The sequence below is a fragment of the Vigna unguiculata genome, chromosome 9 (assembly GCF_004118075.2).
Source record: "Vigna unguiculata cultivar IT97K-499-35 chromosome 9, ASM411807v1, whole genome shotgun sequence".
NCBI lineage: Eukaryota > Viridiplantae > Streptophyta > Magnoliopsida > Fabales > Fabaceae > Vigna > Vigna unguiculata.
In genome coordinates this window covers 7183658-7305553 of record NC_040287.1, presented here as the reverse complement: position 1 = coordinate 7305553, position 121896 = coordinate 7183658, and the positions used below count along the sequence as shown (strand labels likewise).

The 121896-nt window shown below is 31.9% G+C and overlaps 9 protein-coding genes across 19 annotated transcripts in view; 1 reads left to right on the top strand and 8 right to left on the bottom strand.

Moving 5' to 3' along the window:
- Positions 1 to 1232: 1232 nt before the first annotated feature.
- LOC114162877 (alpha/beta hydrolase domain-containing protein 17B-like) lies at positions 1233 to 7337 on the bottom strand. The gene is made up of 5 exons (XM_028046865.1): positions 6880 to 7337; positions 3994 to 4030; positions 3482 to 3718; positions 3335 to 3382; positions 1233 to 2413 (listed from the first exon to the last, which is right to left on the bottom strand). The coding sequence occupies exons 1-5, from the start codon at positions 7176 to 7178 to the stop codon at positions 2132 to 2134; spliced, it is 903 nt and encodes a 300-aa protein (XP_027902666.1). The 5' UTR covers positions 7179 to 7337; the 3' UTR covers positions 1233 to 2131.
- Positions 7338 to 14475: 7138 nt separating this feature from the next.
- Positions 14476 to 22454, bottom strand: LOC114162252 (uncharacterized protein C1450.15). Of its 4 annotated transcripts, none has more exons than XM_028046082.1 (9): positions 22205 to 22454; positions 22052 to 22117; positions 21905 to 21947; positions 21461 to 21515; positions 21160 to 21208; positions 19627 to 19694; positions 19333 to 19441; positions 16517 to 16658; positions 14476 to 14926 (listed from the first exon to the last, which is right to left on the bottom strand). In XM_028046082.1, the coding sequence occupies exons 1-8, from the start codon at positions 22403 to 22405 to the stop codon at positions 16545 to 16547; spliced, it is 705 nt and encodes a 234-aa protein (XP_027901883.1). In that variant the 5' UTR covers positions 22406 to 22454; the 3' UTR covers positions 14476 to 14926; positions 16517 to 16544. The 4 variants fall into 4 exon arrangements, with proteins under 4 accessions (XP_027901883.1, XP_027901881.1, XP_027901882.1 ...); XM_028046080.1 differs by lacking the exon at positions 14476 to 14926 and adding an exon at positions 14933 to 15733; XM_028046081.1 differs by lacking the exon at positions 14476 to 14926 and adding an exon at positions 15735 to 16033.
- Positions 22455 to 29154: 6700 nt separating this feature from the next.
- LOC114164015 (DNA-directed RNA polymerase 3B, chloroplastic-like) lies at positions 29155 to 54675 on the bottom strand. Of its 2 annotated transcripts, XM_028048464.1 has the most exons (19): positions 53756 to 54673; positions 52896 to 53099; positions 52684 to 52817; positions 47816 to 47885; positions 47294 to 47352; positions 46862 to 46979; positions 46512 to 46625; positions 41785 to 41916; positions 41260 to 41676; positions 40880 to 40930; positions 38049 to 38119; positions 37668 to 37752; positions 37418 to 37570; positions 36780 to 36854; positions 36050 to 36139; positions 34346 to 34393; positions 34156 to 34270; positions 30018 to 30121; positions 29155 to 29803 (listed from the first exon to the last, which is right to left on the bottom strand). In XM_028048464.1, exons 1-19 carry the CDS (start codon positions 54521 to 54523, stop codon positions 29693 to 29695), a joined length of 2919 nt encoding a protein of 972 aa, XP_027904265.1. In that variant the 5' UTR covers positions 54524 to 54673; the 3' UTR covers positions 29155 to 29692. The 2 variants fall into 2 exon arrangements, with proteins under 2 accessions (XP_027904265.1, XP_027904266.1); XM_028048465.1 differs by lacking the exons at positions 29155 to 29803; positions 30018 to 30121; positions 34156 to 34270; ... (1 more) ...; positions 36050 to 36139; positions 36780 to 36854 and adding an exon at positions 36894 to 37050 and having other exon boundaries at positions 53756 to 54675.
- A 1161-nt stretch (positions 54676 to 55836) lies between these two features.
- Positions 55837 to 60474, bottom strand: LOC114163898 (signal recognition particle receptor subunit alpha-like). The gene is made up of 10 exons (XM_028048277.1): positions 60399 to 60474; positions 59187 to 60190; positions 57936 to 58020; positions 57720 to 57815; positions 57461 to 57613; positions 57253 to 57360; positions 57007 to 57126; positions 56652 to 56777; positions 56213 to 56296; positions 55837 to 56109 (listed from the first exon to the last, which is right to left on the bottom strand). Exons 2-10 carry the CDS (start codon positions 60167 to 60169, stop codon positions 55984 to 55986), a joined length of 1881 nt encoding a protein of 626 aa, XP_027904078.1. The 5' UTR covers positions 60170 to 60190; positions 60399 to 60474; the 3' UTR covers positions 55837 to 55983.
- Positions 60475 to 63513: 3039 nt separating this feature from the next.
- LOC114164474 (probable purine permease 5) lies at positions 63514 to 66009 on the bottom strand. 5 transcript variants are annotated; one of them, XM_028049166.1, is made up of 2 exons: positions 65992 to 66009; positions 63514 to 64798 (listed from the first exon to the last, which is right to left on the bottom strand). In XM_028049166.1, the coding sequence occupies exon 2, from the start codon at positions 64791 to 64793 to the stop codon at positions 63735 to 63737; it is 1059 nt and encodes a 352-aa protein (XP_027904967.1). In that variant the 5' UTR covers positions 64794 to 64798; positions 65992 to 66009; the 3' UTR covers positions 63514 to 63734. The 5 variants fall into 5 exon arrangements, with proteins under 5 accessions (XP_027904967.1, XP_027904966.1, XP_027904963.1 ...); XM_028049165.1 differs by lacking the exon at positions 65992 to 66009 and adding an exon at positions 65599 to 65852; XM_028049162.1 differs by lacking the exon at positions 65992 to 66009 and adding an exon at positions 65504 to 65851.
- Positions 66010 to 71555: 5546 nt separating this feature from the next.
- On the bottom strand, positions 71556 to 76620 carry LOC114164860 (AUGMIN subunit 8-like). 2 transcript variants are annotated; one of them, XM_028049631.1, is made up of 7 exons: positions 76072 to 76620; positions 74466 to 75963; positions 74253 to 74372; positions 73772 to 73891; positions 73601 to 73690; positions 73167 to 73274; positions 71556 to 71993 (listed from the first exon to the last, which is right to left on the bottom strand). In XM_028049631.1, the coding sequence occupies exons 2-7, from the start codon at positions 75792 to 75794 to the stop codon at positions 71949 to 71951; spliced, it is 1812 nt and encodes a 603-aa protein (XP_027905432.1). In that variant the 5' UTR covers positions 75795 to 75963; positions 76072 to 76620; the 3' UTR covers positions 71556 to 71948. The 2 variants fall into 2 exon arrangements, with proteins under 2 accessions (XP_027905432.1, XP_027905431.1); XM_028049630.1 differs by having other exon boundaries at positions 76064 to 76619.
- A 12640-nt stretch (positions 76621 to 89260) lies between these two features.
- Positions 89261 to 98023, bottom strand: LOC114163215 (leucine aminopeptidase 1-like). The gene is made up of 10 exons (XM_028047389.1): positions 97696 to 98023; positions 97197 to 97614; positions 96289 to 96483; positions 94806 to 95031; positions 91527 to 91653; positions 90981 to 91076; positions 90735 to 90812; positions 90282 to 90342; positions 89834 to 90021; positions 89261 to 89562 (listed from the first exon to the last, which is right to left on the bottom strand). Exons 1-10 carry the CDS (start codon positions 97912 to 97914, stop codon positions 89434 to 89436), a joined length of 1737 nt encoding a protein of 578 aa, XP_027903190.1. The 5' UTR covers positions 97915 to 98023; the 3' UTR covers positions 89261 to 89433.
- Positions 98024 to 108784: 10761 nt separating this feature from the next.
- LOC114164275 (26S proteasome non-ATPase regulatory subunit 9) lies at positions 108785 to 114064 on the top strand. Of its 2 annotated transcripts, none has more exons than XM_028048881.1 (5): positions 108785 to 109049; positions 109167 to 109227; positions 109334 to 109411; positions 110581 to 110944; positions 113881 to 114064. In XM_028048881.1, the coding sequence occupies exons 1-5, from the start codon at positions 108909 to 108911 to the stop codon at positions 113900 to 113902; spliced, it is 666 nt and encodes a 221-aa protein (XP_027904682.1). In that variant the 5' UTR covers positions 108785 to 108908; the 3' UTR covers positions 113903 to 114064. The 2 variants fall into 2 exon arrangements, with proteins under 2 accessions (XP_027904682.1, XP_027904681.1); XM_028048880.1 differs by having other exon boundaries at positions 108788 to 109049; positions 109334 to 109438.
- A 6242-nt stretch (positions 114065 to 120306) lies between these two features.
- LOC114164546 (probable WRKY transcription factor 32) overlaps positions 120307 to 121896 on the bottom strand; it is a 5651-nt gene continuing 4061 nt past the window's right edge. The window contains exon 5 of the mRNA XM_028049261.1: positions 120307 to 120773. Coding sequence (XP_027905062.1) covers positions 120425 to 120773 — 349 coding nt within the window. The 3' untranslated portion in view covers positions 120307 to 120424. The remainder of the gene's footprint in view (positions 120774 to 121896) is intronic.

Sequence of the window (121896 nt, the reverse complement as noted above, 5' to 3'; positions counted from 1 at the left end):
TTATTTATTACTACTACATTTATCACTATTATTATTTTAGTTTTATTCTTTCTGACTCTAATTTTTTTCTATAAAAAAGCTAAAAGGCAGAGTTACTAATAAGTATATATATATATATATATATATATATATATATATATATATATATATATATATATATATATATATATATATATATATATATATATATATATATATATATGTATGTATGTATGTATGTATGTATGTATGTATGTATATTATGACCATTTAAGGGTGGCAATGCGGGCCGGTCCGCCCCACATAAGGCCCGCACAACGCGGACTGGCCCGTCCCGCATACTTCTTGACTCGCAGGCCCACGGGCTGGTCCGCTTTTTCTTTTTTTTTCTTAAATTTTTTAATTCTTTTTAATTTTTTTTAATTTTTATGATAAAACTTTCAATGTTTAAAAATTGGAAAACTTTAAGAAGTTCACAAAATTAAGTAAAGACTTTGGAGAATTAGATGATAAATCGATAATTCAACATTTTCATCATATTCTATGACATACACAATGTATTCTTTAAATATTAGCACATTAAAAATTACATAATACTTGTCTTTTCCAGTTATACAAGAATTTGAAACGTTAATGCAAGATTCCATAAAAGAAGTAATTAATATACACAAGTACAAGTTTTTTTCTTTTTAATTTTATGCGGGCTTGCGGACCGGCCCACGCGGACCACAGACTAACCCGCGCGGACCGCGGGCCTATGCGGGCCGAACCCGCGCGGACCTATGCGGGCCGAGCCCGTACGGACCTGCAGACTCACTACCTTGGCTCACCCGTGTTTTTTCTGCGGGTCGGGCCCGCGGATCAAGCCCTAATTACCATCCCTATGACCGCTAGTGATCTCACGGCATTACCATTTAATATTTTTCTTAGAACAAAACTAAATTTGTTACTTTTGGAAGTCAAGTGGAATAATGTATAACTTTAAATTCAGTTGTTTATTTTGAACTCGTTAATGATTTCACATCAAAATGAGTGTTGTCCCTTTACTTGTGGCAAAAACCTTAGTAGCTTGTTTTGTACGGTATAAAAATAATTCTATACTGATTAGTATGTTATATATAAATAATTGTTTTTAAATAGAAAGATTTTTTGTTTTTAAATAAACTTTAATGACTACAAGCTAAAGTTTATTAATATTTAAAATGTGATTAGGAGTGAGATATTCGAGTGCAATGAGTATATCGTTATAATAATTGCATGCTGAGAATACAAAAACACATGTTTATCCACTCTCAATAGTATTCATAAACTCAACTTTGCTAGATATATCTACACTATAATTAACCACCACTTGTTACTTTCTCCACTCAAGTATCCAAATCTTGGGTCTCAACCTTCAACCAAACCAGGCAAATTCTTCGCGCACCTCCATATTTTTCATCTTGCTACGTATGAATATAAACGGTCCTGTTTTTATTCAAATTCTTGTTTTATTCTGTTTGGATTATATAACCTAGAAGTAAAAAACAACTCTCAGATTTTAGAATCCAAAAATCAAGAATGACTTTTGAACTGTACTTTCACTTGAAACTCACTTTGTTTTTTTTACAAAAAAGGTTTTAAATTATAAACATAAATTAAAAATAGATTTTTTGGATTGTGTAATTTAGAAGTCAAAAATAACTAACAGATTGTACCAAAAATTAAAAATGACTTTCAAATTATGCCAAAATTGATTTTTAGATTGTACAACCCAAAAGTTACGATTTTCAAATTGTGCAATCTAAAAATTATTTTTTTTCTTAAACTTCTTTACTTTTAGAAGTCATTTTTTGTTTCTACATTTCAGATTTTACAATCCAAACGTTTTTTTTTTATATATAGAGAAAATAGATTCCACGTGGTGCAATTCACACAGGTACAAGTTTTTTAACTTCGTCTAAAAATCTTAAAAAACAATGACTTCTAATTTGAAAACTTTTCGAATTGTACAGTTTCAAAATCATTTTTTTTTTTAATTTCAGAATCACATAATTTAAAAGGGGCAAAATTAGAATTTTTACATGGAGGAGGAAAATGTGAAGGTGTATGAAGAATTTGCCATGAAGCCATGGTTCTGCTTTCCTACTTTTAAAAGCTGAAACAGATCCAGCTATCTCATTAGACCAAATCTTAAACATTTGTTTTGTTTGGATTCAGAATTATGTTTGGTTTCAGTATTAGGAGGATTTTGGGTGAGTGGTTTGTTTGTCTCTCCTGTGATTGAGATTTTCTCCATCGCATTTAGAAACTTGCGCAAGTGCTTGATGTACTCAGGAAAAGCCTCGAGGTTGCAATGACCCCCACCCTTCACCCACAAAGGGTCATATTTTTCCTTCGAAAGTTCCCACAATCGTTTTCCATGGGACCAGTCAACGATTTCATCATTAGTTCCCTGCCCATAAAATACAACCAGACAAATAAAACTACTATTTACACGGAAACTGCATTATTTAATCAAAGATAAGGTCAAATCATCAATAGTCACACATAATCATACTATGCTCTGTGGTCTTATCTAGTAAGAACTTATGTACAACAGGGTCTTATGTCGTGGCAATGTTTCACAACAACCTAAGGAAAGAAAAAATGCGTTGGTATTTTTTAAAATATATCCATAGATTATATTATGCATAGGCTTCAAGATTAAGAAATAATAGCACGGTGTTGTATGGATCCATCCTCTTCCAATAGCAGCAGAACACAAGTGAGTGACAAATAAAAGCATAATTCGAGAACTGTTTCGAATGTAACATTTCATATTCAACATTCTGCATATGTTTCAAATTTTTATTTGAATCATAGATTGCTTTTTTAAGTTCAGGTTAGAATGGAAAATTTGACTGATACCCCCTGAAAACAGAGCTTAAGATATGATAGTATCCTTTGCTAGCCATTTTAGTTTCAATTTCAGAACTAAAATCTATTGTTTGCACTTTGTAGAGGTATTCAGCAAAACAATTGTTGTTAAAAATATGAACTGATTCACTGAAATTATTGAAACAAGATCTGAAGACTTTCTGCACACTGGTGAGAAGTATAATGGCAAAATATTTTAGTCAAATAAACTACAGTACCAGGAAAATAATTCCTTGTCGGGTTCAACCAAGTTTTCATATTTACCTAGTCGATAAATATAGCAAGCAAATATGAAATTCTATATAGAACAACTTTATCATGTACTCAAAAAGTAAAAGAAACAATAATCTATTAAGGAGGGAAACCTGAAGAAAGAAACCAATGAGCTCTTTTGAACACTGCAAGAGACATGATGCAGAAACTATAATAAGGAAAATAGATAGAAAGATAACCTTACATGAATAACTAAGACTGGACAGTCAACATGCCTTATTTTGTCTATATTCTGAAATTCGTAAAGAGAAGCATGTCAATACAAAACTCTGATAAATTTCAATATAGGTACTGATTAAAAATTAGGAAGATCACTCAGAAAAAAACTTACTTTGAATATGTCAAACCAAAATGTGACCTTGACAGGATACAAGACTCTTATCCCTGAAAGGATTCCACTGTGAATAACAACACCTCTCAAATTCCGTAACTTAGTAGCCAAGTGTATTGTGGGCCCACTACCAACTGATTGGCCATACAAAATCAACTCTTGTGGTTCAACTCCATACTCTCTCTTCAAACAATCATACACGGCCTCTATGTCATAATATGTGTTGAACTCTGATGGCTATCAAAGTTTGAGAGATAATCACACATAACAGATTCAGTTAGATTGGTGGAAAGAATGTTGGGAGAAAATGTAGAATTCAAATGGAATGGATTATCTAATCTATTGATCTTGCTTCTTTATTTCCTATTTCATGATATGCACAATCCCAAACCTAAGGACAATCTAGACATCTAAGATCAATTCTCCCTTGTAAATTTTGTTTGGAAATAACCCAATAAAGTAAGAAAAAGAGAAGTAAAAGTTGGGGCAAAGGAATCAGGGGTGATACTTACCTTACCTGTAGAGGCTCCATATCCTGAATAGTCATAGCTGCATTGTAGCATAAAGTTTCAAAATTATATGCCGAAAGGAATATTACTTCTTTTACTTCAAACAAGTATGTTCAATAACATTTATGAACTATTAGGATGAACAAAAATATATAACTCAAGACACAAACAACTGGTTTGGAAACAGACACAACCTTTATTAGAGAGGAATTAACTTTGCATTTAATAAGATTCAAAACCGAGCCTCCTATCCTTTTAGGAAGGAGCAAGCACAACAATAAAATGATAAGGCAGGATGGCAGATTTATCATGAAAGGAGTTTAAAATGAAAAAGTAAAATTACAGTTGAAAGGTAGTTATTATAGTTAATAGTTTGTTAGCACAAAGAAGCCTATTAAAAACAAGCTTAAAAGGAAAAGAAACACAATTTATTTTAGATTAGAGAGAAGAGAAGTGTAACTTGAATAATCCAGTGAAAAGGATTTACAAGATGTGATTGCACTTCAGATCACTTTTACCTTTTTCATGTGCCACATTTACTTCTTGGAAGTGTAATAATAATTTTTTCTCTAATTTTAGGAACTACCATGTGTCTCTTCCTTTTGCAATTTGTGCTTGTTTCTATCTTGCTTTTCCATTGTTGTGAAAATAAATCACCACGGAACCCATGTTTTCTCTACCTCTCAATGTTCTTTCATGGAGTTTCTTTTCTCACCTTTTGAATTGATCAAGATCCTTTCATCTCTTAAGGATTGCATCAAATTAGTTCAAATTTTGTGATAAGAATCCAAGAACCAATCTTGGGAGCATCTTGCAACAACACTACAAAGGAGATTTGGAAGAAAAAGTGAAGCATGGCATTTGAGCGAAGATTTCATCGAAAAATTTGAAATCTTGGTCTCACTAGCAAATGAGACATTGGAAGATGAATTTATTGGGTATTTCCTCAAAGGGTTACGCCAGAATATTCGAAATCAGGTTCGTCCACATAACCTAAAAGACCTGATTTGGGCCTTGAAAATTGTACAAGATGTGGCGGTTGCTATGAAGGATGAGCAATATATCAATGTACCTTTGTATCAAGAACCTTATTTAGGTTTCCGTTATTAAGGTGGAAGGGAATTATGTCTTGAATGAAATTTGAAGGAAGCACAAAGAGCTTAACTTGTTCAATGAATTTAGACAAATATGGCAATGGAGTGGGGAATCGTTCTTAAGATCGTCAGTGAGCAAGCCTAGTTCGGGTCAAACAATATCAGGGATTACAGAAACCAAGGATATTCCATTTCTTGAATACATCAAGAGAAGTGACATGAATCTCTATTATTGGTGTGACAAATCGTTTGGTCCAAATCATAAGTCAGAGAAGAGTTTGAGGGTTGTTCTTTTTGCCGTTCGTGAACTTATTAATGAGGTCGAGTAGATAGTGCAGTTATATTAGAAAAAGAGAATTTTGTAGAAAAAGGGGTGGATGATCAATAGTTACATTGTCAGTGATTGGAGTTATCAACTTAGGGATTATAGCTTTTGCCAACTTCTTTTAAAGTTTCTCCAATAACTTCATAAAGAGCATTCCAATACACCCAAGAAATCTTATATTTGTAACTACATCCAAGAATCAAGTCTTAGAGACATAATTTATTTTTTATATATTTATATTTGTAGCTTGTTTTGGACGATCCTTGGTAATATTTTGTTAGTATTGATTAAGTTTCCATCAAATGGTATCAGAGTTTGGGTCATTCCAATCTTCTCCAAGAGCATCAAAACTAAAAATGAATCCAAGAACCACAAATTAGTCCCAACCAATAATATGTTAGAAATATATTGCTAAATCAAGAAACCGGCCTCTATCACAAGAAACCGGCCTCTATCACAAGTTTTTTGGTCAAATTCAATTTTCATTATTTTATATTATAATTTTACATTTTGGTTGTTTTTATTTGTTACAACTGATGTTGTTACTTGACCTAAGGAGAGAGTATGAGAACCGGTTGCGAAGAAAAAATCCACTCCAGCTATTATAAATTTAGGGTTAAAGAATCTTGTGAATCAATCTAGGCCACTAAAAGACACACATAAGAATATTTGTGTATTCCAAGCTCTTGATCCTTAGTCATTCTTTTCCAGTCTGTGTTGTCAGTGTGATGTCATGAGCGATTGAACACCATGTTGCTAGAAGTTGATGTAACAACCTCACACATGTCATTTATATTATCCTTTTTAAGCCTATTATTAATTCTTGTTTGGCTTGATCATCCAAATAATGATTTCATAATTTTAATTGTGATGGAAAAACTCTTTTATAAATTAATATCCAGGTAAGAATTGTGATATAGCCTACAACTGAGAAAGAGGAATTTGTTTGATCTTTCCTTCAGTGACCTAGACATTTTCTCACCAAAAATTGAGTTAAAGTCAATTTTATGACCAATTTGGTTAAGATCTTAACACTCACACCTATTCTAAACATATATTAATTTCTGTGTCGAGTTAACCAACATTAATAATGTAATTTATTTTTAATACTTATTAAAGTTAGTAACATAACATCTTACTCAATTTTAATATTTACATTTATTAAGTTAGCATCAACAACATAGCTAATGGTAATTTACTTTTAACTAATCTGACTATTATTAATATTTAATAATTAGATGATATACCTGATATTAATGTTATTAAAATTTTATATTATTTATATAAATGTCCTCCACCCGAATCTTATTTCTCTACATAATATTTTATTATCTCTTCTTTCAACAAACATTCATTCATAGTTGTTGAAATTGTGGAGGAAGTAAAAGCCTAAAATAAATAAACTAACATAGGAGCAATCATGGTTTGAGTAAGAAGAGAAATGTAAAGAGAGAAAAAAAAAAAAAAAACCTCATGATATTGACGCGGAGGTGTGCCCTGAGTTCGAGGAAGAGGTCATGCATCTGACCTAAATCAGCGGCATTGCCATGGGAATAGAGCAAGGTGAACCTGGCAAAAGGATGCTTCCAGAACGTCGCAACGATCTTGTTTCCACCCTTCGTGTCCAGCACGTGAGCCTCCAAGTTCTTGTCCCCGCTCACGCCAGAAATCACCACCTTCCCGTCCCGCTCCCGCGAAATCTCGTACGTCGCTGGCTCCGGCGGGAAAAACGCCAATCTCGCCGCCACCGGTCCTGTAACATTGCCCATTCAACAACGCACCATTTCCAAGGATCTTCCACTCCTCGATTATTCTTCTTCTTTCTTCTTACATTTGCGTTTGGAAGAGAATTTCACCGGAAAAGTGGTTTTGTGTGATGAGATGAAATGAGATGAAAGGTGGAAATAAGTGAGGAGTGGTGGGAAATAGATCCGAAATAACCGTTGCTCTTACCCCAAAATTTAAACTTATTATAGAAATTAAAAGAAATTTATAATAATAATAATATTGTAAAAACTAAAATAAATATTCCTACTGTAAATTCATGAAAGAACATGGATGCATAAATATTAAGAGTTAAAAATAATCTATATAGTAAATTACGATTAAAAATGTTCATTTTTAATTTTATTATGTAATTAAATTTTCAACACATGGAATTTGTGACGACTTTTGCATTTTTTCTTACTTAATCATAAACACATGCATTTTCCTTTGACAGACAAAGTAAAATATGAAAATTACATATTATAAAAAAATGATTTTTAATAATTAAATTTTAATAATTTTATAAAATGAGGTGATATCTCTTAATGACTTTTCATTTTTTTTTTCATTTCTTCATCTTTTTATATTCCAAAATCATTTAATAATTATAAAAAAAATTATTATCAATTGTAATTTTCAAAATATTCCTATTTTATATCTATAATAATAACGACAAAATTGGAAAGAAGCATCTACCAAAGATGCATCAAGGTATATCAAATTGTTTCTCTGCCAATATCTTCTCTAGAATTTTGATGGATTTAAATTAGTATATTTAAAATTATATATGTATTATTATTGTTGTTATTAATATAATAAAATGAGTATATATTTTAGTATAATTATAATAAATTAATATATATATATATATATATATATATATATATTTAAATAATATTTTTTTCATTTTTTCAAATTTTTTAACTTTTTGTCTGATGTGTTTTACACCTATCGTTTTAGTTTTAAGATTTTTTATTCATATAGTCTGATACGTTATTCTTCTGTCATCTAAGCCTTTATTATTATGTTTTCTTCCTTTTGTTTACAGTGATTGATTGAACGGACAAAAATTTATCTGATACTATTGCATGCTAAAAAAAGATCGTTTCTTTTTGCAAAGCCATAATGGATAAAATCCAATATCTTTATATTACAAACATTATGAGCATATAAAATAAATTGAATTTGCTTATTAATCTTTCCTACACAAAATTTTGACAACAATTTGTGATAGGAAAACACTCCATGACATTAAAAAGAAAAAAAATTTAAACTAGTTGTCAACTAAACTAATTCACGTATAAGAAAATATTTATGAAAAGAAAGATGAAAAATGAACACAGGACGCACTAATTACACCAACCAAGTCGCTATTTTTTAACTTATAATTTGTAGAGAAATTACATTCCATAATTAAAAGTTAGATATCAGAGATGTACCTAATCGGTACTATTTTAGTTAATTATACCTGATCAATATTATTTTAGTATGGAATCAGACGATCTCAAGATTTCTCTGTGTCGAATCTCCTTCTGTTTTTCTCTGGACTCCTCTTAGCTCTGCTTGCTGTATGAACTTTGAGGGTGGAGGTACCTGTTATTGATATTTACGGGTCGTTTGTATTCGAGGATTCACTCTTTCCTTTCTGACTAAGTTTATACGCGTCGGTTCTTCCCTTATTGATCGAGATTGCATGTTGCCACTTTGTCAAAGATCAACTTTTTCCTTTTAGGTTTGGGATTTGTTCGTATGTAATTCTCCAAATATCAACTCTTTCCTTTTTGGCCGAGATTCGTTCGTTTGTACTTCTCCCAATATCAACTCTTTCCTTCTTGGCTGAGATTCGTTTGTCTATACTTCTCCAAATATCAACTCTTTCCTTTTTGGCTAAGATTCGTTCGTCTGTATCCCTCCAAATATCAACTCTGTCCTTCTTGGTTGAGATTTGTTGGTCTGTACTCCTCCAAACATCAACTCCTTCCTTTTTGGTTTGCACGCTGCTTCTTTGTACCTCTACGCTATAATCCTATTTTTCGTCTGTCACATCATTGGGTCGGGATATACACAACCAAAAGGACTAGGATATACCCGGCCATTACACTTATTGGACCTTCTGTATTGTGTTGAAAAAGTACTCCGGCAACTGGGCCAGAGCGCGATGGGTGATCCCGCCCATTTGTTCTTTATTGGGCCAGGCCATACACCAACAAGAGAAAACAATATATAAAAGAGAAGATTATTAACTAAGCAATAAAAATTGATATTTGAAATTTTGACATTTAAAAACTATTACAAATAAAATATTTAGCGAAAAATAATAATCAGATCCACATATTTTAAAAAAACAAAACAAAAGTATTGTTAACGTTAGGAAAGAAAAACAGTTACTCAAACTATAATAACTTTATGTGTGTTGACTTTAATCTTATGATAATAAATAAAAGTCAATTCTTCTAATTATTACTAAAATAAAAAATGTCATTAAAATTATAAAAAAGTATATTCTTAAAAAATAATTATAAAAAATACTTGTAAAATTTAAATGATAAAATGATTAATAAGGTAATTTATATTGAAAAGGGTAAAATAGACAGCAAAAATGTCTAAAAAAAACGGTTATCTAACCCTTAGTGAAACCAATTTTTTTATTAATAACCGGTAAAAATACATACGTATGTTTCACTTTTTTTTTTATGATAACAAAAAAATAATAAATTATAATTAAAAAGAAATATAAATAATTTTCATTATTTAATTATAAAAAATAGTTAAATTTAATAGAGTGATTAAATTTTAAAAATCAGATAAATTTAAATAAAACGATATCGTGTAAAAGAGGAGAAAAAAAAAGAATGAACACCAGAAAGAAAAATCCCTTTATACATAAATATAGATATAGATCATAAGTTATATAATAATTTATTATATGTTGATAATTAACAATCTTTACCAAATATATCATATTTATTATTATTTACTATTTATCAAAGGTTTCAAAAATTATTGAACAAAATGTTTTTACCAAAATTTTAACAATTTATGAAAAATATTTATTAAATATTTTTAAATAATTTTTTAATCAATAATTAAATTATTTATTTTATTTATTATTAATTTAAAAAATGATAAATAAATGTATCATGTTAAAGAAATTTATGGTGTAATTGTATAATATAACAAGTGTAAGACCCTAGAAAATGACGTTTTAAAAGTGACAGTGGTTTAAAAATAGTGAGACTCGATTATTTTAATATTAAAAGGTTTTAGTATAAATAGAATTGTTATAAACGAGTTTCATTATTTTAAAACACAACACACCATCTCTCTAGAAACCACTTTTCTAGAGTTCTCTGACTTCTCTCTAGAGGTTCTGCCTCTCTGGTCGTCTGATTGAAGAATCGAGACCATAGGATTGATCCTCTCAGCGAGCTCTTCAAATTGGACTGATCAGTTTCTCTGTTCGTGTAAGTTGAGTTTTCGCTCTCTTTTTTAGTTTTTTTCTGTTTTCTGTTGCATGCGAGCCCTCTTCCGCTTGCATGCGACGTTTTAATCATCAGTATGAGTCTCTGCTGATCGGTGATCATAACGGTATGTCCTGATCATTCTTGTGATGTTTCTATGTGTAGATAGAGCATCCTGTGGAGTTAGAGGTGTTGACGTTTTTAAGGCGTTGACGTTTATAAAGCTGTCTAAACAGGATAACAAGTAAGGGAAGCTAACTGTTTTGCTTAAATTTCGTATAGAAATCATTCTGATGACTTTGAATTGCATGATTGAGTGTTGTATGAGTGTTTAAACTGTGTAATTGAGTGTATGATTGGATTGTGCTAGATTCATGGACTGTTGCATGTGAGAACAGATTGGAAATCTGGTATTTTCGCCTAAGCGAGCAGCTCTCGCCTGAGCGAAAACACCAGAAACTCATCCCCTGTCTCTACGCGAGATCTCGCCTAAGCGAGCCAGTCTTGCTTGAGCGAGAGTCACTCTCGTCTAAGCGAGACAGCTTAGCCTGAGCGAAAATTCGCCCAGAGTTTGGGTTGTTCTCTGTTTTGAGCCTCGCTCAGGCGAGAATGACTCGCCTAAGTGAGAGAGCCCTTTTGCCTGGGCGGGACCTTTCAGCTTGGGCGAGAACCTCTGCAGCTGAGTGTTATTTATGTGTTTCTAATGGATGAAGCTATGTTTAAATGTTAAAATGTGAACTTAGTTATGATATGCATGAATTGTTATGACTAGTAATATGTGTGGTGAAATTGTATGAAGTTAGAATATGAGAAGAAGTGGTTGAATTAGAATTTCAAGGGAAATTCAAAAGAATATGTTAGTGTGTGTAAGGACGTAAGGACTCCGTATGGGTTGGTATCTTGACGCTCCAATAACCATTAAGGCTCATGTAGAGTGTAATGGATTATGTCGTGAGGAGTAGCAGGAGGTCCTAGTCTGTGGACCCGATTCAGTCACAGACGCGAAGGGAACTTACCTTGGGAGTGGTTGGGTGATAACCCCTTGTGTCCAAACTCTGCAGAGTTTGGGAACCTTCACAGGTGCAAGCCACCCAGAGATCCAATGTCGCTTACATAATCCGGATATCAAGTCTAGAGTAATATATCTGCATTGTGTTTGGGGTGGTCTATGTGATTCTGGTGAAAATGAGAAAGATTGCATGATTTCTGTTTATAATTGAACTGTATGATTCCTTTAATCAGATTAGCTTACCCTTGCTTTCTGTGTGTCTGTCTCGTGTTGTATGTTTTCCTTTTGCGATGATCACCTATTCGGTGGGAGGATATGTGATTGCAGCGTCAAAGGCGCTACTAGAGGATGAAGAGCTATCGTTTTAGGTTGATGAGGAGGTTTCCAGTGGGAGCTTTAGCAGTGGTCAGTTTACAGTTTAAGTATAGAGTTTATTAGTTTAGTTTAAGTGTATAAGTGATATATTTTTATAGTCATATCTTTTGTAAGACTGTATTAATATATTGTGTACACTGAATTATCTGTTTTGAAACTATGATGAAACTCCATATTTTTATTAGTTTTAAGGTGATAAAATTGGATGTTTAAACAAGTAGTTATTGTAAAATAGTTACTCTCATGCATTTAATGTTACTATATATAAATTATTAATTAAACTTTCTTTTAAAACTGATTAAATCATTAATTTCCTGAAACGAAATAATACAAGTTGATGAAGGGTATAAATAAATGTATTATAAATCGCGACACATTCTTTTTTTAATAGAATATTTATAGTAAAATAATTTTAAAAAGTGCAAAAGTACCGTAACATTCATGTTAAATTCTTTTATGCAGTTTAGATACATGACATTGTATATGTCAAATCAATTCACTCGTGAAATATTATAATATATATCAAATTTCATGAAAATATTATCTTTTCCACTTGCTTCGTCTTATAAAATTAAAATTATATCATGTTAACACGATTAAAAAATATAAACGAGATATTAACTTCTACTAAATATAACTTGATTTAGTGTAAAATATTATGATATCCCACCAAAGAGGAATATGTTTTCCTTGTCATTTACATATATAAAACATAACTCCTTTTAGTGTCTTGAATTTTTTGTTTTTTCAAAAATTGTTAACTTTCCTTAAGCTAATAATTTCCTCTGAAGTTACACGCTACACTACTAAATTCAGTGGTAGACTAAAATGCAACATCGTAGTGGGCTTTTGCTCTTAGGTCTCCTACAAGTTCAAATTATTAACACTTTATTTAAGAACGATAATATGATACTCGTACTTGACCCACAAAATATAGGTCAAGTTGGTTCATCCAGCAATAATAGTATAATCTAAAAATATTGGTCACCCTACATTAGTATTAGCTCACAGGTCGAGCTGATCTATTTTTCTTGAGTAATTAAATATTTTTATTTTTATTTAACAAATAAATATTATATAATAAATTTGTAGCCAAAATTTAACTATCAATCCCACACTTCAAAAAATATGTATCAAACTACATATGCAAAGAGTTATGCAGACCAGTCCACCTCACTCGTCTTATGTCCGCACATTTTTTACTACAAGCAGGCTATCGCATGACCCATCTCGCATTCGCATTGTCATCCCTAATTTTTACTAACGCACTTATTAGTTGAAATTTCAATAATATTGACACTCTAATTTTTTTTCCCTGTGTAATTTTTTTCTTTTGTAAATAAAAAAATAACTAATTAATAAACTTCTTCAAAATATAAGTAAGTTATAATATATACTAGATTTAATTCATCAAAACATCATTGTCTCAAAATTTCAACTGGATACTCAAATTTTAAGTCATTCCAATTAGGTCATATTTTTAAAAATTTGTTTCAATTTGGTCATTTTTGTTAGAACATCATTGATAACATTAATAATGTGCCAAGTATCAACTTGTAATTTTTTTATTTTCTTAAAATTTGTTTTTTTTAACTTTGCTTTTTCTTAAAACAACAACTACCACATGTCAAATTAAGCTTCTGCCACGTGTCCGCTTGTGTTTTTTTTTTAAATTGCCACATCAATTTATGGTCTTGTCACGTGTTAATTATTTACGTAAGTATTAATTATTTATGTGAAAAATCTCAATTTGATCCCTTTATTTGTTATTTTTTCTCAATTTAATCCTAATTTCTTTTAAAACCAAAGTAATTTCACCCTTCCAAATTGAGACAAAGTTTAACTTATATATAAATATTATAATTATATTTTTATTGTAATAGATACTTTTAACCAAATTAAGTTTATTTAAATTTAAATTTTGCATTGAACTTTATTTAAAATATATTTTAATAATTTTTAGACAACTTTATAAATTCAAATATAAAAACATTTAAACTGTACATTTAAATTTTGTAATTGTGTTATAAAACTGATCTTTTAAGAAAAAAGTTAAAAAAAATTAAAAAAAAAATACGAGTTGACACATGATACACAATTAATGTTGTTAATGAAGTCCTAATGGAAAAGATCAAATTGGAACAAATTTTCAAGAATAAAACTCAATTGGGAGAACTTAAAATCTGATGACCCAATTGAGATTTTAGAAAAAAATACAAAATTCCGAAAGATTAAACCTATATATTATAATTTATCAAATGTCCTTAACATGCTATGATAAAAGAGAAAATAATTTAACAAGTACTTTCTTTAAAGGAAATGAGTTATACATAACATGTGCTTACGTTTCAATTGAATACATTCAATAATAGATTGAGACTCCTAGTTTCACTTCCTCTACAAGATGACAAGTTAAATGGATCATCACAATGAAGAATAATGGAGGAAAAAAAATTCTAAATGGAAAAGAGTAACCACAATACAATGTTGTTGGTTGTCAAGATTAAGACATTCTATCTTTTATAACATAAATCTTTCAAGAATGAGCAAAACTCTACTAACAAAGTAATCACATGGTCAAGTAAAACATTAAAATTGCGCAGAAGTAAATGTTGCATGAGGATGTGACAATCACAAAGGCCAAAGATCTCAGTTTTCATCATCAATGCAACACATTAACACACATTCTTCTCAAGATTATGACGTAAATATTGTACTTCCAATAAGGAAAATAATAGAATATGCTTTGTTTCTTCCATTGGTTCCCTCTATAGTATTTGGCTGAAGATTGCTATCAAAGGTTATGGCATTAAGTTGTACACATTAATGTTCTCTAGGTACATCCAATTGGGTACTTGTACACATTGTCATTATGGATACCATCAGACCATTCCATGAACTCCCACTGCAATTGAAGGCAACATCATAGTCGATAAAGATGAGAGGTGGATCCACTTACTCGACCACCTCGTCATGGGTTTGATAAAGGCTACGCATGCATTTGCGTGTGTGGAAAGTTACATGGAGTGGTATAAATGTGTCACAAATAAATATTTCATGCGACGGAGGAAGATCGATTGACTAACATGTGATTTGACTGAGTGTGTAGTATATTTAGAAGGGTCACCCCAAGTACTTCAAAGGATGATTGACTGTGAACATATATATGAAGAAACTCTAGAATGGAAGGGAATCTAGACTACACTTTATCTAACCCGTGGTGTGACAAAAAAGGGAACAATTTATAGTAAACAACCAAATGTTTTACACAGAAGGCTATATATGTCGAGTAACTAGTATGTTATATTTATGTACTTTCGTTTTTCATGTATTAATTTTAGGACACTTGTTATAGAACTCAAATCCTTCTTAGTTATGGTTTTTTATTTAATGTGGCAATCATCGTTTGATTATTTTTGTCAACTTATTTTTTTCACTTCGGACAAAGGTGAAGTAAAAAGAAAGTATGACACAAATCACTGCTAGTTTTCAACGCAAATTTGTCCCAAGTCAATAATTAACACAATCCAACCCATATACAATATATAAGTTAATCATATGCAAGATCAACATAATGATGTGCAACTCCTAATAGTTGGAAAAATACTTGCAACCAACTAACATTGATGATGATCATAACTTAGCCTCTAGATAGCAGTACGTTGACCACAAAATATATAGTCAGCGTGGGACAACCATCTTGCAGTTCTATCTACACAAGTTCATAAAAATACATTTAAACTTCTGAAAGATATTACAAATTGTACAATCCAGAAGTTAAAATTCTTCTGTATATAGTGTTATTGCACAATCTGAAAGTCAAGTTCAAAATTGTAAACTAGAGAAAAACTTCTAAACAAAATGAGCAACTTATCTATCCAAACTTCCCTTCCTTCACAATTCTCACTTCACCACAAATCTTGTGACAATATTCACTCTACACTTCAAGCATCACCACCACAAACATGAAGTGTGTAAAAACACTAAACAAACCGCAACACAACATCAAAACCTACAATCCCCAGCTGCTGTCAAATTTAATACCACAAGGGCAGCCTTGGAGTTTTAAAATTTATAGGGGTGCACATGGTGATTATGTGGATGCAAAAAAAGAAATGCACAAGGAGGAATAGTATGTATCTCATTTCGTCCTAAAGATGTCAACTTTCGAGGTCTGGGTCATCAATAGATTATACTTTTACATCTCTATCACTAGTAGCAAAATACAAACAAAGAATATTAATATTTGACGTAATACATTATGCATAACATATTGGATATTCCTTTATATGTGTGTAGATGAAATATACATAAGTATTAACATAAGAGACTCATCGCATGTTAATTCACGAAATATCAATGTTCCATATGATATCAATCACATTATCAATATATTATTAACAGTCTTACTTTTTCTTTCCTTCTTTTCTACCTTGTGCCTATTATTTCAACAAAGTAAAACAAATAAAAATTAGATGTTATTAAAGTTGCTTACCAATTACAATAACCAGAAACTTTGCATTTTATTCACTTTTGATATGTAGTGACCTAAAACACGCAAGAACAAACCCCAATGATGCAACCAATGCCACCAGGTATCCGACTATGGTTCCGTAGCTAACAGAAATTGGCCATTCCTACAAATTAAGATGAAATATATAACTTAATGCTATGAAACAACAAATTAAATAACTATTTCATTCGTGTTGAAAATAAAAGAAAGAGACATAGGTTGAATCTCTAAAGTGTGTAAAGTACATAGGATTATGTATTTATGAATAAGAAAATAGAAAGAGATGGACTTAAGCTTGTTACATCTAACAATTCGAAAATCATTTAACCCAGTATTCAATCAATTTATACAACTATAACAATCTTAGAGGTTTTGGTTTGGTTAATAATCATGGTATCTTGAGAAAAATAGATGATAAGAACTTAAGGACTCACCTTGAAAAGCTAACTATTATAGGAATAAACCAAAAACTTAAATACTTTGCCAAACATATCATATTACTTGCATGGGACTTAGACATTCCATAATACCCAAATTTTATTGAAAAGCTACAATGTGCATTGTGTTGTACCTAGTTTCTAGATATGACCTTTCTTTTTCTTTTCTCTTTCCTCTCATCCATTGTATTTAAACTACTAATGTCATTATAAATATGATAGGATAAGCGAGGGGAATCAAGCTCCCAATTCATTTTTTATTATTTTGTATTCTTCTCAAGTTGGTATCAGAGCAAATTGATCCCACTGTACTTGTTTTGAGGTTGTCCATCCTCATCATTTGTTGTTTTCGTACGATGAACACCTAGTTTGGTTTATCTCATTGAAGTAACACATTACCATTGTGTTTTATTGTCATTCGTCATCTACTATCATTGACCACCTTTTCTCTGACGACCACCGGATTTGGTGTCTCGTTGCGTGACGTCCAACCCTCTTGGTCGCATCCTAACTATTTGCCACACACAGCTTCTTTGTTTGTTACAGCTTGGCATGTCCAAGCCACATGCCACCTTCCCCTCAATGGAGCAATTTCACATCTCCCTCAATAAGGCTTTCCGAATCTCCATGCCCATGTTTCGACCCCTATTTATGTTGTCTCAACCTTGCTTGAGAGCCATATCTCTCCTTTATCTCTCGAGATTCATCCTCTCTCATATTCCTGCTCCATCTATGTTTGTTGTCTTTTGCAATTGGCATTGGTTGTGGTATGCAGAAGCGATGTTGTTTCTAAATATTAGTGCTCATTGTACTTCGAAAGAGATTCAAGTTGTTTGTTGCATGTAGTTATTTATTTGTTATGCAAAATCCTCGTATTGATTATTGGAATGTTGTCATTCGCATTCCAAGGTACCTCAAAAAGGCTCCACCATCTACCGTTGAACCTGAGTATAGGGTAATTGGCATCTCCCACTTGTGAACTTATGAGAAGACTAAACACATAGAAACCAATTCTCATTTTATTTAGGAAAAAGAGGTTGTCCAAAGAAATGTGTACTGAGTCAGTCAAATCCAATAATCAACCTGTTGATGTGTTAACAAAATCCTCGAAAGGACCTAGGATTGAATTTATTTGTTTCAAGCTTGGGACATACAATTTCTATGCTCTTGCTTAAGGAGGGAGTGTTAGAAAAGGTCACCTTAAAAGAGTTCATTGAAAAGTTGATATGTGCTTTACCTATGCCTAGTTTCTAGATATGACCTTTTTTATTCCTCTCATCCATTGTATCTAAACTATCAATATCAATACAAATGTGAGAACCTAAAAGAGGGGAATCAAGCTCTCTAATTCATTTTCTATTCTTATGTATTCTTCAAATTCCTATCATAGCATCGTTCAAATGAGTTAGCATCTCAATGACTTCAACACTACAACACTTTAGTCAATGACACTTTCACTTGTTAGAACCCTAGGAGGGGTATCTCTTTCCAAGAAACTAACAACTAGATTGGCACCACCAATTGATTCACACCCAAGCACATTGGGAATCTATCTTCAAAAGCTAACTATTAAGGGAAAACCAAACAATCAGATACTGCACTGAGCATTTTATACTATTTATTGGACTATAAATAAACAAAAAAACAACACCAAACAAAAAAACAAATGAATTTGACTCAATATCTTAAATTACAATATTTCCACATTCTAGACTTAAGTATATTTACCTTCCTCACAGTAGTATAGGCAAATAGCCAAATCACAATAGTATTAAAAAAATGACAAAAAAGAAATGTTCTCAACGGGCTTGACAGTTGTTGTTGTCTCTCATGCTAATGAAAAATTTTCCACTCCCAAAACAAACCTTGAAGCAATGTTTTCAAAATCAGTGAGGTTTGCAACCACTTATATACCATAATTTAGTCATATCCCTAATTAATATGTGATCTCCAATATATCTCCTCACATTGAGGACTAGACATCTCAAGTGTGGAACTAGGTATTTGGGAATGGTTCAACAACATGATAATGAGTGACATGATAGGCCCAATAGATCTAGTACTAAGACTAACTTTGATACCATCTTAGGAAATGAACTTTAAATCTAACTCAATCTCACAAAAGTGACTTACAAGACACCCATTAACATTTTATACGCGGATCATAGCTTTAGTCGAAATGGGTTCTCCAATAAAATACAAACCGGATAAAATATTAATACTTATAATAAAAACAAGTGATGAGGTTGTGTATAGAGGCTTGTGAAATAACATGAATTTGGTAAGAATTGGTCTTCCTATTTGCTTAACAAAATGGTCAATGAATTTAAAGACAAAGGACTATAAAAAGAAGTCAATTACCTGCCATGGCCTCTCCCAGTCAAGTGGCATTGGCCAAGCCCCAAACCAAGCCCCAATAACTGCTCCATGAGCCGGTAAACAAATCAAGTACTCTATAGATCCATTAGGCCTAAAAATATTATAGAATAACAATAATGTAATTAAAAGTAAATAATTGAAGGACTAAACAAACCCAACACTATAAAAAAAAGTATTCAACATACAACATTAACTATATTCATCAAAATCCCAAAAAGAAACTTCATACAAGCAAACATGTTATGAATAAGAAATTATTAGCAAGAAGAAACCTACTTTGTTTGAGCAAAGATACGTCTCCACTCAGCCCAAGATGAACCAAGAACACATGATGCTGGAACTGTCTGAATAACATTAAATGTGAATTTATAAAGTACACATAAACATGGGACCATAATTTAAAAAATGTTTATCTCAACAAAGGTTGTAAATTTGCAATTCATTCACGGAAAAGGAAGAGGAATAATAAGTAACCTTTGAAAACTAATTTCAAAAAACTTGAAAATATAAATTTAGTGGGTCATAATAATTGATATGGTGTTTGTGTTGGGAATGGTATCAAAATGAAGTGGAAATGACCTTACAGGTCTATTATAGGAGGAACATAAGGGTTAAATTGTAATTAGTTGTAACTGCTAAGAAAAAATACAAGTCAGGCCATTATAAGACGCAAGTCTTATTCTCATAGTTTTGCCATTCCCACCCAAGTTTGATCATACCAAACAAGATACTTTTGGTTTGTCTAATAAAAGCTAATCAGTGTAAAACAAGTATTAGACAAAAGCAAAAGACGGTATTAGATCATGAACAAAGAACAAGTTGTTGACAAGATGCAAGTCAACCTTAAAGTAAAAACCACAAGATCAGACGAGCTCGCAATAGACGAATGTTAAACAAGGACAAGGGAGTGACAATAATGCATCAAAAGTAAGAAGCGCTAAATACCTATGTTTAAACTAGACGTCCATGCCATCAACAGACATATTGCTCTAATAGAAGATCTAATCAACAGAAGCAAGTCTTACAAGACAAATATACAAAAGACATGAATTGTCTCGTCCAAACACCATACATGTTCAAATTATATCTAAAGAGGGCATGGCTACGGACCCACAAAAGATTGAGGCAATTTTACAATGGCCTTTACCTAAGAATCTGAAAGCTAAGAGGATAAAACTCACTGACTTTTATTTTCAACATATGCTGGCTAGCTGTCATTCTTATCTAAGGTGAGATGATTTATGATTAGGAGAAACAAAAGAACAAGGGCTACAATCTGGAAACTTCTACAATTGCATTAAATGTATTGTACACGATCAAGAATAACAAGTAGCATCTGGCAAATGGATGGGATTTTCTTTACCTCGTAAAAGATTAAGCTGACGCCTAATGAGCAGAGACAAGTTCTTAAACAGATATGAAGTGAAAACCATCCAATTTTAATTATTTTATAATAGAAATAACTAATAAGTTGAAGATTTCACAGATGGTGGCTTTTTTTCAAACAGTAAAAAAATAAAAGAATATCCAGACAAAATGCAAAGTATCACGAATAAAAAACGGGCTGAATAATATGAGACAAATTGATAGGAACTTCCATACTATTGAGTGTCTAATTCCTATATTGAGTAGTATGATATGTTTGGTGGAGTATTTAAGTGTTTGGTTCTTCCTCCCTTAATGGCTAGTTTTAAAGACTGGTTCCCCCAAATGTTTGGGTGCTTATCACAAGTCCAATCAAAAACACCAAAACAATCTCCAGCAAGCTGTAATTGTATGCTAGAAAACATAAATGAAATAGTCACTTACCGTGAATACCGACATCATGAGAGCCCAATTTATAGTCTTGGGAAGATACCTGTCTCAAGTAAAATTGCAAAGTCAAAACATGCTCCGGTTATTTGTGGTGATATTCAAAATAAAAAATGATAAGTTATGTTTAATTACATAATAGAAGAGGCAACAAATTAAAGAAAACACAACTTGTCTCGCTGTGAAGGAATAATAGTAATTACAATTAATCCTTTTTCTCATCAACAACGAACTCCATGTGGAGAGTTATGTTGGAAAAATAAAAACACTGTACTGTGAAGTAACTACTTTCACATACTGAAATTTAACGGGCGCCCCCAAAGCGATAGCTCCTAAAAAATTCAACAATGCTCCTGTAGATAAAAAAAAATTAGAATGAATAAAAACAAATTTTCATGAAGAAGATTTATTAATAAAATTAAATTAGGCTAAAACGCCATTTGAGTCCCTGAAAGTGTAATCTCCATATCACTTTAGTCCATTATTAAAAAAGTTGTGACTCATATAGAAATATTATCTTATGTGTAAGAACACAAGTAATTATGGAGATCTACTTAACATTTTCAAGTCTCATTTGAGTGTGCTTAATCTGAGAGACTGTGGTATAGAATTTCATTTTCAAGGACCAAAACAGTGTTTTACCCAGACAAACTTTAATCCTCGCCTTTAACAACTTACTATACTAAGCCTGAAGTTGAAAAATGCATCATTAAAAAAGGGAAAAAAGAACAAGTCTACTCACCTACAGGCACTCCTAGAACACCTCTGCCAACAGCTCTCAGGTACTGCAAAGAACAGAAATCACAAGAAAACACAACATAAAAACTTAGCATATCCCCAGAACTCGGAGAATTACTCTGTTTCTGAGAAATTAAGGAGCACGAATTACCGAGCATTGTCGGGGATTTTGTCGATATCGACTGTATAGAAGAATCACGATAGGGAGCTCTGCAATCTAAACGACGCCGTAGAATGAGAAAAAGTGAAAGAAACAAAAAAAAAATGAACGAAAATTTAACATAAAAAAACGAATTGAAAGTACCGAGATGAGGAAGAGCGTGAGAGAAGGATGAGAAACGAGGTCGATGGAGAAGACAGTGTTGGCAGCCCAAAATGCGAAGGCCAGGCCGAGAACGCACAACGCGTTTACTATAAAAGCCTCAGAAACTGAGATTGAAGGTGGCGCTTCCACGGTTGAGGCTCGCGACGCCGTCGTTTTCCCGCTGCTTTTCCGCCGATCCATTGAAGAAGATCTCCGCAAATTGAATTTTTGAATCGAATTGAAAGTGGAGGTTGAACCCCGGTTACTTATGGGCTCGGCCCAATCGCACAACGCTTCAGATATTGGGCTTCAAGGTGGGAAAGTGGGAGGATTTCCTTTGGGAGCTTCTCCCTGCACCTCCAAAGGGTTCTTCAGTACCTCCAAAAACTTTTTTAATTCCTGCTTTGCCCTTTACAGTAAAAGATAAAGATTAAAGAGTAAAATTTATCTCTCCTCCTACAGCTTCCACCTCCTGCACCCCGCCAATATTGAATCCCATTTGACCTAGTCTTGTGTGGCAGCAGTAATTCTCCACCTCTTGTCTCTTCTATTCGCGTAACAGTAACAAAAAATACTTTTTCTAACTATTACGAAACCAGGTACTTCCAACAGCGCCTCGACCACTTCAGTTTCTCGGAGCTACCAAGCCCTCTGATACCTCAGCTCCTCTACCAAACCCTCCCTCTCTCTCACCTTTCGCACCTCAATCCTTCTTTTCTCCAACGTGTCATGGTGGTTAGAAAATGTAGGAGGCGACAATGTGAAATGGAGGGACAATGGTTACGTGAAGATGCGTTCTGCACCTCCTTCTTCTTCTCCAGCAAGGTTCGTGAATGGCAAGTGCACGGAGGATGGTGGTGACCGGCGAACTGATAGTGGTGGGCTGTGCGCCTGCGAGAATCTGATCACGGTGGTGCGAAGTTGTTGATCCGGTGATGTGGCTGGTCAGAGTCGGGGCCGCAAAAAGGATCCACTCGCCGAGGTCGGAGAGGGAAGAACGGTGACCACCGCCGGCGATGGATTTGACAGTGCAAGGTCAGCAATTGGTAATAATTATATAGAGGAAATGCAATGCAATGGCAAAAAAGTGGAGAGGATAGTGAAAATGAGCGAAAAATCACGATGTTGAAATACGTTTCAGAATTTAACGAAACTGATTCACAAAAATAATCAAAAAAATTATAGAAACGGTTGCTGACATCCGTTTCACAATTTAACGAAACGAATTACATAATTCGTTTCATGATTTTTAGAAACGGATTCCGAAAGTCGTTTCCTACGTTTTTTATATGAAACGAAATACAAAATCCGTTTCATGATTTTTAGAAACGGATTTCTTGAAAATTGTGTTTTTTTATATGAAACGGATTACATAATCCGTTTCACAACTTCCATAAACGGATTTTGAGATCCGTTTTGTAATTCGGTTTTGTTAATTCTGACACGGATTTTGCATTTCGTTTCATGTATTTGGGAAACGGATTTTGGTATTCGTTTCGTGCACCTCCACTCCTATCTCGTTTGACCTCATGAAACCCCAACACTAGCATCCAGGGTCAGCCATCGTGCCTACCCCAGTTCGCTAGACTCATCGGCGGCGGCACTAGTCGCCACCGGAAAACACTGTCGATGTTTTCGCCGTACCTCTTCCTTTTTTCAGATTTTCAAATCGTGAAAACAGGGCATTGCAACCACAGTCGTTGTCATTGCGATTCACCTGCGCATAGTTGCACGTGTTTCTCTGCTACCCTTTAAGTTCACAACAAATCAAAGACAGAGGGCTCTATTACGTCTCCATCACAATGTGTCTCGATGCCACACTTTTCGTTGGTTATCAAATCAATTCTCGTGTGTATAATACATTTCAGAAGAAAACACACACCCATTAAAACAAAAAAAAAAACAATGAAACGGAAGTTGAAATCCGTTTCTGGTTTTTGTGAAACGGATTTGCGACATTCGTTTCAAAAAAAAACGAGAAAAAAAGCTAAAACGGATCTTAAGATCCGTTTCTCAATTTTGTGAAACGGAATTGATGAGGCTTTGAGGTTGAGCCCTTGCGTAGGTGCAATTCCTTCACCGCCACTTATCCCCCTCCTTTCTTCACAACCCATTAAACAGGCTTCCATCTTTGGTAGCAGGTTTTTGTTTGATGCACTGCCAGGGTTCTGCATTCCAGCTAGAATTCAAGGCGAGGATGGGAGCCATGGTGTTGGTCCAGGCAAGACATCATCTTCTTCTCCTAATTCTCATCATCGACCACAAACGTGAACTACACAATGCACACATCACCTATGTCTTCTACAAATATCATGAACACACCATCCCCTCAGCCGCAAACCCAACAACAACAAACCCCGGTGCAGCAGCAACAGCAGCAACGCCAGAAACTTCTGCAGCAGTTACGTCAACAACAGCAGCACCGAATGCTTGCTCAGCATCAACAGCCGCGGCAAATACTTTGAAGGCTGTTCGGGCGAAGGCGGCGAAGAGCCAGGCGGCAAGGACTGGACAGTAGCGGCTGCGGTCAAGGGTGGTGCCGCAGGCATGGTTGACGCTGCCGGAGAGCTCGTTGGATAGGCCCATGCGGCAGAGAAAATAAGGCCTCTCATAGAGGAAGTGATGCATGACTGCATTTTCTTTGGCTTTGGAGGATTGGAAGTTCTTCTAGTTCTTGTAAGAAGTGGAAATGGTGTACCAGGAAAAATAGTTGGCTCTATCATGATGTGAGGAGGTTCAAAGTTGGATCTGAAAAGTGAGCCTTTCTTCCCCCAGAAGTGTAAGACTGTGTAATGGGGACTAATGTCGGGAAGAAGATGATGAAGGAAGCATAAAAGAGAGAAAGGGTCTCAGAAAAGAGTAAACCCAATCTCCATAATGGTGGTTTTATATATAAAAATGTGAGGTGTGGGCTGCCGTGAAATATAAAAATGTGATGCTATGAGAGATGCATGCATAGGTGTACAAGAGAAGAGAAAAAGAGTGTTTGCATGGATGCGTGGTGTGTGCTGCGAGAGAGAAAAACGAGTGTGTACTGTGCATGTGTGTGTATACGTGAGAAGTTTTTGGTGTGAGTGTAGTTTGATGTGTTAGTAGTGAGTGAAATGTTGTGTGCACTGTGAACGTGAGTGAGTGAGAACAATGTGAGCGTGAGTGTTTTGTGCGTGAATTAGGTGAGTGAGTGATGAGTGATTTAGGAAGGTGAGTGAATAGTGAGTGAAAAGGGTGAGTAAAGTGAGGTAGGAGAATGGAGTGTGGGTCCCACTATTGTCTGGGAGGACAAAATGGTCATATTTAGGGGTACAGGAGAAACTTTGGGGGTGGAGGGAGAACCCCCCTTTCCTTTTACATCCACATGCTTTCTCGCTGCACTCCCACACATGTTAAAGTCCTTCTTTGTCCTTGTTATAGGAAGGTCTTGCCGAAAAGCTTGAGAACATTGTAGATATTCGGGAAAAATATCATTGGAAACGATTCTAAATAAGAATCCAAAAGTCATTATTTTTGAAAAAAAAAAATTACTTTTAGATTTTACAATTTAAAAATGAATTATAAATCTATAAGCCATTTTTTTAAGTCTATTATGGATATATTGATATTTATATTGCTGATAGAAAAATAAGTGATTATAAAATTTTAGTTTGGATTACAAGATTAGGAAATATTTTAAAAAAACTTTTGAATTGTATATTTTAAAATAGATTTTCAGTCTTTTAAAGTTATTTGTAGATTGCAAAATTTAAAACAAATTATACAATCCTATAGTTATTTTCCGTTACAACAATCTAAGAAATTATAAGAATATATAATTTGAAGAAGGAACAATCAATACAAAATAGAGTGAAAAGAAAAAATATAATTACGAATGTGCAAAATTAAATTTATTTTTTACAAACCATGAGGTGCAAACAAAAATCCCAAAGTGAGCATTTCTATTTGCACACTTTCTTTAAGTCTGAATATGTTCAAACAATAATTTCGACATTTCAAAATACAAAGAAGTGTATTAAAATATTGAAACAATATAAAAGTTGAATAAAAAGTTGTCTTGTTTAAATTAAAGCGCGGAAAAACACAACTGAAGATAAGTTATTCAGGTTTGAAAAACAAAAACATAAAATATTTAAAAGATAAAAATAAAAATAAAATAAAAAAGCCAGAAATGTTTTGTATGTTAAACTTTCTTTCTAATGTCAAGGTGTGGAGAAAGTCTTCTCTTTTTTCGGACATTTGCATTTTATTCTATTTATTCTTTTGTTTTTGTTTTTTATGAGTGTTGACAATTTATTTTTATCCAATATAATTTGTTTACTGATCATTAGTGTTTTATAATAAAGTAAATACTTAAAAAAGAAAATTAATTTATATTTTGATATTTTGCAAACTAATATATTTTAATACATTGTTATTTTGAATAAAGCAATATATGTTCTCAAACAAACTTAAAAACATGGTTTGAAAGATCAAGATCACCATTTTTTAGGTTGGCTTTACTAACAACAAATATCATCCTTCATTATTTTTATAGTCATGTCTTTGCTAGGGCTATGTTGGTGTGTATGTGTATGTTTATGATTATCACTTGTCTTTGCTATAATATACCCATTGGTGTGTATGTTGCTGATATTAAATAAACAAAAAACTTGATAACCAAGATTAATAGGCTTAAATCCAAGCTTGTCTCTTATGTTGGAAATCCTATTTTATTATACTAATTTTGTAGTTTTGTAGTTTTGAATAAGGCTTAAAGTAATTATATTAAGGGTTAAATATGTTTTTGGTCCCTCAAGTTTGAGTGAAATTTGGGTTTAGTCCCTCATCAAAACTTTTGACCAATTTAGTCATTCATCTTCCAAAATGCGTGAATTTAGTCCTTTTAACCAAATTTTGTTAAGTTTATCTGACATTTCAAGCGCATTTCATGATAGTATTTAAATTATTTATACTGTTTGACACATTTTTGCTTCAATGTTAACTTAAATACTATCATGAAATGCGCTTGAAACGTCAGATAAACTTAACAAAATTTGGTTAAAAGGACTAAATTCATGCATTTTGAAAGATGGAGGACTAAATTGGTCAAAAGTTTTGATGAGGGACTAATTCCAAATTTTGCTGAAACTTGAGGGACCAAAAACATATTTAACCCTTATATTAATTTGGTATAAGAATCATAAGAGTTCGTCTGACTTAAGAGTTGGTCTACTGTGCTACCTGCTATCGAACACACCTCCCATGTTTAATGTTTTCAGTGTGTGCACACAATGTTCTCAACATGAATTGTATATTAAAGATCTCACATTGATTAAAAACAAGATCAAATTATAGTATATAAATTGGGACAAATCTCATCTTACTAAGTTAGTTACGTAGGATTGAGTTATGTTCAAACTTACTATCTTAATATCTTTTATTATATCTAAGTACAAATCGTCTAAACATGGTAAAGTTATGTTACTAAATCCACTCCTTGTAACAAATATATTTCTTCTCACTATGTTACTAAAGCTCATCTTGACTCCAATTTTGTTACCTCATCTTGAGTCCAATTTTGTTGTCAATGATGCATGTCACTTTAAGACTTCTCCTTTTGAATCTCATCATGTCTTTGTTAAAAGAATATTGACATATCTTAAAAGAGGTTTACATTACATTGTATTCTCATTGTTCTTTCTGTTTAGGAATGACAAAAAAAAATTCATATATAAGAATATTTGTAAATAAAATTAATGATGAATACTAAATGAATATTTTTATGAATACTCATAAAAAATTGAAACAAATATTTAATTACTTATTTGTTCATGAGATGATATGAATTTTACGATATTCAATCCAAGAATACTCCCTATCCTCTAATAGTTATTAGTTAATTTTAATTGAATATGTTTTTTAAATTCAAGTGATCAAAATAACATCATAAGTGAAAAAGATATTAATTATCGAAGAATTTAAAAGTTGGCTACATATATTTCTTTTTTTAGTTAGAATGAAATTGGAGTTATTTGTAAAAAGGTTAATGTTTGAAAATATATATTTTGTTGTAACTTATTTAAATTTACTTCTTAAAAAAACAGATTTATTTGCATTAGTATTTATGTGAGTAATTTAATTTGAATTATACTTGAATTCTTTCTTCTTCTTTTTCTATCAAAGTTTATATTTGAAATATTTGTGGAACTTTCAGGTCCATATTCTGTTCTATAATTTGAGTTTATGCTATGTGTTTTGAAAGAAGATTGACTATGATTGCTTTCTACATCCGACCATGCTGAAAATAACGATTGACCTCTGAATCGTTGTACGGGTTGCGTGCTTCTACCATCACGATTGTGCTATGAGCATGTCGGATTGTGTTATCCTTCACTTTTCCGGAAGTGACAAAACTCTTATTCTGCGACGTTATACGGAAAAAAAATAATTTTTTAGAATTAAATTTTGATAATTTTTTTTACAATTTAAAGTAGTATTTTTTAAGTAGTTTTTCATTTTTTTATTTCTTTATATAAATTTGTTTTTAATTAACTTTGCACTGACAGTGCCATTTTATCACTCATCTGTACTGTTCTGTATTTTTTTATTCCGTTATTAGAAGGTTACAGTGTTCTGTAACCATCAGTAACTGTTTTCTAACCGTCACATCTTTTCTTTTCTGTTATTTGTTCTGATGTGAACAAAACATAGCATGTATTTTATCCAGTGACAATATAATACACTTAATTTTCTGTACATTTACAGTCACAAGACTGAATATTTGTGCATTTCCTCTTTCTGAAGAAACTCTAATACAGGCCAAAGAATTTCATAGCTTTTTCATTATACTTCGGAAGGCACTAGTTTGTTACATGAACATCATCCCATTTTTACCAAAAACCCAAAACCCTAAACAAGAAATAACATAGACGAACCTTTACATTTTCTTTCAATAAATATAATAAGAAACTTCTAAATTGAAGTTCAAGTAAATAAATAATTTTATTAGAAATAAAGAATCACAGCTGAGTGTATCCGTAATGATATTCCTCTGATCTACTATATATAATACACTAACATAAATTTTACAAGCAAACTGTTAAGGTTAGCACTAGCCCTAAGCTCCGCACTGTACAGAAGATTCTGCTGCACGCGTTTAGAAGTAGCCACGTATATTGAGCAGCAGCAACTCAATTCAGGTATTGAACATCACCAACATTAAAATTCTATGGCGAGTTCCTTCTCCAAAGTGTGATTATAAATTTGATGCTAGATAAAAGCTTTTCTCTTATGCCGCCTCGTGTTAAATACATCTTGACACCAGCTATAGGCATTCTAGAACAAGAATTTTTTCAAAATATTTTCAGAACCTGTTTTCTTTCCCTCCTGGCCTTCTCCAGAGGAAACGTTGGATCATTATTCCCATTTCCAGAAAGGATGAATTGCAACCCATACGTTCATCATTGGAAGTACGAATACTTTGACTGCAACTTATAATTTTGACTGGAGAATTGTTCAGTTGAAGAAGTACGGAGAATCAAGAACCTTCTCTAAGTCAAATTCACCTCTCTTTGGGAGTGAGGGGAAAGCCAATCCTGGATATGTTGTCTCGAAGCCCTCCAGTAACTGCCAACAAATCAAAGTTTCATCATGAAAATAGCCTATGACTTTTGTTTTCTCCAGTCTGGTGTTTTAAATTTAGAAAAACATTAATTCCACCTACAATTAAGGTCAATTGAACGTTGTATATACTTGATAGTGAGAGTAAAAAAATATTAGTTTTACTCCAAGTACTTCAAGAAAATAAGCATACAATTCTTGAGCCAGAGGAAGTACTTACGTTTTCAAGTATGGGCATGTTATAAAGCTCCACAAATTTTTCTCTCAGAATTTGATTCATTTTCTCAACATCGCAAGGGTGTGTCCAAAATGAATCATGAACCCCTGCAAACAATAATTTCACAATAATTAAGCACTAAGATATCACTTCTTAACAGACATTTCTTCTGCAGACATTGACCCCAGCCCCTCAAATTTATCGAAGTTCAACTTAGAATGTGAATAAATGTAAAAATATATTTATAGAACCTGAAAGCTAAAACTGGTTTTTTATTCATAAAAATGGCTTACGCTAAGATATTCTCAATGTTCTTGGTATTTTAGAGTAGATATCTTGAGCATTTCAAATGCAAGTTGATTCAACCACGGTTTCAAGAACTTCTGTATATTCACCATTCAGAACGCATTTAATGAGACTGTTAAGAATCAGAACAGTATATTTTGTTTGCTATAGCTATGCATTATTTATTTTAGATGGAAAAAAATCCTCTCTCTTCATGCATAATGGATGTAATGAGTCAATATAAAGTCATATACACTGTATGTTCCTACACACGGTATTCAGTCAAGTGTCTGTGTTCACTATTTTAACAAAGACAAATTCAAAGGAATGAGATACTCAAATCTAGATGTGACGAAAAAACAGTGAGTCCAAACCTCAGTGACGTAAATTTTAATTGAGAAAAAGGAAGAGTTCACTACAAGGAAAAAATATATCATATAACACTCAACCTTAGACTATGTACATACACCCAAAAAGCAGCTTTATGAAAGTTGTACAATACAATAACAACCATAATTTTAACACTGCCCTCAAGTTAGAGCACATAAATTGTATGCACCGTGCTTAGAACATATAAACTGAATTCTAGACCCTCTCAAAAACTTGGTAATATGAAAGTTGATAAATCCAGTTAAGTTTCCTTGGACAACAACTTCTCCCCTGATAAAATGACTATAGATCTTTATCTATGTGTTTGGTCCTTATTTGAAACTCTGGGCTGGAACCAATACAAAGAACTACATGATTATCACAATACAACTTCATATGCTTAACTTCACAAAATTTCACGGTTGAAGGAGTTGCTTAATATACAGAATTTCACAAGTGGCTTAAGCCATAGATCTATATTTAGCTTCTACTTGATCAAACAACACAATTTTGTTTCTTGCTCTTCCAGGAGACAATATTCCCTCCAATGAATATACAATATCGTATGGTGAATCTTCTATCAATAGGACAACCAACATAATCTACATCACAACACCCTACAATTTGTGTATTCCTTTTGTCCTCATATAATAATCATTGACCTTGAGTCTTTTTGATATATTTGAGAATGCAAACAACATCATACCAGTGATCAGTGTGAAGATTCTGGATGAATTGACTAACAACTCCAACTACATAAGAAATAATAGGTCTTATAATACTGAGATAAATGTGATTTTCCACTAACCTCATATAACCATTTGAATCTGACACAGTTTCACCTAGGTCATCAACTTCGGATTTGGATCCATAGAAATATTAATACACTCACAATTTGCTAACCCCATCTCCTTTATGTCAAGAGTATATTTTCTTTATGAAATAAAAATACCTTCCTTTGATTGAGCACTTCTATGCCAAGAACATATTTCAAATAACCAAGATCTTTAGTTTGAAAATGGTTGAGTAAGTGGTCCTTTAGTTTAGAGATCTTAGTGGTATGAATATATGTGATAACTATATCATCAAAATAGACTATTAGATAAACACACTTCCCAGTAGAAGTACAACAATAGAAAACTAAATGATCTGCCTCACTTTGTTTCAAAAAACCAACACAATATGGCTGAATTTACCAAACCAAGCTCAAGCATACTGCTTAAGACCATTGAGAGACTGGTGTAGTTAACACATTAGGACTAGACTCCTCTTGAGTAACAAATCCAAGTGGTTGCTTCATGTAAATTGCTTCCTCAAAAATCACCATGAAGGAAAACATTTTAATAATGAAGCTAGTCAAATGGCCAATGGCAAATAGTAGCCACAAAAAGTCTAGTTGTGGTGAACTTGGCCACATGAGAAAAAATTATCACAATAGTTAAATCCATAAATTTGTGTATATCTTTTAGCTTCCAATTGAGTTTTAAAGTGATAAACATCACTTTGCATAGCAAGACCCATATGCAACTAACCGTCTTCTTTCAAGATGGGAGAAACCAACCTTCCACATGACATTTATTGCATTTCGTCAATCATGGTTAATCACCATCTAGGATGATCAAGTGCTTCATGCACATTTTTAGGAACAGTGGTGATAGACAAAGGAAAAAAAAAGAATATGATAGACACACTAGTAACTCAAAAAAATATAGGATATGGATTACGTGTAGACTAAATACCTTTCCGAGTTGATAGAGAAGGATCCATAGTATGAGAATTCATTGGAGGAGGATATGGATCATGATAGATTTGGAAAAGAATGGGAGGAGCTCTTTGTGTCTTGAGTTGGTATGTAAGGAGAGGTAGTGGAGTAATGTCAGATTGGTATTCAGTTGGGTTGGTGTTAACAGAACCAAAAATAATTAGAGGACCAAAGGTTGGAACAAGGAGAACCTATTGAATGGAAATAGGGGTTTCCTTGGAGGACATGAAAAGGGTTGTCCTAAGAACAACTGACATCAATTGACATATTATCTTTTGGTAGTTGGAGAATATCATCTGTATCCCTTTTTTAAAACGAAAATATCCCAAAAATTTAATAGCCTTAGCATAAACTTTTTCTAAACCTGGAAAGACATTATGAACAAAACAAGTACAACCAAATACCTTAGGAGAGATATGAAATAAGATCATTTGGAAAAACAAGGGACCGAGGAATTTGATTTCAAGAGATGAAGAAGGCATTTTACTTATTAAAAAACAAACACCGAGAACTGCATCTCACTAATGATGTACAAGAGATTTGTATTGAACATTAGAAAGCATGGAACTTCAATAGATGTCTATTCTTCCTCTCAACATGCTGTTCTGTTATGATGTATGAGACAAGTCTACTAATGTATTTCGTTGCTCTCTCTCTCCCTCTTCTCGTGGAAGGATCTCTCTATTCGTGAGCCATTGTCGCTACTACCATTTCCCCGTGCAATTTCAGATTTAGGGCTGCGGTAGAGGGTTGAGTCACGGGTTTTAGCTCTGTTATTCTTACTCCTCTCTTTCTATGTTTGAGTGTTGGACCTCCATTTAGGTTCAACAACTTCCTTATTACATGTAAAGTATAATATATCACATAACCAAGTAGTTATGATAAAAGAATAATATTATTAGAAAAATATATATTTAAAAAAAATATATATATATATATATATATATATATATACACTATGATAAACTAATAATAATAGTCCAGTAGGAAAATATAAAAAGTTATTTATAGAATCATATAATATCAAATTATTATATTATTTATAGATATTTCAATAATTTTTTTATCTAAGTAAATTCTTACAAGCTTCCACGAATTTATGCAATCTTTCGAGTTTGACAACGTTGATTATAGTGAAGTTGGTTTAAACAAACTTCTACTAGACTAAGATAGAATTTTCTGTCTCACAAAAAGAAAGCGAATAAGCAATTTTCAAAAAAAAAGAAAATTAGTCACTTATTATACATATATCAATTATATAAGTTTCTCTATTGATGAACTTCACCAGAAAAAATGGAATTTGTTAGATGTATTCAGATGTAATTTGTATATGGGTTAGGGCCATCCCAAGGTAATGCTAGTATGATATATATATATATATATATATATATATATATATATCATATATGTATATACATGTTCCTCAGTTTAGGGGGGATTCTATCACATGAATATAGACTATTTCTCTCCACAGATTCCATGAGAAAGGAACTCCTCTAAACGCAAGAGTCAAGAAAACTACACTTTCTTCACAATGGTAAAAGTAATTGATTTCAACTCCATCTGTACTTCGTAATACAATTAAAAAACACGAAAGACAAAACAAACAATTCCAATACCTTTAAAGAGTATAACAAAGAACCAACTACTATTTATTAATTTATTACTCCAAAGGGAAAATTCACATATATTTGTTGTCTTCTGTGGTAAATGAGAATTTCAAACCTGCAAAACATAATCCAGCATCATTGCAGGCTAGAGCAGTCATCATCATGTGCGAACTATCCAATGAATGTACAAAGTTAGGAGGAAATGCACTTTTCTGCTTCTTGACAGATACCTGGAATACAATCATAATAACTAAACTAGTTCAAAAAGAAAATAAAAGTGGAATATAAAGATTGTTTATACTTACAGCACTCCCCTCCCTCTGCAAAGCCAAAAGCTGAAGAGATGTTCTTATCTGCCGTAAATGGTGAGATTCATTAGTAAAACATATGGAGATCAGCCAAAAACTTTTAAATCCATATAATTTGATTGAAATAGATAATTATTGGCACCTGACAATGGTTTCATATTTTCTATAATTTATATTGGATAAATAGTCAGTTGAGAACATTAAGTATTGACATGTTTCATTTTTTAGTGCAATAAGAAAAAAGAAAGAATAGCCTTAGTACTAAAACTTTGATTCCATTAGTTTTGTTTGAACTCCGTTAATGTTTGAAGTAATTGAGCATGTGTTCGGTCTTTAATAATTGTCCTGTGTTTATTAATTCGAATATTAACATTAATATGGAATCAAAACTGTGGATTTAGAATACATGTTGGTAGAGCTCGGATAATTGCAAAGTTAATTTCTAAGGTGAGATTTGCACGCCCTTCATATATTTGATCATATCTTTAGCTGATGTGAGATCTCCAACAAATACTTTAGCATCTATGTTGCCTCTAATCTTTCCAATGATATGTCCATGTTAGAGGTGGTAGGATTTTGAAATGGATCAACAGTACAACATTTAATATTTTAATATCGCTGAAAAGATGGGAAATATTAGGTGATTCTAACACGTTGAATATGTTACAAATAATTGTTGTTGTCTTAGATCCTAGATATAAAATGAGATAAATGAATTGAACAAATGATCAACTTTTTGATCCAGAAAAACATAAAAGATGTGTTAAAGTCAAAATTGGGAATTTCTTTCAAGTTGGTGTTTGGTGAATATAAAAGTCATAAAGGGGGGACTCAATGTCACACAACAAGCACATGTAGACAAACCTAGTTACAAGAATGAACTAAATAAATATTTGCAAACAAAGCTAAAAACTCTTCAAATATATTGGAGCTTCAAAAGTATTTTAAAGGAAGAACTTGATACAAGTGCTGATTTGTATATTCTAGATTGGTGGAAAATTAATTCATCCATATTTCCAATCCTTTCAATTATAGCACGTGAGTTATTAGTTGTGTTGTGCACATTTCTAAAGTCTGCATCCAGCAAAGAAAGAAGAGTGTTTGATCCATATTGTAGTTCTCTATCACATCAAAAGGTGGAGGCATGTATTTTTACACATGGTTGGCTAAAAGATTCATCTTCACCATCATTGTTAGACCTATGTATGAATTTGAGGAGCCTCAATACGATGACCAAACAATGTTTACAATATATATCAAGTAACAAGTTTTACATATTTTTACAGAATCGGTTTCTAAACAAGAAGTTGGCTGGTCAACCACTATTTCTCTTGAAGCATACTGTAGGATTTAAGATTATAGTATTTTATTTATTTTTCTTGTTAAGTTGAACTAATTCAAGATTATAGTTTTTCTGCCAAAGGCTACACGATGGTCATTTTTCTGGAGAGGTCATTATACAAGCATGGAAGCTTTAGTATGATTTTGTAAGTTGAAGAAATTAGAATTTAGAATTCAGTGAAATGTAATCTTAAATTTAGTTAGTTTTTGACATATTAATACATTAGATAAAGTAGTTACTTCATTTTTAGAAAATACAGATTCAGTTGTCTCTTCTTTTTATAACTCATGTCTCCTGATTTCTCTTCATTTCAACAAATACCAAGAAGATGAAAAAATATTAATATGCTGAAGACTCACCTGATAACGTTCAGTTTTACAGTATGGTTGTAAAACAGGAAGACCAAGAGGAGTGGTCCAGCAAACAGCCTGATTTTCACTAGCAATCACCTGTAGTACAGTTTTCCAAAATAACTAAACAGAACCAATTTCTTAAAAATTTAATTAAATTGTAAGAATAATTCATCCAAATTGAATAGAACTGAAAAATGGACCATATACACAGATGTGGTTACTAATATTCCATTGTCCATTGTAGAAGTACTCATACGTTGAGCTCGACAAATAAGTAGAATAATTGAGTTTAAAAAAATCCTGTTAGTTAGCAGAGAATTTGTTGTCTTTAATAATGTAAAATGAAGAGACAAGTAGCAAAACTCTTATAACTTTAATATTCTAGTTGTCGTCTCCAACAATTTGAGCATTATTAAAATCAGCAAAAATCCTGAGACGAACAACGTAAGTTGTTTTTCTATAGAAAATATTTTAGGTTTAGTGCAAGTGCACTGACCTTTTTCTATAACAAATCAGTATTGAAACTGATTTTGGAAGACAGTTTAGTTCTTTAGAAGTTATTAAAAGTTTTAATTCCACATAATTATTTCTAGACAGCCCTAACCTGTAGAAAGTTCCAAAGCCACCCTTTTCAAGAAAAGAGACAAAGCAAAAATGCAGATACACATTATATAAATACATGCATAAGAGCTAATAGCATCATTTGGAACCAAACATACAGTGACAAAAGAGCTACCTTTGCACAATCCCCAAGCCAACTCATGATGCCACGTGCAGCCTCAAAAACTTCTCCAAGGGCAGCCAATGTTACCTATCGAAAATAAGTTTGAGAATTTTGATCAAAATTCCTAACATGAATCAAAAAGACAGAGTGTTTAAGTACATCAAGAAAATGTCTATAAAGATTTTTCTTTCTTCCCTTTTTTTTCATAAATGCTGATATTTTAGCGAAAGCAAACTTCATTGTTCTATTCTATCATGAATTGACCGTTCCAGGAAGAAATGACCTAACAACAAAATTGATAAACTATAGGAAAGAGAGACATTGAGTTGAAATCGTATGTAACTAAGACAGCACGAATACTTAATTTACATCGAGAGAAAGCAATCAAATACATTTCATATAATATCTTTATAATTTGGAACACTAATTTATGTTCATACCATATTAAATCTCCTTTATTTATTGTTTTGACTCCTTTTTCTCAGTATACATAAAACATTCTCATATGGTGTCTGATACATGGCTTTATCTCAATTTCTCTCTTTCATATAGCTTAATAGCAATGATCATAGATTAATAATGGCCCATCAAAGAAGCTATCGCAATCTCAAAAAGCTAAAATCCTAGAATATAATGTTGTCGATACCCACCTTAGCTGCATAGCAAGCTGCAGCATATAAAAGTCTATCATCATTAATGACACCTTTCTCCTCTAATCTTCTCTTAATTTGCTCCCGCGCCCCAATAAAAGTAACACCATAAACAGAAGTCATTACTGTCTGCTTGACCAGTTTCCTATCAATCTGAATACTTCCAAAAGTTTAGAATAGGAAAAGCGAAAAATACAATCAATATCATTTAGCAATCAGCACAACCTTGAAAATTTAAATAAAGACTGACCTGATCAATCAACACCTTTGCTAACAAAGCATTTGGAAAGGTATCTGGGTCCTTGCTGCTGTCTCGTCTCATGATATCATAAACCCTACTCATATTGTAATTAAGTGATTAAAATAATAATTGTCCAAAGCAATTATGACAAGAATTAATTGGACATACATGGGATGATGGACCACAAAAGTTCTGAGTTTGGATAATTTACACAAAAGCATAGTCGGTCATGAGTAAGATAACACAAAAATGCAACTACTCCATAAAAGGAAAAGTATGTAAACATTTTTATAAGGTGAGGGAGTACGGAAGTAACAAGAAATGCTCAGAGGTGAATATACTGTAATATTAGAACAAAAAGGAAACGTAACTAAAATAAGTTTAATATACCTAAGAGCAATCTCTGTGTATACATCAGCAGGTTTCTCCTTAGCTACTAAGTTAACTGCTGCAGCCTCCAGCTGAGAAAGTACATTTATTCCAGTAAATAAAATGGTAAATCAGAGATTAGAAAATAAAATCAAATAAGTTATCACTTAACCACCCTAGTAATGGAAGGAAGCATATCAAAAGAAAAGTAACCAAATATGTAGGTGCCAAAGATTAATAAACTCTGCACTGACTACTACCATGGTAGCCCTTTTAGAATGTGACACACCTTAATTGTCATACAAATGTAATTATCAATCATTGCAATTGTGAAAAAATGTGTAGGCAGTAAGAAATAATTATGGAATTACTTTTCTTAATCTCAAGAAGAAACAATAAATAGGTCTTTAAAGGAAAAACGAAATCCTATTAAAAGGAAATAAAACTCCTAAAATAAAATAAATAAATTTCCATAAGTAAAGGAAATAAATTCTTGACATAAAAACTCTAAATATGGAGCAAACCTACCAAATAAATTCCTAATCCCAATCTCTTAATTTTAGGGATTTCTTACAAACAAATATATATATTTATTATCTAATCGAACTATATTTATTGTACAGTAAATGCAATATTTATACCCATATTTCAACACCCTCTCTCAAGCTTGGTTGAGATAATGGAAGTCTGAGGTATTGAGTCCTTTTGTCAGCACATCAGCTACCTATTGCCTTTGACGAAAAGTATGACATGCATACTAAACCTTCTTCTAATTTTTCCTTGATTAAGTGTCTATCTATTTCTACATGTTTTTTCCCGTCATGTTCAACGGATGTGTAATGTCTATTGCTGATTTATTATCACAGTAGAGCTTCATGGTTCCCTCCAAATTAATCTTCAAGTCATCTAAGATAATTTTTATGCATAACAAGTCACACAGTTATATATTTTTGCCGAGATATGAAAATTCCCTGGTTAGTGTTTGCTACTTCAATACCTAAAAACTACTTTAATCTTCCCAGCTCTTTTAGTTCAATTTACTGGACTAGTCTCTGTTTCATGTCTTCCTTCTCTTTTCATCATTTCCAGACAATATAATGTCATCAACATAAACTAGAAGTACTTTTACCCCCACTTTCCCTGAATGTTTAGTAAACAAAGTGTAGACATTCTGATTTAAATGTTTGTAGTTTCAGGTTCAGAACTTGGATTTGATTCATGGACTTGCCACATGTTTGGTATGCCCGTCCTTTTGTGTAGACATTCTTGAATCTTGGAAAATTATGCGTACAAACTCTCGGGCTGCTCTGACTATTCCAGTATTTTTTGGGAAAATTATGCGTACAAACTCTTGGGGTGCTCTGCCCTAGAATTAATTTGCTCAGTCGTAGGTTCATTTTTGTAGGCTTCAGTTAGAGCACGTGATGTGACAGAACAAAGGGTTCAAGGTGGTCATCACAATCTCCTGAAAGAACTTCTTGGAAGCCAGCATTGCAGAAAAAAGATCAAGTTTCAATGAAAGTGACAAATGGAGATATACAATTTTTTAGAAGAAAGTTTATAACACTTGTAACCTTTTTGAGTTGGTGAATAACCAAGAACTAACAGCCCAAGTACCAAGTTTGTCTCCATTTTGGTTGTGGATATGTACAAAAGTTGTGCATCCAAATATTCTAGGAATGAGGCCATTTGAGATCAGGAAGTGAGGGAGATAATATTTTAGGGTTTCAAGTGGACTTTTGTTCTCTAGGTTATGCGAGAGAAGCCCATTTATCATATACGCAGCAGTGAAGACAGCTGCTCCCCAACAATTTTTTCAAATTTTCCCTTGAAAGAGAAGTGCTTGGGTGGTGTTAAGCAAATGCCTATTTTTCCTCTCTGCCAGAGATATTAAATATAGTAGATGGTCTCCATATATCACTATGGATTAATTGGAAAGATTGTGAACTTCTGTTGTTGTTAATGGGGAAAGACACATAGGTGTGTTTAGCTGATTCACAAGCCTCACAAAGCAACTTTGAGGTATCTAGATTTTAAAATTGAGGGGAAAACATAATTTCAAAAACAGAAAATGATGGATGTCCTAAGCGACAATGATACAACCAAAGAGTGGCTTCATTTGATATATTGAGATGAGACATGGGTCGGTCAACATTGGATTCTTGGGATGGTTCTAGGTAGTAGAGCCCATTTCTTTGCTGATCAAGTCCGATCCTCCTCCCTGAGTCATGCTCTTGAAAAACACAAAAATATGGGGGAATTATTTCAAGAGTTTTTTGATGGAGAAAATACTTGTCAAGAGTTTTGGAACATGCAGAACATTTTTATGAATAGGTTTGGAGGGTAAATGGATATCTCCAAATCCTGCGACTGTCGAAGAGTCATTGGCAACAATAATTTTCCTATTGCTTGCATAAGGGGCATAAGAATGAAAGAGTTGACTCGGAAGGCATGAGTGAGCATGTAAACTCGTCCGAGTTAACGAGTTAACTCGCGAGTTTGATAATCATGTATATGTGTGTGTGTGTATTGTACCGTAAAATATATATATATATATATATATATATATATATCATATCAATATTTGATTGGGTATGTTCGGTAAAAAATTGTTTTCAGATCAATTTTGTTCTGATACAACAAAAATAAGATTTTAAATAAGAAATTGAGAATGAATGAAGCTAAAAGAGAAAAAATGAAAAATAATCAGAGTGCAAATGTTGACGAAAGCTATATAAAAACATTATACAACAGAAAAATCATAAACAAATCCACAAAGTATAGAAATTTCGAAAGAACAGATTATATTAAGAGTGATTGCAAAACAAAAGAAGTCAGACAAGTAAACCTACTTCATTTCTTCCCAGCGCTGCATAGTGTTGTAAGCCATTACAGGAACCATCCTAAAAATTCATCAGAGCAGCATTACTGAGAAATATTTTTATTCATACAGAAAAATTATAAACTGAAAAGTAATCTCATACCATAGAGTTTTGCAACACCAAAAAGCCCACAGAGCGTTCACTTAAAGAGGTTGAGTACCAAATTTATATTTTCTTTTTTTCTTGTTTTTTGGCATTCTCTTATTGCATTCAGATGGTAAAACTTTATTGAAAATCTAATTTTGTCTTCAGGGTCTTCACTTAGACATGATTTGATTAATATGAAAAGAACACGAAAAGAGCACAGTTTCCTTTTTACATTGTTTAAAAGCATGTAATGAAGAATTTACCTGATGAATTGGAAGATGTGAGATAAAAGAATTTGGTGAAGAGCTTTTTAACGCCTCTGATAGATTAATACAAGCAGTAAGGCACTGAAAAGGATCCTCAGCCGTTAACCACCAACGATTTCCATTAACAGGGTTATCAGCAGAATCAATTATATCATTAATATGATTCTCTATAAATGCTAACCGCCCGTCATAAGATAGCTTCTCAATACCACCAGCATACAAATTTGCTAGATGTATCTTCAGCCACCTTAGTCCACCCTTTCCTAGAGGCTTCCCTTCTGCAAATTCAAGTAGTCCTCGACACAGATCAGAACCTAAATGATTCAAGTGAGGATGCATAGGATATGCTCTGCCACGGAAGTCAAGATTGTGCGGATAATAAAAGCCTTCCTCATCCTTCATTTTTCTTGCCACCTGTTTTAAGAAATTATTTTGTTTTAATTATCACTGGTCTAGTGAAACATGGGATAGAATTAAATGTATCACATGAAAGTTATTCTACAATGAGAGGGAAGATCTTACAGAAAGCTTAAGTTCAGTGTCACATCTTAGAGAATGCCTTTCCATATTAATTTTTTTCGCCTTCCTTAGACCACATTTCCACTCCTGAATTAGCTTTAAATCCTCTACAGGTGGCTTATCTGGTAACGGAACCTACAAGTCAAACAAGAATATATGCAAAGTTGAGAATGAATAATATGATTGATAAAACAATTTCCAGGCACTTGTATGGATTTCGGCCATTTGGATGAATTTGGAAATTTATGCTGTGATTAATTACCCCCAATTCATTCTGGTCCCATTTATAACTTCACAAAATCTGTCATAAGGTTGTCAAATCAATGTATTTTCAGTTCATGAAAAGCCCCTTTTTACCTCACTTAGTTGGATAAGGCTTAACTTTTACAGAAAAACTCTACCAAAAAAGTATATTCTGCAGTAAAAGGCAATACAAGAAGAAACAGTCAGCAAACCAAGCCCAAGATACTATTATCTTTCAAAATAAAATTCACTATCCCTAAATTACATTATTTCCATAAATAATGGATTCCACTACCGTTACACTTCTTACCTAAAGTGAGAATTAAAGCCCTAGATGTTTGACTCTTCCGGTGTACACCTTAAGAGGCTTCTCCACTTGGACCACTAACCGAAACCTATTAAGAAGTGGACTTCCAAACCTAATTCAACCTTAAAAAACCAACTTTTAAGATGACATTTACACTCACTTATATATATTGTAAATTGACCTCATTTCTAGTCAATGTGAGATCTCTAACACACCCTTCACATCGAGGCATGTACATCTCAAGCATGGAACTAGATATTTGTTGGTGGTCAAAAAGTGGTTCGATAATGGGTACTACAATAGGCCGAACAAAAAACAAACCACACTACGATAGACTCTGATATCATACTAAGAAGTAAACTTTAAGCCTAACTTAACCCTACAAAATCGATACAAAATCGATTTGTAAGGTTGTTACAAACCCACACCTTAAAAGCAAGAAGAAAAAGAAAGAAATGAAGTAAACATTGATGTTGGAGTATTTTGTTAATGGAAGCAAAATACAAAAGGATAACAAATCCCACTACCCAAAGCTATGCTCCTCTGGAGCAGTTTTTACCAAACAACTTGTCTTCCCCTAACTAATTGAGAAAACTAATACGAAAAGGATTCCCATTCCCCCTCTACGATTGATTTTTTCTTCTCTCTTCACTAACTACTCTGCCACTAAGTCATGCCACCTCAGCCATCCAATTCCTCTTTCTCATATACACTTCTCCCCACCTTGCCTTACTAACTTCATGGGCTAGTGGTTCATGAGGCTCACTCAATCTCTAGGCCTCATCAAAGGTGAGGTTTTCACTCACTTATATATTGTAAATTGACCTCAACTAATCGAAGTGGGATCTCCCACAAAACCCATTAGACTTAGGTTCCTATCATTTTACCACTGCTTTTGGAATCATCCTTGTCCTCAAGCCAGGAGGGATAAATTTGCTCCATAGTTTATTCGACCTCCCTCCCATGTAGCCTCACCGCTTCAGCTTGACATCAAAAGTGCATTTCTACATTCGACCTTGATGAAGAAGTCTACATGAAGTAACCTCTTGGATTTGTTGCTCAAGGGAAGTCATCTATATGCTATGATGTTTACACAAATGCCTATATGGCCTTAAGCTATCACCCCAAGCATGGTCTTGGTGATTTCAAGCTACCATCGAACAATTTGGAATGATACAAAATGATCCTCATCATTCTATATTTTATCGGCATTCTCTCTAAAAATATATCTATCTCATTGTATATGTGAACGACATTCTTATCACAGATAGTGATTAGTAGGGTATTGCATGACTAAAATAAGACCCTTGCTCAAATGTTCCAAACAAGAGACCTTGGACACATGAGGTATTTTCTTAGTATAGAAGTGGTGGCATAATGCAAAGATGGTTTGGTCATATCTGAAGAAAATATGTTCTTGACATTCTAAAAGAAACAAAGATGACAAATGTAAAGCTTGTAGACACACTAATGGATCCAAGTGTCAAATTAGTACCTAACCAAGAAAAACCTTATTATGATCCTAGGAGACACAAAACGTTAGTTGGTAAGCTAAATTACTTCATTGCAACCCATCCTAACATCACCTTTACATTGCAAGTCGTAAGTCAATTTTTAAACCCTCCTTGTCAAGACAATTGGGATGCAATCATAAATATCCTCAGAAAAAGCCACATTAACAATGATAAGGGAAATACTCAAATTGTTAGGTCTTCTAAAACTAACTAGGCCAAGTAACCAAGTGATAGACGCTCGACTTCAAGGTATTATGTTCTTGTTGGAGGTATTTCAAAATCATGGAAAAGTAAGAAAAAAAAATGTTATGACAAGGTCAAGTGTAGAAGTGGAATATAGGACAATGGCATTAGGCACTTGTGAAGAAAAATCTTAAATGCACCTTGTATGGGAGAGCCAAGCAACATTACACATTGCCTCTTGTTAGAAGTGGAGTTTAAGTCTAACTCAGCTACACAAAACTGGCTTGTAAGGTGAGGTTTGCACCCCACTTATATATTATAAAATTGTCTTATCTCCAGTGTTATTGATATCGAATAACAGAAAATATCGGCAACTCAAAAAACCTTTATAAAGTTATATCGGAATCTATAACGGGTTATGGTGGTAAAAAAAATATATATAATACCACCACATAATTTTTAATGAAAAAGTAAAGATATTATGTCTAGGAACTCCTCATTTCATAACTTTCCTGCAATAATTGCAAAGAGTTGTATTTAAATTCGATTCATTTATCGGACGACAATGTTTTCAACAAGTGTCACTTCTATGAAATGTTCTTGAAGTATCATGATCATCGGCCATTGCTGGAAAATAGGTATATTATTTGTAAAATAATTATAGTGAAAGTAGAGAAATAGAAAAAAAAATGAAAAAAAGAACTTGGGAGTGGCCGCTGCCGACGGTGGGAACTGACAGCGGCCGATGGTGACAGCAACTAGCGACAGTGGCTGGCAGCAGTAACTGGCGGCAGTAACTACAATACCGTGGTGAAGGAATAATATGCTTTGGACTTTTTGGTCAAAGAAAAGTAAGAAAATTTTTAGGTAAAGAAATTTCACTGCTATGTGATTGCAGTAACTTAAGTGAAATAATAAAATAGGGTAAAAATGAGAGTGAATGGTAAGAAATCTACAGAGGTTTGTATTTTAATGGGCCAAGTCCAATTTATTAAACACTAGAAGAAGAATAATTTAGGGTTTCAAGTTATCTTCTTCCTCCCTCTCACATTGCCGCCACTGCCATTCTTCTGCTGCCATTCTTCACCATTCTTCCCTTCAGTTCACGATCATGGTTTTTGCTTTTGGGTCCGAATTTTTCGCCACAACCGTTGTGCCACCGCCACCCGCCATGCCAAAAGCAGTCGCCATGAAAAAACCGATTCGCCTCCGCCTTGTCGTGGTGGAAGGCTGGGAAACCGTTACCAGTTTCCGCCATGGCCGAAATTTAATAACACTGCTTATCTCTAGTCGATGTGGGACTTCTAACACACCCCCTCACCCCGAGGTATATTCATCTCGTGCGTGGGACTAGAAATGGGTGGTCCGATAGCAGCCCGAGATAGCGGGTGGAACATAATGTTCAAGAAAGTTCGCTAAGATAGGCTTTAACCTGACTCTGATACAATGTTAGAAAGTGGAGTTTAAGCCGATTTTGAGGGGTAGATTTAGGCTTAAACTCCATTTTCTAACACCTCTAATCCCATCTTTCATGAGAGGACCAAACATAATGAGGTGGATTGTCATTTCATAGGAGAAAAACTAGAGTCTAGAGACATCACCACTATATTTATCAACTCTTTGGATAACATATTCACCAAGTCTCTAAGAACCAAGGAGTGATAATATTTGTAGCAAGCTGCCCTACAACCTATATGCTTCGGCTTGAGGGGGAGTGTTATAATTATAGAAATAAAGAGTTGATCCTATATAGTCAAAAATATTATTGTAATTATAGAAATAAGGAGTTGATCCTATATAGCAAGGAATATTTAGATTATGTATGCATTATTAGGAACTTTTGATTAATTCTCGTATCATACATTTGTTATAGGAGGATGTCATATCTCCTCTATTTATTGTATTAATTCATTTTTCTCAATATAAATAAAACATTTGTGTTGTCTCAAAAACACGCTGTTCCAGCTTAATGTTTCTCTCTTCCCTAGAGCTTAACACACCCCTAACGAAACACCACATATAGAAATTTTCAATCAAGATTCATCAATTATGTAGTTAAAGACAATACAAGAAAAAAGAGTTAAGACCTATATAATATATTCCACTATCTTCTCACTGCTAAAATTAACTTCTTCCTCCCATTCCACTCCTTCCCTTATTAAGGCCCCTATGTGTTTGGGACTTTAAGTGTACACCTACTACCTAATGTGCTTCTTCGTATTAGGTAACTAATTGAGATTCCTGCCAAGTTGTTAGTTTTTAACGCCCATTTTACATAGCTTTGTACTCTAGCCAGCAAAAGCAATAGGTAAACTGGGGAAAATATAGATAATACAATCAATCTTTTATGAAGATTTCAACATCTGCCCCATCCCCTTTTATATTTTGAAACGTGTTTATCCATTTTTTGCAAGGATAAAAAATATTCATTTGCATATATAGAAAAATTTTATAAGTAACTATAATTCTTTATTTGTGCTTACATCTTTACAATTAACCAGTCCTGCAATGTTACCTCCTCCAGCCCAAATTGACTCAACAACTCCAAGCACTCTTTTATTTACTCGCCATTTGGTGTTTCCAAGAATATCCAAGGCCTGCACAAAACAATTGTGCTTTTTGATATGAAAACATTACACCCTTAGCAGTTAGAGATACAACTCAGGGAATCTGAAAACGTAGATTACTACAAAAATTGAAACTGTTCATAAACACTGATTTGGTAATGCATGCAATGCATCAAATCTTTTAAAAGATCATATTTTTACACAGTACTGTCACACACTTCCAATAAACCCAAAGAAAAAAAGGACTTGAAATTTACATACACTACCTCAAAAACCTTTTGCATTTGCGCTGCATTTACACTCTTCATTACATCTTGTTGCTTTCTAGATCCATGAGTACGCATAATATAAGATGGTAAGAAAAAATGTCCGCCCTTGTCATATCTACAAAGAGTGTTATAAAATGTTATACAAACAAATGCATAAGCAACTAAACTATGAAGCATTATAATATTTTTTTAAGAATTAAAAGTTACTTGCATCCTTCACTATTCTTTTGTTTTTTTTGCAAATTCAGGTTCATTTTTAAGTTTAAAAGAAGTAGCTAAAAGTTCATTTACTAGTTACATTTCTTTCTCCTGGGTCTTGAAAGAGTTCAAACTCCACATAATAAATCATGTTATAAGGATATAAAATCAAAGAAAATGCAGGCATTTCCAAATACAATACAAGAGAGACGTTCATTCCATTTGTCATACCCTTTCCATTTTTTGGGAGGTACTAGCATAGGCATGTAAGGTATGAACATATGTTTAGCCTGCAAAAAAAGACACTTATAAGTCAAAACCTTATGTTACACGCTTTTTTGTAGTGCATGCTGACTGACTTAAATGAATTAGTATATGATGTTTAGCTTAAGCCTATTGCATGCTTAATAGCAAAAAAATTTGAGAATAACAGAACAAAGTAACAACATTATGGAGAAGTCTAGATATCACTATTTCAACAAAACTCGGTGATTTTAGATAGAAAAAGACATGTATACAGATTCAAAAAAACAAAGGAGTGAGCATCTATCTTCACCTGCATGCAAATGCTAGTTCTTTTGGCACAGGGGAATGACATTAAAAAATAGTTGTCACTTACAAGAATCACACATGTAAGATAATACTGGATTGGCTTTACAATCATGAAGCTATAACTTAGTTATCCTATGAACAGAATAACTTCAACTATGACATAATATTGCTTAAGGAAAGGAAGACAGTGTCTCAACTTACACACTGTTCAAGCCCAACTAGGACTAAGGGATCACATTGTATAACACCATACTTCTTTGAAAACTTTTGCCTACAAACAAGCACAAAAAAGTTATATGAAATTGCAGATTATAAGCAAGTGTGATAAAGGAACTTCCATTAACTCCTTACCTACTCTTTCAAGATATACAGTTGGTCAGAGTGTAAACAATATCTACCATGTTTTAAATACATATAGTTGAGGAGCAAGAACTGCAATGTTTATATTTCCCACTTCCCTAGATAAGAGTTATAGCTTGGTTTAATGCACCATAGGTAGTAGTGGTATCTAATTGTTCTCTTGTAAAATGTTTTGTCATAAATTATCTTTTTAAGAACACTGAAAATAAATTAATTCATTCTGCTGAGTGAGATAACTACTAAAACAAATTTGAAAAAAAAAAATTGTTTCTCTACTAACATGTATCAAAGCTCCAAACCTAAGAGTTGTGCTTACCACAAATATCACAACCAGTGGCGGATCATAGATATGACGGATCATAGATATGACAGGGGGAGTCGTGGCTCCCCCAAAGTTTCTTTATTTTATTTTATATATATATATTTTAAAATTATATTTATATATTATTATATTATTTATATTATGGAAAGTTATAACAAAAAATAAAATAAAACCCAATCTGATAGAAACATTGGTTAATAAAAGATTAAGGGTTTTATCTCCAGCCTCAAGGTTTTTTCACCGTAAGTCATCAAGAAAATGTAGGAAGAGAAAAAAAGACAAATAGATAGATTGGGAAACAGAAATTGGAGAACATAGAGATTGAAGAACACATTCTCACAAAATCTCTCATGGATCAATATTAAGTATCCTATTACGAGTTATGTATGTTCGATTTATGATTATATTTCTCACAAATTAAGTTTTTTCCAAATTAGTATGAACCTATATATGATTTTAAGGATTCTTTTATGAAATTGACCTAATTATATTTTTTTCCAATTTAGTATAAACCTAAATTATAAAATTTAGGAATTTTGTGTTTTCCGCTATCTATGGTAAAATTTTTAAAATTTTGAATTTATAGTGTTGCTTCATAATCTTTGACATTTAATAATAGTTTTTTATGATATGATAGTCATATTTTTTTATTCTACTACTATGTGTGCTTGTTTTGAGCAGAAGAAACGAAGAAAGAAAATAAAGAGTTTTTTTAGTTATAAAAGATAATTTATATATAAAAAAAATCTAATTTGACACCCTTGAATTTTTTGTCCAAGTTCTTTCTTTACCCTAATTTTGAGACAACATTGAAAACAGTGCAATCTCTCTGATTTTGGATGTAAAATGCAACTTGACCACAACACCAAAGTTGAACACAGAGACCTTCTATTACGGCTCCACTCCAGTGTGATAGCAGCACGATCACACACTATTTACTACTACGTACAAAACAAAACTATATTAGCTATACTAAGTTTATGAAACCTTTATTTTATAAGAATGAAAACAAAATTAAATAGCTAAATAGAGTACATGCATTGAATGAATGACATATAAAGATGCAATAAGGAAATAGGATAAGTTCAAAGTACTTTTTCAAATTCCCTTTCATTTAAAAATTTAAGTTTACCTGACTTTCAATTTCTTTTCTTAAGAATTGGTGAGGAAGTAAAAAACATATGAATCGTTGAATTGTAGTGATATAAAATTACATTGATTCATCCATATACTGTAAGATACAAAATTATTTAAGATTAAATCTTGGAATACAGATTGGTAGATACCTAAAGTGTATCGATAGTAAGATTTGAAGCAAGTATAGTAAGATTCTAATAGGTATGTGTCAAACAGTAAAAAATATATCAAGAAACATTTTTCAATGAAAATTATTTTACTTGGCCACTATTTGACGACCTTTAAAACCACTAACAAACTTTGTTGACAACTGCAAGAAATTTCTAGCAATTCCAGACCGAAGAGTTCCATAGCTCCATCATTGAAACACATACTTCAACAGTGTTTTTTGTCTCTTTCCTCCATGGCCCCTCCATCATGCCTCCCGCAACACATTTTTCCATCATTAATTATTTTCTTTATTACTCAGACTATGATTTTCACAAGTTGACTGTTGTAATTGATTGTTCCACCATTCTCCCACTATCAAGTGACAGTAGTTGAGTATTGCATTATTTATGAGTTTATGTTAGATTCACCAACTACAACATGAGGGATTTATTAGTGGAACAACCCAATGGGCTAATTGTGGCTTCCTCAAATTTCTTGCCCAATTATAGGTCTTGTTCATCTTTCTAGCCCAAGAATAGGTCTTGTTTCTCTTTCTTGTCCAAGACAAACACCTCTGTATTATAATAGTATTCATGCATACGATGGTGTTCTTGACGTGGTTGGTTGAATGGGGATCAATCTCCTCTTGAATTTTTTGCTTATTTGTGATCTTGTACTCCAACATGACGTCTTATTTTTAGATACATTTCTCCAACCACAGTTTGATCTCTTTATTCCCTTGATATTATTGATGTGAGAGGGTTGTTTCTTCACCCTTTTCTCTTCAAGAATGATTTCTTGACTCTTCAGTATCTTGTGTAGTTTATGCTTCAAATCTAAAATGTTGCATGGTGATGTTGCAACCCTCGCAATTATGTTGATTGAGTTTTCCCCAACATCTTAAAACACCTTTCATTTCTTGAATTCAAGTACTACTTTGATTTGCCTTATGTCCGACAAACTCTCCTTTACAAAAATCATGCCTTTTTTTCAAATCTACAAGCATTTTCCCACATTCGCTGATCCATTTCTCCAAAGTGCCCACTCTACTCTCCATCGTACAACTCAAATCCAATAGGTCGCACCAATTACTTGGGAACCAAGAATTGAACAGAGAAAAGAAAAGAAAGATTTTTATTGAACGGGATGAAAAGAAAAGAACAAGAAATAGGAGAACATTCTCTCCTCCAAGGGTTTTCCATTTACAAAGGATTTCTCTTTGCACAAAGATCCAATGCTCAATTTACAATGACAGCCCCAAACCTGAATCTGTCATCCTTCTTCCCCTATTTATTTCTAATCAACCCCTCTAAATAACTAAATAATTCATCTATATTCTAACTATCTTAACTACCTCACTTATATCCTAACTATTTTAACTAACTTCCCCTTTGTTCATATCCTAAGAAGTCAATTCAAAACTTTCCTAATGCCTCCTTTGGTATTTGTTCACTTTGGAAGGGGAGGATGCAGTTTTACTTCAACATATTCAAGTACGGTTCCTCTATTATTTGGATTTAGTCTCCCAAAAATGTTTCCATCCCATTGGATTCCCGACTCTAGAGCTATTAAAGATATTATTTTATATTATCTAAATAAGGAAATATGTATAACTTAAAATGAAAGATCATACTCATCAATAGGTTTCCTTAATTTGTATTTTATATTGATTAAAAATACAGAATCACAAGTGTGGTCATACACATAATTACACTACACACATCTTACATGGTATTAGGTTGTTCCAATACCGCTATTTCCCTTTCTATTTTCAATGCAATAGTACTCACACACAATCAACCACAATTCCGTTGTCATTGCCTCGCTTTTCACTTAAGCACCTCCACAACTAGAGTTGCCATCCACCAGCAGCCGCAATGCCAAAGTCACAACCCCCAACGCACTCGCTCACACCCTCACATGCCACCTTTGTTGGAGCATGAGGTCCACAAACCTACACATGATCAACATGTGGACCATTTTTGTCATAACCCACCATCCAACAATCCCTCTATTATGTTCCCCTTCTTATGGTGCACGTGTTCATTTCCTATTTGGCCTGATCACTCATGGCTTACCATGGTTCCTCTCTTGAATTCATCTTTTCTATCACTATTACCATTGTACCACTAACCCCATGCAAAAAAATAGCTCAGACAATCAACTACAACACTAGGTTGTTGTTGTTGCGCAATTATGGTTTCAAAGCCAGGATCATGTCACTTAATTGATCACCCAAGCAAAGGATGTTCCCACCACAAATCAAGCTCATTCGGATCAAATTGACACTTAGAGGATATGCACCTTTAATCCCTAAAGGTCCTAACTCTTCTCAATTAACAGGATACAACATTCCATCTATTTATTAGCACCTATTAGCAGTGTTGTTAAAAAGTGACTATAATAGCACCATGGCAAAAATTCCACTAGCTGCAATAAAATAGCAATGGCAAGGAAATATTTATTTGAGCCATGGTGACTGCAAAACATGTCACAGTAATGGCATCACAAGCAGACATCGCGGAAGACATTTAAAAATCTATCAAAAGGAAGATGACTTTGTTGAGTCGTGTGACTTGACCCAAAAGTCAAGCAAAAATAAGCCAAACTTATAAAACGAAATCCAGTTTTTCATGAGGACCAAAAGTATTGAAGTTAATTGTCATTTCAGCAAAAAGAAAATTCTCTCAAATTACATTACGATTACACCGATCTAACCTAGTTGATATTTTTACCAAGTCTCTTAGAAGCCTAGAATGTGATTATTTATAACAAGATTGGAGCACATCAATCATTTAATTTATATGCAGCTTGGGGAGTGTTTTACCTTTGTGAGCATTGGACTCTCAAACCATTAGGTAGGCTCTGCAACTATATTGTCAACTTGTAATCTCTTTCTTACTTAATCTAAAGTATTTTCACTTTCTAAAGACACATTACATATAACAGTCAAATTTCTCTGATCACAGAAACAACTAATCTTAACTTTCTATAATCATATAGTGTCACTTATTTGTTAGGGGGCTCAAGCCCTAGATCTTAATTATCAAGTTCTGCCCACCTCCCAGCCCCACCCTCAAAGAAAAAAGTGAAACCTCACCCTGGATGCCACGGCGCGGCTTTAAAACAGTGCCTGAAAGCTGGTCGGATATCAGGTGGAGTATCACCAAACTGTTTAACCGGAGAGTGTACATATGCTGTATCAACTAACAATTCTATTAATCGACTTCCCAGCTGCACAATAGAGTTAACTTGTTAAATTCCATATTTATGACCAAAACAGATACAACATATGTGACTACTAAAGGAAACCTTGGCCTGCGTGTCCCGGCTCCAAGAACTGCCTTCTTCTTTTTTCAATATCATCTGCACTTCTTTCAGTCTACTTTTTTTAATCAAACTGTTCAAATGATTACTTTGCTTTTCTTTATCACTATCCAAACTGTCTTCGGCATCAGCCTCTATCTTGTTACTCCGGCTAGCTTTTCTTCCTTCAATGAACTTATGAATCCTAACCTGAAATACAACAAGTTAATTATCAACATCTATAAAAAACCTGCAGCAATTACGTTTCAGTCAAGCCACGAATACAGAGAGGTAACTTTTCTACAGACTTGGAATAAGGTCCAGTTTGGGTTGATTGTAAACCCTTGTGTTAAGACTTCCTAAAGCAAGACTTGGTGTTCTAGTTACATTATAAAGATTTCTACAAAACTGCAGAGCATACTTTCTCCGTTTGGTAGAATTTGAAGTGTATAAGTTAAAATGATGAAAAATGTTTGATTCATTTTACCTTCTTGATCCATCTTATTTCTTTTTCTCACAAGTGTTTGCTAAGAAGTTAATCCAAATTGACTCCAAAGTCCAATACATTACTAAACCACTTGGGCCTTACAGGCTTATGTAGTTCTATTATTCTGCATTGTCGTCATTAGTGTCATGACACAATCAACTAACTCACTCTTACACAAGAGTTGTTGGCCACATCGAAGTATAAGCCAACTCCAAGTGGACTTCGCAGACAAAAATGACTAATATTTCAAAAGGTAGCTAAGGGGAAGATTTTACCCAATCACTACATTGATGCCCAAGGTTAGTTTCAAGCTATGTACAGTATGCCAGACCTGAAACTAACCCGTTCTTGTAATTTGAAAACCAAACACTGACATTACCTCCTGTTCCACCGCCATGCCAATATGAACAGCGGCATGAACAAGCTGAACGCAGCCTTCCTCATTCTCCATTACCATGGCCATCATCTTATGCATCACAATGACCGCCACCTTATCGGACGGCAAGTCGTCGACATGAGGTGCAATAGATTCCTGCTGCTTCTTAGAACGCGCGCGATGCGCTTTCTGTTCAGCCTCCACTACGGTCCTGAAAGGCTCGAACCAGCCCAATAAAAGCGCCTTAACGTGCGGCAAATTGGGCGCCAACATCTTCTGGCGCATCTCCCTCTCCAATTCCCTGTACTCCTCCACCATCTTCTGCCACGCCTCCGTCTCCGCCTCAATCTGCCTCCGCCGCAGCCAATTGTACTTCTCCCTCTCTTTCTCCTTCCGCCTCATCTCTTCCTCCTTCCGCCTCATCTCTTCCTCCTGCATTAGCAACCCCTTCAGGAAGAGCCAGGGCGGCTCCTGCACGAAAACCCTCGCCGCCGTTTGGCTGGCCTCCTCCTCCACCGCCGCACCAAGGTCTTCGACCACAAAATTGCCATCGGTGGAGAGAAGGTGGTTGTGGCGAAACTGTAGGGTTGAATCGGAATATGTGAGGGGAAAGGAGGAACAAGAGAAGAGGAACGAGGAAGGTGAAGAAGTTGGTATTAACAGAAAGTGGTGCGTTCGGTTAGGCTTGCGTTTTATCTGAAAATGGCTTCTTCTGGTTGGGTTGTGGTATGCGTGAACCTGAGGAGTGGGAAATGAATATGCCAATGTCATTGCGTTTTTAGGGATTGGAGTAGCGAGCAGAAGGAATGAAAATGGTGAAACTTGTGTTCGTCGTTACCAACACCAACGACGCTGGGAGTGAGAATCAAAGAAATCACAGGATATGGTTCAAACCTCTCTTAAACCTTGCAATGCTATGTGTTATGGACCCGCACAAGATATTTTTTTACGACACATTTTCTTTTATTTAAGTTTTTTTTTTAATTAGGAAAACTATTTTTTTTATTTATATATACTTTAAAGTTATGTTATTTTTTTAAAATTAGATTTTTTTTTAAATCAGAATTTATGGGAACGCTTGGTAGTAGATAATTTTTTTTGTGTACGTTGAAATCGCTATTCCAAGAATTCACTAAAAAATTTTAAATCATCTGTGAATTTTTTTATTTTCTTTTTTTGTAACTTTTAGAGCTGGAATGATATTTTTAGAATAAATGTTTTGATGAAACAGACATTGTGTAAACAAAACAAATAAATGGAAGAAGGACCCCAACCGAAATTATCTTGGTTTATATCGAAAATGCTTTAGTTTAAGTGTAAGCTCAATAATGAAAAATGAAATATAAAATAGTCTTTTTAGGACGAAATTTGAATATATGAATTTATATACCTAAATATATAGATAAATTTATAAGTTAATCATGTTTTGAAATGTGCATTTTAGAAAGGTGTTCCGGAATGACCATTCTAAAACACTAATTAAGCCACCTTCCAGAATAATTAATCCAGAATATTACTGGAAACATGATTCTTGAACCAAAAATAAAAAGTCGCATTCACTTATTTTTTGTATTTTTTTGTATTTGATTTTATGCAGCCACGCACATCCAAGGGCTTTTCTCGAAACAAATCACAATTTTCCTAATTTTTTTCTTATTTTTCATATTAAAATTCAAGAAGCAGAGTGAATCTTAAGAATGATCCGAAAAACAAAATTGTATTTTAGACGGTAGAAAAAATAATTGTTCACAAAATCTCTTTCTAGAACTAAAATACATTTCATTCATGTGTTCCAAAACTTTTATTACGAAAAATTCATTCCAAACTACATTACATATATTCTGAAAATTCTGTTTCAAAAAACAAAAATTGAAAATTCCAAGAAACTTTGTTCCGGAAAGTTTTCGAAACATGTAATCTATATGTCAATTTTTCAAAAGATAAAATGGTCATTTTAATTCTTGTAAACCCATTATTATAGCCTGAATCCACCCAAAACTCGTTATTTTTTCGGATTGTTGAGGTTTAGGTATTTTTTTATCACCCTTACCAAAAGCAAGGACAATTGTTGACCAAATACAACCTTAATCTAAAACAAACCATGCCTCAAAGTCAAAGCCAGTTTTTTTCTCACAAAGTAATAGGGTCAACGGGATCAACGAGTTCGTCATCAAACAGAAACACAAGACAGGTTTACAAGATTTCAAGGGAAAATAAAGAACTTTGTGCCCTCATTTAAGAAGAGTCTTCACAATTGATTTGACATTGAGTTTCTTGAGGTCAGTGTAAGACTGTCCACAGCCCACAAACATCACAGGAGCTCCAGAAATGTAAACCATGGAAAGTGCAGCTCCTACCTGAAAAAGGAAACCATAGTATAAAAAAAAACACTACTAACGACCATTTCATGTTAGCTGAAAAATTCATACATTCTTCAAAAAAAAATCTGAATTCACGTACCTTATCATCAATGGTGTCAAACTTGGTGAGCAAGATCCCATCAATCAATCTTGGGTTGGGTGATGTTGCAAGGTCGGCTAATTTCTAAGGTGACACAAGACAGTTGAGGTTAATTATATGATTATTATTGTATGAATCCAAATTAAAATTATATGTATTAAATATTGAAAACACAAAAGCTTATAAATTATTAAAATTAGAAAAGTATCGGTATTTTATAAATTAGATACTTCAATGATAGATATCATTGAAATATCCTAATGTATCAGACATGTATGTATACAAGTCAAATACAGATACGTGACATAACTTAAAGTACCTTTGCATCATATGTCAACATAAATATCTTTGCACTGTCATTATAGTCTAGTTAAATCATTAAAGGTAAGGGAAGAAAAAGCATTAGATGGGAAATATTGAGCAAATATGAACAATATACCTGATTGAACTTCGAAAGCTGATCAACTGCGTCATTACCAACCAGTGCTTCTCCGACAAACAGGACAAGATCTGGATTGTTAAGGTAGATGAGTTTTGACAGTGCTCTCATAAGTGGTTCATTATCCTGAAACCAGCAGCAACGGTTAGATGAACAGAAAAGCATTCAAATAAATAAACACCATCCCCATATTATGTATATGTGTTCCTCCATCCCACTAAAAGAAAAGAACAAAAACAGGCATGCCAATTATCGGAGTTTCATAGTACTTATATGCCAGCGATCTTCATATAAATGACCCAAAAATCTGATACAATAATCAGATTCATGACCAAGATAATAACTAAATAAGTACCTGCATACGACCAGCTGTGTCAACAAGAACCACATCCGAACCATTGTGTGAAGCTTCTTGAATTGCTTCTTTTGCTACAATGGCAGGATCTTTCTCGTAGCCCTTCTCAAATATAGGTATCTGAAACAAGGAACTTGTAAGAACATACGCATGCCTCTACTAAAGAACTTTGCCATGAACTAGGAAAATAAGAATATGAAGGTTATAGAACTACATCAATCTTTAAGCAGTAAAATTAACACAAACCTGAAGTCTCCGAGCATGGGTCCGCAGCTGTTCAACAGCTCCTGATCGAAATGTGTCACAGGCAGCCATCATCACACTGACCTTGTGCTGCAGAAGCCAATAAGCAACCTACAACGTGACACAAAATAAATCACCTTATTCTAGTAAAAAAAGAAATGCGTATATATGGAATCTCGAACGTATTGAGAAACAATATGGTTCACCCCACCTTAGCTAGATTAGTAGATTTTCCAACACCATTAACACCAACAAATACAACAACATATGGTTTCCTTTGCTCTTTGGCAGCATGCACATCCCTCAGTATATCAATAGAACGTCTAGGAGTTAAAATTCGAATAAGAGCTTCTTCCATTGCCGCCTACAGTAGTATTTTTTTAGTATACCATTAGTGTGAATGTTATACATGTAAGCTCATAAAGTAAAGGCAGCAACACATGTATATATGAAAGAGGACAGAAACCAACATGCACTGTTGAAGATATCCTTGTAAATGAAGCCAGCTTTTTGCCTTCAAGACTTGCTGCGACTGATTCACAGAGTTTCTCAGCTATCTCCTCAGCCTAAAAGAGACATAGAATGCAAATAGTATTGGCTAACGTAAAGAACCCAACAGATAACCATTAAGATATACAGAAAGAAAAGAAAAATAATTCTGTTGAATGTTGAGTAGAAACACATACCACATTCTTGGTCATGAGCCTATCCTTTAGAGCTTTCAAAGCTGGTTCTAAGTCTGACTTCTCCAAATTTGCCTTCCCTGCAATACTGCACCAGGGGATATGTGAAAATGTTCTAATTAGTCATTTCAGAGAAATTATGAAAATATAAGATACAAATTGTAAAAACTAAACAAGAAGTTTAAATTTAGTCAGCCATGAACAGAAGCTGTGTTGGCTTTTATGTTTTAAAAAGATGCTTTAGAAGGATAAGAGATGTATTATGTGGAGCTTCAACAATATTTTATTAATGGGCTCTATGTATAGAGAACAAACATGTAGCACAAAAAATCAAATGCTAACTATCACAGTCATTAATTCCCAAATCTAAACAATAACCTAATATCTTTCTCTTTATCTAATCAATATTTCAACATTTGAAACATTAAAAATAAACTCCTAAAAACTAACCTGTTTAAATTCAAATTACAGATATTTAAGCATATATTTTCAAACTCCTCCTTTCCTTAATATATATATGTTAAGGGAATTTGAAATCTAAATAACAGAAAATACTTGAGGATAAAACACAGTTCAATTTATCTGCATCCTTGCCATTAAGCTTTGAAATCAAATAATAACATGTAGGTCTTTTTTCATGCAATAAATAGCCTCCATTAAGAATAAGTAGTAGAATTCCACATTTCGTTTTCTTTTTAAGAGCATGGCAGCAGCATATTAGGACTCGGTAAACATTTCGTTTGGTCTTATGCTTAACCTCAGTGAACAAAAAGAAGGCAGGACTGGAGATAAGATAGCTTCCCTTGTTTATCCACAATGAAACCAGATTCATCATGCAAGAGGGCAAACTTTCAAACTATTTATTTTGTTACCCCCTCTACCTCCATTCCTAAACTTGCGGGTAAAGTGATAGAACAATTTAATTGCATTACAATATACAAAGTGAACTAAGGATTTCTTGACGATGCATGCATATAAACTTCTAAATCTTTCATGATAATGAGCTGATTATTTACCAACAAGGTTGTAATTAAAGAAAATTTACAGAAGATAATTCTGTTTGCAACACAATATTGCAGCAAAAGCTAATAACACAATACTGCAAAACCCCGTAGTAATATGTGGTTACAAATCAATACAGTTTACGTTAAACTACAGATAATTCCAGCAAGATATTCAGAGAGCTTAACAAAAAGATAAACAATAGCCCTAGGAAAGTAGAAAACATATAAAGTATACACAGGATTGTCTTACCTCTGGAACATGGATGAAAACCAACCCTTGTTTTTGGCATCAGGCTTTCTCTTCTTTCCCACATTCTCCTCCTCCTCTTCTTCCTCCTCACTTTCAGAGCTAACTATCTCTTCCTTATCCATCATACTTTCACCTTGATCAGCAACCACATAATCTATGTTCCTGTCCCCGTCCTCTGCAGAATGATCTGTAAAGTCCAATTTAGTTTCCGTAGTAGCAGCATCATCCCACACCCTATTTTTCTTTATGACTTTTTTGTTTGGCTCTGCCTTGGAAGCCTTTGCAGCAGCATTATCTACCTTCTTCCCACCTTTGGTCCTAAGCTTCTGAAGCTTATGTACATCAAAAGCCCCAACATTGGGACTTCCATTCTGTCTACCATTCACATCACTACTCAGGTTAGCATCTTTAGCAACAACAAAATTTCCATTGGAGTGCCCATTCTCAGACCTCCGTCCATTGCCACCGTCACCATCTTTCCCACCACCCTCTTTTGCCACACCACCACTCTTCTTCTTATTCCCTCCCTCTAATCCCGATTTATTGTTCCCCTGCACCTGCTTCTTAACATTCCCAGCAACAGGATTTGGATTCGATCGCTTCAAATCTTCGGCACGGGCCAAAGCCTCCATCTTTAGCTGCCTAAAGGTCTCATCAAAATCAGGGTAAGCAGTCCTTTTGGGATCATAGATCTGCGAAAACTCACGCTTCACCATAGCAAGCAGATCTTCCACATACAAGAGATGAAGAATCCGTTGGTACACAGCCACAAACACAAGGCCAAGTTCATTGTGAAAGGTCCATTTAAGGGTGTAGGAAGCACCAGGAGCATCATAATTGTATGATGCCGCACCGGATCGCTCCTCCAAAAGACATGAACGAATCAAGGTATCTATAGGGGAACCTTTCAGAGCGTTCCCAAGTTCTTTACATGTCCAGAGGATTAACCCTCCTCTTGTAAATATCAGTAACTGCTCTAACATCCTTGATGACTTTCAATTTTCCTGTTCATCAATCAAGATTAACAAAGAATGAATAACAAGAGGAAAAAATGCGATTTTTTTTTCAGGTTCTCAAAAACCTAAATACTAGACCGGCGAAACATTATAACGGGTAATTCGTTGTCGGTGATGATTATTACGTTGAACAAATCGAGAAAAAGGAAATTCGATTGAAAGAACACAGAAAAACATGGCCGTGAGAGAAAGGTACCTGTTGTTTCTCCCAGGTTGAAGAAACGCGTTCTACTACAAGGATGCTAGAAAATTAAGATAGAAATAACTTATTGAGTTTCTTTTGGGTGTATCAATCTAATTTATTGTAATAATATTTTTAATTTTAATGTTTTATTTTATTTTAAATTGATTGTTCAATTATTAAAATAATAAATGTGTTTAATTTTTCATTAAAGAATTATGGGTTAAATATGTTTTTAGTTTTTAACTGTTAATTGAAATCGGTCTCTGTTCGTACCTTTAGACTAACTCATATTTATAAATGTATGTATTTAGTCTTTTTAACCAAATTTTGTTAAGTTTATATTATCATGAAATATATTTAAAACGTCAAATAAACTTAACAAAATTTGATTAAAATAACTAAATTTTTTTGTGTTTCTAAAGTTGAAAGACTAGATTGGTCCAAAATTTCAAAGAAGAACTAATTCCAATTTTCACAAGTTAAGGACCAAAAATATATCTAACGCAACAATTAACACATATCTTTTAATGTATTTATATTTGTTAATATTAATATTTTCTCTCTATTCCTTATAAATAATATTATCGGTTTAATATAATATTATCAATTTATTAAAATGATTAACGTCTATAATATTTATTTATATTTTAATTAGTTTATTAATAATCTAAAATGTAATTCTTTAAAGTATTAATAAGTATTTTTTTTATAGATAACTACATACTAAATCATAAAACATATGTTTATAATATTTTTTATTTAATTGTTTCAGAAATATGATGATCTTTTACAAAAATTATGAATAAAAATGTTATATTTATTAATTATTCAAAATGATAATTCATTATATTTTCAATTAAAATAAATACAAAAATTAAGTTTATTCTTGTTCAATTAGAATAAATAAAAAGTTATAAAATACTAAACATATAAATATATATATATATATATATATATATATATATATATATATATATTATGTAGAATACGTGCTGGATAGAAATTAAAGTTATGTATCTAAAAATTAATGGTATAAAAATATGTTTTATTGTTCACTATATAATTATCTATAAAAATTAATAAACATTTTAAATAATTATAGTTTATATTAGTAAAACATTAATTAAAATATAAAGTTAATAATTTTAATAAAAGTAGAGTAATATTTTTCATGGAAAAAAATGGTGTTTATTTATGAATAAAAAAATTTCATACTGTTGTTTTTTCTATATTAAAATAATTAGTAAATACATATTAGTGATGATAAAGGGAAGAGGATGGATAAGTAATGATTTTTTAAGAATGAATTAAATACTTTTATTACTTAACTAATTTCAACAGTCAGTTTAGTAATATGGAAGTTTAACGTCATTTACTATCGAAATAACTGGATTCCTCAATTATTAAATTTTTTAATTAATTTTATTATATATAGAATGAAAAACAAAAGGTAAGTATGACATAAATGGTAAATATAATAAATTATTGCATATTAAACTAATATTCCCTTTGATATTGATATCATGTGTGTTTTGAAATTTTGAACTTTGAATAGTAATGTTAAACAATAAAAAATGTAATCTTTGCAAATAAATAATGTAATATTGAATTTTGGATTTTAATTCAGTACTTAATTTTTTGCATTAATAATTAACGAATAACTGTGTTTAATTTTAATTTTTGTAATATCACAATACATATAAATTTGAATATTTTAATTATTTGTAATAATTAGAGCATCTATAAATTTGAATATCTCAATAACGGGTATGTATATAAGTTTTTTAACTCAAAATTCGAGTGGTTATTCTTAAAAAATTGATGGATGATTAGTTTTTTTATTTTTAGAATGAACTAGTTTGATAATGTCAATTTATTACAATTTATTTATGGAAAGCCAAATCTTTACATTTGTGTCAGTGAGGTTGAGATTTTACTACTATTTGCTTTGAGTAATCATTAGTCTATCATTAATGTTTGTATTTATGAATAATCATTTAGAAAGGAAAAAAACAAAAAATTATGCTTTTGAAGCCTTCGAAACATGACGACATTTAAGTGGCATTGTCTTGTTTCTGGTGACATATTATCTCTAACATATATTAATGATAATATTCGGTCACTAATAATTAGATATAATTGATAAGATAAAAAATAATGATATTTTAACTTATTTTTAATTTATAATTTCAATTATTCTTAATTATTTTTTTAAATTTTGTTTATTGATGTAATGTGATGATGTAAGAATAATTTGAATAATAAATTAAAAATGAATCAAAAAATTATTATTCAAAATAAAATCATGCAAGCTTAAATAATAACATAACCAAAATAGAACATCTCATTGAAATTCATATTGTCTTCATAAAATTCCTCACATATTTTCTTATATTTTTATTTACTTGTTCACCTAAATCCCTTATACAAGAGAAATCCCTCTTGACCCATTATTTATTCCATAAAGTCAATACCCGATTCTAAATTTAAGAAATCGGAAGAATAGTTGCCCTTGATAGAACTCAACCATGAGACTTTCGGAATTTGGTAATAATAAATAGGTTGTGAGAAGAAAATTCGTGATTTATGTGTATTTTATAACAATCATGAAGAAATTTCATTAATGTAGTCACTTGATTAGAATTAGTGAATTTCTAAAAATAATTGAGAAAAAAACAAATCGAACAATCCTAATTGAAGATGCATTATAGAACTGTTAAGTAAAAATCAAATTAATGATTTCAAATGGAGAAAAGATGTGAGTCTAAGAATTTTGTGGAGGAATGTTTACATGTTAGTAGTTTAAAAAGTGCAAATGGAGTGTCAGAATTTGGTTTTTGTCGTTGCAACAGTGTTAAAGGTTCCAGTTTGAAAGTTGGATAATAGTGTTATGGACTATGTTACCAATGGTGAAGTTACTGAAGGAAGCATAATGTTGGACAAAGATACTTTAATCAATTTTTTTTGATTTACTTAACTCATCACTCTTATCATCTTTAGATAATCACATCACATCACTACAAAAAATTAAAATAAATGATTTAAGGGTGACAAGAATGGTTGGTTAAAACTCGGTCAAAAAACCTTCAAAGAGTAATGAAAAGCATTTGAAAGGTGAGACAGTGTATCACATGCAATCACTGGTTCATAAATCACTAGTTCATGAAGAGAATGATGAGAAGTGGAATATATAGTTACACTCCCTCATGATGATCTTTCACCTATAGAATTGTAATTAATATAAAACTAAAACAACCACACCATGAGTTACTATATACGTACTTTACAACAATCACGTCCTTCAACATCTAAGGAGAATCTTATGAACCGGAATATACAGCTACACTCTCATGAATTTTTTTCACTCATAGAACTGCCATAGATATACGAGCCAAATCCCCAAATGGTGATCACTAGCGAGAGGATCTTGAAACCACTCATAGGGTCCTTCAGCAGAATAACAGCTGCAATGCTAGTTATGGGTGTTCTTACTGCGTTAAGCACACCAGCTAGCACAGTAGAACCCAAGAAAATAACAGCAGTGCCACCCAACACCCCCAATTGAAAAGTGATTGCACCCCAAATAACAACAAGAATATAAGCAGCTCTACCACCTTTGAAAGTGGTAGCTTCATGTGCCATTCCCTGAAAATCACCACTCACAATCATTCCTACAGTGGTAAACAGAAAAGCAAACAGAGAAACCATGACTTGCTGTTCCAGAACCACAATGAAGGATCTTCTTCCCAACAACATCACAAAGACCAGCTCTGAGAGCGCAAAAATAAGCCCATGAAGAGCAGATCCCAAAACATCCCACACAAATCCCATGATGTATTCTCTGTCAGTGATGTTGGGATACCTGTCTGAACTTGAGTCCAAGGCAATGATGGTCAATGCAGCAGTTATGATAAAAACAGCATTTACAATTGAAGCATTCACTTTGTTCTTCACTAGAAAGTATCCAAACAGTGCAGAAAACACAACGGATGATGATGCCACAAGTGAGGCAGTGGATGCAGGGAGGTAAGCATAAGCATAGGCATACATGAGGTTATCAGCAGCACTAAAGAAACCCAAAACGATGTAAGACAGAACCAGTTTAAGGTTGAGAGGTGTGGGAAAGGTTTTACTGATAAGGTATGAAGGAAACAGTATCAATGCAGTTAAGGGCCATCCAGCAACAGCCACCCAAGATATGATCCACTTGCTCTTCCCACCGTTATCATAGTAAACACGAGACAGAATGCTGGAAGCAGGAAATGCCACAAGCATTGCCAAGATGCCAAGAACAAGAAAAATCCAATAATGGATTGGCTTTCTTTTGTAAGCTTCAGTGGCGGAGGTAGTGAATTTGGAAATCTGAACCCGGAGTGAATCTGAGGGAATCGATGCTTCAGCCTCCATACTTTCTACACCATCACACACAATAACTCAGATTGTATTCTAAATGAACTTCTTTTGTCAAATTCAGTATGCAAAAACAGTTATCATTTTCTTTTCCTCTCATTTCAAGTTAAGTTTCAAGACATAACTCAAGCAAAACTAAGCAGCATGCAGTTCCCTGTTCACCAAGGACTATCCAGTATTAACCCATTAAAGCATCCATCCTTTATATCACAACCAAATCAGCAGAAGATTTTTTTACTAATTCTTTGACTTGTAGCAATCAATATATTGACCGAGAAAAATCATAAAAGCAAATTATATTCCACATTTTTTAACTGCCTGGGATAATCAAACAAGTACTCACATAAAACGAAGGAAAATCTAAAACCATATCGATAAGAAATTTCAAGTCTGCAAAACCATAATTGCTTCCCATTCAGACAAACTTAACTTTAACAATTTGACAAATTTCGAGTTAAAATTGAAAATGATATGAAACCTAACCATCATTGTTCTCCAGAAATTACAAGATTGAGTCAGCAGTGCAAAACAGTCATTACTCCCCATCCAGTCAAACTTGAAAATTTTCAGACAGAAAGTAAAGGCAAACATACGAAAATTGAAACAATTTTCTTGTTATGTCAAAAGTTCTCAACTCACTGTAATGAATTACGACCGCCGTAACAATAAACAAATTGAAATCAACAGAGAAATTGGAGACAACAAACCAGGTGCAAGCAGCGGCACAGAAATTACAGACATTACGACACAGTCACTCGGATCTCCGAAAAAAATAGGGAAAAAATGAGAAAGATAAACGCACGTGTGGGCAATGTGCGCGTCAGCCTCCCATTAAAGAAATCATAAAAAACTTCACCGTGTGCCGAATAATTTTGACTCTGAACAGTGCTGACTTTTACACCAGCGTTCTTAACCACTAGATCAATCTAACGGATATTCAAAAGGGTTTCACCAATAGAAGTGGTAGAATCGTTAGGCTTGAGGGTGTGTGAGAGAAATTTCAGAGTTTCTATATACGAATCCCTGTAAAAAGCATATCTTCAGTAAGATGCTTAATATTCGTGTTCCACAGGAATAATGGAGTTATTCCCTTATCAGTGATTCAAAATAAAAAAGAAAAAAATAATAATAATAAATAAATAAAATATAAGGGATAAATTAAAATGAAATGTGGGTGTGTAAAGACCCAACTCACATCTTAATACACACAGAACCCATCCCCCAGATTCATCTTTGAAGTTAGAAATAGGGTTATTGATGATGATTAAGTACTTACATACTTACTTAACATAGACATGGAAGAAGAAGAAGAGAAACTTACATGCAAGCACAACGTTGTACAGTTAGCAGTTTTCCAGTATTATGTCCCTTCTGTACCTCTTTACACGTTCCTATGCTAATTAATGCTATTTAAAAATATAATACTTAAAAATATATTTTATTCATAAGTTTTAAAAAATATAATATATAATACTCACAAATTTTAAATAAAAATAAATAACTCATTTAAGTAAAATTTAAATTACGTTTTATAAAAAAAAAATATTATATTTTACAATCAGTTAATAAAAAATAATACATTCAAAATTAATAATTAATGTGTTAATATTTTAATCATGTATTTTTTTTTAATTTAAATTAGATTATAAAAAATATTGGTATCACAGATATAATATAAAGTTTAAATAATGGTTTGGTCTTAGTTTTTTCGGTTTTTTCAATGTGATCCTACTTTTTGTTTTCTTTTTCAATTTAGTCCTAATATTCGTCAATTTTATTCAATTTGGTCATTTTTGTTAACATCGTTAAAACAGTTAATGTGAACCGTAACTGTCACGTATCATTTTGTGACTTTTTTATTTTATTTTTTAATTTTTTTAATATTTTTTTTTAAATGTACACGTGTCAAGCTCATATTATGCAATGATTCATTTTGTGATTTTTAATTTTTTTATTTAAAAAAAATTCCACGTGTCAAGCAATATCATGCCACGTGTCAGAGTCAGTTTTTTATATTCAATTTGGTCATAACATTCATTATTTGTTTTCAATTTGATACTTTTTTTAAAAAACTTTAGCATTTTTGTTCCTCTTCAAATTGAAACAAAATAATTTGTATATAAATGTTATATGGATATTTTTATTAAAATGCACATTTTTATTAATTTAAAATTTTAAGAGGTTAAAAATATTTAATTTTAAACTAACTCTAATTATAAATTAAAAATATTTAATAAAAATATGCATTTTAATAAAAATATCCATATAACATTTATATATAAATTAAATTTTGTCTCAAATTGGAGAGGGACAAAAATGTTTAATTTAAAAAAAATAGAACCAAATTAAAGACAAATAACGAATATTAGAACCAAATTGAATATTAAAAACTGACATTGACACGTGACATGATATTGACTTGACACGTGAATTTTTTTTAATTAAAAAAAATTAAAAAAATTAAAAAATAAAAAATCACAAAATGACATGTGACATGATATGAGCTTCGTGTACATTTTTTTAAAATAAACAAAATTTAGAAAAAATTTTAAAAAATTTAAAAATACAAAATACAAAATGACATGTGATGGTTATTGTTCACATTTCATTAATTATTTTAACGATGTTAGCGAAAAATGACCAAATTGAATAAAATTCACGAATATTAAAACCAAATTGAAAAAAAAAAACAAAAGTATGACTACATTCAAAAAACCGAATGAAAACTAGAATCAAATGATTATTTAAACCTAAATATAATAATTTATCTGCTCGCGTGGTTATCATACGAGTATAAAACTATGTTTTATCTGTGGATATAAATTCTTTTAACATCTCTTTATATCTACTTACTAATAAATTATTTTTATAATCTAAATTTAAATATAAAAGTAAAATATGTCTATTCCACCTTGATTTCAAAATTTAAAAATAAATAAATTTAATTTTTCAAATTAACTTCATCAAATAATATAAATTATTCAAACAAATATTATTTAACACTTAGAAGAATTAGAATGTCATTTAACACTTAAAACAATTTCACACAATTTAATTAGAAAGACTATATTTACTTATTTTTTAAATTTAAAAATTAAATTTTACTATATTTAAAACAGATACAAATTTAAATTTTATGTCTAAATGTAAAAATTAAAAATACATTTAGTTCAAAATGATATTAAAACTATAGTTAATTCGAAAATTAGTGATAAACATCACTACATTTGAATACAAAAATATCAAAATTTGTTTGGCCCAATTTTTCCAATGGGAAGTTTTTATACAGTTATCGAGTTTTTCTATGTTTTACGAATAAACTATAGAGCAGTGTTAAGCATGAAGGATTCATCTCAATTAACAATTAATAATTAAACGTTTCGTTGAAAACCTCTCATCAAATTTCTTTACTTCAAATATAAAATCTTCACCCACCTCATTTCATCAAATATTACTTAACTAACTTTGGGATTTGGTCAGAGATACTCTAAAGAAATATTGAAAAAAGATTAAATTGGGCATGAGAAGAATAATTGTCTAAATAAACTGAGTTATTTTAAGTATTCACACGGTTTCATCTGACTATAATTAATTATAATAAGACTAATTGAAGTCTTACGTGATGAACCAACAATATTATAAACTTAAAATATCTTACAAGGTTACTTACTCCAATAATGACAAAAGGATTATTTTACATTTAGTTATGATATAACATATTTAATGCGGGACCAAAAATTTATTTAGATTTTAATTAGAATTATAATCTAATTTTGACTTAAAAATAAATGAAAAAATTATATTTTTTTAATTAAGTGAGTCTGTGAGTCAATCTGTTTAACTCACTAATTCGTGATGTACTGGATCGGATTAGAATTTGTTTGACTTGCTAATAAGTATACCGGATTGAGTTGACTCACTAAATGATCAATCCGTGGTGAGTCGAGCTAGATCGGATCGAGTTACCTGTTTTGACTGTAATAAAAAAGAGTCTTCTAACATTCCATGTATATAGAAAACTCGATTATTTCAATTATTATTTGAAAAAGAAATGCTTGACACAATTTGACATTTATATAGGAAACTTGATTATCACTTTGATAATTATTTAAAAAAAAGTAGTTCACACTATTTGACATTTATATAAAAATAAAATGGTCATAAATACAATAAACCTTTACATTTGTAAGTAGAAAAAGAAAATAAAAAAAAATAATGAAAATAATATCACACGAGAATAAAAAACTTTTGGATTTCAAAATATATTTTTCACTATTACATGTTCTCCCATCCTTCTTACCGTGAAGTCCTTATAGTCTTCTTATATGAATTGAGTTGCATGAAGTAGATCCACTTATCTTAATTCTCAATTATTTAAGTAAGATATATTCATCACTCAGATGTAAAAGAAATATAAACTTTTTAATAACCAAATTCTATCCATGAAATTTAAAAGTAGAATCAAAATCAACATTTTCATGCCTAAAACCAAAATGAGAAATTATGAAAATTAAAAAAAAAAACTAAAGTTTTGAAATTTTATAAGTAAAACATTGGGAAAAATATGTTTTCTCCCTCAAGTTTGACTAAAATTTGGAAATGGCCCCTCATCGAAACTTTGTCACTGTTTGGTTCTTATACTTTCAAAATAATTGTTTTTAGTCCCTATTTTTGGACGGCGTTAAAAATAACAAACCGCGTGCCAGGTGTTATTTAATTTTTTATAGGCCGACGCTTCTTACAAAAACTGGAAAAAATATGTTTTTGGTCCCTGAAGTTTGAACTTAATTTAGAAATGGTCCCTGGTTGAAATTTGGTTACTGTTTGGTCCCTGCACATGTAGAATCATTGTTAAAATATAGGTTTAATTACTCGGATGGTACCCACTTACAGGTATGTCAATATGATACCCGCTTTTAAAAAAAGTCCCAATTGCATCCCAACTTTTGAAAAAGTGCTTCAATTGTCGTTAGTCAACATGCCACGTGTCAGTCTGTGGTTTTTTGTTTTAATTTTTTTAAAAATTTTTTGAAAAAAAAATTAAAATGCCACGTGTCAGGTATCTGTGTGTGACACGTGATATTGTCAGTGTCACATAGCATTGCAATGTCACGTGTCAGTGACACTCTCAGATGTTATACTATTAATAATAACAACATTATATAATAATAATATATAATTGTTAATAATAATATTATCATATATTAATAATAATTAATAATATTAATATATCAATAATAATATTAATAATACTATTAATAACTATATATTAGTGCTATAACTATATTATTAATAATATTAATAATAATATTAATAATATTATTATTATATAATCTTATTAATTACTAATATTACTAATATTAAAAAAATTATATTATTATTAATAATATATAATAATAATAGTTATTATTATATATTATTAATAACAATATTAATAAATAATATTATTATTAATTATTATTAATATTATTACTGAAATATTAATATTATTAATTATTATTAATTATTATTTATATTATTACAGATATATTATTATTATTATTATATAATAATTATTAACATTAATATTAATAATAGTTATAATATTATTATTTATTTTAATATTATTAATAATTATTATTTTTATTATTATTATTATATATAATAATACTATTAATAATTATATATTATTAGTATAGTATTATTATTATTATTATTATTATCATTATATATTATTATTCAATGTGCAGGGACTAAATAGTGACCAAATTTCAATTAGGGACCATTTCCAAATTAAGTTCAAACTTTAGGGAACAAAAACATATTTTTTCCAGTTTTTGTAAAAAGCGTCGGCCTAGGCCGACGCTAGTTTTTTTATATAAAAAATTAAATAACATGTGGCACGCTGTTTGTTATTTTTAACGCCGTCCAAAAATAGGGACTAAAAACAATGATTTTGAAAGTACAGGGACCAAACAATGACCAAGTTTCGACCAGGATCCATTTCCAAATTTGGGTCAAAGTTGAGGGACCAAATTCATATTTTTCCCTAGAGCATATAATAGTTTAAGTAGGAAGTTACACTCATCTTTTATGAGATCTTATATTATATTCATCCTCTCTAATTTTATAATAGAAATTATTGATAAATCAATAGTCATTCTATTTATTTATTTTATTTATATTTAAATTATTTATTAAAAATAACCATAATAATAAATTAATTGATTTTATCATATATTTTATAACTATGTAGTGTTATATAAAATCAATATTGTTCAAAAATATACTTTTTATACTTTTATAAGACTATATATAATGACAATATATATTTTTTTGTTAACCATATAATTGTTTAATTATTATGTATAACAAATTGTTAACATTCTTTAATTTTATATTGTACAATTTTAATTTTAATCTTTCACAAACTCTTAGTAAAGTTTTGTTCAGAATAATATATAAAGACATGAAAATCTGATTGTTAACCCTTTTCTTAAACTATTAAATTTCAAAACTATAATTTATCAAAAAGTATTAAATCTGATTGTTCATTCAATATTTTATGCTGCTTAAAATGATTAGATATACAGTTTTTTTTCTTTTGAAGAAAAAATGGATACAGATTTACTCTCACATCTAATATATTAATGGGAATCGTATATGGTATGAATAATATTAAACATTACACTTTCACAGTTGTTGTATTCAGTATCTACAACCAATTGTTCTTAAAATATATTATTTGGCATTTTACAGTTTAATATGCAAAAGCCAACTTGTGTAACTTATAACCTCAACAGAGATGTTTTTGTGCTGTAAAATTACATGACTATTGATAAATATGGTAATAGCAAAACATAAATTTGAATGATATTTTGTTCCATTGCTTTTCATTTCCTTTTCCTTATCTTAGTAAAAAAATTACAAGTTGAAACCTATGGCCTCTAGTATTGGGGGAAAAGAAGAAGAAAAAAGGGGTAATAAAACTATGGATTCCAGCATGTTTAACTGGAAAAAAAAAAAAAAAACCTATTCGAAAATTTACAAAGTAAATAACCTGAAAGATTTTAGATATGGATACTATGGCAGAAACTGCAAGAAATGAGTTATAACTTGTTAGCTAAGCAGCAGGTCAGGTTCCCAAATTGGTTACTGGTTTGCCCCCAAAGCTTACTTGATTTGCATAAGATGTGTCAAAAGGCTACTTTCCTCAACCTGGTTTTGAGAAAATTAATGAGAAAGTGATACCAGTGTGATAATGATGGTGATGAAGAATTGCATTCTATTCTATTTATGCATCAAATGCATGATAAAACATATTACAATATCTCAAAAAAGAAAATGAAACAAAGGGTCATGCTACAAGGGAATGCAATGTGAACAGATATATCCTTCCAAAAAGCATCTTCAGCAAATTTTCACTATTCTTAAAGTATGTTGATATCATCAGAGAAAGGCAGAACAAAATCAAAGACCAATGAATCCAAAACATTAGCAAGAGTAAGGAAATGAAATGAAAAATGACATTGGTTTTGTTAGGTTTTTGCTACGGTAATCCTAGATGGAAGCTATGTTGCGGAAAACACCAAGCTATAAAGACTATAAGAAAACTTCCATGTTTCATTGTTCATGAACAATAAATACCAGCAGTTCTTGGGCCACAGTGATGTACCCTTGTTACAATTAAAAACATTGAAAGAAGTGAAAATAAAATAACACCATTAGATTCTCTCTTGTTTTAAATGTAATCCTTAATCTAATTGGACGTGTGGGGCTAGTAGCATTTGGCCCTTGTACCAACCACTTTAGTAAGCAAGTTTGTTTTGTGGGTAGGTACTTGGTTAGGTGACAGATCATTCTAGTGTTGTGTAGTAGGTTTGGGTATCGGTTTCCAAAACAAAATGGTAGAGCAAAATCTGGTGAAGTGAGAATTGGAAGTGTAGTGATGTGTAGCTTTAATTTTTTGAATCTTGTGTCTCCTTGCGTATTCAATTGAAATTGAACATTGAACCTTCTAGTGTTACACAGGCTATGAAAAATCCAAATTGGGTTTCTGCTATGAAACAAGAATATGATGCTCTTATTCACAACACTTATCATCTGGTTTCTTTAACCCCTGACAGGAGGGCACTTGGTTGTGAATGGGTTTTTCAAGTAAAAGAAAATGTTGATGGAACGGTTAATAAATATAAAGCCAGATTGGTTGCCAAGGGGTTCAATCAAGTTCAGGGGTGCCAAGATATGCTTGGTAAGTTGGTAGTCATCAGTAATACGATTCTTAAAATTGAAATATATTTGCAACTAATTTATGGCCATATGCAATATATGGTTGAGTTGAGAAATTTGAGAGCATAACTCATTTTCTAGAAAACATATATCATAACTCACCTGCATAGCTGCTACTGAAGCCATTAGCATTTCACATTCATGAAGCATGGTCTTTTCCTGAACTGCTATGACAGCAACTTCAGAAATTAAACTGTTCATGCCCTCAACCTAGCACAGACAAAAGAACAATGGTGTGATAACCAAGAATAGACCTCATAATCTGACCATGATAAAAAAATTTACAGTTAGGCCTTTAACAATATTCAATTGCTTGATTTTACAAATTTGGATATCAAAGGAAGAAAAAGTTAAAATCTGCAATTTTCAACCGCTGAAAAACAAAGGTTTAAATGTAAAAAGACATATTGGCTTAGACAATAGTAGACACACACGTGCTAGGCAATGATCGAAATTATTGAAGTTAATTTGGTATATTAATTTCAATCACTGTTAATATATACTACACAAATCTTTGTAGAAAACAGCTAACTCACCCTTGAGAGCAAGGAACAGATACCAGATCCCATTGCTTGCATGACATCAACTGCTTGACAGATAGCAACCTTCAAATGCTCAATATCTGCCTGTAAAAGCAGATACCAAAATGAAGTCATTGTTTCATCTTCAGTGACCAAAAAATAAAAAAACATCCTACGGATACATACAATTTCTCCTCCAGTTACAGGAAGACGAAGAGTGCTGGCCTCCAAATCTTCCACGGCTCCCGATAGAGCATCAATATGGTCTCTTTCAAGTACAGCCCAATCATCAAGATAGGTCATCAGCTTCAGTCATTGTCAAAAGGCTCACATTTAAAATGCATGGCTAAGTCTTGAAATTGGAAACAATTAAAAAGACGGAGAAAAATAGAATCACACACTCTAGTGAGATTGGAATCTCATGACCGATATCTAATCACAAAGATAAACCCTCTATTTCAGATATTTCTATTCTACTCCTTCCAAAACTCTAAACAAACAGAATCAAAAGCTTTTAGTTCATAAAAATTTAAACTCGTTTAAGAAGCAAAACAACAATATTGCATTACTTATATTTTCACTATTAATTGCCTGGAATTAAATTAGCTACAATGTATAATCAACAATAAAGCTGGCATAAAATTAATACATTTAATAAAAAAATTACCTGATCATTCAAAACAGAATTCAGCTTAAGGTCAAGCTTCAGCTGCTGAAGATTGATCCTCTTCCTAAGCACAGACTCCCACAAGGACAAACTAGTAATCCATACATTATAGAGAGTTTTCTGCACCATTAATTAAGGATTTTTGTAAGAACAAATTAGGCAAATTATATGATACAAACCATCATATACAAAGCCGAAAATAGACATTAATACCTCCACAATTGCGTTTTGGATATAAAGAACATCCTCAGCTCTTGCATTGGCAAACCTCCATTGCAAGTATCTATTGTAGAGAAGCCGTAATTGGTGAGCATCTTCTATGTAGGATGCACTCTTTTTCCCCATTTTAAAATCAGCAATAAAGCTGAGCACTGAAATTGAATTGTTTGATCGAATGGATGAATTGGTTGGCCTAATTCGAGATGGACTGGCCCCTCTAGAAGGAGGAGTTGACGGTCTTGACCTAGATGGACTGACACCTCTTGAAGTAGAAGAGGATAGCACTGAGGTCTTACTAGGTGAAGACACTCGTGATCCTGGAGTTGTTGAGAAGGATTGAGATCTGACTCCAGCCAATGCAATTGTAGTTGCAGAAGCAGATTTGTGAGGTCTCAATTCCCGTGGAGAGCAGTCATCAACTGATCTCACCCTGCCACTTCCAACAAGTGATACCAGCCTTACAGCATCACTAGAAGACCTTTGCAAGGGTTTACATGATTCATCTGATATAGACAACCTTCTCGGTGAAGAAACTGAAGTGTTGTTCATCGCAGCACAATCAAAGCTTTTGTTCAATGCATTAGAGAAAACCTTCCCAGATAACCTACTGGGCCAACGATGCTGATCTATCAACCGAGAAGACAAGCTATCAACTACTGGCTTTGAATTCTCAGACTGATCAGAGGCATTCTTCCCTCTGAGAGGACTCCTCTTTCTCTCCGGCGTAGGCTTTCTTCCGGTTGGAGTTTCAGCCTGCTTGTGCGCCGCCGCCGCCACATTTGAAGACGGTCGCAGAGTGCGATCAGAAGCACTAGCAACCGGCTTCTCTTTCTTGCTAACAGGTATGGAAATGGTATCTGACTGAAAAGAAACACTCAGACTTCGCATAGTGGAAGGCCATAGACTGTCTGGCAAACGACTACCTGTACCTGCGACCCTTCTGGACAACAATTTCCCATCCCCAGATGAATCATTGGTCGGTGTAGAAGGTCTTCGTGCAGTTGGAGATGGAGGAGTTGAAGGCCTCTTCCTTTCTGCAGAGAGAGACCTCTTTGGAAACAACTGTGAGGTTGACGAGGTTGTTGATGAGGTTGATGCAGAGGTTGTTCTTGTAAGGTTTGGTGATGGACATCTACGAGTACTAGATGGAGTAGCAGGAGTAGGTGACCTATATCTAGAACTAACTTCCCTTGTTGTCGAACGCCTGGTGGTGGCTGTTGTGGTTGCATTGTTCTTTTCTGCCAGAACCAGCGGTGGTCTTACTCTTGGGCTCTCCGCGGCTTTGCTCTTCCTTGATGCTTGCCCTGATTCACAATCATCCATTCACCCTAACTAACTTTCCCTATTGGACCACATTGATCGAAAACTTCATCAAGCTAACCAGATTCGACAACCTTAGAGACAACCTTGCCAATCATGTGTTCCGGGTTCAGCGGAACAAAGAATCAAAAATGGTACCAAATTATATACAAAGGAGATCCTTTCTGCAAATCTGCCACAAATGCACAGTTTAAAAGTCAGACACAAAAGGAAAAAGAATTCATCCATCAAAAAAGGTATGAGATACAGAAAGATAAATGCAAAAAGCACACATCTTTACAGAGACTCAGATCTGTTGGGGAACCAACTTGCCAATCACGCCCAAGAATCGGAACTTTTCTCACTTTTCTCATCAGATAAAGCTCAAACCCAACCAGATCGGGACACGGTGAGTGAAACCCAGAGAGGGAAAACAACATTTGGGGTAATGGGTGAGAGAAACTTGCTGAAACTGTCTCGACGTGCATTTAACGCTTATTATGATCATTAGAGGTTAGTTATCGCTTAACTGCACTAAAAGGAGATTCAAAAATGCAGTGGAAAAAATGGGTCCCCTTGGAAATTGGGGATACTGGTGGGTGAACTAGGACAATGGACGGTGTAAGAGGAACTGCATAGGGTAAGGTACGGACTATAGAAAAAAAAAAAAAAAAATTCTCCTTTCGTTTATCTCACGAGAGTGGCATGGTCTTGTGTGTGTGCTGGCAAATGGGTTCACTTCACTTCACATAAAAATGCACCTTCCTCTCTGTTGTTCTCCTTCAACAAACCACTCTCGTAATGATGATGATCGAACCGAACTAATACATTGTTGTTAGCACACTTTTCCTAGGACAAACAAAAATAGTAACTGTTTCATTAATGATTTTCCTATAAATTACAGCTTTTGTTTTGTGTGTAGGTTTGGCGAAATTATTATAATTTTCTTAATTTAATAATAGGTGGTATGCATGTCCACGTGCAAGTGGGTTGGTTGTCCATCCCTATAAAACTAACCACATTCCCTTATACAGATAAACTGATACATGACCACCCCTATGTATTTATATTTTTAACTATTTTTATATTACTTTTAATTGTATAATTTTAATAACAACAAAGACAACGCAGAAACAAATAAAACAACTATATTATAATAAAATTTTTTCATACGAGTTAGGCATATAATTTTTCATATCTAATATATATATATATATATATATATTATTGTAGAAAAAATTATTAAATTATAAAATATTTTTTATTAAAAATAATTTGTATAATTTTTTTTATATTAATATTTTTGTATAAAGACATTTCCCCTTTTGGTATATATATTTTGTTTTTAATTTTTATCATTCAAGTGTATTTTTAAACTAAAATCAGTGTTTTACTAATTTTACGTTTTATGTAATTTTTTTTTTAATTTTACAGTTTTTTTTTATAAAATGTAACTATTTTTATAAACTAAAAATTGTTATGAAATAAAGTTAATAACATAGAAAATGACGACAGATAATAGAGAAGAGAAAAAACAAGAGAGAATAGATGATGAGAGAATAGGGAGCAACTCATCTGTCTATTATTATTGATAGGAAGAGTCCTATTTATAGATACAATATGTAATCCATAAAGGAAACAAATCAACTTAGTTAATACAAATATTTACCATAAAGAGTAATGAATCATATGAGTAAATGTATCAAATCAATGGACAATCATTAATTCATAACACTCTCCCTTGAGTGTACATTGATAAAGAATGTGCCTCGTTAAAACCTTACTAGGAAAAACCCATTGGGATAAAAAACCTAGTGAAGGAAAAAGAGTACAACATTTTGTATTATTTAATACAATATTGTTCATCACATGTTCTATTTCTCCCCCTCATGTAAACTTACATCATTAAGGTGACAGAGTCCGAATTTGTGAGTCATTTGCTCAAAAGTTTTTCTTGGCAAAAACTTTACAAATAGACTTGTCATATTTTCAGATGAACGAATTTTTGGATATCTATATCATCCTTTCAATTGAACAATACATTATTGTCTTCATATATGGTTGTTGATTCCATCTTTCTCGGGGATAGTCACAAGTTTCTTGCACATGTTGAATTATAAACCTTAACCAAACATATTCACAACTTTCCTCGTAATTTTGTATGATTAGACGATGTTGCTACTATGGTTTATTTCATATACCTTCATGAAACCATTGTGCTACCACATGTGAACAAACATCTTGTTTGTGATCAACCATTGTGACATTGTAAGAATATGTAAAATAACATGCATATCCATAACCCATTGGTCTGAATCTGAATCATTTGGATGGAATAAGCTCATATTCGTAGTACCCTTAAAGTAACGAAGTATATGTTTTACTCCAAACCATTTTCTTCTTGTAGTTGAAGAATTATATCTTGCTTAACAAATTTATAGCAAATGCAATATTAGATCGAGTATAATTCGCAAGATACATTAGTGTTTCTATGACACTAAGATATGGTGCTTCTAGACCAAGAAGATCTTCATCATTTTCTTGAGGTCTAAGAATAGTCTTTATCAATATCTAACGACCTCACAACTATTGGAGTGCATAATGGACATGACTTGTCCATTTAGAACATTTTAAGCACCTTAATCATATAAGCCTCATGATGTATAAAAATACTTTTATTTAAATACTCAATTTCTAATTTCAAACAAGACTTTGCCCTTCAAAGATCATTCATCTCAAATTCTTTCAATTGCCTTGTGAGCTCATTAGTAGTTTCAACGATGTTTATGTCATCTACATAAACAATAATTATGAAAAATTGATTTTCTAATATTTTCATAGAAATACAAAGACAAAAAGGATCATTTCCATATCCTTATTTTAATAAGAACTCAATAAGATGGTTATACCACACACATCCTTACTTTAATCAATAAAAGAGCATGTTCAATTTTATTGAATAACCCTTTTTAGAATTTGTCTTGTTGGGCAAATAAAATCCTTCAGGGATTTTCATATAAATATAATTCTCAAAAGAACCGTACGAATAGGTTGTAACATCATCCATTAGATGTAAATGCAAACCTTGTTGTGCAACTAGGATAATCGAATATTGCAATGTTGTTGCATCCAATACTAGTGAACATGTTTTTTCACTAATCAATACAAGGTTTTGTGAATAACCTTGAGCAACCAATTATGCTTTGTATCTAACAATTTCATCATTTTTAATTTGATTTTTGCGCAAAAATCCATATGTACCCAACGAGTTTCATAACTTTAGGTGTGCGAACTATATGTTCAAAAACCTTTCGTTTAGCAAACAAATATAATTATGCTTCTTTGCATATTTTCATTTTTGGCCAATCTTTTCTTTGCCGACAATCTTCAATGATCATTGCTTATTGATCCTCATTGTCATTCATAGCATTCATCGCTATGTTATAAGTAAAAGTTTCGTCAATGTTAACTTCATTTTGGTTCCATATTATATGATTCATGACATAATTTATTGAGATCTCATCATTTTCAACCATTTCAGGTACCTGAGGTTCTTCTGGAACCAAATCATTAATTATGTCAAATGAATCTTTTGGGATTTCAACTTTTTCGATTAGGTTATTTTGCATATTAGCCCCTTTTCTCATTCAAGAGTTTTTATCTTTGGAACCAATAGGTCTACCACGCTTCAAACGTGTTCACATGAGTTTTTCAACCCTTTTTTTTTCGCATCATAATAACTGATCATGTCAAACAAGGCAATCATTTTGATTTGTAAACTTCTGGTTTACCATGACATGCATTTAAATTGTACTAATAAACTTGTAGTACAAACTATAAGAGAATGTTGATAATTTCTCCAATACACTTTCTTTTTCAACTCAATCATAGAGATATAAAGATATTTCATATCTTTTTCATTGTTTGTCTCAATATAATATCCATTTAGACAAATATCATTGAAACTTAATAAGTTTTTATTCAACTTCTTGGTAGAAGTATAATAGCTCTTATAGAGTCTTCAAATATATTTGTAGTACTATAAATAATACAAACATTGATGTCTCGCATTATCAAACAAGAGAAAAATGTATTACTCTTGAGAATTATATAAGTTGTTGCACTATCAATAAGACACATTTGATACTAGTGCAAACATTCGTTTTTTATATAAACGTAAATTTCAATATGAGATTTTTTTGTAACACTCTCATAATCAATGAGGTGATCAATGCTTCCATTTTCTTTAGCAAAGAAAATAACAATATCAAGATGTATGGCCATAATCAGAATCACCATCTTCATAAGCAAATTGTGTTTCTATGTTCTTCTCATTATTTGTAAGATGCTCTGGTGTACAATAAGTACAACTCAAATGGCCTTTACCATCGTAATGATAATATATACCTTCATCTTTTTGTCAATATTTTCACATTTTTCTTTTCCTTTTTTCACATTATCGTGCCACTTCTGGTGACAAAATGTGTCTTTGAAATTTTCTTTATAACCATGTCCAAAATCAAGATCATGATCGATCATGAAAATATAAATAAAATGTTGCTGCATTCACTTCTGGGAATGGAGCAGAACCAATTTGGACAGGTTTCATGATTTTTTATCAAAAGCTCATTGCTTTGTTCAGCCATACAAAGACATGAAATAAATTCATAATATTGATTGCTGCATTCACTTATGGGAATGGAGCAAATTAGGCGGATCTCATGATTTTTCATCAAAAGCTTTATTGCTTTGTCCAGCCAGCCATACATAGGCATGAAATAAATTCATAATATTTGTGAATCCTTTTTCACAATATTTTTGTCGCATGAGCAAATTAGTTGCTTAGATGCTTTATTTCTTTATTTAATGGTATCCCAATATCCATTGTATCTTAAATGTATTTCAACATTTAAAATCCAATATAAGGAATTCTTCCTTGCAGTATCAAGGGTCACAAATCTAAATTTTGCAACGTTTCGCGTGTTTAGAACTAGCATATAAAAATAATATTAATAATAATAATCATCATCAAAATAATAATAATAATAATAATAATAATCACCATCATAATAAAAATAATAAGAGAGAGATGAAAATTGATAAATTCAAACAATTCTTATCATAAGAGAGGAAGAATATAAGATAAAACTATAAATTGAGAAAGGATTAGAAAGAGCCTGGATTGAGAACGCATAGCACTATCATTAAAGAGAAAAAGCTTCCACTAGTCCTCAATTCGTTGGAGCATTGTGCTGATAACGTGTTATGAAATAAAGTTAATAACATAGAGAATGATGACAGATAATAGAGAAGAGAAAAAACAAGAGAGAATAGAGAATGAGAGAATAGGGAGCAACTCATCTGTCTATTATTATTGATAGGAAGAGTCCTATTTATAGATACAATATGTAATCCATAAAGGAAACAAATCAACTTAGTTAATACAAATATTTACCATAAAGAGTAATGAATCATATGAGTAAATGTATCAAATCAATGGACAATCATTAATTCATAACACGTGTATCATTCAAGTGTATTTTAAACTAAAATCAGTGTTTTACTAATTTTACGTTTTATGTAATTTTTTTTTAATTTTACAGTTTTTTTTATAAAATGTAACTATTTTTATAAACTAAAAATAAATGTTATAATAAAAAAATTATTTGAAGTACAATGAAATTATAAAAATTATTTAAATTTACTTTTGTAATTATAATAATAATAATTTTATTATTTTTTTTGTCATCATAAAAGAAAGTGATCACAAACAAATACATGCATGTGTTTTTACTAGCAAAATAGTTATAAGAATTCAAAAAAGTAATTATTAAAAGGATGAAATTAGAAAATCAATTTATATTGTGGTTAATTATTTGAATTTAAAGAGGTGATTACTAAAGATTAAAATTACAAGCTCCACAACTGATATCTCTTCACTCTTTTAGTGTGTTGGTCATGCTTTCAACTTATCCTTATATATTATTGTAATTTGTTTGCTTTTCACTCTAATCTTCGTGATAGGGACAGATTTTTTAAGAGCAGAGAGGGGTTATGGTACGAAAAATGTTAAAATTTATATATATATATATATATATATATATATATATATATATAATTTATTAAATTTTTAAAATTATAGGTAGTATATTTTAGAAATTGATAAAAATTAAATTATGTATTTTTTATTTTTTTAGAGCACAACATTTAATGTTAATAGATAATGAGACATAAAATTACATATAATAAAGAATAAAAATATTTAGGTTTAATTTCTCTTTTGGTTATGTTTTTGTCTAAAGATTAACACTATGATGATGTTAATTATACCAATAAAACAACTCATCCATATTAAGAGTTCCAATTTTAATGTAAAAATTATTGATCCATTTCAAGATATTTAACGAAATTTATCGTAAAAAGTTAAATTGCATTAGCTTTTTTATAAATCAAAACCTAATTGAGACTAAAAATATTAGTGAATTTTAAACAAAAACAAGAATAAAAAAGAGTAATTAAACCAAATATTTATTAAGATAGTTTTTATTTTCCTTCTCATTATCTTTTTAATTTTTCAAAAATTGTAGGGCCATTATTTATTAAGCCAAATAATAAAGTGATATGACTAAATTAAAGATTTGGCTAAAGGCATATGTCATGAAAATAAATATTGTGTAGAGACCATTTAGTAATTTCTAATTTGATGAGGGGGCAAATTAGAAATACTAAAACTTAAGTAATTTAGTTTATAGATGGTCGTAGTCCCCTTCTGATAGCACACTGAGTCATAACGTACTTCTCAAGTTCCTTTTCCTTTCTTTTATCCCCATCAAGTGAGAAGACCAAAGGGAAATAAAGCTGCTCTACAGGAGGAAGATCACTATATCAGTAGTGCTCTAATATCATCCTTATGGCCAATTCAGATATGCTTCTGTTTACTATTTACACAGTGGCGGAATTTGATCAAAAATTTTAGGGGGGCCAAATTATATTTGTTATATATAAATTGTTTTTTAATTAAAAAAATTAATTTCTTACATAATTTTTTATTCAAAATAAGCACTCATGACAATATAATCCAAATAATAATATATATGAAAGAGTAATATAAAGTTTATCATTAACAATAATATATAAAAACAAAAAACAAAAGTTACCTTTAGTCAAAAAAATGCTCCTCCAACTTTTAAAACCTATAAAAAAACATTCAAAAAGTTAAAACATGTTAACGACAATCAACTTATTGCCAATTAGAATTCAATAAAAATTAACTCAATTACATGTAACAATGAAAACATCTGAGTCAGGTCGTCCGCTTGGTTTTTTACTAAAAAGATAGCACGGTAAGCAATATGTAGCATCTTTTAATGGTGAATACTCTAACCATGAAGGAAATAAGCTAAACCATGTGTACTGAAATCTTCTTGGATGATCATCTTTCCAGACAACGGATAATTTTCTAGATGCATTTGATATGGACCCCATTTTAGATAAGCCATTCGTACCTCATCAATTTGATTTGGTGGGTATTGTCAGATTTGAAGACGCTTCCCCGGATCACGTTCTAAAGTATTTTCAAATTCATTATATGTAAATTTAGGAACCTTAGAGAGTTGTTTTTCGTTTTCTTCAATATTTAGATTATCATGAAGTTTCTCAATTTTAGACGACGTAGATGTATTTTTTTCATCTTCATCACAAGTCTTCCTCTTGAAAAAAGAATAAATTCTTTTACTCTTTATCATATTTTTTTCTAATATAAATTTGTCAATTCTTTTACAAAAAAATAAAATAAAATTATGAATACCTCAAATTAAATCTTAAAAGCAAGACTCAATATTTTAAGAAAACTAATAACTTCTAAATGATTAGCTTCCCTTACCTTAGAGTAGATTCCTAATCTTGCTCTTCCCTTACACAACTTCAAAGCCTAAAATAGCTCTATCTACACAAAGAAGAGTTTGATCAACAATTAAAGTATGATTTTATGATCTCTAACAGATAGAGATATGCCTAGAGTATAGAAAAGCCACATACAAGAAGAAAACAAATTGCTTAAAAAAAAGAAGGGAAAAAATGAACTTACTCACAAGAAGAAATTGTTGAGTCCAAAATGTTCATTAACTCTTCAATTTTGTCGTAGTGCAATTTAATTTTGAAAATAATAAGGAAATGATGATGAAAATTGAGATAAAAATAAAATGAGAGAAAAAAATGGAAGCACGGAAGAGAAAAACCCAATAAAAATGTATAAAAAATTATAATAGAGAAAAAAATGTGATTTTTAAATTTAAAAAAAAATTTAAATTAAATTAATATAAATAAAGTAATAACATATAAATAAAGTAATAATATATAAATAGAGTAATAATATATAAATATATTTTTTTTAAATATGTAAAAAATAAAATAAAATAAAAATCAATTAATATAAATAAAATAATAATATATAAATATTATTTTTTAAATAAATAAAAAAAAAGAAAAAAAAAATGGTTGGGGGAGCCATGGCTCCCCTGTGTCATAACCTTCTTTCGCCAATGTATTTACAGCATGATTATCAGTATGGGATATTGTTTATGAGTTTATGATTGATTATCGGAATCAATATTAGGACCATATTCTACTTTATTCTAACAAACATCACTCATTCTCATATGTTTTCTTTTTCTTTTTGAAGAAAAAAAAAAGTTTGACATAAACTCATTATTTTTTGCTCTCATTTATCCTTTTTCATTTCTTGTATGTTGTCTCACTTGATAAATAAAATATTATTTTTTTTATCTCATAAGTTTTTTATATATTTATATTCTTTATGAATATAGAAGAACAATAAATAATGTATTATGTGTTTTTTTCATAACCGATTTTTAATTGTGGTTGAGGTATTTGATTTTTTTTCTTCTTCCGTTATCTTTCTTCCTCTCCTTCTTTTGCTTTCTTTCTTCTTCTTCTTCTTCAAGTTCATTGCTTCTTCTTCCTTCTTCTTCATACCAACGTAAGTGTTTTTAATTTTTTTTTGGCTGTTTATTTTGTTGGTTGATTGTTATTGAAGGTTCACAAAAGTTTTGGGTCGTGGATATTTTTTTAATGCTTCTTCTTTTTTCTTCTTCACAGCAGCTTAAGTTTTAAATTTTTTGTTCGTCTTTTTTTTTTTTCATTGTTGTTGTTGAAGGTTGACTGAAGTTGTTGTTGATGTACTTTGTTTTTTGTTGTATTTTTATCAAATGTTTTTTTTGTTGTTGTTCTTCTTCTTACTCTGTTCATTTATGTTTGCTTCATTTTGATTGTAAAGCTCAAAGATACAATTTTTCTAATGTTTTAGGTGTCAAAGAAAAGGTTGATATTTTTGTTTTAAGAAACTATTGAACATGTTTTGTTGTTTTTGATGTTGTTGTTGTGTTCATTTTTTATAGTTGCCATTTTTTATGCTTGGTATACCTATTATGTTTTTTTTTTGTAAAACGTTTGACTTATTTTATTGAGATATATTAGATGGCAAAGAAATTTGATATGATTAAGGATATTGATGGAAAAAGGGAGACTTTGAAACTTGATGTCCGAATTGTGGATCTGTGGTTTGTTGAGTCATGGGATTCCAAACGAAATATGGAGATGATTCTGACAAATCAAAAAGTAATGTATCATTCTATTGTTTATGTGCATTACATATTTTATATTTAAGAAAAAATAAATATATTTAACGTTTATGCATGATTATGCTGGTCAGGGTGATGTTATACCTGCTATGATTAAGAAAGAAGACATTAGTACGTGGGAAGTCAAGCTAAAGGGAGAAAGTTATATAATGCATAACTTCAAAATCTTAAACAACAGAGCTCAATATAGAGTTTGCGACCATCCCTTTAAGCTATTATTTATTGGAGCCACGTATGTACGATGACAACCAATTGCCAATATACCTGCAATTGCCAATATATATATCAAGACCAACTTTTCTTCAAAGGCGTTGAACGCATTGTTCAACCTGCCAAACTTCTCATTTTCCTCCCTTGATTAGAAACCCTTGGTTGTAAACCCTTATCGTACAATTTTGTATGGACAAAACTCCAAACCCTTAAATGACACACAACTACCCAAGTCTCCCGTACACCAACGAGACCTTTTCTGCCACAGTTTTCTTCATAGTATTTGATGGGGGACTTTGGTGAATACTCACTTGAGAACCAACACATACTCTATTCACCAAAAGTCTCACATGTTCTGAAACATACATCTGATACAAGTACCAACATATCTGTTTGAATAACTTTTGTCACGGATCTAAAAAAGAAATTGAAAGTGACGACAACCACCATTCCCACTAACCACACTAACGTCGTTAGAGAGGTAACTTCATTAATTCTTTGCAGCACATAATTTCATAGGAATAAATGTTAATTTTAGTATGTGATTAGGCTTCTTGATTTAAAGAAACCAAGACTCACAATTTACACACCCAAAACTGCACGTAACACAAAAACAACTCTAGGTCATTTCACCACAATCCGAATACAAGAAAACAATCAAGGTAACATACCAAAACCAACATAAGTATTATTGCTTAACATGTAATTTTTTTTACAAAACAGTTGCAAACATTTTCATACAACTTTTTATCAACAAAATTGCATACCTTTCTTCTAATATTTTTTATAAACATAATTGCAAATCTTCTATGACAGATAACTATTCAAGTCTTTATACATCCAAGAAACCTATTAAATTGCGTAACAACTCAAAAATCAGCTCTTTACTTTAATAATGTTATTCTACCACCGTCTTTTTCATATTATTCGTGATTTTGACCAATACCCACTTAAGAACCAACAATTATCTAAATTGAAAGAAACATATAAAACGAGAAAGAAGCGAAAGTTTTTTCTAACTACACAAAATTTTGCAAATTCGATCGGAGAGAATACATAACCGTACTATTCTCTGCCGAAAGCTAAGGAGGAAATAGGCCGCCAAAGTTGGACGGAGGGAAAAGAGTCTGTATCAGAGATGAGTTGTCCGATGAGAGGTGTTTTTGAAATTTTGTTGCAATGAACTGGGAATGATGATTAGTAGAGGGAAAGTTCTGATCATATTTTATTGCACAAAAGTTTTGTTAAAAAATAACAAGAAAATGAAATGAAAACTAATAAATTATAAGGTCACAAAAATGAAAAATAAAAAAACAGTTTCAGTTAGGAATGGAGGGAGCCAATTTTTTTCGCGCCACTTACTAAGTTTGAAGTAACTTTTCCACCAAACTATACCGTTAGGAAAAGAAAATTATAAACTAATATTCGCTTTTTTGTATTTCAGGATCTTTTGACTAGAAAATCGTTGATTTTTTTTTAAAAAATGGATCAAGTCGTTATCTGGGAGGACGACTTCCAACGGTGAAGTCGTCCTCCCCAAAGCCAGTTTCGCTTTTTTTCTTTCTAAAATGAATATTGTTGCGTCTCATAACGATTTCTATTTAATAGAGAAATGAAGTCGTCCTGTAACATGACGACTTCACTTTTCATTTTTTTTAACTTTTCAGTTTTTTAGTTTTAATTATTTCTTTTTCTTTTTCCTTATTTTATTTTTTAAATATTTCAGATTTTTTTTCTTTTTTTAATTTAAGGGTTTTGCTTATTTTTTATTTTTCAATTTTAATTAATTTTTTTATAATTTTTTAGTTTTCGTTATTTGTTTTTTTTAAACTGATTAGTTATCAATATTTTTGAATTTTTAATTTTTTTTCCAAATTTTGTTAGATATAAAAATTGATTGTTTCTGTAATTATTTTTAGTTTATTTTTATTATGTAATTTTATATTATCCAATCTATTTTATTAAGTTCATTTTATTGTAGGAATAAAAATAATTATAAATACAATCCATATAATTTTTATATTTAACGAAATTTGAAATAAAAATTAAAAATTTAAAAAATATTGATAACTAATCAGTTTAAAAAGAACAAATAACGAAAATTGAAAAATAAAAAAATAAGCAAAACCGTTAAATTTTAAAAAAAGAAAAAAATCTGAAATATTTAAAAAATAAAATAAGAAAAAAGAAAAAGAAATAATTAAAACTGAAAAGTTAAAAAAAAATGAAAAGTGAAGTCGTCCACGACTTCACTTTTCTATTAAACAAAAACCGTTATGTGACGCAACAACATTCATTTAGACAAAAAAAAAAAACAAAACCGGCCTTGGGAAGTCGTCCTCTCAGATAACGACTTGATCCATTTTTTTTTTTAAAATCAACAGATCCCACTTTACAATTTTCTAGTCAAAGGGACCCTGAAATACAAAAAAACCACTAATATTAACTTACAAATAAATTGAAAAACTAATTAAAGATAAAATTATAATTATAAAAAAATATAATGATATTTTAACTCATTTTTTTATTCACTTTTAATTCATCACTTCAATCACTTTTAGATCATCACATTATATCACTTAAAAAATCAAAATAAATAATTGAAAAGTGATTGAAGTAGTATGTTAAAAATGAGTAAAGAAAAATGAATCAAAATATCATTATCCTAAAAAAAATATAAATAATTTTTATAATAAAACTAACTTTTATTTATTTTATTATAAATAATTGTTTTAATTTTAAAAAAATGTTCGTTCATCAGAATTAGTTATTCCCTTCCAGTTTTGGTTTGCAAATGAAATCTATCTGTAAGTTTCCAGTAAGAACGAAATGACTCGTGTGAAAAAAACACTAATTTAAGTGAACTTTCAAATTCAAACCATTGATGCTTACAAATTATGGATCAACTTTTGCTATCATGACAACATTTTGACAGGAAGAAATGCCCCGTGACAAGACTATGTTACAAGAGAATCACTAAACAAATTCAAACAAAATGTAAAGAGAAAAGGAAAACAGACTAATAAATGAAAGATAAGAAGAAGAACGAAATCATAAATGGCTTAAAAATATTTTAATATAGTTTTACTTGGACGTGTAATTATTATTATTAGCCTTTTAAGTGATCTCTCTATAAACAGAGTCATCACTTTTTTTTTTTTTTTTGTTAGTGTTGCTACTCAAGGATCGGTAAATACTAGATGAAGAAAACAAATTTTAACGTCAATCCAGAAATGAAAAAAAATAATTAAATAGTCAAATCCAAGATTTGTTAATATTATTTCAGATTCCAAAAATAGTTAATATTCCTCAGTCCAAAACTTAAAAGCATAATTTAAAATTCTTCAAATGAAATGTCTTTTAAGATTTTATAAATTTATTTTGTTCTAATCAAGATATAAAAAGTTAAATTTAATATTCTGGAACGTCTTATACACAATCATACTAGAACTCAAATTATTATTTTGAGCTGCTCATTCCTGAAAATATTCAAATTATAAAATTCGAGAAAACCTTTTATTTTTTATAAAATTATTTTAAGCAGCACTATCAAATTTTAACATCTCAACTAAGTTGATGATAGAATTTCATTGGATGAACATACATTAACTAGAATCAGCGAAGCAAAAAATATTAACAAACAGACTGAAGTCGATTTAAACAGTATTTATTCATTATTCATACATGTTTAAATACACCTAAAAGCTGCCACACCTTTTACATCCCTTCAGATAGCTCATTAATAATTAATAACAAACTAAAATTGGACAAGATTTCAACAATTGAGTTGGCATTTAAGATGCGTTCCTCAAAACCCATTGTACCAAAGTAGCAACACCAAATCCTGTTGCACTCCGCTGCTTTTCATTCCAAACTGGACCAGCCATGTCAATATGCATCCATTGAACCTTCTCATCAACGAACTGTAAAAACCACAATTGTTTTATAAAACCCTCACAGAAATTTCCATGAACATTGCAGATAAAAGCTACCCAATTAAGATGCGCGTCAGTATTTATAAGTCCCTTCATAAATAGTTTCACTTCAAGTGCAACAACGCTCCATCCAAAATAAGAATTACAAGCATTTATACCAAAATTTGTGATTGTGTTAAATATTATAAGTACCTTAGAAGCAACAAACCATTATTTTATAGAGAGAAATGAAAACATAAAATGTTCCATTAGCACATACCTGCTTTAAGAAAAGAGCCGCGGTAATAGCACCACCTGGACGACCACCAGTGTTCACCATATCAGCTACTCCTGATTTCATTGACTCCCAGTAGCTTTCTTCTAATGGCAACCTCCATAGTTTTTCCCCACTCGCTTCTGAAGCTTCAAAAACTTCTTTTGCCAGGTCGTCACTTGGTGTAAACACACCTTCGAAAACAATAGTTCGCATCAATAATCAGCTGATAATGAATAACTCCTTGCATGAGTTCAGTAGTTAATGACAAAATAATTGCCAACAATGGAAAACACAACATCGTGTGGCAACTTTCACAAGTTCCAGATGTCACTTTCAGGTTCTTCCAAGCTCTCCTCTTTCCCACAATATTATAAGTTTAAGTTGCCAGCTATATATTTGGTCATCTATTGTACTAACAAATATTGGTAAAATGATCATATATAAAAATTACCTGCTATTGAGGATCCAAGACCAATTATACAGGCCCCAGTTAATGTTGCCAGGTCAACTATCTGAAGAACAGTCAACCAACCTGTTAGAGTTCTAAAACCAAACTACACAACTAACACGTGGTAAGCTTGTTTCAAAATACATAATCAAAATTCAAAAAAATACAATGACAACCGACTAGCCATTACTAAACACAATTCACAAAGTACTTTCTGTATGAATGTTTTTTCAGACTGTAGAGGAACGCCACACGCAGGTATTTTTACAATGAAAAATAGTATTATTCAAATAATTGAACTTTAGTTCAGCAGGACAAATTAGAAAGGTTACAACATTTTCGAGAATTGTATTAGATATTAAATTATTGGTCAAATCTAACACGTGGGAAATATTAAATTATATGCCAATACATTATGATTTATGTAATTGTAGATTCAGATTCTTAGCAGCATACCTTTTCAGCACCCTGGTTACAAGCATACACCAGAGCATCTGCAAGGGTAAGCCTACCCTCTGCATCTGTGTTATTAACCTATAAAAGAGAATAATCAAACCGAGCTCATACTCTTGGCCTATCACATCATCTTATATAAAATGGACGACATTGTGTTGCCAATACACAGCTTTTCCACTACATTTCTTCCATCTAGTTTTCTCTCTCTCAACATGTATAAATGAAAACAATGAATGAAATCCTGACCTCTATAGTCTTTCCATTTGAAGCTGTGAGAATGTCTCCAGGCCTCATACCTGTTCCACTTATCATATTCTCACAAGCCGCAACTATAAAATGAACCTGCACATTCAGGATTTTTAAACTAATGTAAAATGTACTTTTTGTGCAAAGGGATTTAAAAAAGCTATAAGTACTATCCTATTCCGAAAAAATATGCAAGGGCTAAAGAGATACATTAGAAACACAAGCATTCTACCAAAAACAACTGCATAGATTACTAGTGATCAATACCAGTACTACAAGATTTTCACCTCCGTACTGTAACAAAACCTTCAAAAGTGATTCAACAGAACAGATTATCATATAGAAAAGTGGCAACTCAATTCATAATTATTACTTAACTGCAAAACATCTAAAACGAGATAAAAAAAATCCTATAATTTTTATATGAAGTCACCACCAACTAGTTACCAAGCAGAGGCTTTAACCATTACTTTGAAAGTCAGAAGGATCAAAAACAATGTGTGACAATAAAAGGAGAAGAAATGAACAATAATATAAACATCACACCTCCACTCCAAGAGGTTTGATTTGACCAAGAGCTTTTGCTGCCCCAAAAACTGCAGCAGAACCGCCCATATCAAATTTCATGAGTTCAATCAAACAACCAGGTCCTGTCTTGATGTTGTAACCACCACTAATAAAACAAAAAAGAAAACAAAGAAAAATTGTAACAACTATAGTGTTAAATCAAAATAAGAAGCTAAAGGAGAAATTGCATTTTCCACCATGATCTATCTATCCAATAAAACCACCTAAACTACCAATTTCAGCATATTCCACATTGATATGTTAGTTGTAGCCCTATAATCATCGAGTTGTCCACAAATTGTAATGGGAAAACTTGAACTGCTTAAGGAAATAAAGAACTATTTTATTAATCACAAACACACAAATAACATTTTCATCACCTCTATTTGTAGCAATCAAACTTCTAAAATAAGGAATAAAAATATGCTTAAACAAATAGGAGGAAGACTCAATATTGTTTCCTAACTAATAGAGATATTGAGGATATTGTTATCTTAATAATCTACCATTTACAACACTATCCCTCAAGTTGGTAGGTAAATGAATATAAATCAGTATAGTTAGAACAGCAAGAATCATGTGATTCAAATCTCGATTCAAGAAAATCTTCCTCCCCCAATACAGCAACTGAATTGTGTAATTTGCGATTCAGCAACTGTCATGCATGATTCATAAGGTGAGTAGGTCCACTCAACAAACAAAGTATCATAGATGAAAAATGAAGAAAAGGAAAAGAAGCGTCAATGAAGAATAGGATGGTATTTTTTGCTTCTTTGAATATAAAAACAATATTTTATATTTTGCATTACATAGATGCCATGCTTTATAAATTTTGTTTATCTATATTTCACTCAGGTTTTCTTTCTTTGTTACTATTGTAGGCTTTATTATTTTATTTACCTTCATTTTCTTTCTTTCCTTTTCTCTCTATTAACGATGTAGGCTTTATAAGCAAGAGAAAAACGAGAGAGAGAGAGAGAGAGATCAAATCAAAGTATATTGAGACATTAGAGTTTAATAGACACTAATTTTATAAACAAGAAAGACTCTTTGTAAGTCTAATGCAGCAAAAATGGGCATGTGCATGTAAATGTACAAAAGTTTTATAAGCTATACCAAATTGTACAAAACTATGTCAGGATCATCATTGTTGCAATGTGTCCAATGGATCAACAAGTTGAGCAGCAGCCAATGATGGGTGGTCTTGAAGAGTGGCCAAAGGGAGACCTAAAGACAAAAGGACGTTGCTAATGGAGAGAGAAGGGAGAAGATGGACAATATCAATACCATGGGCTTGGGAGCCATATGATAAACAGTGCCAAAGGATAAAAACCGAAAAATGAAGAGAGATGAGAAAAGAAACTTGTTAAAAGATATATGATTCATGTCACCAGAGTGGGGACCCAAGGGCCAAGAGAGGTGGACTAAGTGAGACCAACAAATGAATTGCTTGCATGTACAACAGAAGTAATGGAACTAACCAAAACTATCAAAGGGGGAGACACCAGAATCAAGAGATATAGGGGGGTTGCCTGAGCAATAGCCAACCAAGGAAGACAACCAGGCAAAACATAACACCAGCGATTTTGTGACAAACAACATGAAGGTTTGTTGTTGCTAAAGATCCTAGGAAGGAGTGGCAATAGTTTGTTGACGTCATGAAGGAGACCATGAACTTTTGCAAAGTAATCAGTCATAGAGCCATCAATACGTCCAGAAGCAATGATACTCAAGAGATTTTGGCAAACGCCATAAAGGCGTTGAGTATCACTAGAGGGCATATTCCCAAACCTTGGCTCATGTCTCATAGCTAAAAATATCTATTCAAGAAAGGATGAATAGTTGACTTCATAACCTACAAACTTGGGCATCAACTTTAGACCAATGATGGACATCTTTTTCATCAATGGAGGTCGTTTTATGGGTAACATGGTTAACATAATCTTCCCTCTTAAGCCAAAGCTTTGGTATCAAATGCCCAAATATCATGTGTATTGCATCTAACTTGTTAATGGAGAATGGGACATTGACATAGTTAGTAAAGAAAGTAGATTTAGATCGAGCAACACTTAGAGTTTTCATGGTCACATGGAGGAGTGAGAAAAATTAAAGAGAGGAAACATGCCCACAATAGGGATAGGTAAAATGATCTCCATACACAAAGTCATGACAAAATTGGCAAATAGGATGTCAAGGCTTCTGGAATCAAGGTAAAGGTTTACTAGGAGGAACTAAAGCCATGACTACAATTCATAATCTAGAAGACAACAATCGGCACACACAACAAAATCGAGCACAAGTAATTTGCCATATAAAAAATATGTTAGGAAGAAGGATGAGAAGTTACGCAATTAGAGTGGGTCACCATTTGTAAGTGGACATTGATATCTAAAGAGAAGTTTGAGGATTTACTTTTAGCAAAGGATGAACATGTTAATGATGAACGGGAAATTACAAAATTAGAAAGTGGGGATGAAGGGCACAAGGGTAAAGAAGCTTTGTGCCAATGGATGGATTTTTCCATGTGTTTTTTAGAGCATTTGACACAGCCCCAAACCATGAAATGGAACGAATAATTCAAGGAAGAGAGTGTTGATTCTGATTGACAATGGCACCAGACACAATTTTAGCAGATGGAAATAGAAAAGGAAAACACACGGTTGCTGCAAACAAATTGCAGTCAAGATGGGAGAGTTCGAATTGATAGAAGATTTCTTCTTGTTTGAGTTATGAGGGGTGGGCTTGATTTTCTTACCCACAAAATACTTACAAAGTGTCAGCGGGTTTGCCTCCAAGAGAAGTCAACAAAAAATCCAGACAGAGACAGGTGGTCCAGTGAATGTAAGACCCTACAAGTAGCCATACATCCTACAGAAAGAGATTGAAAAACAAGTTGAATATGTTGCCCTTACGAATTAGTCAGCTTAGGAATATGTCGGCGCACAAAAACATGGAAAATCTTTGATTCCACCAATTTTAAGATTCTACACGGCAAATCTACCGATTCTGCTTAGCGGCAGCTCTAAGCACGAACAAACTTGCTAAGGCATGACAGAAATGTAGAATCGTGTGATTCTTCAAAGTGGAACAAGATTCTGACTACCATGGACACAGCACCCAGAGAAATGAAAATATACAACTTTATAACCAATAAGAGTTATAATCCCAAAATGAATACAGAGGATAACATCGGGGAAAATCTCATTGCATGTTTTCTGTTGCAGCTAAAATAAAATGAAACATGGTTAAATCAAGTACCTATCAAAAGTCAAACCTTTTCCAACTAATGCTAACTTGACATTTACAGGTCCAGTTGGTGGTTTATAGCACAAATGGATAAAATGTGGAGGATTTGCTGAGGCTGCAGCAACACCAAGATAGGATCCCATTTTCAATTCCTTGCACTGCTCAGCATCTAATATTTTGGCAGTAAAAACATCACTATATGCTGCAGCAATATTTGATGCCTCTTCAGCCAATACCCCTGAGCCAAATAATTCATTGAGGACGCATCAATTCCTTGAAATGCAAAAGTATCTCACACATGTAGCAATGGAACATTGAAATGTTCAACTAACTGCCCTGTTACTTCAAAGCCAAGGACGCATGTGCATCCATATTCTAGTCTATATTCTAGCTCCTAGAACAGAGAAATTCACTTTAGAGAGAAAGAAATTATATCCATCAATGAGAAAACCGGGATAATATATTTAAATATAGGCTCATAATTTGTATACAAGTGCATATCATGCATTTTGTCACAATCTCAACCACTGATTTCAAACCAACAGCTACAACTTGTGTCTTCTCCCTCTAAGGCGAATTCACCTCTTCAAAAAGAGGAAAAATGCATACATATAGAGGGTGTCAAATGAGAGCATAAATATTTACTGTCAACACAACATTAAGTGGTCAAGTTAAAACTTCTCACACTTTTGCATGATATGATCCATACACATGGTTGTTGAACCTCTTGAATCTACTATTAAATTCTTACAACCATTGCATATAAGAACATGTTTACTCTCTTTATTTTTTATACAAGTACAATTAAATTAACAGAGTGAATTCTTGATTCTACTACAGAATTTAAAAGACTTTCAAATGGTTTTAGCCTCAAAATGCATGATTGTTGCCAATGTTTGTCGGAGTACTTGAATAATTTTACGAAATTCAGTTTACAATTTCATTGATATCTTTATCATGTCTGCTTAAACTACAAAATAATGCACATATCACGGTCATTGCATCTGGTATTGACTTATATTGTTATTTCATTTACTCTGTTATAGAGTTGGAATATAAAATTGAAAGTCGTTAAGAGTAGAATTTAACAACCTTGTGTGCATGTGTATGCATGGTGTAGCTTGTATTAGCTTTCAATCTGCAATAACTTTTTAATTGCAAAAGTAGCACGGTGAAGACTTAAGTTTTTTTATTATAAAAGCTTATGTTAGGCATCACTATGTATTTTAACATCTCAGCTAGTCTGACACCTCAAAATACATCTATCATTTCTCATCACATGAAAAATATTATTAAAAGAAAAAGAGAAAAAAACAAAAATATGGGAGGTCAAACCAAACCCATGAATAAAAAATACAAGACTAAAGTTGAGATATATGAATTAATTTTAAATTTTGTCAAAAGTTTGCCTTATTTTACTTTCCTTTTAGAGCTTGTTAAGAAGTTTAGTTAAATTAACCTATCTGCAACATATAAACATTAGTTTAATATGAACCTGGCGTTAGCACATTAGCAGGAGAATTCACAAGCTCCCTTCCGAAAATGATTCCAGAAGAGAGATCTGCTGCAAACTTAAGTTTCTTCTCCAATTCAGGCCCAGATCCAAGCCCGATAATATCCACTGATCTAAGTGCCGATTTCTTAGACTCCGACTTGTACCTGTTATCTTCAAAAGTTCCCAGCACCGTCCCTGCCACACAACACAACTCAATCTTATTTCAAAATCACAACCTTTCAATTAACATATAGGCTCTATTTAGATAAACTTGCACTAATAAGAAGAAAAAAAAATGTAAAATAAACAAAGCTTCTTATGTTAACTAGAAGATTCAAGGAAAGAATCTGTTTCTATGGTACTCATAGATCAAAGTGACCAAGGTATGTGCACTTTCATAATGATGATCCTGGTTTAAAACTTCTAAAAAAGTGTGAATTTGTTCTCACCAAATGGCTTATAAATTCGAGACCACCTTCATCTATATGCAATCCAACGTATTTGAAAGAACAAGAACTAGAAAAACACGTTTCCTATAATTTATACACTTCAGCAGAAGTTGATGTAGAAACGTATCTTAAGTTAATTTTAACTTGAGAAACTCAATTCCTTAGGATTTCAGTTGGAACATCCAAACAAACCTCAGTTTCCATGGAACACTGTATCAGTAGTATGTTTGACTCTTTTTTCCAGATTGATTTAGAAGCAACACCTCAAACTCTAGTAAACTTAAAAGCGTCAATGGTTACTATTTTTCACCAACTCAACTTAATTTCCTAACTGAAATCCAAATAACTTTCAATTTTGGTTTTCTTCTACTTCCTGTTTTCCTCTAACAGAGTTTATTGAAAAATTTAATCAAACATGACCATTTAATGCTACACGCAGATCTCAAGAGAAACAAATACCAGATGCAATTGCAGAAGCAGTGTTAAGTTTAGACTCAACGGAAAACGCGTCTGGAGAGGCAAGCGAGACGGCGACGTGGCCGGCTTGGGCGGACTTGGCGGCAGCGGCAACAGCCTCACCGAGAGACTTAAACGCGGCGAAGGTGGACGCGGACGCGCCGAGGCCGAGCAGGGCCACGCGCTTGGACCCGAGTCCACCAGCGATTCTGAGAACTACAGACTGGCCCGGTTTGCCGGTGAAATCCTCTTCGGAGGAAGCCTCAGCCAACAACCCGCCCAACTTCAAATCCACGGAACTCAAAATCGCGTTCTCGAATCTCGCTTCGGCGTTTCGCGCCAAGTCCTTCTCCATGACGCCAATCGCGAGCAGGTCCCCTTTCCATTGCACCACGTCAACGTCCTTCGACGCGAAAGAAATCTTCCATTTCCACACTTTCATGTCAAGTCAGCATCGATTCAAATTCAAATTCAACTGAAATTAAGAGAAATGAAATTCAACCTTGGGGGTTTCGGTGTTGGATGGGCGAGTGAGGCCAAGGGAGGCGTGAGCCATGAGGTTGTGCAGTGGTCGTCGTGACGTGAATGAAAGACGCAGTGACGGCGCGGTGGACCTTCGAGTGAGTGTTCTGAGAAAGAAAGAAGACGAGGAAGAAGGAATGAGAAATTGAGCGGTGAGAATAGAGGAGAATGCAGAGGAGGCAGCAACTATGGAAGCCATTTTCGGGTGTGGGAAGGTCTATCTATTTATCGTGGGGCAAAGTGGTATTGTGTTGTGACGGGTGGCTTTCTTGACAGTGCATGGCACTCACGCTCGCAGTCACTGTCGGTATTCTATCTTCTGTGGTAGCCATGGTCAGTGTGAAATATCTACCTAAATGCTATGTTTTTTGCGCTTTTAATTTTTTGAAAGTTCAATCTATTTAGTTTAAATACTTTTATTTAAATTTTTTTTAACTAAAACACTAATAAACTATCTAAATTGGGTATTTGTGTTGAATCAGATGACGAGTAAGGGTAAGTATAAGTTCCGGTTGTACTATAAATTTAGTATAATCTAAACTTAATATTTTAAAATTTATATAGGTTTAAATATCTTTTTTCGTCCTCATTTTCATAATGTTTATTGTGGATAGTTCTCATTTTGATAGAATGTTTAAAATGTTCCTCATTTTTATCGAATGTTTAAAATGGTCATCATCCTCGCAATTCGTGTTTTATTTGGTATTTTTCTGTAACGCCGTTTAAATCAGTAACGGAGTAATGTACATATTGTACTGTTTGTGTATTATGTTGCATTAGGGTGTGTTACTGTACAGTTGGCTAATTAACATTAACTTTTCAATCTGGGAAAAATTTTGCAATTAGGGCTTGAGTTGGATTGCAGTTGCGCTCTTCATCGTTGGAGGCGATTTTTTCATCTTCGTCTTTCTTGAGCTCGGATGTGCAGAGGAAGCAACTAATACTTGTCATTTCATCGTTGGATTGCAGTCGCGCTCTTCATTTCAATTTTCTAATTAATCATCATCAAAAAGGTAAGTGGGTTTAGGGTTTTCTGGGTTGTGTTTGCTCGTAGGTTAGGGTTTTCGTAATTCTATTTTGGGATTTGTTTGTGCTTGGATTGTTGTGATGTTTTGCATGATTTCTAAATTACCACACATGTATAGTACACGTAACACACCCCAATGCAACGTAAACAATGCCACCTGTATAGAGATGGCAAATAAACCCATCCCCATGGGTATTGTCCGAACTCATCCCCGTTTTGACGGGGAATCCCCGCATTGACTAGGTATGGGTATGGGTATGGGGAATCCCCGACTTTTTTAGTTGGGTATGGGGATGGGTATGGGGATGTACATATCCCCGCCATAATACCCGTCCCCGCCATATCTCTATTCTCGTTTAAATTATTAAAATATTCACAATTAATTAAGTAACCATATATATATATATATATATATATATATATATATATATATTCTATTTTTTATTTCTTTTAATTATTTGGTTTGTCATGAAACTCATTCGCATCTCCAATATATTTTTTATCTTATCATAACCTTTATGTAATTATGTTAAAATATGATGTATGTTAATTAAAAATAATTTATGCCACACATTTGAATATTTATATTATTTTTTAATATTTTTATTTATTATATATTTTCCTTTCACATGAGAATGTTTATATCTCAATTTAAGGTAATATAAAAAAAATATTTACTTATTATTATTAATTTTTGTTTAATTTGAAGAACTCTTTTGTTTCATTAAAATAATTTTCGTTATTTTTCAACCATTGAGTATATATGTTGATATTTGAAAAGTTTTCTTAGTTCTCTAAGATATTTTTCATCTTATCATACCTTAATTATACATTTGATTTCCTTTGTGCGATTTTTTTTTATAGTCTCTCAAATTATTTTTAAAACACACATTTGTTAATTTTTTAATATTTTTATTTATTGTTTTTATTTTCATCATGTAGAATAATATTTTGATATATTCTATCTAATTATTTTTTATTTTATAACTCATTATTAATCATACTATAAATTTTTTCACTTTAAATTATGTTTGAAGTGGTTAAAATTATATATATATATATATATATATATATATATATATATATATATATATATGTATATGTATATGTATATATATAATGATATTTAGGAATAGTATATAATAATTCACTACAAGAAAAACATGAAATAGTGACTGATTTAGTCAGTAACCCATATCAGTCACTATTTTTCGTCATTGGTGGTAATACTTGATTTATTATCTGAATCGATAATTAAATTAGTGACCGATTCAATGATCGAATCGGTACTTAATTTGTGACCAATTTAATTACTAATTTATTTGTAATTTAATGACAATTTTTTTGGTCACTAATGATATTTCTATTTAATTTAAGCACTTCAAACATAATTTTTTTAATAATTAGTTCTCTAAGGTATTTTTCATCTTATCATACATTAATTATACATTTGAATTCCTTTGTGCGATTTCTTCCAATAGTCTCTCAAATTATTTCTAAAACACACATTTGTTAGTTTTTTAATATTTTTATTTATTGTTTATTTTCATCAATAGAATAATATTTCGATATATTCTATCTAATTATTTGTTATTTTATAACTCATTATTAATCATACTGTAATTTTTTCACTTTAATTGTATAAATAACTTTTATTTACTACAATATAAAAATTTAATGTAATTGCTATGAATATTTTTTTGTCACTATCCAACATATATTGAAGTTCAAAAGATACAAAATCTATGTCAAAATTTTATTATTATGTTTATTATTTGTTCTTTGTGTCATTTTGATGTATTATAACTTTTATTAGTGTATAAAAAAGAGATTCATTAAAAATTTTAAAAATTGAAGTAAACAAACATTTAAAATATATTTTAATTTGAATATTTGTTTTTCTTTTTTATTTTTTTGAAATATTTTTTAATTTTATCAACTAAGTTCATCAATGTTGTAGTTTGCAAATTTAAGAAATGTTTTGGTTCTCATAAAATTTTATTTGGTATTCTAATATAAAATGTTGACAATTATAATTTATTTCAAAATATTTGGTATGGAAGAAACAATCATCCTCCTAATCTTGAATATTTGATAATATTATGTTTTTTTTACCGTAATTTTTTTCTTTTATAAAAATTAATATTGAAGTAGTTAGAACAGGGTACGGGTATGGGTACGAGATTATACCCGTTACTCGGTGGGGATGAGGATGGGACAAAAGTTTGATACCCGTTGGGTTTGGGTATGAGGATGTGGATGAATTTTTTATGCGGGGATGGGTATGGATAGCGAAACCCGTCCCCGTCCCGCCCCGTTACCATCCCTACACCTGTACAGTGCTTCGTTATTGATTTAAATGGTGTCACAAAAAAGGAACAAATAAAACACGAATTGCAAAAATGAGAACCATTTTAACATTCGGTCAAAATGAGGATCATTTTAAACATTTTGTCCAAATAAAGACCATCCACAACAAACACTACGAAAATGAGGACCATTTCGAATTAGTCTATTTGGATTGTTCATGTTCTGAGTTAATTTGATCAGATTTTTTGGATTACAAATTTATAATAAATTAAAAAAGTTTAATGAAAAAATACTTTTATTTAATGAAATAAATGTTGTGAATCTTTAATTAAAAGATGATATATGTATAATTTTAATAATTATTATTAAAATGGATTATGATTTTATATGAATCACTATTAAATTTTAACAAAATAATATCATATTAAAATTAAAACTTAAAATATATTTATAAATTTATAAATATTAAAATATAAATTTGAGTTGAATAGGATATTCATAATATAGTAATAACAAAATTTTTACAACTTCTATTACTTATTGACGTGATAAGTTGTGACATATTATTTACTGCTTTTTTTTTGTTAAATTCAATGCTATCAATAAGTTTGGGAGTGAAAGAGGCGTGTTTGTTTGTTGAAGAGTCTCTCATCTCTCATTGTTACTAATACTCGATGGTTAGAGACCGAGACTAAGCAACGGTTTGATTTGCATAGTTCTTCTCCACAATCCTTTGAATCGCTTACGAAACCCTAGGCTTTTGTTTTTTATCCTCCATTTTGTTGTTCATTGTGCAAGAAGGTGCACCGTAGTACAAATTTTATAGTTTTGTCTACATCGTTGTTGCTCAATCACTAACAAAAGTGGGAGAAAAGTGTCGTTGTCTGTTTCATCTCCACCTCCCTTCTCAAAAGTGCCCTTTGTGCCCTTCGTAGTTTGTTGGTATCGCGCAGCGGAATGTTTGAGAGTGCGGACAAAACCAAGAGGGGGTGAATTGGTTTTTGAATAATAAAATTAATACTTTAAAATTTTTCAAAATTTATCAAGTAGATCAATAACTAATTTCTTTATAACACAATAATAGATGAAATAAAGAGATAGAGAGGAAGATTGAACACAAGTATTTATACTGGTTCGGATCAAAAGACCCTACGTCCAGTTGTTAATCTTTCAAAAACGAGATTAACTAAATCACTAAAATAAACCAAACTTAAATCAATGATAAGAAAGATTAGGGTTTAGAAAACACTTCTCTTGAATCACACAAGAGATGAAGACACCTCCCTTGAAATCCACAAGGGATGAAAACACCTTCCTTGAATCACACAAGGAATGAACACCTCTTTTGAATCCCACAAAGGATGATCGGCTTCTCCTAGCAACAGCAGCAGCACTCAATCACTCAAGATCCCACTTGATGAAAGTTATCGCTCTACCCACACTAGGTTTTTCAAAGCCTTCCCACAGAGAGTTCTCAAGTACTCAAACTTCTCTAACTTCTGTGTGTTTACAATGGAAGCCAACCACTCTATTTATAGAGGCCTATTTAGAAATTAGGTTAAGAATATGAAAGGTTAAGTCACAACTGCCATAGATAATCGATTATCATAAGTGATAATCGCTTATTCCAGAGCAGTTTCTGAAAAACATTGTTTCGTACTGATAATCGATTATCCTCTGAAATAATCGATTATTTCAAAGCAGTTTCTGAAAAATTTAAAAGAAAACTTATGATAATCGATTATCATAAGTGATAATCGATTATCACAGTGCGTTTTGTAAAAATAAGAATTTTCTCTCAGTGCTCTGTTGTTTGGGTTCTGCCTTTTGACTCTTGACCTACTATTTTAACTATCTTAAATAATGTACACATATTACAAGACTTTAAACAACTAAACTCTTAAGTCTTCAATTAATCTCTTGAATCGAAGCATTCTTTTAAGTCTTCAACATTTTCCATGCATCATCATCAAGTCTTCCATACTTCTTCATAAGTCATCATCATCATCAAAATTCCTTATTAGAGGAAGATGTTCATCTTCTTCTTTTTGTCAACAGTTGTCTGTTTCATCTCCACCTCCCTTCTCAAAAGTGCCCTTTGTAGTTTGTTTTCTTTATCGATACGAGGTGAGTGATTAGAAATCCTTAAAAAGTGAAGGTCTGAGGTTTTCCTTATCTTTTTTTGTTGTTTATTTTTGGATCTCCTTCGATGTTGCTTTGCTTCCTAATAGAGAAAAAACCATGTTGTATTGTGCGTTTTGTACCACATGTTGTAGGATTACAGGAAATTTTGTGACAAAAGGAACTTATTGAACTCTTTGCGGTTATTTCTCCAACAAAACATAAAATATGGTGTTAAGTTCTTTTCCTAGAAATTTGTTTTGTTGAAGAAGGGGCTAAGCATTGTATTTTAGCAAGGCGAATACAAAATATATCATCCAGAAAAAGGTTTGATTATGAAATCTAATATGTCATCGAATCAAATGTTTATATTGCATACCATCTCTTTGCCTATAGCACCCACTTGTTTGAACACAATTACGGGAAATGTAGTTGTGGCATTCCAGGTTTAGGCACTTAAGTTTTAAAGGTTTACATATTCTCCAACAAAAAGGTATGGTTTAAGGTTTACCATTGCATAAGCCTCCCTCTAAGTTGTTTAAAGATTGTTTGGTGGGGAAACAACATCGAGATAGCAATAAAAGGTATTTGCTTTCGTTTATTAAGGATTTCAACCAAAAAAACTTAGGTTTAATTTTTTTGACAAAAAAATCATAGGCTTTTACTATTTTCAAAAGCTTCAAGTTACATGTTGAGAAAGCAACAAATATGTCACACAAAGGGTTGCACACAGATCGTGGTGGAGAGTTTACAACTCGAGCATTCAACAATTTTTGCCATGCGCATGGAGTGCAAAGACAATTGACAATTGCATATTCACCACAATAAAAATGGTGTTGCAAAACACAAGAATCGAGCAATCATGAATTTGGTTCGCAACATGCTATCATAAAAGAAAGTACCTAAAACTCTCTAGCCATAAGTAGTAAACTGGTTTGTGCACGTGTTAAACTGTAGTCCAACATTATCAATGAAGGAGAAAACAATCGAAGAGGCCTGAAGTGGAATGAAGCCATTAGTCCAACATTTCAGAATTTTCAGTTGTGTTTCTTATGCTCATGTACTTGATAATTTGTGATCTAAACTAGATGAGAAAAGTTTGAGGTGTGTTTTACGCAAAATCAACGAAGAATCAAACATATACAAACTTTATGATCTTATCCCACAAATGATTATAGTAAGCATAAATGTAGTTTTTGAAGAAAATAAAGAATGGAAATGGGACAACCAACATGAGTCAACTGCTAAATGCGAGCTAGAATGGGAAGATGGTGAAAATGTGGTCTCAGAAGAATTTCCTGTAGAGGAAGATGTTGTTGATGAACAATTAGAAGAGTCTTTTGCCACTAATCAAGAAAATTCTAACAGACCCGTGGAATGGGGGAGTATAAAGCAATCAATTTGGCTAAGAGACTATGCATGGTGAAAGGTTGCTTGATGAAAAGGTTGTATTTTACTTAGCATTATTTGCCTTTGAATAAGTTGTGAATATTGACAAATGGAGAAATGTCATGGATGCAAAAAATGGGGAATTGAGAAAAATTGCACTTGATAATTAATTGATCGACTAAAAAGAGCTATAATAGTTGGAGTAAAATGGGTTTACAAGACTAAACTGAATTAAAAGGGAGAAGTTGACAAATTTAGAGCAAGGCTGGTAGTGAAAGGATATGCTCAGCATTATGGTGTGGATTACACAAATTTTTTTGCTCTGGTAACTCGTATGGAGACCGTGCGGTTGGTAATCATGTTCACAACACAAAATGGATGGGCTATACATCAACTAGATGTGAAGTCTGCCTTTTTACATGGAAAATTAGTTTAAGATGACTTTGTTGAGCAACCTCGTGGTTATGTTGAGAAGGGGAATGAAGAAAAAATGTACATATTAAAGAAATCGCTTTATGGGCTTAAACAAACTCTGTGTGCTTGGTATAACCATATTAAAACATATTTTGTCAATGAAGGTTTCAAAAAATTTGAATATGAGCATACTCTTTTGGTTAAACAAAACAAAAGGGACAACATGTTCATTGTAAGCATATATGTTGACGATCTTTAGTTTATAGGAAATGATGAGTTGATGTTTACTGTACAAAGAAAAAATAGAAGGTGAGGGTGTAACATGGCACCTAAGATAGAGGGCGACGATTTGTTTTAGGAAAATGATAGTGTGAAAATGTGTTTTTAACAACCACCATTACAACCTGGTGTGGTTGCTGATTGGGCATTTCATTTTCAATTTTCGCGAATTTCCACGTTAGCAAGGGAAGTATGAAGAGTTTGAATGAAATCTTTCTTTAAAAGGAAGTGGAAGGCAGAAAGTGCGAGAGCTCCGTCTCAAACTAGAAAGCATTGTCTTCATTTTCTTCAAATGTTTCTCTTCATCTTCAACTCGTCTTCTTTTGAAAACTTTTTTTCTCATTCATCCCTCTTCTTCTTTACACCTTGTATTTGTGGCAATGGTGTACACACTACAAGAAATCAACTTATTATTTACACTAAATTTTCGTAGGATGTTCTGTTATCTATGAATTATCCATGAAACAAATTTCGTAGGTATTGAGCTAGTAGGTAACTTTATCTACAAAAATATGTTTCGTACATCACTTATCTACGAATATTATCAATGAAACAAAGACGTTGATAATTATCTATGAATAACCTACAAACATGATTATCTACGAAAATGGTCGTGAAAAATTTACAATTGGAGTTTTTTAAGAAATATTTCGTTGGTAACTTATCTAAGAAAATTGTTGTAGGTAATTTGTTGACATAAATTATCTATGAAAACCTTCATAAATAATTTATCTACAACAACCTTCGTAAGTAATTTATCTACAACAACCTTCGTATGTAATTTACATACGAAACCTTGCGTAAGTGTCAACACTCAATTTCGTCTGAATTATAAAGTATATATTTTTTATTTTATTTTACTTTGTTTTATTTCATCCTTTTATCTTATTTTATTGTTATTTTTTACCTTAATTTTATTTTTGTCTCATTTTTTTGTACACATTTTTTAATGAAAAACCAAAATATCTGAAAATCATGAAAATTCACAAAAATCTAAAAAATCTAAAAAAATGAATAATATTTTATTTCTCATTTGGTGTTTGTTTGGCCGCTCACGTCGTGTAACACTTATTTTCAAAAATATCAAAAATAGTTTTGGTGTTTGTTCGACAGTTCGTTTCATGTGACACCTCTTTTTAAGTAATTAAAAAATACAAAAAAAATGTAAAATTTTCAAAATATAAAAATATCAATATTTTCAAACAAACAATTTCTATAAGAACTACGTTATCCTTAATTCTCTATTGTGAGATACGTAGGAGTAAGGTCAGTTCTTGTCAGGTTCATCTAAAAAAAAATCAAATCATTTTCTAAATAGTTTTCCAAATCTCTTTTGAAGAACTATATAACCCTGATTTCCCACTTTAAATGAGAATACGTAGGACCAAAGTCAATCCTTGTCGGGCCCAAAAACAAAATATATTTTTGTTTCTTTTTAATATTATTGTTTCATTATTTTTGGGGAAAATTAACATTTTGAAAACTACATCAACTTTGCATTTTTAATTAAAAGTACTGTCATCGGAAGGGCGTTGTAGGGTGCTAACACATTCTCTACGCGTAACTAACTCTAGAATCCAAAATCTGGTTTTTTGCAGACTTGCTTTTTTTTCATGGGTTTCCATAGTTTTCCAAAGTTTTCTAGAATAACTATAGTGGCAACTCCAATATCTTTTTAAACTTGTTTCTTCTTTTGTTAGTCGTCCCGTCGTGATTTCGGTTGCGAAAGTAGATAACATTATAATATTTAAAAATATTATGAAAATTTTAAAATAATTTTAATTTGTCAAAATTATTTAACATATAGGTCATTCATATACACAAACATGTTAAACATATACACTACTCTCATTAATAAACATGTATCTTTTCTTTCCATAAATACATGTTAGGGTTTAGGGTTTGCTTTCTTTAATGAACACACTACACACTCATGGTCCATAAACAAAATATTGAAATTTGAGATTTTGAATATCAATTAGGTCTTTTGAGTAAGCATGTAGGTCTGCCAATGGATTGATTTAGTTTTTCATGTTCTTTTAATTTAACATGTTCATAAATGAAGGTAGTTTCATCCATACTAAAAAAGATTAAACTAAAGACTTCCTCTTATTTGCTAAGAGGTTTTATTCCATATGCAAAACATGTATTCTAAGTTAGCATTTATTTGTATTATACTTAGCACCTGCTGTCGATAATGGATTAGTAAAGTATTATTTTAATTCAAGAACTACAATAATAAAGTTAATGTCATTAACATCATTTTAGTGACAACAAGAACCAAACAAATAATAGAGTTACTTAACCCTAACCTCTTAAACCAACATTTGAAATGAAAAACCATATTTGTCTTTGCCTTTTATAGAAAAAAGGAAACATTACAACCAATACACAGTACACTAAAACACCAAAAAAATATAAATAAAACTTGCCACCATGCACTTTTTGTAGAAGTGATCCCGATTAACTTCCATCAACCAACCAACTAAAGGAACAGAGGACAACCACAACCTCACACCACTAAAAAAATGAAAAGAAGTCTCTCTTTTCGACGACAATGGATACAAAGGCGCAACCGTCCGAGGTTTTGTCTTGAAGAAGAAAAAATATATGGAGAAGAAAAGGGGTTTTTAGAAGAAGAAGAAAAAAAAAAACGGTTGAAGATGACAAAGAGAGTGCTCTCTAGTTTAAGATGGTGCTCTCTAGTTTTAGATGGTGCTCTCTTGCTTTCTGTCTTTCTACTTCCTACTTTCTCTTAAAGAAAGATTTCATTCAAACCCTTTCCGCCTCCCTTGCCAACATGAAAAATCAAAATAATTGAGAATGAAATATTTGATCAACACCACGCCAGGTTGTAATAGTGGTTGTCAAAAACTCGTTGTCCCTTTAAACATTCATGATTGTTGAGGCTATTTACTTTCGTAAGAAACAACTTAATTAGGCTCCCATCTTTGATGTGGTCAAATTTTTTCACATTTTGTAAATTTTGCGTGAGATGAAATATATTGCATTTTCGTGTTAGAGTTATGAGTTTTGAAGTCTCTTATTCATTTATTTCTACCTTTAATACTTTGGAAGGGTTCACGTGGAAGTGGCAAGCTTCAAGGAGAATGGTGTTTTCATTCTTGATCACACCATTTTATAAAAAACATACAAAATGAGTTTAAAAGTTGATACTAATGTCATTTGCAATGTAATAACAAATCAACAATGTAAAATATGATTAAATTAAACCGATTGAAATGGACATTTGCTGTAAGATAGAATTTCATATTTCATATTCTGTTCATTTGCTCACAAAAGAAATCCCTCATAATAAATTTCAAAGTAAATACATTCAGCATGTAAGAAGTTATTAGAAAACGTATCTTTAAATTTTTCTCATTTAATTTAGTATTTATTTATTTTTTTATTTAAAAAAAAACTAATTATTAACAGATATAACAAGAATATAATTAAAGTGATGGTTACTAATGATTAAGTAATTAGTTCCTTAACAAGTTAAAGCCATTAAAAAACTCTGCACGGATAGGAAAAAAGAAAACCCTAGATAAATACATCAGTTCATCATTACTCAGGTAGAGGGAGAAGTTCTTGTACCATTCATTTTTATATCAGAAGAACAACGAAAAATCGTTTCTCTTGAAGTGACTATGGTGGCGACGAACGTGAAGGCAGAAACCATGTCTCTCATGGACAAGCGTAGCGCGCTGGAGGCGGAGATGAACGCCATCATCGCTCGCCTCTCCCAGCCCGGAGCTCCTGGTGTCTCCGGCGGTCTTGTCGATTCTGAGGTTTTCCCTTCTCTTTCTTTTCTCACTCCGCTAATTTCAACCATCTATTCATTCCAAAGCTTTGCATAAGCGTTGATTCATTCATTCTTTACGAGACGCCGCTGCTTCATTTTTTAGGGCTTTCCTCGTTCCGATATCGACATCCCCGTTGTTCGAGCCGAACGACATCGCCTTGCAGGTTCGCTGATTCGGCTTCGAACCACTGTTGTTTGTGTTCAATTGCTTCTTTACAAGCGTCAACGTGCTGATGCTGTATTCTCTTATGATTTTCGTTCTCTTTGTAGAGTTGCGCAATGATCACAAGGAGATAACTGAGAAAATAAACCAAAATATTCAAATTCTGCATTCTGCAAGACTTGAAAGTAGGTCATCGGTCTACAAGAATCCAGGTATCACCAAAGAGTCGGTGTTTTTGCACGTACAAGTTTACATGTTGGAACTTTGATTTTATATGCTACTATGGACTTGGTTTGTCAATAAGTTGAGTCATATAGCTGCACCTTTTACCATGGAATTTGGGATTTTCAAATTCTGTTTCTATGTATATCTTTTGAGTTATGGGTATTGCTAGCCGTGCCTTTTGTTCTTTATGAATTATAATAGCATGAATGCATGATACTTCTGGTTTTAAGGTTGTCTTTTTCATGTATGATTTTTTCCTTGTGTATGTATGTGCCTTGCCTTGTAGCTCTCTGCATCTTCCTGCATAGTCACTAAATGCGTGAGTTAGGGTCGATTTTTTCTGGAGCAACCTTGTGCTCTGTCAAATTTGATGTTGGGTCCTCCTTACCCTACTTCCTATGCCAATGCCGTAATTTTCTTTTTAATCGCAAATTATGACTACGTTTTATAGTCTATTTCTTTGTCATTAGCTTATGGAGCATAATAAAAAATTGTTGTGCAAATTATTACTTGATCTGTTTATTATTTTAGTTATAATACTTATATTCATGTTGAAGTGTTACTAAAATTTAAAGTCTAACCACTTTAGTATTTTTGGTGTTGAATATGACCAACTTGAAAATTTTACCTCCATATGTTATTATCCATGATATCACCCTCCCTCTCCCTGCTGCCAATTCCATCAGCATCAAAACTTTAACACACTCATGAAGAAGCCAAGCTTCCACTCTATCTCATGAAAAGTTCCAGCATGTCCTAAAATTACAAGCACATAAACCCTGCAAAACCCACCCACTGCTAAAAGAACTTTAAATCTTTCTTTCAAAGTCATGTGCCTGAATGTCAAAATATTGGTCCAAAGAGGCTTAACAAAGCCACTGTTCCTTGAAGATGCAAAAAATCCCATTGCAAAGTTGCCTGTAAACCTGATGTAAGAAAAGATGATTGTTTGTTATTGTGTTTTGTTGTTAAAGTGACTAATATTAGTTTTTGTAAAGCTATTGTTTTTGTTAGCATTGGTATGAATTCTTGTATTAGTCTTTCTCCCTTCTTTAGTTTGATTAAGATCACTCTCTGTATATGAATAATAAACGGTATTTATTATGACAATGTTTGACTTCATGCTAAGGTAATGATGATGGTTCGGAGACTCAGACCTCATCAACTACAGACACTGTTGCATTGATGACATCACAAAATGTTCTCATGAGACATTCCCCCAATTCAATGGATGTGGATGTGTTGATCAGTAGACCCTTTGCAATGGTAGACGAGATAGCAGATGCGTCACCAGCAGTGGAGGATGGTTTACAACTTGGAGATCAAATTCTTAAATTTGGTGATGTGGAAGCAGGTGATAATTTGCTCCAAAGGCTTTCTTCGGAGGCTCAGTCAAATATGGGTCGTGCAGTACCAGTTGTTATTGTGAGGCAAGGCATAGTGATAAACTTAACTGTTACACCTAGATCTTGGCAAGGCAGAGGACTACTGGGGTATGCCTGCTGTCCCTCTATTTCTTTTTGTTTTTGTTTAGTGTGCCTAATTAAAAGCCTTAGAATGCTTTTTATATATTAAATTTATGATTTATTCATAGTATTTTAAATTTGGAAAAAGACATTTCTTTTTAAATTTAATCTTAGAAATAAATAAAACAAAGCAGAATTTCTTTAAATAAATAAAAAAAAGTTATATTTTTTATTTTGTGTGTGGATAAGTAGAAGGGATGATTGATTAGAGCTTAAAAGATTTTAACAAATGTATTGTTAGACTATGATGATTTGATGTCTATGAGTGATCGTTTGACAGTCGAATAATATTTCAAGAGGGTTTTTGCAAGCTGCTTATAAAAGACAGCCAAAAGCTGTTAAAGGTGCAATACTTGAGGCAGTGCCATACCTAGGAATTTTATAACGATTTACCTCAGTACTGGGCTAAATATAATTTCTCTTTTACATTGTAAAGAGTTTCGCTAATCAATAATTGATTACAATTATTCTCACTATCACTTCTGGCTTATAACAAATGTATAAAGTCATTTTTGACTATCTTATTTATCTTCCCAAGATAAAGAACAAGTATTATTATTTTTCTTTCATGTAGCGACTTTTAACTTTCCCGAGTATTCTTTAAGTGTGACTTGCTACAACAAAAGAGTTGTTTGAAAAGATTACTAAGATAACACCCAATAGAGAGGATATGAACTTAGTAAATTCACAAAGTGAAGGGTTTAGAAATAAGAAACATTTCCTATTGTCTCGCTAGATGCTCCTAAGATCTTGCACTAAGAGAACCCTTATGACATTATTGCATGCAAAGAGCTTTAAATCACACAGAGTCATTTAGAATTGCTGGAATCATTATTCTTTTTCTGCTTCATGGGAGAACTCGTACTATAGATATCTTGAATAAGACTATTAGAGCTTGCTTGCAAATCTTCTATCTTTGTTTCAATGCTTTATTAGAGGTTGGTAGCCAACCTTTTAGTTGACATGTTTTAATTTGTGCTCAACTTGATATGCTGATGACAACTTTTTCTTTGAACACCGCTTCATAATACTGGCAATACCCCAATACCAAATTAAGCATACAATCTCAAGATGAGTTGATATACTATGTTAGAATAAACTTGGGAACCTGTATGTCAAGTTTGGTTAAGAGTAGATGGTCTAGTAAATTAAATTTGAGTCTTGTGATACACATGGGTTTTCAGTGTCTACATTGTCTGATGGTTGTTGTCAATCATTAACCGTGGTCTAGACTTTCTTGCTTTGAAGGGTTTGACGATCTTTGTGAAGGTTCATCTTGTTTTTTCTTTAAGAGTATAAACATTTGCGTTTTTTTTTGTGCATTTAATTAAGATCTTACTAGATCACCAAACCTTAGTATTATTTGTTATGTATTAACTCTTTGACAAATATACCAAATCATTGCAAGTAGTAAAATGGAAGTTCAAGTATCGTTTTTCCAAGGGATTTGTTTTTGTTTGTCTAATTGTTATTACTTACTGATTTTAGCAATAGTAAAGATCATAGTTTGATTCAATGTAAGAGAAAAAAGCATACAGAATTAGACAATTACAAAAATTATAATGACATTCGGTAAAAAGCTTCATTGTGGTTGGATTTCATGAACCAATTTAATGCAACACGAATGCAATATATCTCAATTCTATTCAACATTCACATGATAAGCATACTTGCCCTAGTTCCTTAGAAACAAGTTATAAATCTATATGTTAAATCACTAATTCCTTAGCATGTTAACATACAATTTGCATTAAAATCAGATGTCTAGAATGACCAAGCGATTAAGTCTATTCCTAGAACCAAAACTGTTGGGTGTTCTATCCATGTCTAAGTTCCAATTCATCTTCCAACCATTTGATACTCACAAATAACATGGTATTCCATCATAAACATTAACAATCTAGATAGAACATTTGAATAACAAGAGATTATATTGCATTAGGAGAGTTACACAGAATGAGTTCTTTACATCAAATCCTAATGAAATGGGAGTTTAACTACTCCTATGCATCTAGAGCATACAAGTTGGATGAAATTGCGAGGAATTTGAAGTCTGAATGACCTAGAGTTGACTTTGACCCATATAGGTTTCTGTGTTTCCACAACAAAAGAACTCCCTTTTTTCGTGTCATTCACGACATATTAACTACTTCCAGAAGTTGTCTTCTTGTTGAGCGAGCACATACTCTCGTTTAGCGAGAAATGACTTCTATTTCATTTTCAACTGTCTCGTTGAGCGAGACAACATACTCCCTGAGCGAATATCAAGCTTGATTGTTGAGCGAACACTTTCGTGGCTGAGCGAAAAGTGGTTTTGACATGCAATTCTCAAATCTTCTGCAAATGTCCATTCTCCTAGACAATAATGTCAAGAAAACAAATTATATCTAACTTAAAAGAAAACATAAAAGTCTTGCATCTTTCCATGAGAAAAATACATAACACATGAATGAATACAAATATTAGAGTAAAATAAGCATGGAAAATAAGTATTTATCACACTTATCATTGTGATGGAAATCATGGGTAGTCTTAACAAGACCATATTGATTGATGAAACTAAACTGTCTTTGATAGTTGTTTATCTACTTATCATAACATCTATATGTAAAAGTTGGTAAGGTGGAATAACGTTAATTGACTAGCTATTGTTAAAAGTATTCAATGTTCCACCTGAAGTATGGTGAACGGATTATGTAGAGAAAATTTTCTTTTACCCCTGACGTTAGTTTGTTTTGACAAAATAATTTGCTCTTTTACTAAGCTTTTCAAGACAACTAATGACAATGGGGGTTATATTCTTAAATTTTATTGTTACCCAATATGAAATGTAATTCCTTTGCTACTAGCGCTTATGTGTTCATGTTTATTGCTGACATGTTTTCTATGTTGTATGCTGGCAGATGTCATTTTCGGATCTTGTAGGTCCCATGCTTATTCTTCTTATGATGATGGTGACGGTTGTTTCTTTTCCCATCCGGAGTTCTTTACCTTATCATATTTGTCTAGGCAAGACTCTGTAGTATACAATTACATTATGGTGCACTTTTCCTGACTCAATAATGCGTTACACTTTTTTTATCATCATTCTTTTGGACCCAAATTAATTTTAGATCATCATCATACGCTTCTGCAACTGTCTCAAGACAGAAAATAATGAGCTTGGGCTCATACTGGAATGGATCGTCTCCTTTATGTGACTTGTCTCGTTAGAACCTTCATTTCTTAGAGATTAAGCAGGCGAGTTATTAGAACTTGTCTTTAAGGAGAGATGAAGCCAAATTTTTCACATGGCATGGTCATAAAAATTCAGCATTAGGGAATTCATTGCCATACCACACACAAAAAAAGTCATATATGTAGTGAAATATATAAACACTAACACGGCCCAACACCCTCTGATTATGGAGACTATAAGTAATAACTTTTTAGGAGTACTACAAATTATAGATTATAAGTAATAGTCATATATGTAGAGTAGAGAAATATATATATATATAATACTAACACGGCCCAACACCCTGTTAAGTATTCACTCCACTTGGTATGGAGGCTGTAAGTAACAGCTTTCTGGGAGTACTACAAATTAAATTATAGACTTCTAACGTGTTCTTCAAAATTAATAATTATCAATTAAGGAAAATTTAGGGATTCATAACTATTCTAGCATAGATTGTGGATTTTATTATGCCATCCTTCTCCAAGTCAGTATGGACTCAAAAGGAGGTAATATACAACTCAGTACAACTCCTGTCGATATCTTTATTTTACTGGTTACAAAATTAATTCCGTATCTCTACTCTTTTAAGTCTTTGCACATGCACTTAGTAATTTGAAAAGTACTATGATTTCCCACTAAGATCTTCCATCTCCCGTATCAATCCTTCTCAATAGAAGGTTGGAGCTATCCTTTTAAAGGTTCAAAACACGTCTCATTTACATGAATTTCTCCGAGGGTTAAGGGAATCTTCGGTGTGACAAGGCCAAACGAATGTCACTATAGTTCAACTTTCCTTCACGGAACTGGTAACAACTATGTTTTTGAGGATTACAAATCTCTTATTGCATTAACCATGGATCAATTACCTGATTTGTACCGAATTTCAAAACCAAATCTTGAACTTCGGAGTCCAACTATTTTGCTCTCCCCAGCAACCCTTGGTCAGTTAGGAAATCCAAACTCCTTTGATCTATTTTTGATGGTGATATGTCGCCTCCATCAGGTAATGTTTCCACTTTTGCTCAACTATTTGCAACAAGTTCCTTTTCATCGACTAACTTTATTCGGCCCTTTGGAATAGTGTTTTGAGTCAAGAATGCTAAAGACTGCTATCTTGTTAAAAAGTTGTCCCAATTCTTTTACTGAGTGCATTAGATTCCACAACAAATGCTTGGAAAAGACGAGTACAACCATTTGTGTTAGTGCTGATGTGAACACATTTTAAAGTTAATGCTTGCTTTGTATCTTTGCTCTTTTGAAAAACATTATTTCTTGAGAATTTCTTCCTAATCCCTAGGGATCTCTTGCACCAACTCGTATTCAAATGCCGAATGAATTTTGTGGAAGGAGGTTTTTATAATCCAAAAAGCCTATCCACAGACTGCTTGGAAAAGTCGAGTACAACCATTTGTGTTGGTGTTGCTGTGACACATTTTAAAGCAAATGGTTGCTTGTATCTTTGCTCCTTTGAAAAGCATTGATTCTTGAGAATTTCTTCATATTCAATACCCAACGAGTTTTATGGAATCTATTTTTCATAAGGGTCTTTCTTCTTCCACTTCCAAAATTTCTTCTACACCTCCAAATTTTCTTTAAATTCTCAAAAAAATCCTTTGACCATTTAAGGAAACTCGTAGACACTACACTCCCAAAATTATGTTGGCTTCTGAAAGTTAAAATATATGACTTTCGAAAGTGAAAATATATCATCAGAAGTCGATTTTTGAAAGTCAAAATATATCATTGGAAGTTAACTTTCGAAAATCAAAATGTATCATCGGAAGTCGACTTTTGAAAGTCAAAAATTATCATTGGAAGTTGACTTCCGGAAGTCAAAAAATATTTTCAGAAACAAAGATAAAGAAGAAAATATATATACAAATATATATAAATATATATATATATAGTCGTTTTTGTTTAAATTTTAAATTTCATTATTTATATATGTTATTTTAAATATATTTTTTTAATTCTTTTTTACTTTTATTAAATTTTTAATAAATTATATAAAAATAAATTTAAATTTAAAAATATAAAAACAATTTAAATGAAAAAAATTTAAAAATTTGATTAAAATTTAATATTTAAATTTTAAACAAAACTCAAAAATTCAAATAAAATATAAAATACTATGCATATGAAATATATAAATAAAATAATTACAATAATATCAATATAATAAAAATTTAATTAAAAACAGAATATATATATATATATATATATATATATATATATATATATATATATATATATATATATATAACTAACAGAAGTCGGACTTCCGGTTTTTATATATAAATTTTTTTTCATTTTTTTTAACTTTAAAGTTTTATTATTTTAATTCAAATTATTTTTCAATTTTTTATTTAGGATTTTTATTATTTTTTTTTAAAGTAATTCTTTTAAATTTATATGTTTTATAATTTTTAATACGTGTTTTAAAAAATAAGTAAAATAAAAGTTAGAAAATATAAATTTTAAAAAGAATTAAAATATTTAAAATTGATTTAATTTTTTCATCTTCGGAAATCGATTTCTGGTAATGTTTTTTTATTTTCGAAAGTCAATTTTCGGTAATGATTTTTGATTTTCGAAAGTCGACTTTCGGTGATATATTTTGACTTTCAGAAGTTGACTTGCGTTGATATATTTTGATTTCTGGAAGTCGATTTTCGGTGATATATTTTGACTTCTAAAAGTTATATATTTTGACTTTTCAAAAGTTATATATTTTGACTTTCGAAAATTGACATCCAAAAGTATTTTTGGGGTGTAATGTCGGTGAATTTTCTTAAATGGTCAAAGAGTATTTTAAAAATTTCTTAAATTTTGGAGGTGCAGAAAAAATGCTTAGAGGTGTAGGAAGAAAAACCCTTTCATAATCCAAAACAGCCTGAGTGGTCAAGGAATTTTTCTAGGTGTGGGAAATTGGGCCGAATATTTTTACTAATTTAGTTAGGCCATTTATCATGAATATTTCTTTTAATAAACATGTTACAATAGTTAAATTTTGAACATATGTGCAATTATATTAATTTTTAACAATTTTAAAAAATTAATAAAATTAAAATTGTATATTAAAATTGTAATTTTTTTTAATTGTATTAAATATAAAATATAAAATATGTTAAGAGTTATTGTTTGAATGATTATTTATTTATTATATTAAAATAATGTGGGCAAATGTAGTTGCAAATTTGGATTAACTCCTTTCACTTTCACTGCACGATGACCGGTCTAAATAATACTTAAAACCAACCTTAGTTTATATAATCACATTGGATGAGAACTGTAGGAAGCATGAAGACCTGTCTGTAAAATATTAAAGTGTAAGTACTCAATAAACATCGTTAAAATAAATTTTAATGAAAGATAAAGTAAAAAGAAAAAGTAGGAAATTATTCACAAGTCACTTTTGATGTACAGGGCTTGGATAATTGTGTGATGAAAATGTTTGCAGTTTTGTTCATAAAAAATTTATACAAATGTTTGCAATTTTTGCAACAAAAATTATACGTTAAGTGATAATACTTTTTATTGAGTATTTGTAGAGTAGGTTTACGTTAAAATTCTATTCTAAAGAACTTGTGGAATTTGTTAGAAAGTAAGTTTGCATCAGTGACTCATTAATTGATTGATGATGAGAATGGATTTGCACTCAAAGAAGATGGCAGATGAATAAGAATTACTTTTGTTGGCATCACTGTCTAAGTCTGATAAGTCACTAGGGTAGTCAATTCTAGCTCTGAAGAGTACACTAGGACTAGATGATGTGATAAGATCATTGAAGTAGAGTCAACAAATGATGGGTGAGATCAAATTTCAAAAGATAGTCAAATGTGAGCCAAGAAAGAAATATAGTTACCAAGAAAACAAGGTAATTTTCAGCTGAAATATATTACTAATGCTTAATGCCATTATTGTGGAGAGTCTGGTCACTTATAGGTTAAATGTCAAGAATTCAAAAAGGGCTTACAACACATGAAATGAATGATAGAGAAATCTAAGGATACTCATTTAGTCAATCATGAAGATGATCTTTTAATATGTAAGACTTTTGATGAAAAGGAAATATGTTCATTCTGCAAATCTAATCAATTATAAAGATGATATTTTAATATGAGACTTTTGGTAAAAAGGAAATATGTTGTTCTAAGGTGGGTATTCACCAAAGTCCATATTAATTAAAGTGATGGAAAAAAAGTAGAAAATTACTATAAAAATGATGAGTTGATTTAAAAGCTAACACCAAAACAACTTGGTATTGTTGTGTCATTGAAGAATTTATATTTTTATCCATTCAAAATTATACAAAGGTGTCTAACCATATTTATGTATTTATATTTATATTTTTACTCTTATTAACGGGCGTGGGTGCTTGAGCCGTGTTTTCCAACCGAAAATATCAAAGTAATAAAAAAAATTGTGTTTGAAATATCAAGTAATGACAAAATAATGTACTTTAAACATAAAACATTGATAAGATGTATTTAAAAAGTTTTGTAAGATTTTTTTAATAATTTTCACATTTAAATTGGTGGGAATCATTAAAGTAAAAGAACAATAACAACTTATAATTATAAGTTTTTGTTGTTTTTTTTTTAATTTGCTATAGAAGTTTATCTTTTTTAAGTATTATTCATTTCCAAAGTAATTTACTATTCTTTTATCTCACAATTCAATCAGAAAGAGGTCCTCTGCGGGTTTCAAATTAGGATTCGGCTTTTGATTCGTGCATAACTTCTTTCTACCATCCTCTAAATTTTTAAAAGGTTAAAATATTCCGTTGGTCCTCGTTTTTGTTGCAGAATCTCAATTTGGTCCTCGTATTAATTAGTATCAATTAGGTCCTTTCCGTTAGTACAGAACTAACACCGTTAAGTAGGTGCCACGTGTCAACTCCTCGTTTTTTTGAATTTTTTAATTTTTTTTTAATTTTTTTTTAATTTTTTTTAATTTTTTAATTTTTTTTTTAAAATTTTTTTAATTTTTTTTAAAAAAATATTTATGTCACGTGTCACTTCTGTGATGTGCCACGTGTCAATCTAATATGGTGACACGTGTCAAATTAATGTATAAATCTCAATTTGGTCCTCATATTTGTTAAATTGATTTGATTTGAGTCCCAACTTTTTTAAAAAAATTTCAATTTCGGGTAATCCAAATTTAGACCAAATTTTACTTATGATTATTTTTATTAAAATTGATATTTTTATTAAATATTTTAATAATATTAATTATATTTAATATTAAAATTTTAAATATATTTATTTTAATTTTTTATAAAATTATTTTAAAATTTTAAATTTGAATTTATAAAATTGTTATTTTTAAGCCAATTCTAAAATATTGTTGATATTGAATATTATACAAATATTTCGAATATAAATTTATTAATTTATATATTTATAATTTTAAAATAAAATTTAAATAAAGTTTAATGTAAAATATAAATTTAAATAAATTAAATGTTGTTAAAAATATGTAATAGAAATATCACTTGTAATAAAAGTATCATCATTATATTTATAAAAAAATTAAATTTGTTCTAAATTTGGAGCATATGAAATTAAAATTATTTTAAAAAAATTTGGAACTGAAATCAAATTAAATTAATAAATATGAGGAACAAATTGAGATTCATACATTAATTTGACACGTGTCACCATATTAGATTGACACGTGGCACATCACAGAAGTGACACGTGGCATAAATATTTTTAAAAAAAAAATTTTAAAAAAATTTTAAAAAAAAATATTAAAAAATTTAAAAAAAAATAAAAAAATAAAAAAAATTCAAAAAAATGAGAAGCTGACACGTGATACCTACTTAACGGTGTTAGTTCTCTACTAACGGAACGGACCTAATTGATACTAATTTACACAAATGAGGACCTAATTGAGACTAATAAAAATACGATGACCAAATTGAGATTCTGCAACAAAAACGAGGACCAACGGAGAATTTTAACCATTTCTAAAATAACCATTTTACCTTTTGTAAAATTGATTTCCAGATTACTTGTTTTAGAAAATTTTCAAAACAATTGTTTTAGAATTTTCAGAACAGAATTTCTGGAACATAATTGATAAGATAAGATTTCTGAAACGTAAAATGCATTTTGGAAACTTCTCATAAAATTTTCAGAACAAACTTTTTAAAACGTATATAATATATTTTGGAATGAGCTTTCTTCCATGTTGTGTATGATTTCTGAAAGATGCATTCAACAAGGTTTAATTTCAAAGCCGATACTTAGAAGAGTTCGAGCTGACTCGATTGCTTTCTCACCACCAAGGTCCAATGCTTCATCTTCTGTGTCCTCTGAGCATTGAGCAGAAGAAGTTTCCTGGTTTTGTTCCAACCCACTTTTTTTGAACTGCAAATTTTTCATTGAAGCAGGAGCTGCAGCAGCCACAACGGAAGCACTTGGTGGACCCTGTCGTTTCTTGGGCACAGGCATGTCATGATCATGCACTCCCTTGTATGTTATAATCACAGCTTTTGTGTTATCCATAGCACTCTCAATGTGCTTTCTCACAGGACATCCAGCAGAACTGCATCTGTAGTAGTTTCTGAAAATTCACATTGATAAGCACAGACCTAAGATTTCAGTAGTCAAATTAATGAAAACGAAAGGGAAGTTAACATCTCACAGAAAAACAAAAAGTGGGTTTTTTAAGTGTTTTGTTAAACTTCTCAAAATTGCTGTTCAGGAAGAATGCTCTTCTCAGCAATATACAGAAGGAAAGGCCCACTCAACCAACAATACAACTTTTCGAAAAGTTATAAGGTTGACTTAATGATAAAGTTAAAAAGAAAGCTGAGAGAAGTCGAGGACTTCGTCCACCAATACTTGGGAGTTATAAGGTTGATTTGGTGGGTTTGGAGGAGAGGATGGGAAAGGTTATGATTTCAGCTTCCTCCATTAACAAATACTAACTAGCATTTGACAATTAAAAAAAAAAACAACTTTCTGAATACTCTGTTTGAAAAGGGAAGGGATCATCAACTGATATAATTGCTAATTTAAGAATAGTTGTTAGAAACTAGTTAAACAATTACCCAGGATTTAGTTATGTCAACTAAAGTAGTTAGTTAGTAACTATTTTTGTACTTGAGTGTACATGTAAATTCATTCTCCTGAATCATTTAAATTCAAGAAAATTTTTCTCCTTTTTCTGTCATCTAATTCTTTACTGGTGTGGTAGTTCTCACCTTGATATGTGCATCTATGATAGTGCCATGAGATGCTTCTTTGAATAGTCACTATGAGATTACAAAATCAATCACGTTACAACGGATCCATCACAAAATTCCTCCAAAATTGCCTTCCTCTTCATGTTCTCCTATTTTGTGCCACGGTTCGACCAAGAGTCCAATGCTTTATGGCAAAAAAATTTAAGGTTTACATTAGGCATGTCAACCACACCACTAGGGAAAAAAACGTCAATATTCCTTCTTAAAAATGGGTCCCTATTTCCTTTTTAAAAATGGGTTATCCTCTACTTCAATATGACATTTTGCCTGAGATCGTATCTCAACCATTGTCTTCACCTTCCTTTGCTCAAAAGATTCTCTGAATCTACTAGCCCATAAACACTTCATGAAAGTAGCAATAAACATCTCCTCATTCAGATCTCCACTTTCAAGTAACACTATTGAATCCTCTCCAGTATCCCTTTAGTGATTCTTTCT

Bases quoted from the DNA above. Each gene is read 5' to 3' on its own strand.
- LOC114164015 (XM_028048464.1), bottom strand. From the start codon at position 54,523: ATGACATTGGCATATTCATTTCCCACTCCTCAGGTTCACGCATACCAC. The intron at 52,818-52,895 runs GTTTCCTTTAGT...TCTATTGTGCAG, and splicing joins GCCGGGACACGCAGGCCAAG to CTGGGAAGTCGATTAATAGA. The intron at 46,980-47,293 runs GTATGACAAATG...CACTCTTTGTAG, and splicing joins CCTCCCAAAAAATGGAAAGG to ATATGACAAGGGCGGACATT.
- LOC114164275 (XM_028048880.1), top strand. From the start codon at position 108,909: ATGGTGGCGACGAACGTGAAGGCAGAAACCATGTCTCTCATGGACAAG. The intron at 109,228-109,333 runs GTTCGCTGATTC...TTCTCTTTGTAG, and splicing joins CGAACGACATCGCCTTGCAG to AGTTGCGCAATGATCACAAG. The intron at 110,945-113,880 runs GTATGCCTGCTG...GTATGCTGGCAG, and splicing joins CAAGGCAGAGGACTACTGGG to ATGTCATTTTCGGATCTTGT.
- LOC114162877 (XM_028046865.1), bottom strand. From the start codon at position 7,178: ATGGGCAATGTTACAGGACCGGTGGCGGCGAGATTGGCGTTTTTCCCG. The intron at 3,383-3,481 runs GTAAGTTTTTTT...TACGAATTTCAG, and splicing joins TTTGGTTTGACATATTCAAA to AATATAGACAAAATAAGGCA. The intron at 2,414-3,334 runs GTAAGGTTATCT...TTTTATGGGCAG, and splicing joins GTCCAGTCTTAGTTATTCAT to GGAACTAATGATGAAATCGT.
- LOC114163898 (XM_028048277.1), bottom strand. From the start codon at position 60,169: ATGTTAGAGCAGTTACTGATATTTACAAGAGGAGGGTTAATCCTCTGG. The intron at 57,816-57,935 runs GTATGTGTTTCT...TGTCTCTTTTAG, and splicing joins GGCTCATGACCAAGAATGTG to GCTGAGGAGATAGCTGAGAA. The intron at 56,778-57,006 runs GTACTTATTTAG...TGCTGGTTTCAG, and splicing joins ACACAGCTGGTCGTATGCAG to GATAATGAACCACTTATGAG.
- LOC114162252 (XM_028046082.1), bottom strand. From the start codon at position 22,405: ATGGATCGGCGGAAAAGCAGCGGGAAAACGACGGCGTCGCGAGCCTCA. The intron at 21,516-21,904 runs GTGAGTAGACTT...TTTTATCTACAG, and splicing joins TGTTCTAGGAGTGCCTGTAG to GAGCATTGTTGAATTTTTTA. The intron at 21,209-21,460 runs GTATGTGAAAGT...TACTTGAGACAG, and splicing joins GGGGCGCCCGTTAAATTTCA to GTATCTTCCCAAGACTATAA.
- LOC114164474 (XM_028049162.1), bottom strand. From the start codon at position 65,537: ATGTCTGTAATTTCTGTGCCGCTGCTTGCACCTG. The intron at 64,799-65,503 runs GTTTGTTGTCTC...GTGATGGTGTAG, and splicing joins TGTGCCGCTGCTTGCACCTG to AAAGTATGGAGGCTGAAGCA.
- LOC114163215 (XM_028047389.1), bottom strand. From the start codon at position 97,914: ATGGCTTCCATAGTTGCTGCCTCCTCTGCATTCTCCTCTATTCTCACC. The intron at 90,343-90,734 runs GTATGCTGCTAA...ACTGTTCTTCAG, and splicing joins GTAACCAGGGTGCTGAAAAG to ATAGTTGACCTGGCAACATT. The intron at 90,022-90,281 runs GTAATTTTTATA...TTGTTTTCGAAG, and splicing joins TCTTGGATCCTCAATAGCAG to GTGTGTTTACACCAAGTGAC.
- LOC114164860 (XM_028049631.1), bottom strand. From the start codon at position 75,794: ATGGATGATTGTGAATCAGGGCAAGCATCAAGGAAGAGCAAAGCCGCG. The intron at 74,373-74,465 runs GTATTAATGTCT...TTAATGGTGCAG, and splicing joins TCCAAAACGCAATTGTGGAG to AAAACTCTCTATAATGTATG. The intron at 71,994-73,166 runs GTGAGTTATGAT...TCTCAAAACCAG, and splicing joins CTTCAGTAGCAGCTATGCAG to GTTGAGGAAAGTAGCCTTTT.